Here is a 144,179-nt window from a genome sequence, read left to right on the forward strand (position 1 = left end):
GAATCTTAGATTTAGTTGCTGAATGCGATTGAAAGAAAAAAAAGTTTTCCATTTTAGAAATCTTATAAAACATCAAACTTTTATACTTAGTAAACCCTAGAGATTGTGTCAAAGAGTTTTTTAGCAACATTTTGAGATGAGGATTAGATGGTATTGAATATTAGATTTAGCTGATGAAGGATGGAGATTGAAGAAATAGAAAGTTTATTATTTTAGAAACTTTATAAAACATCAATCTTTTAGACGTGGGAAATCCTCTAGATAGTGTTATTAAGCTTTTTGCCAAGTTTTGATATCCGGACGAGATGGAATTGGTTCTTAGATTTAGTTGATAAAGTAAGAAGATTGAAAAAATAGAAAGTTTCTTATTTTAGAAACTTTTCAAAACATCAATTTTTAGCTATAGGAGACCCTAGAGATGGTGTCAAGGAGCTTTTAGCCATGTTTTGAGGTGAGGATGAGATGATATTGAAACTTAGATTTAGTTGATGAAGGACCACCTTTTATGCTATTGAAACCCTAGAGATGATGCCAACCAAGTTCTAGCCACATTTTTGGTTGAGAATCAGAGGGTATTGAATATGAGATTTAGCCGACAAAGGATTTTTTTTTTTGATTGGTAAGCTGGGGTTAGGCAGACCCCGACCGGATATATTAAGACAAAAATGAGAGAATTACAAAGGGGGCCCAGAAGGGCAACAGAGACAAAGCGCCAAAATAAGAACCAAAGAGATACAACTCCCATGGATGGGGGAACAGAAAGCCCCACCACACCCACTATTCTCCACTACACTGATCACCTCGGTGGGACTGCAGGAAGCAAAGGATGGAGATTGAAAAAATAGAAAGCTTCTTATTTTAGAAACTTTAGAAAACATCCATCTTTTGGACATAAGAAACCCTAGAGATGGTGTGAAGGAGTTTTTTGCCAAGTTTAAAGATTAGGATGAGAGCGTATTGAATCTTAGATTTAGTTGCTGAAGGATAGAGATTGAAGAAATAAAAAGTTTCTTATTTTAGAAACTTTATAAATATCAATCTTTTACTTTTTGTAAACCCTAGATATGGTGTCGAAGTGCTTTTAGCTAAGTTTTGAGATGAGGATTAGATGGTATTGAATCATAGATTTAGTTGATGAAGGATGGAGATTGAAAAATTACAAAGTTTCTTATTTTAGAAACTTTATAAAATATCCATCTTTTAGACATAGAAAACCCTAGATGTGGTGTAAAGAAGCTTTTAGCCAAGTTTGTAGAAGAGGATGAGATGGTATTGAATCTTAGATTTAGGTGATAGAGGATATTCAATTTAAAAATAGAAAGTTTCTTATTTTAGAAACTCTAAAACATCCATCTTTTAGACATAAGAGACCCTAGAGATGGTGTCAAAGAGCTTTTAGCAAAGTTTTGGGATGGTGATGAGATGGTTTTAAATCTTAGATTTAGTTGATGAAAGATGGAGATTGAAAAAGTAGAAAGTTTCTTGTTTTAGAAACTTTATAAAATATCCATCTTTTGGACAAGGAAATCCTAGAGATGGTGTTAAGGAGCTTTCAGTCAAGTTTTGAGATGAGGATGTGATGGTATTGGATCTTGGATTTTGTTGATAAAGGATGGAGATTGAAAAAATAGAAAGTTTATATAACATCCATCGTTTGGACATAGCTGACCCTAGAGATGGTGTCAATGAGCTTTTTGCCAAGTTTTGGATTAATGATGAGATGGAATTGAATCTTAGATTTGGCTGATGAAGGATGGAGATTGAAAAAATAGAAAATTTCTTATTTTAGAAACTTTATAAAACATCTATCTTTGAGACATTGGAAACACGAGAGATGGTGTCAAGGAGCTTTTAGCAAAGTTTTGATATGAGAATGAGAGGGTACTGAATCTTAGATTTAGTTGCTGAATGCGATTGAAAGAAAAAAAAGTTTCCCATTTTAGAAACCTTGTAAAACATCAAACTTTTATACTTAGTAAACCCTAGAGATGGTGTCAAAGAGCTTTTTAGCAACATTTTGAGATGAGGATTAGATGGTATTGAATCTTAGATTTAGTTGATGAAGGTTGGAGATTGAAGAAATAGAAAGTTTATTATTTTAGAAACTTTATAAAACATCAATCTTTTAGACGTAGGAAATCCTCGAGATAGTGTTATTAAGCTTTTTGCCAAGTTTTGATATCAGGACGAGATGGTATTGAATCTTAGATTTAGTTGATAAAGTAAGAAGATTGAAAAAATAGAAAAACATCAAATTTTAGCCATAGGAGACCCTAGAGATGGTGTCAATGAGCTTTTAGCCATGTTTTGAGGTGAGGATGAGATGGTATTGAAACTTAGATTTAGTTGATGAAGGTCCACCTTTTACGCTATTGAAACCCTAGAGATGATGTCAACCAACTTCTAGCCACGTTTTGAGTTGAGAATCAGAGGGTATTGATTCTTAGATTTAGCTGATAAAGGATGGAGATTGAAAAAATAGAAAGCTTCTTATTTTAGAAAATTTAGAAAACATCCATCTTTTGGACATAAGAAACCCTAGAGATGGTGTCAAGGAGTTTTTTGCCAAGTTTTAAGATTAGGATGAGAGGGTATTGAATCTTAGATTTTAGTTGTTGAAGGATGGAGATTGAAAAATTACAAAGTTTCTTATTTTAGAAACTTTATAAAACATCCATGTTTTAGACATAGAACACCCTAGATTTTTTTTTTTTTTGATGGTTAAGCTGGGGTTGGGCAAGACCCCCACCAGATATATTGAACCAAAAAGAAAATTACATGAAAGGAGGAGAAGTTGTCAAAGGACAACTAACTCAATGGCTCGGGCTCCATGAGCCAAACAAGAGCGTGAGCTCAACAATAAGGGAAAGTCAAAAAAACATTACAAACGTAAATACATCTCCCCAGATATATCTCTACTTATGGAATCCCTCAGATAATTCGGAATACATTGAAGAGGAATATTCAGACTCTTACAGGGGTAGTCCCTTTTTGAAAGAAGATCAGCCACAGAATTTGCTTCTCTCCATATATGAGTTATCTTCCAGTCTATAGTGTTCAAAAATTTCCAACACTTACTGATCTCAGAAAGATTCTTCCATGGCGGGTCAGAGAGCTTTGCAAAGGAATTTACGGCGAAATTTGAGTCGGCTTCAATCCACAGATGTGTGATCCCCAGTCTTTTTGCCACTTCCACCCCAATGCAAATAGCCTTAATTTCCAGAGAGAAGATCTCGTCCTTTTGAGTGTTCACAGAGAAACAATGAAGAACCTCTCCATTCGAGTCCCTAAGAGTTCCCCCAAGTCCTCCCCCTTCATCTGATAAGGACGCATCGGTGTTGAGCTTGTATTCCCCTCAAATTGGAGGAATCCATCTGCAGAACTTATTCTGTTTAAGCTTCCGGATGCATTTTAGGCCGAAGTTACTAGCCATCCGGATTTTTCGGTCGTCACTATCATAAAAAACGTTGAGGCTTCGCACTTTCAGCTTGACATCATCTAAAATTTGTTGAAGAACCACACTTTTGTGGTTGAATTTTTTATCAAAAATTCTGCGATTACGCTCTTTCCACAATCTGTAGATAGAAGCAGCAAAGGCAACTCTGATGATTACTGCACTCTGACCCTTGCCTCTCCACTGGGTGCGGATCCACTCTTCCTCTGCCCTGAGAGTTCGTTTCAGTGATCGATGAAACCCACAAAGCCTGAGGATGGATTTCCAAATCCAAGCAGAATAACCACAGCGAAAGAAAAGGTGATCGATGGATTCTTTTTCAGAATGGCAGAGAGGGCATCTTTCATCGATGGACGAGTTTCTGAATATGATGTGATCTCTGGTAAGGAGCTTAAGATGAAGGGCCTTCCAAGCCATTAGAGCATGCCTAGGAACATGACCACTAAACCATAGAGTAGAAGCCCAATTCACACTAGCATGCATCTTTCTGATTTCAGACCAGGCGCTTTTTACCGAAAAATTTCCGTCCACTGAAGGCATCCACACTGCTCTGTTCTTCGGGTCTTCATGAAATAGCGCTTTAATCAAGATTGCTTTTTCCCTGCGAAGTGACACGTTATCTAGTAAGGGGTGCCAGCAGTCCAGGTGATGAATGGCGTCAAGCTTTTTGATGGAGGAGAGAGAGTGATCAACTCTTGATCTCAAGATCAATTTGTCAAGTGACCCAGCCGGGTGCCATGGTTGGTTCCACACATCAATCTCTGATTCATTTCCAACAATATAGCAAATATTTCCTCTGATTATCTCCCTAGCATTTAAAATACTTCTATAAAGCCCACGATGGCTTTGATGGTATCCCAACAGTCCATATGTTCTTGTTTTTCAGATACTTTGCTTTGATCCAAGAGGCCCATAATGAATTATTATCCTGGAGAAGCCCCCACAAGAGCTTGCATTGGAGCGCAGTGTTAATATCCCTAGATGTGGTGTAAAGAAGTTTCTAGCCAAGTTTGTAGAAGAGGATGAGATGGTATTGAATCTTAGATTTAGTTGATAGAGGATATTGAATTAAAAAATAGAAAGTTTCTTATTTTAGAAACTCTAAAACATCGATCTTTTAGACATAAGAGACCCTGGAGATGGTGTCCAAGAGCTTTTAGCCAAGTTTTGGGATGATGATGAGATGGTTTTAAATCTTAGATTTAGTTGATGGAAGATGGAGATTAAAAAAGTAGAGAGTTTCTTGTTTTAGAAACTTTATAAAGGAAATCCTAGAGATGGTGTTAAGGAGCTTTCAGTTAAGTTTTGAGATGAGGATGTAATGGTATTGGATCTTGGATTTTTTTTATAAAGGATGGACATTGAAAAAATAAAAAGTTTATATAACATGCAGCGTTTAGACATAGCTGACCCTAGAGATGGTGTCAATGAGCTTTTAACCAAGTTTATGATTGATGATGAGATGGTATTGAATCTTAGATTTAGCTGATGAAGGATGGAGATTGAAAAAACAGAAAGCTTCTTATTTTAGAAACTTTATAAAACATCCATCTTTTGGACATAAGAAACTCTAGAGATAGTGTCAAGGAGTTTTTTGCCAAGTTTTCAGATTAGGATGAGAGGGTATTGAATCTTAGATTTAGTTGCTGAATGATAGAGATTGAAGAAATAAAAAGTTTCTTATTTTTGAAACTTTATAAATATCAATCTTTTGCATTTTTGTAAACCCTAGATAAGGCGTCGAAGTGCTTTTAGCTAAGTTTTGAGATGAGGATTAGATGGTATTGAATCATAGATTTAGTTGATGAAGGATGGAGATTGAAAAATTACAAAGTTTCTTATTTTAGAAAGTTTATAAAACATCCAACTTTTAAACATAGAAAATCTTAGATGTGGTGTAAAGAAGCTTTTAGCCAAGTTTGTAGAAGAGGATGAGATGGTATTGAATCTTAGATTTAGTTGATAGAGGATATTGAATTAAAAAATAGAAAGTTTCTTATTTTAGAAACTCTAAAACATCCATCTTTTAGACATAAGAGACCCTGGAGATGGTGTCAAAGAGCTTTTAGCCAAGTTTTGGGATGATGATGAGATGGTTTTAAATCTTAGACTTACTTGATGAAGATGGAGATTGAAAAAGTAGAAGGTTTCTTGTTTTAGAAACTTTATAAAATATCCATCTTTTAGACATAGGAAATCCTAGAGATGGTGTTAAGGAGCTTTCAGTCTAGTTTTGAGATGAGGATGTGATCGTATTGGATCTTGGATTTTGTTGATAAAGGATGGAGATTGAAAAAATAGAAAGTTTATATAACATCCATCGTTTAGACATAGCTGACACTAGAGATGGTGTCAATGAGCTTTTAGCCAAGTTTTGGATTGATGATGAGATGGAATTGAATCTTAGATTTAGGTGATGAATGATGGAGATTGAAAAAATAGAAAGTTTCTTATTTTAGAAACTTTATAAAACATCCATCTTTGAGACATTGGAAACTCGAGAGATGATGTCCAGGAGCTTTTAGCAAAGTTTTGAGATGAGAATGAGAGGGTACTGAATCTTAGATTTAGTTGCTGAATGACGGAGATTGAAAGAAAAAAAAGTTTTCCATTTTAGAAACTTTATAAAACATCAAACTTTTATACTTAGTAAACCCTAGAGATGGTGTCAAAGAGCTTTTTAGCAACATTTGGAGATGAGGATTAGATGGTATTGAATCTTAGATTTAGTTGATTAAGGATGAAGATTGAAGAAATATAAAGTTTATTATTTTAGAAACTTTATAAAACATCCATCTTTTAGACGTGGGAACTCCTCTAGATAGTGTTAATATGCTTTTTGCCAAGGTTTGAGATCAGGACGAGATGGTATTGAATCTTAGATTTAGTTGATAAAGTAAGAAGATTAAAAAAATAGAAAGTTTCTTATTTTAGAAACTTTTCAAAACATCAATTTTTAGCCATAGGAGACCCTAGAGATGGTGTCAAGGAGCTTTTAGCCATGTTTTGAGGTGAGGATGAGATGGTATTGAAACTTAGATTTAGTTGATTAAAGACCACCTTTTATGCTATTGAAACCCTAGAGATGATGCCAACCAACTTCTAGCCACGTTTTGGGTTGAGAATCAGAGGGTATTGAATCTGAGATTTAGCTGATGAAGGATGGAGATTGAAAAAATAGAAAGCTTCTTATTTTAGAAACTTTAGAAAACATCCATCGTTTGGACATAAGAAACCCTAGAGATAGTGTGAAGGAGTTTTTTGCCAAGTTTAAAGATTAGGATGAGAGCGTATTGAATCTTAGATTTAGTTGCTGAAGGATAGAGATTGAAGAAATAAAAAGTTTCTTATTTTAGAAACTTTATAAATATCAATCTTTTACTTTTTGTAAACCCTACATATGGTGTCGAAGTGCTTTTAGCTAAGTTTTAACATGAGGATTAGATGGTATTGAATCATAGATTTAGTTGATGAAGGATGGAGATCGAAAAATTACAAAGTTTCTTATTTTAGAAACTTTATAAAATATCCATCTTTTAGACATATAAAACCCTAGATGTGGTGTAAAGAAGCTTTTAGCCAAGTTTGTAGAAGAGGATGAGATGGTATTGAATCTTAGATTTAGGTGATAGAGGATATTGAATTAAAAAATAGAAAGTTTCTTATTTTAGAAACTCTAAAACATCCATCTTTTAGACATAAGAGACCCTAGAGATGGTGTCAAAGAGCTTTTAGCAAAGTTTTGGGATGATGATGAGATGGTTTTAAATCTTAGATTTAGTTGATGGAAGATGGAGATTGAAAAAGTAGAAAGTTTCTTGTTTTAGAAACTTTATAAAATATTCACCTTTTATACATAGGAAATCCTAGAGATGGTGTTAAGGAGCTTTCAGTTAAGTTTTGAGATGAGGATGTGATGGTATTGGATCTTGGATTTTGTAAATAAAAGATGAAGATTGAAAAAATAGAAAGTTTATATAACATCCATCGTTTAGACATAGCTGACCCTAGAGATGGTGTCAATGAGCTTTTAGCCAAGTTTTGGATTGATGATGAGATGGTATTGAATCTTAGAATTAGCTGATGAAGGATGGAGATTGAAAAAATAGAAAGTTTCATATTTTTGAAACTTTATAAAACATCCATCTTTGAGACATTGGAAACTCGAGAGATGGTATCAAGGAGCTTTTAGCAAAGTTTTGAGATGAGAATGAGAGGGTACTGAATCTTAGATTTAGTTACTGAATGATGGAGATTCAAAGAAAAAAAAGTTTCCTATTTTAGAAACTTTATAAAACATCAAACTTTTATACTTAGTAAACCCTAGAGATGGTATCGAAGATTTTTTTGCAACATTTTGAGATGAGGATTAGATGGTACTGAATCTTTGATTTAGTTGATGAAGGATGGAGATTGAAGAAATAGAAAGTTTATTATTTTAGAAACTTTATAAAACTTCCATCTTTTAGAAGTGGGAAATCCACGAGATTGTGTTAATATGCTTTTTGCCAAGTTTTGAGATCGGGACGAGTTGGTATTGAATCTTAGATTTATCTGATAAAGCAAGAAGATTGAAAATATAGAAAGTTTGTTATTTTAGAAACTTTTCAAAACATCAATTTTTAGCCATAGGAGACCCTAGAGATGGGGTGAAGGAGCTTTTAGCCATGTTTTGAGGTGAGGATGAGATGGTATTGAAACTTTGATTTAGTTGATGAAGGACCACCTTTTATGGTATTGAAACCCTGGAGATGATGTCAACCAACTTCTAGCCACGTTTTAGGTTGAGAATTAGAGGGTATTGAATCTTAGCTTTAGCTGATGAAGGATGTAGATTGAAAAAATGTAAAGCTTCTTATTTTAGAAACTTTATAAAACATCCATCTTTTGGAAATAAGAAACCCTAGAGACGGTGTCAAGGAGTTTTTTGCCAAGTTTTAAGATTAGGAGGAGTGGGTATTGAATCTTAGATTTAGTTGCTGAAGGATAGAGATTGAAGAAATAAAAAGTTTTTGATTTTAGAAACTTTATAAAAATAAATCTTTTATTTTTTGTAAACCCTAGATATGGTGTCGAAGTACTTTTAGCTAAGTTTCGAGATGAGGATTAGGTGGTATTGAATCATAGATTTCGATGAAGGATGGAGATTGAAAAATTACAAAGGATTAGAAACTTTATAAAACAACCATCTTTTAGACATAGAAAACCGTAGATGTGGTGTAAAGAAGCTTTTAGCCAAGTTTGTAGAAGAGGATGAGATGGTATTGAATCTTAGATTTAGTTGATAGAGGATATTGAATTAAAAAATATAAAGTTTCTTATTTTAGAAACTCTAAAACATCCATCTTTTAGACATAAGAGACCCTGGAGATGGTGTCAAAGATCTTTTAGCCAAGTTTTGGGATGATGATGAGATGGTTTTAAATCTTAGATTTAGTTTATGGAAGATGGAGATTGAAAAAGTAGAAAGTTTCATGTCTTAGAAACTTTATAAAATATCCATCTTTTAGACATAGGAAATCCTAGAGATGGTGTTAAGGAGCTTTCAGTCAAGTTTTGAGATGAGGATGTGATGGTATTGGATTATGATTTTGTTGATAGAGGACGGAGATTGAAAAAATAGAAAGTTTATATAACATCCATCGTTTAGACATAGCTGACCCTAGAGATGGTGTCAATGAGTTTTTGCCAAGTTTTGGATTGATGATGACATGGTATTTAATCTTAGATTTAGCTGATGAAGGATGGAGATTGAGAAAACAGAAAGTTTCTTATTTCAGAAACTTTATAAAACATCCATCTTTGAGACATTGGAAACTCGAGAGATGGTGTGAAGGAGCTTTTAGCAAAGTTTTGAGATGAGAATGAGAGGGTACTGAATCTTGGATTTTGTTAATAAAGGATGGAGATTGAAAAAATAGAAAGTTTATATAACATCCATTGTTTAGACATAGCTGACCTTAGAGATGGTGTCAATAAGCTTTTAGCCAAGTTTTAGATTGATGATGAGATGGTATTCAATGTTAGATTTAGCTGATGAAAGGATGGAGATTGAAAAAATAGAAAGTTTCTTATTTTAGAAACTTTATAAAACTTCCATCTTTTAGACATTGGAAACTCGAGAGATGTTGTAAGGAGCTTTTAGCAAAGTTTTGAGATGAGAATGAGAGGGTACTGAATCTTAGATTTAGTTGCTGAATGATGGAGATTGAAAGGAAAAAAAAGTTTTCTATTTTAGAAACTTTATAAAACATCAAACTTTTATACTTAGTAAACCTAAGAGATGGTGTCAAAGAGCTTTTTAGCAACATTTTGAGATAAGGATTAGATGGTATTGAATCTTAGATTTAGTTGATGAAGGATGGAGATTGAAGAAATAGAAAGTTTATTATTTTAGAAACTTTATAAAACATCCATCTTTTAGACATGGGAAATCCTCGAGATAATGTTAATAAGCTTTTTGCCAAGTTTTGAGATAAGGACGAGATGGTATTGAATCTTAAATTTAGTTGATAAAGTAAGAAGATTGAAAAAATAGAAAGTTTCTTATTTTAGAAACTTTTCAAAAGATCAATTTTTAGCGATTGGAGACCCTAGAGATGGGGTCAATGAGCTTTTAGCCATGTTTTGAGGTAAGGATGAGATGATATTAAATCTTAGAATTAGCTGATTAATGATGGACATTGAAAAAATAGAAAGCTTCTTATTTTAGAAACTTTATAAAACATCAATCTTTTGGACATAAGAAACCCTATAGATGGTGTCAATGAGTTTTTTGCCAAGTTTTAAGATTACGATGAGAGGGTATTGAATCTTAGATTTAGTTGCTGAATGATAGAGATTGAAGAATAAAAAAGTTTCTTATTTTAGAAACTTTATAAATATCAATCTTTTACATTTTTGTAAACCCTATATAAGGCGTCGAAGTGCTTTTAACTAAGTTTTGAGATGAGGATTAGATGGTATTGAATAATAGATTAGTTGATGAAGGATGGAGATTGAAAAATTACAAAGTTTCTTATTTTAAAAAGTTTATAAAACATCCATGTTTTAGACATAGAAAACCTTAGATGTGTTGTAAAGAAGCTTTTAGCCAAGTTTGTACAAGAGGATGAGATGGTATTGAATCTTAGATTTAGTTGATAGAGGATATTGAATTAAAAATTAGAAAGTTTCTTATTTTAGAAACTCTAAAACATCCATCTTCTAGACATAAGAGACCCTGGTGATGGTGTCAAAGAGCTTTTAGCCATGTTTTGGGATGATGATGAGATGGTTTTAAATCTTCGATTTAGTTGATGGAAGATGGAGATTGAAAAAGTAGAAAGTTTCTTGTTTTAGAAACTTTATAAAATATCCATCTTTTTTAGACATAGGAAATCCTAGAGATGGTGTTAAGGAGCTTTCAGTCTAGTTTTGAGATGAGGATGTGATCGTATTGGATCTTGGATTTTGTTTATAAAGGATGGAGATTGAAAAAATAGAAAGTTTATATAACATCCATCGTTTAGACATAGCTGACCCTCGAGATGGTGTCAATGAGCTTTTAGCCAAGTTTTGGATTGATAATGAGATGGAATTGAATCTTAGATTTAGCTCATGAAGGATGGAGATTGAAAAAATAGAAAGTTTCTTATTTTAGAAACTTTATAAAACATCCATCTTTGAGACATTGGAAACTCGAGAGATGATGTCAAGGAGCTTTTAGCAAAGTTTTGAGATGAGAATGAGAGGGTACTGAATCTAAGATTTAGTTGCTGAATGACGGAGATTGAAAGAAAAAAAAGTTTTCCATTTTAGAAACTTTATAAAACATCAAACTTTTATACTTAGTAAACCCTAAAGATGGTGTCAAAGAGCTTTTTAGCAACATTTTGAGATGAGGATTAGATGGTATTGAATCTTAGATTTAGTTGATTAAGGATGAAGATTGAAGAAATATATAGTTTATTATTTTAGAAACTTTATAAAACATCCATCTTTTAGACGTGGGAAATCCTCTAGATAGTGTTAATAAGCTTTTTGCCAAGTTTTGAGATCTGGACGAGATGGTATTGAATCTTAGATTTAGTTGATAAAGTAAGAAGATTGAAAAAATAGAATTTTCTTATTTTAGAAACTTTTCAAAACATAAATTTTTAGCCATAGGGGACCCTAGAGATGGGGTCAATGAGCGTTTAGCCAAGTTTTGAGGTGAGGTTGAGATGGTATTGAAACTTAGATTCAGTTGATGAAGGACCACCTTTTACGGTATTGAAACCCTAGAGATGATGTCAACCAACTTCTAGCCACGTTTTGGGTTGAGGATCAGAGGCTATTGAATCTTAGATTTAGCTGATGAGGGATGGAGATTGAAAAAATAGAAAGCTGCTTATTTTAGAAACTTTATAAAACATCCATCTTTTGGACATAAGAAACCCTAGAGACGGTGTCAAGGAGTTTTTTACCAAGTTTTAAGATTAGGATGAGAGGGTATTGAATCTTTGATTTAGTTGCTGAGGGATAGAGATTGAAGAAATAAAAAGTGTCTTATTTTAGAAATTTTATAAATATCAATCTTTTACTTTTTGTAAACGCTAGATATGGTGTCGAAGTACTTTTAGCTAAGTTTCGAGATGAGGATTAGGTGGTATTGAATCATACATTTAGTTGATGAAAGATAGAGATTGAAAAATTACAAAGGATTACAAACTTTATAAAACATCCATCTTTTAGACATAGAAAATCCTAGATGTGGTGTAAAGAAGCTTTTAGCCAAGTTTGTAGGAGAGGATGAGATGGTATTTAATCTTAGATTTTGTTGATAGAGGATATTGAATTAAAAACTATAAAGTTTCTTATTTTAGAAACTCTAAAACATCCATCTTTTAGACATAAGAGACCTTGGAGATGATGTCCAAGAGCTTTTAGCCAAGTTTTGGGATGACGATGAGATGGTTTTAAATCTTAGATTTAGTTGATGGAAGATGGAGATTGAAAAAGTAGAAAGTTTCTTGTTTTAGAAACTTTATAAAATATTCATCTTTTAGACATAGGAAATCCTAGAGATGGTGTTAAGGAGCTTTCAGTTAAGTTTTGAGATGAGGATGTGATGGTATTGGATCTTGGATTTTGTTGATAAAAGATGGAGATTGAAAAAATAGAAAGTTTATATAACATCCATCGTTTAGACATAGCTGACCCTAGAGATGGTGTCAATGAGCTTTTAGCCAAGTTTTGGATTGATGATGAGATGGTATTGAATCTTAGAATTAGCTGATGAAGGATGGAGATTGAAAAAATAGAAAGTTTCTTATTTTTGAAACTTTATAATACATCCATCTTTGAGACATTGGAAACTCGAGAGATGGTGTCAAGGAGCTTTTAGCAAAGTTTTAAGATGAGAATGAGAGGGTACTGAATCTTAGATTTAGTTGCTGAATGATGGCGATTGAAAGAAAAAAAAGTTTCTCATTTTAGAAACTTTCTAAAACATCAAACTTTTATACTTAGTAAACCCTAGAGATTGTGTCAAAGAGCTTTTAGCAACATTTTGAGATGAGGATTAGATGGTATTGAATCTTAGATTTAGTTGATCAGGGATGGAGATTGTAGAAATAGAAAGTTTATTATTTTAGCAACTTTATAAAACATCCATCTTTTAGACGTGAGAAATCCTCGAGATAGTGTTAATAAGCTTTTTGCCAAGTTTTGAGATCAGGACGAGATGGTATTGAATCTTAGAATTAGTTGATAAAGGAAGAAGATTGAAAAAATAGAAAGTTTCTTATTTTTGAAACTTTTCAAAACATCAATTTTTAGCCATAAGAGACCCTAGAGATGGGGTCAAGGAGCTTTTAGCCATGTTTTGAGGTGAGGATGAGATGGTATTGAAACTTTGATTTAGTTGATGAAGGACCACCTTTTATGGTATTGAAACCCTAGAGATGATGTCAACCAACTTCTAGCCACGTTTTGGGTTGAGAATCAGAGGGTATTGAATCTTAGATTTAGCTGATGAAGGGTGGAGATTGAAAAAATAGAAAGCTTCTTATTTTAGAAACTTTATAAAAAACATCCATCTTTTGGACATAAGAAACCCTAGAGACGGTGTCAAGGAGGTTTTTGTCTAGTTTTAAGATTACGATGAGAAGGTATTGAATCTTAGATTTAGTTGCTGAAGGATCGATTGAAGAAATAAAAAGTTTCTTATTTTAGAAACTTTATAAATATCAATCTTTTACTTTTTGTAAACCCTAGGTATGGTGTCGAAGTGCTTTTAGCTAAGTTTTAAAATTAGGATGAGAGGGTATTGAATCATAGATTTAGTTGATGAAGGATCGAGATTGAAAAATTACAAAGTTTCTTATTTTAGAAACTTTATAAAACATCCATCTTTTAGACATAGAAAACCCTAGATGTGGTGTAAAGAACCTTTTAGCCAAGTTTGTAGAAGAGGATGAGATGGTATTGGATCTTAGATTTAGTTGATAGAGGATACTGAATTAAAAAATAGAAAGTTTCTTATTTTAGAAACTCTAAAACATCCATCTTTTAGACATAAGAGACCCAGGAGATGGTGTCGAAGAGCTTTTAGCCAAGTTTTGGAAGATGATGAGATGGTTTTAAATCTTAGATTTAGTTGATGGAAGATGGAGATTGAAAAAGTAGAAAGTTTCTTTTTTTAGAAACTTTATAAAATATCCATCTTTTAGACATAGGAAATCCAAGAGATGGTGTTAAGGAGCTTTCAGTCAAGTGTTGAGAGGAGAATGTGATGGTATTGGATCTTGGATTCTGTTGATAAAGGATGGAGATTGAAAAAATAGAAAGTTTATATAACATCCATCGTTTAGACATAGCTGAACCTAGAGATGGTGTCAATGAGCTTTTAGCAAAGTTTTGGATTGGTGATGAGGTGGTATTGAATCTTAGATTTAGTTGATGAAGGATGGAGATTGAAAAAATAGGAAGTTTCTTATGTTAGAAAGTTTATAAAACATCCATCTTTGAGACATTGGAAACTCGAGAGATGGTGTCCAGGAGCTTTTAGTAAAGTTTTGAGATGAGAGTGAGAGGGTACTGAATCTTAGATTTAGTTGGTGAATGGTGGAGATTGAAAGAAAAAAAAAGTTTCCTATTTTACAAACTTTATGAAACATCAAACTTCTATACTTAGTAAACCCTTGAGATGGTGGCAAAGAGCTCTTAGCAACATTTTGAGATGAAGATTTGATAGGATTAAATCTTTGATTTAGTTGATGAAGGATGGCGATTGAAGAAATAGAAAGTTTGTTATTTTAGAAACTTTATAAAACATCCATCTTTTAGATCTGGGAAATCCTCGAGATAGAGTTAATAAGCTTTTTGCCAAGTTTTGAGATCAGGACAAGATGGTATTGAATCTTAGATGTAGTTGATAAAGTAAGAAGGTTGAAAAAATAGAAAGTTTCTTATTTTAGAAACTTTTCAAAACAACAATTTTTAGCCATAGGAGACCCTAGAGACGGGGTCAAGGAGCTTTTAGCCATGTTTTGAGGTGAGGATGAGATGGTATTGAAACTTAGATTTAGTTGATAAAGAACCACCTTTTATGGTATTTAAACCCTAGAGATGATGTCAACCAACTTCTAACCACGTTTTGGGTTGAGAATCAGAGGGTATTGAATCTTAGATTAAGCTGATGAATGATGGAGATTGAAAAAATAGAAAGCTTCTTATTTTTGAAACTTTATAAAACATCCATCTTTTGGACATAATAAACCCTAGAGATGGTGTCAAGGAGTTTTTTGCCGAGTTTTAAGATTAGGAGGAGAGGGTATTGAATCTTAGATTTAGTTATTGAAGGACAGAGATTGACGAAATAAAAAGTTTCTTATTTTAGAAACTTTATAAATATCAATCTTTTACTTTTTGTAAACCCTAGATATGGTGTCGAAGTGCTTTTAGCTAAGTTTTGAGATGAGGATTAGGTGGTATTGAATCATAGATTTAGTTGATGAATGATCGAGATTGAAAAATTACAAAGTTTCGTATTTTAGAAACTTTATAAAACATCCACCTTTTAAACATAGAAAACCCTAGATGTGGTGTAAAGAAGCTTTTAGCCAAGTGTGTAGAAGAGGATGAGATGGTATTGAATCTTTGATTTTGTTAATATAGGATATTGAATTAAAAAATAGAAAGTTTCTTATTTTAGAAACTCTAAAACATCCATCTTTTAGACATAAGAGACCCTGGAGATGGTGTCCAAGAGCTTTTAACCAAGTTTTGGGATGATGATGTGATGGTTTTAAATCTTAGATTTAGTTGATAGAAAATGGAGATTGAAAAAGTGGAAAGTTTCTTGTTTTAGAAACTTTATAAAATATCCATCTTTTAGACATAGGAAATCCTAGAGATGGTGTTAAGGAGCTTTCAGTCAAGCTTTGAGATGAGGATGTGATGGTATTGGATCTTGGATTTTGTTAATAAAGGATGGAGATTGAAAAAATTGAAAGTTTAACATCCATCGTTTAGACATAGCTGACCCTAGAGATGGTGTCAATAAGCTTTTAGCCAAGTTTTGGATTGATGATGAGATGGTATTGAATCTTAGATTTAGCTGATGAAGGATGGAGATTGAAAAAACAGAAAGTTTCTTATTTTAGAAACTTTATAAAACATCCATCTTTTAGACATTGGAAACTCGAGAGATGCTGTCAAGGAGCTTTTAGCAAAATTTTGAGATGAGAATGAGAGGGTACTGAATCTTAGATTTAGTTGCTGAATGATGGTGATTGAAAGAAAAAAAAGTTTCCTATTTTAGAAACTTTATAAAACATCAAACTTTTATACTTAGTAAACCCTAGAGATTGTGTCAAAGAGCTTTTTAGCAACATTTTGAGATGAGGATTACATGGTATTGAATCTTAGATTTAGTTGATGAAGGATGGAGATTGAAGAAATAGAAAGTTTATTATTTTAGAAACTTTATAAAACATCCATCTTTTAGACGTGGGAAATCCTTGAGATAATGTTAATAAGCTTTTTGCCAAGTTTTGAGATCAGGACGAGATGGTATTGAAACTTAGATTTAGTTGATAAAGTAAGAAGATTGAAAAATAGAAAGTTTCTTATTTTACCAACGTTTCAAAACATCAATTTTTAGCCATAAGAGACCCTAGAGATGGGGTCAAGAAGCTTTTAGCCATGTTTTGAGGTGAGGATGAGATGGTATTTAAGCTTAGATTTAGTTGATGAAGGACCACCTTTTACGGTATTGAAACCCTAGAGATGATGTCAACCAACTTCTAGCCACGTTTTCGGTTGAGAATGAAAGGGTATTGATTATTAGATTTAGCTGATGAAGGATGGAGATTGAAAAAAATAGAAAGCTTCTTATTTTAGAAACTTTATAAAACATCCATCTTTTGGACATAAGAAACCCTAGAGATGGTGTCAAGGAGTTTTTTGCCAAGTTTTAAGATTAGGATGAGAGGGTATTGAATCTTAGATTTAATTGCTGAAGGATAGAGATTGAAGAAATAAAAAGTTTCTTATTTTAGAAACTTTATAAATATCAATCTTTTACTTTTTGTAAACCCTAGATATGAAGTCGAAGTCCTTTCAGCTATGTTTTGAGATTAGGATTAGGTGGTATTGAATCATAGATTTAGTTGTTGAAGGATGGAGATTGAAAAATTACAAAGTTTCTTATTTTAGAAACTTTATAAAACATCAATCTTTTAGACATAGAAAACCCTAGATGTGGTGTAAAGAAGCTTTTAGCCAAGTTTGTCGAAGAGGATGAGATGGTATTGAATCTTAGATTTAGTTGATAGAGGATATTGGATTAAAAAATAGAAAGTTTCTTATTTTAGAAACTCTAAAACATCCATCTTTTAGACATAAGAGACCCTGGAGATGGTGTCAAGGAGCTTTTAGCCAAGTTTTGGGATGATGATGAGATGGTTTTAAATCTTAAATTTAGATGATGGAAGATGGAGATTGAAAAAGAAGAAAGTTTCTTGTTTTAGAAACTTTATAAAATATCCATCTTTTAGATATAGGAAATCCTAGAGATGGTGTTAAGGAGCTTTCAGTCAAGTTTCGAGATGAGGATGTGATGGTATTGGATCTTGAATTTTGTTGATAAATGATGTAGATTGAAAAAATAGAAAGTTTATATAACATCTATCGTTTAGACATAGCTGACCCTAAAGATGGTGTCAATGAGCTTTTAGCTAAGTTTTGGATTGATGATGAGATGGAATTGAATCTTAGATTTAGCTGATGAAGGATGGAGATTGAAAAAATAGAAAGTTTCTTATTTTAGAAACTTTATAAAACATTCATCTTTGAGATATTGGAAACTCGAGAGATGCTGTCAAGGAGCTTTTAGCAAAGTTTTGAGATGAGAATGAGAGGGTACTGAATCTTAGATTTAGTTGCGGAATGATGGAGATTGAAAGAAAAAAAAGTTTCCTATTTTAGAAACTTTATAAAACATCAAACTTTTATACTTAGTAAACACTAGAGATGGTGTCAAAGAGCTTTTTTTGCAACCTTTTGAGATGAGGATTAGATTGTATTGAATCTTAGATTTAGTTGATGAAGGATGGAGATTGAAGAACTAGAAAGTTTATTATTTTATAAACTTTATAAAACATCAATCTTTTTTACGTTGGGAATCCTCGACATAGTGTTAATAAGCTTTTTGCCAAGTTTTGATATCAGGACGAGATGGTATTGACTTAGATAAGTTAATAAAGTAAGAAGATTGAAAAAATAGAAAGTTTCTTATTTTAGAAACTTTTCAAAACATCAATTTTTAGTCATAGGAGACCCTAGAGATGGTGTCAAGGAGCTTTTAGTCATGTTTTGAGGTGAGGATGAGATGGTATTGAAACTTAGATTTAGTTGATGAAGGACCACCTTTTATGGTATTGAAACCCTAGAGATGATGTCAACCAACTTCTAGCCACGTTTTGGGTTGAGAATCAGAGGGTATTGAATCTTAGATTTAGCTGATTAAGGATGGAGATTGAAAAAATAGAAAGCTTCTTATTTTAGAAACTTTAGAAAACATCCATCTTTTGGACATAAGAAACCCTAGAGATGGTGTCAATAAGTTTTTTGCCAAGTTTTAAGAATAGGATGAGAGGGGATTGAATCTTAGATTTGGTTGCCGAAGGATATAGATTGAAGAAATAAAAAGGTTCTTATTTTAGAAACTTTATAAATATCAATCTTTTACTTTTTGTAAACCCTAGATATGGTGTCGAAGTGCTTTTAGCTAAGTTTTGAGATGAGGATTAGATGGTATTGAATCATAGATTTAGTTGATGAAAGATCGAGATTGAAAAATTACAAAGTTTCTTATTTTATAAACTTTATAAAACATCCATCTTTTAGACATAGAAAACCCTAGATGTGGTGTAAAGAAGCTTTTAGCCAAGTTTGTAGAAGAGGATGAGATGATTTTGAATCTTAGATTTAGTTGATAGAGGATATTGGATTAAAAAATAGAAAGTTTCTTATTTTAGAAACTCTAAAACATCCATCTTTTAGACATAAGAGACCCTTGAGGTGGTGTCAAAGAGCTTTTAGCCAAGTTTTGGGATGATGATGAGATGGTTTTAAATCTTAGATTTAGTTGATGGAAGATGGAGATTGAAAAAGTAGAAAGTTTCTTGTTTTAGAAACTTTATAAAATATTCATCTTTTAGACATAGTAAATTCTAGAGATGGTGTTAAGGGGCTTTCAGTCAAGTTTTGAGATGAGGATGTAATGGTATTGGATCTTGGATTTTGTTGATAAACGATGGAGATTGAAAAAATAGAAAGTTTATATAACATACATCGTTTAGACATAGCTGACCCTAGAGATGGTGTCAATGAGCTTTTAGCCAAGTTTTGGATTGATAATGAGATGGAATTGAATCTTAGATTTAGCTGATGAAGGATGGAGATTGAAAAAATAAAAAGTTTCTTATTTTAGAAACTTTATAAAACATCAATCTTTGAGACATTGGAAACTCGAGAGATGGTGTGAAAGAGCTTTTAGCAAAGTTTTGAGATGAGAATGAGAGGGTACTAAATCTTAGATTTAGTTGCTGAATGACAGAGATTGAAAGAAAAAAAAGTTTCCCATTTTAGAAACATTATAAAACATCAAACTTTTATACTTAGTATACCCTAGAGATGGTGTTAAAGAGCTTTTATCAATATTTAGAGATGAGGATTAGATGGTATTGAATCTTAGATTTAGTTGATTAAGGATGGAGATTGAAGAAATAGAAAGTTTATTATTTTAGAAACTTTAGAAAACATCTATCTTTTAGACGTGGGAAATCCTCGAGATAGTGTTAATAAGCTTTTTGCCAAGTTTTGAGATTAGGACGAGGTGGTATTGAATCTTAGATTAAGTTTATAAAGCAAGAAGATTGAAAAAGCAAAAAGTTTCTTATTTTAGAAACTTTTCAAAACATCAATTTTTAGCCATAGGAGACCCTAGAGATGGGGTCAATGAGCTTTTAGCCCTGTTTTGAGGTGAGGATGAGATGGTATTGAAACTTTGATTTAGCTGATAAAGGACCACCTTTTATGGTATTGAAACCCTAGAGATGATGTCAACCAACTTCTAGCCACGTTTTGGGTTGAGAATCAGAGGGTATTGAATCTTAGATTTAGCTGATGAAGGATGGAGATTGAAAAAATAGAAAGCTTCTTATTTTAGAAACTTTATAAAACATCCATCTTTCTGACATAAGAAACCCTAGAGACGGTGTCAAGGAGTTTTTTGCCAAGTTTTAAGATTAGGATGAGAGGGTATTGAATCTTAGATTTAGTTACTGAAGGATAGAGATTGAAGAAATAAAAAGTTTCTTATTTTAGAAACTTTATAAATATCAATCTTTTACTTTTTGTAAACCCTACATATGGTGTCGAAGTATTTTTAGCTAAGTTTTGATATGAGGATTAGGTGGTATTGAATCATAGATTTAGTTGATGAAGGATGGAGATTGAAAAATTACAAAGGATTAGAAACTTTATAAAACATTCATCTTTTAGACATAGAAAACCCTAGATGTGGTGTAAAGAAGATTTTAGCGAAGTTTGTAGAAGAGGATCAGATGGTATTGAATCTTAGATTTAGTTGATAGAGGATATTGAATCAAAAATAGAAAGTTTCTTATTTTAGAAACTCTAAAACATCCATCTTTTAGAAATAAGAGACCCTGGAGATGGTGTCAAAGTGCTTTTAGCCATGTTTTGGGATGATGATGAGATGGTTTTAAATATTAGATTTAGTTGATGGAAGATGGAGAATGAAAAAGTAGAAAGTTTTATGTTTTAGAAACTTTATAAAATATCCATCTTTTAGACATAGGAAATCCTAGAGATGGTGTTAAGGAGATTTCAGTCAAGTTTTGAGATGAGGATGTGATGGTATTGGATCTTGGATTTTGTTGATAAAGGACGGAGATTGAAAAAATAGAAAGTTTATATAACATCCATCGTTTAGACCTAGCTGACCCTACAGATGGTGTCAATGAGCTTTTAGCCAAGTTTTGGATTGATGATGAGACGGTATTGAATCTTAGATTTAGCTGATGAAAGATGGAGATTGAAAAAATAGAAAGCTTCTTCTTTTAGAAACTTTATAAAACATCCATCTTTTGGACATATGAAACCCTAAAAATGATGTGAATGAGTTTTTTGCCAAGTTTTAAGATTAGGATGAGAGGGTATTGAATCTTAGATTTAGTTGCTGAAGGATAGAGATTGAAGAAATAAAAAGTTTCTTATTTTAGAAACTTTATAAATATCAATCTTTTACTTTTTGTAAACCCTAGATATGGTGTCGAAATACTTTTAAGTAACTTTTGAGATGAGGATTAGGTGGTATTGAATCATAGATTTAGTTGATGAAGGATGGAGATTGAAAAATTAGAAAGTTTCTTATTTTAGAAACTTTATAAAACATCTATCTTTTAGACATAGAAAACCCTAGATGTGGTGTAAAGAAGCTTTTAGCCAAGTTTATAGAAGAGGATGAGATGGTATTGGATCTTAGATTTAGTTGATAGAGGATATTGAATTAAAAAATAGAAAGTTTCTTATTTTAGTAACTCTAAAACATCCATCTTTTAGACATAAGAGACCCTGGAGATGGTGTCAAAGAGCTTTTAGCCAAGTTTTGGGATGATGATGAGATGGTTTTAAATCTTAGATTTAGTTGATGGAAGATGGAAATTGAAAAAGTAGAAAATTTTTTATTTTAGAAACTTTATAAAATATCCATCTTTTAGACATAGAAAATCCTAGAGATGGTGTTAAGGAGCTTTCAGTCAAGTTTTGAGATGAGGATGTGATGGTATTGGATCTTGGATTTAGTTGATAAAGGATGGAGATTGAAAAAATAGAAAGTTTATATAACATCCATCGTTTTGACATAGCTGACCCTAGAGATGGTGTCAATGAGCTTTTAACGAAGTTTTGGATTGATGATGAGATGGTATTGAATCTTAGATTTAGCTGATGAAGGATGTAGACTGAAAAAATAGAAAGTTTCTGATTTTAGAAACTTTATAAAACATCCATCTTTGAGACATTGGAAACTCGAGAGATGGTGTCAAGGAGCTTTTAGCAAAGTTTTGAGGATGAGATGTTATTGAAACTTAGATTTAGTTATTGAAGGACCAACTTTTATGGTATTCAAACCCTAGAGATGATGTCAACCAACTTCTAGCCACGTTTTGGGTTGAGAATCAGAGGGTATTGAATCTTAGATTTAGCTGATGGAGGATGCAGATTGAAAAAATAGAAAGCTTCTTAATTTAGAAACTTTATAAAACATCCATCTTTAAGACATAAGAAACCCTAGAGAGGGTGTCAAGGAGTTTTTTGCCAAGTTTTATGATTAGGATGAGAGGGTATTAAATCTTAGATTTAGTTGCCGAAGGATAGATATTGAATAAATAAAAAGTTTCTTATTTAAGAAACTTTATAAATATCAATCTTTTAATTTTTGTAAACCCTGGATATGGTGTCGAAGTACTTTTAACTAAGTTTTGATATGAGAATTAGGTGGTATTGAATCACAGATTTAGTTGATGAAGGATGGAGATTGAAAAATTACAAAGTTTCTAATTTTAGAAACTTTATAAAACATTCATCTTTTAGACATAGAAAACCCTGGATGTGGTGTAAAGAAGCTTTTAGCCAAGTTCGTAGAAGAGGATGAGATGGTATTGAATCTTAGATTTAGTTGATAGAGGATATTGAATTAAAAAATAGAAAGTTTCTTATTTTAGAAACTCTAAAACATCCATCTTTTAGACATAAGAGACCCTTGAGATGGTGTCGAAGAGCTTTTAGCTAAGTTTTGGGATGATGATGAGATGGTTTTAAATCTTAGATTTAGTTGATGGAAGATAGAGATTGAAGAAGTAGAAAGTTTCTTGTTTTAGAAACTTTATAAAATATCCATCTTTTAGACATAGGAAATCCTAGAGATGGTGTTAAGGAGCTTTCAGTCAAGTTTTGAGATGAGGATTTGATGGTATTGGATCTTTGATTTTGTTGATAAAGGATGGAGATTGAAAAAATAGAAAGTTTATATAACATCCATCGTTTAGACATAGCTGACACTAGAGATGGTGTCAATGAGCTTTTAGCTAAGTTTTGGATTGATGATGAGATGGAATTGAATCTTAGATTTAGCTGATGAAGGATGGAGATTGAAAAAATAGAAAGTTTCTTATTTTAGAAACTTTATAAAAGCTCGATCTTTGAGACATTGGAAACTCGAGAGATGGTGTCAAGGAGCTTTTAGCAAAGTTTTGAGATGAGAATGAGAGGGTAGTAAATCTTAGATTTAGTTGCCGAATGACGGAGATTGAAAGAAAAAAAAGTTTTCTATTTTAGAAACTTTATAAAACATCAAACTTTTATACTTAGTAAACCCTAGAGATGGTGTCAACGAGCTTTTAGCAACATTTTGAGAAGAAGATTACATGGTATTGAGTCTTAGATTTAGTTGATGAAGGATGGAGATTGAAGAAATAGAAAGTTTATTATTTTAGAAACTTTATAAAACATCCATCTTTTAGACGTGGGAAATCCTCGAGATTGTGTTAATATGCTTTTTGCCAAGTTTTGTGATCAGGATGAGTTGGTATTGAATATTAGATTTAGTTGATAAAGCAAGAAGATTGAAAAAATTGAAAGTTTCTTATTTTAGAAACTTTTCAAAACATCAATTTTTAGCCATAGGAGACCCTAGAGATGTGGTGAAGGAGCTTTTAGCCATGTTTTGAGGTGAGGATGAGATGGTATTGAAACTTTGATTTAGTTGATGAAGGACCACCTTTTATGGTATTGAAACCCTAGAGATGATGTCAACCAACTTCTAGCCACGTTTTGGGTTGAGAATCAGAGGGTATTGAATCTTAGATTTAGCTGATGAAGGATGGAGATTGAAAAAATAGAAAGCTTCTTATTTTAAAAACTTTATAAAACATCCATCTTTTGGACATAAGAAACCCTAGAGACGGTGTCAAGGAGTTTTTTGCCAAGTTTTAAGATTAGGATGAGAGGGTATTAAATCTTAGATTTAGTTGCTGAAGGACAGAGATTGAAGAAATAAAAAGTTTCTTATTTTAGAAACTTTATAAATATCAATCTTTTACTTTTTCTAAACCCTAGATATGGTGTCGAAGTACTTTTAGCTAAGTTTCGAGATGAGGATTAGGTGGTATTGAATCATAGATTTTGATGAAGGATGGAGATTGAAAAATTACAAAGGATTAGAAACTTTATCAAACATCCATCTTTTAGACATAGAAAATCTAGATGTGGTGTAAAGAAGCTTATAGCCAAGTTTGTAGGAAAGGATGAGATGGTATTGAATCTTAGATTTAGTTGATAGAGAATATTGAATTAAAAAATATAAAGTTTCTTATTTTAAAAACTCTAAAACATCCATCTTTTAGACATAAGAGACCCTTGAGATGGTGTCCAAGAGCTTTTAACCAAGTTTTGGGATGATGATGAGATGGTTTTAAATCTTAGATTTAGTTGATGGAACATGGAGATTGAAAAAGTAGAAAGTTTCTTGATTTAGAAACTTTATAAAATATCCATATTTTAGACATAGGAAACCCTAGAGATGGTGTTAAGGAGCTTTCAGTCAAGTTTTGAGATGAGGATGTGATGGTATTGGATCTTTGATTTTGTTGATAAAGGATGGAGATTGAAAAAATAGAAAGTTTATATAACATCCATCGTTTAGACATAGCTGACCCTAGAGATGGTGTTAATGAGCTTTTAGCGAAGTTTTGGATTGATGATGAGATTGTGTTGAATCTTAGATTTAGCTGATGAAGGATGGAGATTGAAAAAATTGAAAGTTTCTTATTTTAGAAACTTTACAAAACATCCATATTTGAGACATTGGAAATTCGAGAGATGGTGTTAATAAGCTTTTAGCAGAGTTTTGAGATCAGGACGAGATGGTATTGAATCTTAGATTTAGTTGATAAAGTAAGAAGGTTTAAAAGATAGAAAGTTTCTTATATTAGAAACTTTTCAAAACATCAATTTTTAGCCATAGGAGACCCTAGAGATGGGGACAAGGAGCTTTTAGCCATGTTTTGAGGTGAGGATGAGATGGTATTGAAACTTAGATTTAGTTGATGAAGGACCACCTTTTATGGTATTGAAACCCTAGAGATTGATAGATAAATATCAATCTTTTACTTTTTGTAAAACCTTAGATGTGTTGTAAAGAAGCTTTTAGCCAAGTTTGTAGAAGAGGATGAGATGGTATTGAATCTTAGATTTAGTTGATAGAGGATATTGAATTAAAAAATAGAAAGTTTCTTACTTTAGAAACTCTAAGACATCAATCTTCTATACATAAGAGACCCTGGAGATGGTGTCAAAGTGCTTTTAGCCAAGTTTTGGGATGATGATGAGATGGTTTTAAATCTTAGATTTAGTTGATGTAAGATGGAGATTAAAAAAGTAGAAAGTTTCTTCTTTTACAAACTTTCTAAAATATCCATCATTTAGATATAGGAAATCCTAGAGATGGTGTTAAGGAGACTGAAGTTTTGAAATGAGGATGTGATGGTATTGGATCTTGGATTTTGTTGATAAAGTATGGAGATTGAAAAAATAGAAAGTTTATATAACATCCATCGTTTAAACATAGCTGACCCTAGAGATGGTGTCAATGAGCTTTTAGCCAAGTTTTGGATTGATGATGAGATGGTGTTGAATCTTTGATTTAGCTGATGAAGGATGGAGTTTGAAAAAATTGAAAGTTTCTTATTTTAGAAAGTTTACAAAACATCTATCTTTGAGACATTGGAAACTCGAGAGATGGTGTCAAGGAGCTTTTAGCAAAGTTTTGAGATGAGAATGAGAGGGTACTGAATCTTTGATTTAGTTGCTGAATGATGGAGATTGAAGGAAAAAAAAGTTTTTTATTTTAGAAACTTTATAAAACGTCAAACTTTTATACTTGGTAAACCCTAGAGATGGGGTGAAAGAGCTTTTAGCAACATTTTGAGATGAGGATTAGATGGTATTGAATCTTAGATTTAGTTGATGAAGGATGGAGATTGAAGAAATAGAAAGTTTATTATTTTAAAAACTTTATAAAACATCCATCTTTTAGACGTGGGAAATCCTCGAGATAGTGTTAATAAGCTTTTTGCCAAGTTTTGAGATCAGGACGAGATGGTATTGAATCTTAGATTTAGTTGATAAAGTAAGAAGATTGAAAAAATAGAAAGTTTCTTATTTTAGAAACTTTTGAAAACATCAATTTTTAGCCATAGGAGACCCTAGAGATGGGGTCAAGGAGCAAAAATTAGCCTTGTTTTGAGGTGAGGATGAGATGGTATTGAAACTTAGATTTAGTTGATGAAGGACCACCTTTTATGGTATTGAAAGCCTAGAGATGATGTCAACCAACTTCTAACCACGTTTTGGGTTGAGAATCAGAGGGTAATGAATCTTAGATTTAGCTGATTAAGGATGGAGATTGAAAAAATAGAAAGCTTCTTATTTTAGAAACATTATAAAACATCCATCTTTTGGACATAAAAAATCCTAAAAATGATGTCAAGGATTTTTTGCCAAGTTTTAAGATTAGGATGAGCAGGTATTGAATCTTAGATTTAGTTGCTGAAGGATAGAGATTGAAGAAATAAAAAGTTTCTTATTTTAGAAACTATATAAATATCAATCTTTTACATTTTGTAAACCCTAGATATGGTGTCGAAGTGCTTTTAGCTAAGTTTTGAGATGAGGATTAGGTGGTATTGAATCATAGATTTAGTTGATGAAGGATGGAGATTGAAAATTTACAAAGTTTCTTATTTTAGAAACTTTATAAAGCATCCATATTTTAGACATAGAAAACCCTAGATGTGGTGTAAGGAAGCTTTTAGCCAAGTTTGTAGAAGAGGATGAGATGGTATTGAATCTTAGATTTAGTTGATAGAGGATATTGAATTAAAAAATTGAAAGTTACTTATTTTAGAAACTCTAAAACATCCATCTTTTAGACATAAGAGACCCTGGAGATGGTGTCAAAGAGCTTTTAGCCAAGTTTTGGGACGATGATGGGATGGTTTTAAATCTTAGATTTAGTTGATGGAAGATGGAGATTGAAAAAGTAGAAAGTTTCTTGTTTTAGACAAAGGATATCCAGGAGATGGTGTTAAAGAGATGGTGTTAAAGAGCTTTCAGTCAAGTTTTGAGATGAGAATGTGATGGTATTGGATCTCGGATTTTGTTGATAAAGGATGGAGATTGAAAAAATAAAAAGTTTATATAACATCCATCGTTTGGACATAGCTGAACCTAGAGATGGTGTCAATGAGCTTTTAGCCAAGTTTTCGATTGGTGATGAGGTGGTATTGAATCTTAGATTTAGCTGATGAAAGATAGAGATTGAAAAAATAGAAAGTTTCTTATTTTTGAAACTTTATAAAATATCCATCTTTTAGACATAGGAAATCCTAGAGATGTTGTTAAGGAGCTTTAAGTGAAGTTTTGAGATGTGGATGTGATGGTATTGGATCTTGGATTTTGTTGATAAAAGATGGAGATTGAAAAAATAGAAAGTTTATATAACATCCATCGTTTAGACATAGCTGACCCTAGAGATGGTGTCAATGAGCTTTTAGCCATGTTTTGGATGGATGATGAGATGGTATTGAATCTTAGAATTAGCTGATGAAGGATGGAGATTGAAAAAATAGAAAGTTTCTTATTTTAGAAACTTTATAAAACATCAATCTTTGAGACATTGGAAACTATCGAGATGGTGTAAAGGAGCTTTTAGCAAAGTTTTGAGATGAGAATGAGAGGGTACTGAATCTTAGATTTAATTGCTGAATGATGGAGATTGAAAGAAAAAAAAGTTTCCTATTTTAGAAACTTTATAAAACATCAAACTTTTATACTTAGTATACCCTAGAGATGGTGTCAAAGAGCTTTTTGCAACATTTTGAGATGAGGATTAGATGGTATTGAATCTTTGATTTAGTTGATGAAGGATGGAGATTGAAGAAATAGAAAGTTTATTATTTTAAAAACTTTATAAAACATCCATCTTTTAGACGTGGGAAATCTTCGAGATTGTGTTAATATGCTTTTTGCCAAGTTTTGAGATAAGGACGAGTTGGTATTGAATCTTAGATTTAGTTGATAAAGCAAGAAGCTTGAAAAAATAGAAAGGTTCTTATTTTAGAAACTTTTCAAAACATCAATTTTTAGCCATAGGAGAACCTAGAGATGGGGCCAAGGAGCTTTTAGCCATGTTTTGAGGTGAGGATGAGATGGTATTGAAACTTAGACCTCCTTTTACGGTATTGAAACCCTAGAGATGATGTCAACCAACTTCTAGCCACGTTTTCGGTTGAGAATCAGAGGGTATTGTTTCTTAGATTTAGCTGATGAGGGATGGAGAATGAAAAAATAGAAAGCTTCTTATTTTAGAAACTTTATAAAACATCCATCTTTTGGACATAAGAAACCCTAGAGATGGTGTCAAGGAGCTTTTTGCCAGGTTTTAAGATTAGGATGAGAGGGTATTGAATCTTAGATTTAATTGCTGAAGGTTAGAGATTGAAGAAATAAAAAGTTTCTTATTTTAGAAACTTTATAAATATCAATCTTTTACTTTTTTTAAACCCTAGATATGGTGTTGAAGTGCTTTCAGCTATGTTTTGAGATGAGGTTCGGTGGTATTGAATCATAGATTTAGTTGTTAAAGGATGGAGATTGAAAAATTACAAAGTTTCTTATTTTAGAAACTTTATAAAACATCCATCTTTTAGACATAGAAAACCCTAGATGTGGTGTAAAGAAGCTTTTAGCCAAGTTTGACGAAGAGGATGAGATGGTATTGAATCTTAGATTTAGTTGATAGAGGATATTGAATTAAAAAATAGAAAGTTTCTTACTTTGGAAACTCTAAAACATCCATCTTTTAGACATAAGAGACCTTGGAGATGGTGTCCAAGAGCTTTTAGCCAAGTTTTGGGATGACGATGAGATGGTTTTAAATCTTAGATTTAGTTGATTGAAGATGGAGATTGAAAAAGTAGAAAGTTTCTTGTTTTAGAAACTTTATAAAATATCCATCTTTTAGACATAGGAAATCCTAGAGATGTTGTTAAGGAGCTTTAACTGAAGTTTTGAGATGTGGATGTGATGGTATTGGATCTTGGATTTTGTTGATAAAAGATGGAGATTGAAAAAATAGAAAGTTTATATAATATCCATCGTTTACACATAGCTGACCCTAGAGATGGTGTCAATGAGCTTTTAACCAAGTTTTGGATTGATGATGAGATGGTATTGAATCTTAGAATTAGCTGATGAAGGATTGAGATTGAAAAAATAGAAAGTTTCTTATTTTAGAAACTTTATAAAACATCAATCTTTGAGACATTGGAAACTCGAGAGATGGTGTCATGGAGCTTTTAGCAAAGTTTTGAGATGAGAATGAGAGGGTACTGAATCTTAGATTTAGTTGCTGAATGATGGAGATTGAAAGAAAAAAAGTTTCCTATTTTAGAAATTTTATAAAACATCAAACTTTTATACTTAGTATACCCTAGAGATGGTGTCAAAGAGCTTTTTGCAACATTTTGTGATGAGGATTAGATGGTATTGAATCTTTGATTTAGTTGATGAAGGATGGAGATTGAAGAAATAGAAAGTTTTTTATTTTAAAAACTTTATAAAACATCCATCTTTTAGACGTGGGAAATCCTCGAGATTGTGTTAATATGCTTTTTGCCAAGTTTTGAGATAAGGACGAGTTGGTATTGAATCTTAGATTTAGTTGATAAAGCAAGAAGATTGAAAAAATAGAAAGTTTCTTATTTTAGAAACTTTTCAAAACATCAATTTTTAGCCATAGGAGACCATAGAGATGGGGTCAAGGAGCTTTTAGCCATGTTTTGAGGTGAGGATGAGATGGTATTGAAACTTAGACCTCTTTTTACGGTATTGAAACCCTAGAGATGATGTCAACCAACTTCTAGCCACGTTTTCGGTTGAGAATCAGAGGGTATTGATTCTTAGATTTAGTTGATGAGGGATGGAGAATGAAAAAATAGAAAGCTTCTTATTTTAGAAACTTTATAAAACAACCATCTTTTGGACATAAGAAACCCTAGAGATGGTGTCAAGGAGTTTTTTGCCAAGTTTTAAGATTAGGATGAGAGGGTATTGAATCTTAGATTTAATTGCTGAAGGTTAGAGATTGAAGAAATAAAAAGTTTCTTATTTTAGAAACTTTATAAATATCAATCTTTTACTTTTTGTAAACCCTAGATACGGTGTCGAAGTGCTTTTAGCTAAGTTTTGAGATGAGGAATAGGTGGTATTGAATCATAGATTTAGTTGATGAAGGATGGAGATTGAAAAATTACAAAGTTTCTTATTTTAGAAACTTTAAAAAACATCAATCGTTTAGACATAGAAAACCCTAGATGTGGTGTAAAGAAGCTTTTAGCCAAGTTTGTAGAAGAGGATGAGATGGTATTGGATCTTAGATTTAGTTGATAGAGGATATTGAATTAAAAAATAGAAAGTTTCTTATTTTAGAAACTCTAAAATATCCATCGTTTAGACATAAGAGACCCTGGAGATGGTGTCAAAGAGCTTTTAGCCAAGTTTTGGGACGATGATGAGATGGTTTTAAATCTTAGATTTAGTTGATGGAAGATGGAGATTGAAAAAGTAGAAAGTTTCTTGTTTTAGAAACTTTATAAAATATCCATCTTTTAGACATAAGATATCCAAGAGATGGTGTTAAGGAGCTTTCAGTCAAGTTTTGAGATGAGAATGTGATGGTATTGGATCTCGGATTTTGTTGATAAAGGATGGAGATTGAAAAAATAAAAAGTTTATATAACATCCATCGTTTGGACATAGCTGAACCTAGAGATGGTGTCAATGAGCTTTTAGCCAAGTTTTGGATTGGTGATGAGGTGGTATTGAATCTTAGATTTAGCTGATGAAGGATGGAGATTGAAAAAATAGAAAGTTTCTTATTTTAGAAGTTTATAAAACATCCATCTTTGAGACATTGGAAACTCGAGAGATGGTGTCCATGAGCTTTTAACAAAGTTTTGAGTTGAGAATGAGAGGGTACTGAATCTTAGATTTAGTTGGTGAATGGTGGAGATTGAAAGAAAAAAAAGTTTCCTATTTTACAAACTTTATGAAACATCAAACTTTTTATTCTTAGAAAACCCTTGAGATAGTGTCAAAGAGTTTTTAGCAACATTTTGAGATGTGGATTAGTTGGTATTGAATCTTTGATTTAGTTGATAAAGTAAGAAGGTTTAAAAAATAGAAGGTTTAAAAAATAGAAAGTTTCTTATTTTAGAAACATTTCAAAACATCAATTTTTAGCCATATGAGACCCTAGAGATGGGGACAAGGAGCCTTTAGCCATGTTTTGAGGTGAGGATGAGATGGTATTGAAACTTAGATTTAGTTGATGAAGGACCACCTTTTATGTTATTGAAACCCTAGAGATGATGTTAACCAACTTCTAGCCACGTTTTGGGTTGAGAATCAGAGGGTATTGAATCTTAGATTTAGCTGATGAAGGATGGAGATTGAAAAAAATAGAAAGCTTCTTATTTTAGAAACTTTATAAAACAACCATCTTTTGGACATAAGAAACCCTTGAGATGGTGTGAAGGAGTTTTTTGCCGAGTTTTAAGTTTAGGAGGAGAGGGTATTGAATCTTATATTTAGTTATTGAAGGACAGAGATTGAAAAAATAAAAAGTTTCTTATTTTAGAAACTTTATAAATATCAATCTTTTACTTTTTGTAAACCCTAGATATGGTGTCGAAGTGCTTTTAGCTAAGTTTTGAGATGAGGATTAGGTGGTATTGAATCATAGATTTAGTTGATGAAGGATTGAGATTGAAAAATTACAAAGTTTCTTATTTTAGAAACTTTATAAAACATCCATCTTTTAAACATAGAAAACCCTTGTTGTGGTGTAAAGAAGTTTTTAGCCAAGTTTGTAGAAGAGGATGAGATGGTATTGAGACTTTGATTTTATTGATATAGGTTATTGAATTAAAAAATAGAAAGTTTCTTATTTTAGAAACTCTAAAACATCCATCTTTTAGACATATGAGACCCTTGAGATGGTGTCCAAGAGCTTTTAACAAAGTTTTGGGGTGATGATGAGATGGTTTTAAATCTTAGATTTAGTTGATGGAAGATGGAGATTGAAAAAGTAGAAAGTTTCTTGTTTTAGAAACTTTATAAAATATCCATCTTTTAGACATAGGAAATCCTAGAGATGGTGTTAAGGAGCTTTCAGTCAAGTTTTGAGATGAGGATGTGATGGTATTGGATCTTGGATTTTGTTGATAAAGGATGGAGATTGAAAAAAATAGAAAGTTTATATAACATCCATCGTTTAGACATAGCTGACCCTAGAGATGGAGTCAATAAGCTTTTAGCCAAGTTTTGGATTGATGATGAGATGGTATTGAATTTTAGATTTAGCTGATGAAGGATGGAGATTGAAAAAACAGAAAGTTTCTTATTTTAGAAACTTTATAAAACATCCATCTTTTAGACATTGGAAACTCGAGAGATGCTGTCAAAGAGCTTTTAGCAAAGTTTTAAGATGAGAATGAGAGGGTAACGAATCTTAGATTTAGTTGCTGAATGATGGAGATTGAAAGAAAAAAAGTTTCCTATTTTAAAAATCTTTATAAAACATCAAACTTTTATACTTAGTAAACAATAGAGATGGTGTCAAAGAGCTTTTAAGCAACATTTTGAGATGAGGATTATATGGTATTGAATCTTTGATTTAGTTGAGGAAGGATGGAGATTGAAGAAATAGAAAGTTTATTATTTTAGAAACTTTATAAAACATCCATCTTTTAGACGTGGGAAATCGTCGAGATAATGTTAATAAGCTTTTTCCCAAGTTTTGAGATAAGGACGAGATGGTATTGAATCTTAGATTTAGTTGATAAAGTAAGAAGATTGAAAAAATAGAAAGTTTCTTATTTTAGAAACGTTTCAAAACATCAATCTTTGAGACATTGGAAACTCGAGAGATGGTGTCAAGGAGGTTTTAGCAAAGTTTTGAGATGAGAATGAGAGGGTACTGAATCTTAGATTTAGTTGCTGAATGATGGAGATTGAAAGAAAAAAAAGTTTCCTATTTTAGAAACTTTATAAAACATCAAACTTTTATACTTAGTATACCCTAGAGATGGTGTCAAAGAGCTTTTTGCAACATTTTGAGATGAGGATTAGATGGTATTGAATCTTTGATTTAGTTGATGAAGGATGGAGATTGAAGAAATAGAAAGTTTATTATTTTAAAAACTTTATAAAACATCCATCTTTTAGACGTGGGAAATCCTCGAGATTGTGTTAATATGCTTTTTGCCAAGTTTTGAGATAAGGACGAGTTGGTATTGAATCTTAGATTTAGTTGATAAAGCAAGAAGATTGAAAAAATAGAAAGTTTCTTATTTTAGAAACTTTTCAAAACATCAATTTTTAGCCATAAGAGACCCTAGAGATGGGGTCATGGAGCTTTTAGCCATGTTTTGAGGTGAGGATGAGATGGTATTGAAAGTTAGACCTCCTTTTACGGTATTGAAACCCTAGAGATGATGTCAACCAACTTCTAGCCACGTTTTCGGTTGAGAATCAGAGGGTATTGATTCTTAGATTTAGCTGATGAGGGATGGAGAATGAAAAAATAGAAAGCTTCTTATTTTAGAAACTTTATAAAACATCCATCTTTTGGACATAAGAAACCCTAGAGATGGTGTCAAGGAGTTTTTTGCCAAGTTTTAAGATTAGGATGAGTGGGTATTGAATCTTAGATTTAATTGCTGAAGGTTAGAGATTGAATAAATAAAAAGTTTCTTATTTTAGAAACTTTATAAATATCAATCATTTACTTTTTGTAAACCCTAGATATGGTGTTGAAGTGCTTTCAGCTATGTTTTGAGATGAGGATTAGGTGGTATTGAATCATAGATTTAGTTGTTAAAGGATGGAGATTGAAAAATTACAAAGTTTCTTATTTTAGAAACTTTATAAAACATCCATCTTTTAGACATAGAAAACCCTAGATGTGGTGTAAAGAAGCTTTTAGCCAAGTTTGACGAAGAGGATGAGATGGTATTGAATCTTAGATTTAGTTGATAGAGGATATTGAATTAAAAAATAGAAAGTTTCTTACTTTGGAAACTCTAAAACATCCATCTTTTAGACATAAGAGACCTTGGAGATGGTGTCCAAGAGCTTTTAGCCAAGTTTTGGGATGAGGATGAGATGGTTTTAAGTCTTAGATTTAGTTGATGGAAGATTGAGATTGAAAAAGTAGAAAGTTTCTTGTTTTAGAAACTTTATAAAATATCCATCTTTTAGACATAGGAAATCCTAGAGATGTAGTTAAGGAGCTTTAAGTGAAGTTTTGAGATGTGGATGTGATGGTATTGGATCTTGGATTTTGTTGATAAAAGATGGAGATTGAAAAAATAGAAAGTTTATATAAAATCCATCGTTTACACATAGCTGACCCTAGAGATGGTGTCAATGAGCTTTTAACCAAGTAATGAATTGATGATGAGATGGTATTGAATCTTAGAATTAGCTGATGAAGGATTGAGATTGAAAAAATAGAAAGTTTCTTATTTTAGAAACTTTATAAAACATCAATCTTTGAGAGATTGGAAACTCGAGAGATGGTGTCAAGGAGCTTTTAGCAAAGTTTTGAGATGAGAATGAGAGGGTACTGAATCTTAGATTTAGTTGCTGAATGATGGAGATTGAAAGAAAAAAAGTTTCCTATTTTAGAAATTTTATAAAATATCAAACTTTTATACTTAGTATACCCTAGAGATGGTGTCAAAGAGCTTTTTGCAACATTTTGAGATGAGGATTAGGTGGTATTGAATCTTTGATTTAGTTGATGAAGGATGGAGATTGAAGAAATAGAAAGTTTATTATTTTAAAAACTTTATAAAACATCCATCTTTTAGACGTGGGAAATCCTCGAGATTGTGTTAATATGCTTTTTGCCAAGTTTTGAGATAAGGACGAGTTGGTATTGAATCTTAGATTTAGTTGATAAAGCAAGAAGATTGAAAAAATAGAAAGTTTCTTATTTTAGAAACTTTTCAAAACATCAATTTTTAGCCATAGCAGACCCTAGAGATGGGGTCAAGGAGCTTTTAGCCATGTTTTGAGGTGAGGATGAGATGGTATTGAAACTTAGACCTCCTTTTACGGTATTGAAACCCTAGAGATGATGTCAACCAACTTCTAGCCACGTTTTCGGTTGAGAATCAGAGGGTATTGATTCTTCGATTTAGCTGATGAGGGATGGAGAATGAAAAAATAGAAAGCTTCTTATTTTAGAAACTATATAAAACATCCATCTTTTGGACATAAGAAACCCTAGAGATGGTGTCAAGGAGTTTTTTGCCAAGTTTTAAGATTAGGATGAGAGGGTATTGAATCTTAGATTTAATTGCTGAAGGTTAGAGATTGAAGAAATAAAAAGTTTCTTATTTTAGAAACTTTATAAATATCAATCTTTTACTTTTTGTAAACCCTAGATATGGTGTTGAAGTGCTTTCAGCTATGTTTTGAGATGAGGATTAGGTGGTATTGAATCATAGATTTAGTTGTTAAAGGATGGAGATTGAAAAATTACAAAGTTTCTTATTTTAGAAACTTTATAAAACATCCATCTTTTAGACATAGAAAACCCTAGATGTGGTGTAAAGAAGCTTTTAGCCAAGTTTGACGAAGAGGATGAGATGGTATTGAATCTTAGATTTAGTTGATAGAGGATATTGAATTAAAAAATAGAAAGTTTCTTACTTTGGAAACTCTAAAACATCCATCTTTTAGACATAAGAGACCTTGGAGATGGTATCCAAGAGCTTTTAGCCAAGTTTTGGGATGAGGATGAGATGGTTTTAAGTCTTAGATTTACGTTATGGAAGATGGAGATTGAAAAAGTAGAAAGTTTCTTGTTTTAGAAACTTTATAAAATATCCATCTTTTAGACATAGGAAATCCTAGAGATGTTGTTAAGGAGCTTTAAGTGAAGTTTTGAGATGTGGATGTGATGGTATTGGATCTTGGATTTTGTTGATAAAAGATGGAGATTGAAAAAATAGAAAGTTTATATAACATCCAGCGTTTACACATAGCTGACCCTAGAGATGGTGTCAATGAGCTTTTAACCAAGTTTTGAATTGATGATGAGATGGTATTGAATCTTAGAATTAGCTGATGAAGGATTGAGATTGAAAAAATAGAAAGTTTCTTATTTTAGAAACTTTATAAAACATCAATCTTTGAGACATTGGAAACTCGAGAGATGGTGTTAAGGAGCTTTTAGCAAAGTTTTGAGATGAGAATGAGAGGGTACTGAATCTTAGATTTAGTTGCTGAATGATGGAGATTGAAAGAAAAAAAGTTTCCTATTTTAGAAATTTTATAAAATATCAAACTTTTATACTTAGTATACCCTAGAGATGGTGTCAAAGAGCTTTTTGCAACATTTTGAGATGAGGATTAGGTGGTATTGAATCTTTGATTTAGTTGATGAAGGATGGAGATTGAAGAAATAGAAAGTTTATTATTTTAAAAACTTTATAAAACATCCATCTTTTAGACGTGGGAAATCCTCGAGATTGTGTTAATATGCTTTTTGCCAAGTTTTGAGATAAGGACGAGTTGGTATTGAATCTTAGATTTAGTTGATAAAGCAAGAAGATTGAAAAAATAGAAAGTTTCTTATTTTAGAAACTTTTCAAAACATCAATTTTTAGCCATAGGAGACCCTAGAAATGGGGTCAAGGAGCTTTTAGCCATGTTTTGAGGTGAGGATGAGATGGTATTGAAACTTAGACCTCCTTTTACGGTATTGAAACCCTAGAGATGATGTCAACCAACTTCTAGCCACGTTTTCGGTTGAGAATCAGAGGGTATTGATTCTTCGATTTAGCTGATGAGGGATGGAGAATGAAAAAATAGAAAGCTTCTTATTTTAGAAACTATATAAAACATCCATCTTTTGGACATAAGAAACCCTAGAGATGGTGTCAAGGAGTTTTTTGCCAAGTTTTAAGATTAGGATGAGAGGGTATTGAATCTTAGATTTAATTGCTGAAGGTTAGAGATTGAAGAAATAAAAAGTTTCTTATTTTAGAAACTATATAAATATCAATCTTTTACTTTTTGTAAACCCTAGATATGGTGTTGAAGTGCTTTCAGCTATGTTTTGAGATGAGGATTAGGTGGTATTGAATCATAGATTTAGTTGTTAAAGGATGGAGATTGAAAAATTACAAAGTTTCTTATTTTAGAAACTTTATAAAACATCCATCTTTTAGACATAGAAAACCCTAGATGTGGTGTAAAGAATCTTTTAGCCAAGTTTGACGAAGAGGATGAGATGGTATTGAATCTTAGATTTAGTTGATAGAGGATATTGAATTAAAAAATAGAAAGTTTCTTACTTTGGAAACTCTAAAACATCCATCTTTTAGACATAAGAGACCTTGGAGATGGTATCCAAGAGCTTTTAGCCAAGTTTTGGGATGAGGATGAGATGGTTTTAAGTCTTAGATTTACGTTATGGAAGATGGAGATTGAAAAAGTAGAAAGTTTCTTGTTTTAGAAACTTTATAAAATATCCATCTTTTAGACATAGGAAATCCTAGAGATGTTGTTAAGGAGCTTTAAGTGAAGTTTTGAGATGTGGATGTGATGGTATTGGATCTTGGATTTTGTTGATAAAAGATGGAGATTGAAAAAATAGAAAGTTTATATAACATCCATCGTTTACACATAGCTGACCCTAGAGATGGTGTCAATGAGCTTTTAACCAAGTTTTGAATTGATGATGAGATGGTATTGAATCTTAGAATTAGCTGATGAAGGATTGAGATTGAAAAAATAGAAAGTTTCTTATTTTAGAAACTTTATAAAACATCAATCTTTGAGACATTGGAAACTCGAGAGATGGTGTCAAGGAGCTTTTAGCAAAGTTTTGAGATGAGAATGAGAGGGTACTGAATCTTAGATTTAGTTGCTGAATGATGGAGATTGAAAGAAAAAAAGTTTCCTATTTTAGAAATTTTATAAAATATCAAACTTTTATTCTTAGTATACCCTAGAGATGGTGTCAAAGAGCTTTTTGCAACATTTTGAGATGAGGATTAGGTGGTATTGAATCTTTGATTTAGTTGATGAAGGATGGAGATTGAAGAAATAGAAAGTTTATTATTTTAAAAACTTTATAAAACATCCATCTTTTAGACGTGGGAAATCCTCGAGATTGTGTTAATATGCTTTTTGCCAAGTTTTGAGATAAGGACGAGTTGGTATTGAATCTTAGATTTAGTTGATAAAGCAAGAAGATTGAAAAAATAGAAAGTTTCTTATTTTAGAAACTTTTCAAAACATCAATTTTTAGCCATAGAAGACCCTAGAGATGGGGTCAAGGAGCTTTTAGCCATGTTTTGAGGTGAGGATGAGATGGTATTGAAACTTAGACCTCCTTTTACGGTATTGAAACCCTAGAGATGATGTCAACCAACTTCTAGCCACGTTTTCGGTTGAGAATCAGAGGGTATTGATTCTTCGATTTAGCTGATGAGGGATGGAGAATGAAAAAATAGAAAGCTTCTTATTTTAGAAACTATATAAAACATCCATCTTTTGGACATAAGAAACCCTAGAGATGGTGTCAAGGAGTTTTTTGCCAAGTTTTAAGATTAGGATGAGAGGGTATTGAATCTTAGATTTAATTGCTGAAGGTTAGAGATTGAAGAAATAAAAAGTTTCTTATTTTAGAAACTTTATAAATATCAATCTTTTACTTTTTGTAAACCCTAGATATGGTGTTGAAGTGCTTTCAGCTATGTTTTGAGATGAGGATTAGGTGGTATTGAATCATAGATTTAGTTGTTAAAGGATGGAGATTGAAAAATTACAAAGTTTCTTATTTTAGAAACTTTATAAAACATCCATCTTTTAGACATAAAAAACCCTATATGTGGTGTAAAGGAGCTTTTAGCCAAGTTTGACGAAGAGGATGAGATGGTATTGAATCTTAGATTTAGTTGATAGAGGATATTGAATTAAAAAATAGAAAGTTTCTTACTTTGGAAACTCTAAAACATCCATCTTTTAGACATAAGAGACCTTGGAGATGGTATCCAAGAGCTTTTAGCCAAGTTTTGGGATGAGGATGAGATGGTTTTAAGTCTTAGATTTACGTTATGGAAGATGGAGATTGAAAAAGTAGAAAGTTTCTTGTTTTAGAAACTTTATAAAATATCCATCTTTTAGACATAGGAAATCCTAGAGATGTTGTTTAGGAGCTTTAAGTGAAGTTTTGAGATGTGGATGTGATGGTATTTGATCTTGGATTTTGTTGATAAAAGATGGAGATTGAAAAAATAGAAAGTTTATATAACATCCATCGTTTACACATAGCTGACCCTAGAGATGGTGTCAATGAGCTTTTAACCAAGTTTTGAATTGATGATGAGATGGTATTGAATCTTAGAATTAGCTGATGAAGGATTGAGATTGAAAAAATAGAAAGTTTCTTATTTTAGAAACTTTATAAAACATCCATCTTTCAGACGTGGGAAATCCTCGAGATAGTGTTAATAAGCTTTTTGCCAAGTTTTGAGATGAGAATGAGAGGGTACTGAATCTTAGATTTAGTTGCTGAATGATGGAGATTAAAAGAAAAAAAGTTTCCTATTTTAGAAATTTTATAAAATATCAAACTTTTATACTTAGTATACCCTAGAGATGGTGTCAAAGAGCTTTTTGCAACATTTTGAGATGAGGATTAGGTGGTATTGAATCTTTGATTTAGTTGATGAAGGATGGAGATTGAAGAAATAGAAAGTTTATTATTTTAAAAACTTTATAAAACATCCATCTTTTAGACGTGGGAAATCCTCGAGATTGTGTTAATATGCTTTTTGCCAAGTTTTGAGATAAGGACGAGTTGGTATTGAATCTTAGATTTAGTTGATAAAGCAAGAAGATTGAAAAAATAGAAAGTTTCTTATTTTATAAACTTTTCAAAACATCAATTTTTAGCCATAGGAGACCCTAGAGATTGGGTCAAGGAGCTTTTAGCCATGTTTTGAGGTGAGGATGAGATGGTATTGAAACTTAGACCTCCTTTTACGGTATTGAAACCCTAGAGATGATGTCAACCAACTTCTAGCCACGTTTTCGGTTGAGAATCAGAGGGTATTGATTCTTCGATTTAGCTGATGAGGGATGTAGAATGAAAAAATAGAAAGCTTTTCTTATTTTAGAAACTATATAAAACATCCATCTTTTGGACATAAGAGGGTATTGAATCTTAGATTTAATTGCTGAAGGTTAGAGATTGAAGAAATAAAAAGTTTCTTATTTTAGAAACTTTATAAATATTAATCTTTTACTTTTTGTAAACCCTAGATATGGTGTTGAAGTGCTTTCAGCTATGTTTTGAGATGAGGATTAGGTGGTATTGAATCATAGATTTAGTTGTTAAAGGATGGAGATTGAAAAATTACAAAGTTTCTTATTTTAGAAACTTTATAAAACATCCATCTTTTAGACATAGAAAACCCTAGATGTGGTGTAAAGAAGCTTTTAGCCAAGTTTGACGAAGAGGATGAGATGGTATTGAATCTTAGATTTAGTTGATAGAGGATATTGAATTAAAAAATAGAAAGTTTCTTACTTTGGAAACTCTAAAACATCCATCTTTTAGACATAAGAGACCTTGGAGATGGTGTCCAAGAGCTTTTAGCCAAGTTTTGGGATGACGATGAGATGGTTTTAAATCTTAGATTTAGTTGATTGAAGATGGAGATTGAAAAAGTAGAAAGTTTTTTGTTTTAGAAACTTTATAAAATATCCATCTTTTAGACATAGGAAATCCTAGAGATGTTGTTAAGGAGCTTTAAGTGAAGTTTTGAGAAATGGATGTGATGGTATTGGATCTTGGATTTTGTTGATAAATGATGGAGATTGAAAAAATAGAAAGTTTATATAACATCCATCGTTTACACATAGCTGACCCTAGAGATGGTGTCAATGAGCTTTTAACCAAGTTTTGGATTGATGATGAGATGGTATTGAATCTTAGAATTAGCTGATGAAGGATGGAGATTGAAAAAATAGAAAGTTTCTTATTTTAGAAACTTTATAAAACATCAATCTTTGAGACATTGGAAACTCGAGAGATGGTGCCAAGGAGCTTTTAGCAAAGTTTTGAGATGAGAATGAGATAGTACTAAGACTTAGATTTAGTTGATGAAGGACCACCTTTTATGGTATTGAAACCCTAGAGATGATGTCAACCAACTTCTAGCCACATTTTGGGTTGAGAATCAGAGGGTATTGAATCTTAGATTTAGCTGATGAAGGATGGAGATTGAAAAAATAGAAAGCTTCTTATTTTAGAAACATTATAAAACATCCATCTTTTGGACATAAGAAACCCTAAAAATGATGTGAAGGAGTTTTTTGCCAAGTTTTAAGATTAGGATGAGAGGGTATTGAATCTTAGATTTAGTTGCTGAATGATAGAGATTGAAGAAATAAAAAGTTTCTTATTTTAGAAACTTTATAAATATCAATCTTTTGCTTTTTGTAAACCCTAGATATGGTGTCGAAGTGCTTTTAGCTAAGTTTTGAGATGAGGAATAGGTGGTATTGAATCATAGATTTAGTTGATGAAGGATGGAGATTGAAAAATTACAAAGTTTCTTATTTTAGAAACTTTATAAAACATCCATCTTTTAGACATAGAAAACCCTAGATGTGGTGTAAAGAAGCTTTTAGCCAAGTTTGTAGAAGAGGATTAGATGGTATTGAATCTTAGATTTAGTTGATAGGGGATATTGAATTAAAAAATAGACAGTTTCTTTTTTTAGAAACTCTAAAACATCCATCTTTTAGACATAAGAGACCCTGGAGATGGTGTCAAAGAGCTTTTAGCCAAGTTTTGGGATGATGATGAGATGGTTTTAAATCTTAGATTTAGTTGATGGAAGATGGAGATTGAAAAAGTAGAAAGTTTCTTGTTTTAGAAACTTTATAAAATATCCATCTTTTAGACATAGGATATCCAAGAGATGGTGTTAAGGAGCTTTCAGTCAAGTTTTGAGATGAGAATGTGATGGTATTGGATCTCGGATTTTGTTGATAAAAGGATGGAGATTGAAAAAATAAAAAGTTTATATAACATCCATCGTTTGGACATAACTGAACCTAGAGATGGTGTCAATGAGCTTTTAGCCAAGTTTTGGATTGGTGATGAGGTGGTATTGAATCTTAGATTTAGCTGATGAAGGATGGAGATTGAAAAAATAGAAAGTTTCTTATTTTAGAAAGTTTATAAAACATCCATCTTTGAGACATTGGAAACTCGAGAGATGGTGTCCAGGAGCTTTTAACAAAGTTTTGAGATGAGAATGAGAGGGTACTGAATCTTAGATTTAGTTGGTGAATGGTGGAGATTGAAAGAAAAAAAAGTTTCCTATTTTACAAACTTTATGAAACATCAAACTTTTTATTCTTAGTAAACCCTTGAGATAGTGTCAAAGAGCTTTTAGCAACATTTTTAGATGACGATTAGTTGGTATTGAATCTTTGATTTAGTTAATGAAGGATGGCGATTGAAGAAATAGAAAGTTTATTATTTTAGAAACTTTATAAAACATCCATCTTTTAGATGTTGGAAATCCTCGAGATAGTGTTAATAAGCTTTTTGCCAAGTTTTGGGATCAGGAACATTTCAAAACATCAATTTTTAGCCATATGAGATCCTAGAGATGGGGACAAGGAGCTTTTAGCCATGTTTTGAGGTGAGGATGAGATGGTATTGAAACTTAGATTTAGTTGATGAAGGACCACCTTTTATGGTATTGGAACCCTAGAGATGATGTTAACCAACTTCTAGCCACGTTTTTGGTTGAGAATCAGAGGGTATTGAATCTTAGATTTAGCTGATGAAGGATGGAGATTGAAAAAATAGAAAGCTTCTTATTTTAGAAACTTTATAAAACAACCATCTTTTGGACATAAGAAACCCTTGATATGGTGTCAAGGAGTCTTTTGCCGAGTTTTAAGTGTAGGAGGAGAGGGTATTGAATCTTATATTTAGTTATTGAATGACAGATATTGAAAAAATAAAAAGTTTCTTATTTTAGAAACTTTATAAATATCAATCTTTTACTTTTTGTAAACCCTAGATATGGTGTCGAAGTGCTTTTAGCTAAGTTTTGAGATGAGGATTAGGTGGTATTGAATCTTAGATTTAGTTGATGAAGGATGGAGATTGAAGAAATAGAAAGTTTATTATTTTAGAAACTTTATAAAACATTCATCTTTTAGACGTGGGAAATCGTCGAGATAATGTTAATAAGCTTTTTTCCAAGTTTTGAGATAAGGACGAGATGGTATTGAATCTTAGATTTAGTTGATAAAGTAAGAAGATTGAAAAAATAGAAAGTTTCTTATTTTTGAAACGTTTCAAAACATCAATCTTTGAGACATTGGAAACTCGAGAGATGGTGTCAAGGAGGTTTTAGCAAAGTTTTGAGATAATAATGAGAGGGTACTGAATCTTAGATTTAGTTGCTGAATGATTGAGATTGAAAGAAAAAAAAGTTTCCTATTTTAGAAACTTTATAAAACATCAAACTTTTATACTTAGTATACCCTAGAGATGGTGTCAAAGAGCTTTTTGCAACATTTTGAGATGAGGATTAGATGGTATTGAATCTTTGATTTAGTTGATGAAGGATGGAGATTGAAGAAATAGAAAGTTTATTATTTTAAAAACTTTATAAAACATCCATCTTTTAGACGTGGGAAATCCTCGAGATTGTGTTAATATGCTTTTTGCCAAGTTTTGAGATAAGGACGAGTTGGTATTGAATCTTAGATTTAGTTGATAAAGCAAGAAGATTGAAAAAATAGAAAGTTTCTTATTGTAGAAACTTTTTAAAACATCAATTTTTAGCCATAAGAGACCCTAGAGATGGGGTCAAGGAGCTTTTAGCCATGTTTTGAGGTGAGGATGAGATGGTATTGAAACTTAGACCTCCTTTTACGGTATTGAAACCCTAGAGATGATGTCAACCAACTTCTAGCCACGTTTTCGGTTGAGAATCAGAGGGTATTGTTTCTTAGATTTAGCTGATGAGGGATGGAGAATGAAAAAATAGAAAGCTTCTTATTTTAGAAACTTTATAAAACATCCATCTTTTGGACATAAGAAACCCTAGAGATGGTGTCAAGGAGCTTTTTGCCAGGTTTTAAGATTAGGATGAGAGGGTATTGAATCTTAGATTTAATTGCTGAAGGTTAGAGATTGAAGAAATAAAAAGATTCTTATTTTAGAAACTTTATAAATATCAATCTTTTACTTTTTGTAAACCCTAGATATGGTGTTGAAGTGCTTTCAGCTATGTTTTGAGATGAGGTTAGGTGGTATTGAATCATAGATTTAGTTGTTAAAGGATGGAGATTGAAAAATTACAAAGTTTCTTATTTTAGAAACTTTATAAAACATCCATCTTTTAGACATAGAAAACCCTAGATGTGGTGTAAAGAAGCTTTTAGCCAAGTTTGACGAAGAGGATGAGATGGTATTGAATCTTAGATTTAGTTGATAGAGGATATTGAATTAAAAAATAGAAAGTTTCTTACTTTGGAAACTCTAAAACATCCATCTTTTAGACATAAGAGACCTTGGAGATGGTGTCCAAGAGCTTTTAGCCAAGTTTTGGGATGAGGATGAGATGGTTTTAAATCTTAGATTTAGTTGATGGAAGATGGAGATTGAAAAAGTAGAAAGTTTCTTGTTTTAGAAACTTTATAAAATATCCATCTTTTAGACATAGGAAATCCTAGAGATGTTGTTAAGGAGCTTTAAGTGAAGTTTTGAGATGTGGATGTGATGGTATTGGATCTTGGATTTTGTTGATAAAAGATGGAGATTGAAAAAATAGAAAGTTTATATAACATCCATCGTTTACACATAGCTGACCCTAGAGATGGTGTCAATGAGCTTTTAACCAAGTTTTGGATTGATGATGAGATGGTATTGAATCTTAGAATTAGCTGATGAAGGATGGAGATTGAAAAAATAGAAAGTTTCTTATTTTAGAAACTTTATAAAACATCAATCTTTGAGACATTGGAAACTCGAGAGATGGTGTCAAGGAGCTTTTAGCAAAGTTTTGAGATGAGAATGAGAGGGTACTGAATCTTAGATTTAGTTGCTGAATGATGGAGATTGAAAGAAAAAAAAGTTTCCTATTTTAGAAACTTTATAAAACATCAAACTTTTATACTTAGTATACCCTAGAGATGGTGTCAAAGAGCTTTTTGCAACATTTTGAGATGAGGATTAGATGGTATTGAATCTTTGATTTAGTTGATGAAGGATGGAGATTGAAGAAATAGAAAGTTTATTATTTTAAAAACTTTATAAAACATCCATCTTTTAGACGTGGGAAATCCTCGAGATTTTGTTAATATGCTTTTTGCCAAGTTTTGAGATAAGGACGAGTTGGTATTGAATCTTAGATTTAGTTGATAAAGCAAGAAGATTGAAAAAAATAGAAAGTTTCTTATTTTAGAAACTTTTCAAAACATCAATTTTTAGCCATAGGAGACCCTAGAGATGGGGTCAATGAGCTTTTAGCCATGTTTTGAGGTGAGGATGAGATGGTATTGAGACTTAGATTTAGTTGAAGAAGGACCACCTTTTATGGTATTTAAACCCTAGAGATGATGTCAACCAACTTCTAGCCACATTTTGGGTTGAGAATCAGAGGGTATTGAATCTTAGATTTAGCTGATGAAGGATGGAGATTGAAAAAATAGAAAGCTTCTTATTTTAGAAACATTATAAAACATCCATCTTTTGGACATAAGAAACCCTAAAAATGATGTGAAGGAGTTTTTTGCCAAGTTTTAAGATTAGGATGAGAGGGTATTGAATCTTAGATTTAGTTGCTGAATGATAGAGATTGAAGAAATAAAAAGTTTCTTATTTTAGAAACTTTATAAATATCAATCTTTTACTTTTTGTAAACCCTAGATAGGGTGTCGAAGTGCTTTTAGCTAAGTTTTGAGATGAGGAATAGGTGGTATTGAATCATAGATTTAGTTGATGAAGGATGGAGATTGAAAAATTACAAAGTTTCTTATTTTAGAAACTTTATAAAACATCCATCTTTTAGACATAGAAAACCCTAGATGTGGTGTAAAGAAGCTTTTAGCCAAGTTTGTAGAAGAGGATTAGATGGTATTGAATCTTAGATTTAGTTGATAGGGGATATTGAATTAAAAAATAGACAGTTTCTTTTTTTAGAAACTCTAAAACATCCATCTTTTAGACATAAGAGACCCTGGAGATGGTGTCAAAGAGCTTTTAGCCAAGTTTTGGGATGATGATGAGATGGTTTTAAATCTTAGATTTAGTTGATGGAAGATGGAGATTGAAAAAGTAGAAAGTTTCTTGTTTTAGAAACTTTATAAAATATCCATCTTTTAGACATAGGATATCCAAGAGATGGTGTTAAGGAGCTTTCAGTCAAGTTTTGAGATGAGAATGTGATGGTATTGGATCTCGGATTTTGTTGATAAAGGATGGAGATTGAAAAAATAAAAAGTTTATATAACATCCATCGTTTGGACATAGCTGAACCTAGAGATGGTGTCAATGAGCTTTTAGCCAAGTTTTGGATTGGTGATGTGGTGGTATTGAATCTTAGATTTAGCTGATGAAGGATGGAGATTGAAAAAATAGAAAGTTTCTTATTTTAGAAAGTTTATAAAACATCTATCTTTGAGACATTGGAAACTCGAGAGATGGTGTCCAGGAGCTTTTAACAAAGTTTTGAGATGAGAATGAGAGGGTACTGAATCTTAGATTTAGTTGGTGAATGGTGGAGATTGAAAGAAAAAAAAGTTTCCTATTTTACAAACTTTATGAAATATCAAACTTTTTATTCTTAGTAAACCCTTGAGATAGTGTCAAAGAGCTTTTAGCAACATTTTTAGATGACGATTAGTTGGTATTGAATCTTTGATTTAGTTGATGAAGGATGGCGATTGAAGAAATAGAAAGTTTATTATTTTAGAAACTTTATAAAACATCCATCTTTTAGATGTGGGAAATCCTCGAGATAGTGTTAATAAGCTTTTTGCCAAGTTTTGGGATCAGGAACATTTCAAAACATCAATTTTTAGCCATATGAGACCCTAGAGATGGGGACAAGGAGCTTTTAGCCATGTTTTGAGGTGAGGATGAGATGGTATTGAAACTTAGATTTAGTTGATGAAGGACCACCTTTTAAGGTATTGAAACCCTAGAGATGATGTTAACCAACTTCTAGCCACGATTTTGGTTGAGAATCAGAGGGTATTGAATCTTAGATTTAGCTGATGAAGGATGGAGATTGAAAAAATAGAAAGCTTCTTATTTTAGAAACTTTATAAAACAACCATCTTTTGGACATAAGAAACCCTTGAGATGGTGTCAAGGAGTCTTTTGCCGAGTTTTAAGTGTAGGTGGAGAGGGTATTGAATCTTATATTTAGTTATTGAAGGACAGATATTGAAAAAATAAAAAGTTTCTTATTTTAGAAACTTTATAAATATCAATCTTTTACTTTTTGTAAACCCTAGATATGGTGTCGAAGTGCTTTTAGCTAAGTTTTGAGATGAGGATTAGGTGGTATTGAATCATAGATTTAGTTGATGAAGGATTGAGATTGAAAAATTACAAAGTTTCTTATTTTAGAAACTTTATAAAACATCCATCTTTTAAACATAGAAAACCCTTGTTGTGGTGTAAAGAAGTTTTTAGCCAAGTTTGTAGAAGAGGATGAGATGGTATTGAGACTTTGATTTTATTGATATAGGATATTGAATTAAAAAATAGAAAGTTTCTTATTTTAGAAACTCTAAAACATCCATCTTTTAGACATAAGAGACCCTTGAGATGGTGTCCAAGAGCTTTTAACCAAGTTTTGGGGTGATGATGAGATGGTTTTAAATCTTAGATTTAGTTGATGGAAGATGGAGATTGAAAAAGTAGAAAGTTTCTTGTTTTAGAAACTTTATAAAATATCCATCTTTTAGACATAGGAAATCCTAGAGATGGTGTTAAGGAGCTTTCAGTCAAGTTTTGAGATGAGGATGTGATGGTATTGGATCTTGGATTTTGTTGATAAAGGATGGAGATTGAAAAAAATAGAAAGTTTATATAACATCCATCGTTTAGACATAGCTGACCCTAGAGATGGAGTCAATAAGCTTTTAGCCAAGTTTTGGATTGATTATGAGATGGTATTGAATTTTAGATTTAGCTGATGAAGGATGGAGATTGAAAAAACAGAAAGTTTCTTATTTTAGAAACTTTATAAAACATCCATCTTTTAGACATTGGAAACTCGAGAGATGCTGTCAAAGAGCTTTTAGCAAAGTTTTGAGATGAGAATGAGAGGGTACTGAATCTTAGATTTAGTTGCTGAATGATGGAGATTGAAAGAAAAAAAGTTTCCTATTTTAAAAATCTTTATAAAACATCAAACTTTTATACTTAGTAAACAATAGAGATGGTGTCAAAGAGCTTTTAAGCAACATTTTGAGATGAGGATTAGATGGTATTGAATCTTAGATTTAGTTGATGAAGGATGGAGATTGAAGAATAGAAAGTTTATTATTTTAAAAACTTTATAAAACATCCATCTTTTAGACGTGGGAAATCGTCGAGATAATGTTAATAAGCTTTTTCCCAAGTTTTGAGATAAGGACGAGATGGTATTGAATCTTAGATTTAGTTGATAAAGTAAGAAGATTGAAAAAATAGAAAGTTTCTTATTTTAGAAACGTTTCAAAACATCAATCTTTGAGACATTGGAAACTCGAGAGATGGTGTCAAGGAGGTTTTAGCAAAGTTTTGAGATGAGAATGAGAGGGTACTGAATCTTAGATTTAGTTGCTGAATGATGGAGATTGAAAGAAAAAAAAGTTTCCTATTTTAGAAACTTTATAAAACATCAAACTTTTATACTTAGTATAACCTAGAGATGGTGTCAAAGAGCTTTTTGCAACATTTTGAGATGAGGATTAGATGGTATTGAATCTTTGATTTAGTTGATGAAGGATGGAGATTGAAGAAATAGAAAGTTTATTATTTTAAAAACTTTATAAAACATCCATCTTTTAGAAGTGGGAAATCCTCGAGATTGTGTTAATATGCTTTTTGCCAAGTTTTGAGATAAGGACGAGTTGGTATTGAATCTTAGATTTAGTTGATAAAGCAAGAAGATTGAAAAAATAGAAAGTTTCTTATTTTAGAAACTTTTCAAAACATCAATTTTTAGCCATAGGAGACCCTAGAGATGGGGTCAAGGAGCTTTTAGCCATGTTTTGAGGTGAGGATGAGATGGTGTTGAAACTTAGACCTCCTTTTACGGTATTGAAACCCTAGAGATGATGTCAACCAACTTCTAGCCACGTTTTCGGTTGAGAATCAGAGGGTATTGATTCTTAGATTTAGCTGATGAGGGATGGAGAATGAAAAAATAGAAAGCTTCTTATTTTAGAAACTTTATAAAACATCCATCTTTTGGACATAAGAAACCCTAGAGATGGTGTCAAGGAGTTTTTTGCCAAGTTTTAAGATTAGGATGAGAGGGTATTGAATCTCAGATTTAATTGCTGAAGGTTAGAGATTGAAGAAATTAAAAGTTTCTTATTTTAGAAACTTTATAAATATCAATCTTTTACTTTTTGTAAACCCTAGATATGGTGTTGAAGTGCTTTCAGCTATGTTTTGAGATGAGGTTAGGTGGTATTGAATCATAGATTTAGTTGTTAAAGGATGGAGATTGAAAAATTACAAAGTTTCTTATTTTAGAAACTTTATAAAACATCCATCTTTTAGACATAGAAAACCCTAGATGTGGTGTAAAGAAGCTTTTAGCCAAGTTTGACGAAGAGGATGAGATGGTATTCAATCTTAGATTTAGTTGATAGAGGATATTGAATTAAAAAATAGAAAGTTTCTTACTTTGGAAACTCTAAAACATCCATCTTTTAGACATAAGAGACCTTGGAGATGGTGTCCAAGAGCTTTTAGCCAAGTTTTGGGATGAGGATGAGATGGTTTTAAGTCTTAGATTTAGTTGATGGAAGATTGAGATTGAAAAAGTAGAAAGTTTCTTGTTTTAGAAACTTTATAAAATATCCATCTTTTAGACATAGGAAATCCTAGAGATGTTGTTAAGGAGCTTTAAGTGATGTTTTGAGATGTGGATGTGATGGTATTGGATCTTGGATTTTGTTGATAAAAGATGAAGATTGAAAAAATAGAAAGTTTATATAACATCCATCGTTTACACATAGCTGACCCTAGAGATGGTGTCAATGAGCTTTTAACCAAGTTTTGGATTGATGATGAGATGGTATTGAATCTTAGAATTAGCTGATGAAGGATTGAGATTGAAAAAATAGAAAGTTTCTTATTTTAGAAACTTTATAAAACATCAATCTTTGAGACATTGGAAACTCGAGAGATGGTGTCAAGGAGCTTTTAGCAAAGTTTTGAGATGAGAATGAGAGGGTACTGAATCTTAGATTTAGTTGCTGAATGATGGAGATTGTAAGAAAAAAAGTTTTCTATTTTAGAAATTTTATAAAACATCAAACTTTTATACTTAGTATACCCTAGAGATGGTGTCAAAGAGCTTTTTGCAACATTTTGAGATGAGGATTAGATGGTATTGAATCTTTGATTTAGTTGATGAAGGATGGAGATTGAAGAAATAGAAAGTTTATTATTTTAAAAACTTTATAAAACATCCATCTTTTAGACGTGGGAAATCCTCGAGATTGTGTTAATATGCTTTTTGCCAAGTTTTGAGATAAGGACGAGTTGGTATTGAATCTTAGATTTAGTTGATAAAGCAAGAAGATTGAAAAAATAGAAAGTTTCTTATTTTAGAAACTTTTCAAAACATCAATTTTTAGCCATAGGAGACCCTAGAGATGGGGTCAAGGAGCTTTTAGCCATGTTTTGAGGTGAGGATGAGATGGTATTGAAACTTAGACCTCCTTTTACGGTATTGAAACCCTAGAGATGATGTCAACCAACTTCTAGCCACGTTTTCGGTTGAGAATCAGAGGGTATTGATTCTTAGATTTAGCTGATGAGGGATGGAGAATGAAAAAATAGAAAGCTTCTTATTTTAGAAACTATATAAAACATCCATCTTTTGGACATAAGAAACCCTAGAGATGGTGTCAAGGAGTTTTTTGCCAAGTTTTAAGATTAGGATGAGAGGGTATTGAATCTTAGATTTAATTGCTGAAGGTTAGAGATTGAAGAAATAAAAAGTTTCTTATTTTAGAAACTTTATAAATATCAATCTTTTACTTTTTGTAAACCCTAGATATGGTGTTGAAGTGCTTTCAGCTATGTTTTGAGATGAGGATTAGGTGGTACTGAATCATAGATTTAGTTGTTAAAGGATGGAGATTGAAAAATTACAAAGTTTCTTATTTTAGAAACTTTATAAAACATCCATCTTTTAGACATAGAAAACTCTAGATGTGGTGTAAAGAAGCTTTTAGCCAAGTTTGACGAAGAGGATGAGATGGTATTGAATCTTAGATTTAGTTGATAGAGGATATTGAATTAAAAAATAGAAAGTTTCTTACTTTGGAAACTCTGAAACATCCATCTTTTAGACATAAGAGACCTTGGAGATGGTGTCCAAGAGCTTTTAGCCAAGTTTTGGGATGACGATGAGATGGTTTTAAATCTTAGATTTAGTTGATTGAAGATGGAGATTGAAAAAGTAGAAAGTTTCTTGTTTTAGAAACTTTATAAAATATCCATCTTTTAGACATAGGAAATCCTAGAGATGTTGTTAAGGAGCTTTAAGTGTAGTTTTGAGATGTGGATGTGATGGTATTGGATCTTGGATTTTGTTGATAAAAGATGGAGATTGAAAAAATAGAAAGTTTATATAACATCCATCGTTTACACATAGCTGACCCTAGAGATGGTGTCAATGAGCTTTTAACCAAGTTTTGGATTGATGATGAGATGGTATTGAATCTTAGAATTAGCTGATGAAGGATGGAGATTGAAAAAATAGAAAGTTTCTTATTTTAGAAACTTTATAAAACATCAATCTTTGAGACATTGGAAACTCGAGAGATGGTGTCAAGGAGCTTTTAGCAAAGTTTTGAGATGAGAATGAGAGGGTACTAAGACTTAGATTTAGTTGATGAAGGACCACCTTTTATGGTATTGAAACCCTAGAGATGATGTCAACCAACTTCTAGCCACATTTTGGGTTGAGAATCAGAGGGTATTGAACCTTAGATTTAGCTGATGAAGGATGGAGATTGAAAAAATAGAAAGCTTCTTATTTTAGAAACATTATAAAACATCCATCTTTTTTTGGACATAAGAAACCCTAAAAATGATGTAAAGGAGTTTTTTGCCAAGTTTTAAGATTAGGATGAGAGGGTATTGAATCTTAGATTTAGTTGCTGAAGGATAGAGATTGAAGAAATAAAAAGTTTCTTATTTTAGAAACTTTATAAATATCAATCTTTTACTTTTTGTAAACCCTAGATATGGTGTCGAAGTGCTTTTAGCTAAGTTTTGAGATGAGGAATAGGTGGTATTGAATCATAGATTTAGTTGATGAATGATGGAGATTGAAAAATTATAAAGTTTCTTATTTTAAAAACTTTATAAAACATCCATCTTTTAGACATAGAAAACCCTAGATGTGGTGTAAAGAAGCTTTTAGCCAAGTTTGTAGAAGAGGATTAGATGGTATTGAATCTTAGATTTAGTTGATAGGGGATATTGAATTAAAAAATAGACAGTTTCTTTTTTTAGAAACTCTAAAACATCCATCTTTTAGACATAAGAGACCCTGGAGATGGTGTCAAAGAGCTTTTAGCCAAGTTTTGGGATGATGATGAGATGGTTTTAAATCTTAGATTTAGTTGATGGAAGATGGAGATTGAAAAAGTAGAAAGTTTCTTGTTTTAAAAACTTTATAAAATATCCATCTTTTAGACATAGGATATCCAAGAGATGGTGTTAAGGAGCTTTCAGTCAAGTTTTGAGATGAGAATGTGATGGTATTGGATCTCGGATTTTGTTGATAAAGGATGGAGATTGAAAAAATAAAAAGTTTATATAACATCCATCGTTTGGACATAGCTGAACCTAGAGATGGTGTCAATGAGCTTTTAGCCAAGTTTTGGATTGGTGATGAGGTGGTATTGAATCTTAGATTTAGCTGATGAAGGATGGAGATTGAAAAAATAGAAAGTTTCTTATTTTAGAAAGTTTATAAAACATCCATCTTTGAGACATTGGAAACTCGAGAGATGGTGTCCAGGAGTTTTTAACAAAGTTTTGAGATGAGAATGAGAGGGTACTGAATCTTAGATTTAGTTGGTGAATGGTGGAGATTGAAAGAAAAAAAAGTTTCCTATTTTACAAACTTTATGAAACATCAAACTTTTTATTCTTAGTAAACCCTTGAGATAGTGTCAAAGAGCTTTTAGCAACATTTTTAGATGACGATTAGTTGGTATTGAATCTTTGATTTAGTTGATGAAGGATGGCGATTGAAGAAATAGAAAGTTTATTATTTTAGAAACTTTATAAAACATCCATCTTTTAGATGTGGGAAATCCTCGAGATAGTGTTAATAAGCTTTTTGCCAAGTTTTGGGATCAGGAACATTTCAAAACATCAATTTTTAGCCATATGAGACCCTAGAGATGGGGACAAGGAGCTTTTAGCCATGTTTTGAGGTGAGGATGAGATGGTATTGAAACTTAGATTTAGTTGATGAAGGACCACCTTTTAAGGTATTGAAACCCTAGAGATGATGTTAACCAACTTCTAGCCACGATTTTGGTTGAGAATCAGAGGGTATTGAATCTTAGATTTAGCTGATGAAGGATGGAGATTGAAAAAATAGAAAGCTTCTTATTTTAGAAACTTTATAAAACAATCATCTTTTGGACATAAGAAACCCTTGAGATGGTGTCAAGGAGTCTTTTGCCGAGTTTTAAGTGTAGGAGGAGAGGGTATTGAATCTTATATTTAGTTATTGAATGACAGATATTGAAAAAATAAAAAGTTTCTTATTTTAGAAACTTTATAAATATCAATCTTTTACTTTTTGTAAACCCTAGATATGGTGTCGAAGTGCTTTTAGCTAAGTTTTGAGATGAGGATTAGGTGGTATTGAATCATAGATTTAGTTGATGAAGGATTGAGATTGAAAAATTACAAAGTTTCTTATTTTAGAAACTTTATAAAACATCCATCTTTTAAACATAGAAAACCCTTGTTGTGGTGTAAAGAAGTTTTTAGCCAAGTTTGTAGAAGAGGATGAGATGGTATTGAGACTTTGATTTTATTGATATAGGATATTGAATTAAAAAATAGAAAGTTTCTTATTTTAGAAACTCTAAAACATCCATCTTTTAGACATATGAGACCCTTGAGATGGTGTCCAAGAGCTTTTAACCAAGTTTTGGGGTGATGATGAGATGGTTTTAAATCTTAGATTTAGTTGATGGAAGATGGAGATTGAAAAAGTAGAAAGTTTCTTGTTTTAGAAACTTTATAAAATATCCATCTTTTAGACATAGGAAATCCTAGAGATGGTGTTAAGGAGCTTTCAGTCAAGTTTTGAGATGAGGATGTGATGGTATTGGATCTTGGATTTTGTTGATAAAGGATGGAGATTGAAAAAAATAGAAAGTTTATATAACATCCATCGTTTAGACATAGCTGACCCTAGAGATGGAGTCAATAAGCTTTTAGCCAAGTTTTGGATTGATGATGAGATGGTATTGAATTTTAGATTTAGCTGATGAAGGATGGAGATTGAAAAAACAGAAAGTTTCTTATTTTAGAAACTTTATAAAACATCCATCTTTTAGACATTGGAAACTCGAGAGATGCTGTCAAAGAGCTTTAAGCAAAGTTTTGAGATGAGAATGAGAGGGTACTGAATCTTAGATTTAGTTGTTGAATGATGGAGATTGAAAGAAAAAAAGTTTCCTATTTTAAAAATCTTTATAAAACATCAAACTTTTATACTTAGTAAACAATAGAGATGGTGTGAAAGAGCTTTTAAGCAACATTTTGAGATGAGGATTATATGGTATTGAATCTTAGATTTAGTTGATGAAGGATGGAGATTGAAGAAATAGAAAGTTTATTATTTTAGAAACTTTATAAAACATCCATCTTTTAGACGTGGGAAATCGTCGAGATAATGTTAATAAGCTTTTTCCCAAGTTTTGAGATAAGGACGAGATGGTATTGAATCTTAGATTTAGTTGATAAAGTAAGAAGATTGAAAAAATAGAAAGTTTCTTATTTTTGAAATGTTTCAAAACATCAATCTTTGAGACATTGGAAAGTCGAGAGATGGTGTCAAGGAGGTTTTAGCAAAGTTTTGAGATGAGAATGAGAGGGTACTGAATCTTAGATTTAGTTGCTGAATGATGGAGATTGAAAGAAAAAAAAGTTTCCTATTTTAGAAACTTTATAAAACATCAAACTTTTATACTTAGTATACCCTAGAGATGGTGTCAAAGAGCTTTTTGCAACATTTTGAGATGAGGATTAGATGGTATTGAATCTTTGATTTAGTTGATGAAGGATGGAGATTGAAGAAATAGAAAGTTTATTATTTTAAAAACTTTATAAAACATCCATCTTTTAGACGTGGGAAATCCTCGAGATTGTGTTAATATGCTTTTTGCCAAGTTTTGAGATAAGGACGAGTTGGTATTGAATCTTAGATTTAGTTGATAAAGTAAGAAGATTGAAAAAATAGAAAGTTTCTTATTTTAGAAACGTTTCAAAACATCAATTCTTAGCCATAAGAGACCCTAGAGATGGGGTCACGAAGCTTTTAGCCATGTTTTGAGGTGAGGATGAGATGGTATTGAAACTTAGACCTCCTTTTACGGTATTGAAACCCTAGAGATGATGTCAACCAACTTGTAGCCACGTTTTCGGTTGAGAATCAGAGGGTATTGATTCTTAGATTTAGCTGATGAGGGATGGAGAATGAAAAAATAGAAAGCTTCTTATTTTAGAAACTTTATAAAACATCCATCTTTTGGACATAAGAAACCCTAGAGATGGTGTCAAGGAGTTTTTTGCCAAGTTTTAAGATTAGGATGAGAGGGTATTGAATCTTAGATTTAATTGCTGAAGGTTAGAGATTGAATAAAAAGTTTCTTATTTTAGAAACTTTATAAATATCAATCTTTTACTTTTTGTAAACCCTAGATAAGGTGTTGAAGTGCTTTCAGCTATGTTTTGAGATGAGGTTAGGTGGTATTGAATCATAGATTTAGTTGTTAAAGGATGGAGATTGAAAAATTACAAAGTTTCTTATTTTAGAAACTTTATAAAACATCCATCTTTTAGACATAGAAAACCCTAGATGTGGTGTAAAGAAGCTTTTAGCCAAGTTTGACGAAGAGGATGAGATGGTATTGAATCTTCGATTTAGTTGATAGAGGATATTGAATTAAAAAATAGAAAGTTTCTTACTTTGGAAACTCTAAAACATCCATCTTTTAGACATAAGAGACCTTGGAGATGGTGTCCAAGAGCTTTTAGCCAAGTTTTGGGATGAGGATGAGATGGTTTTAAATCTTAGATTTAGTTGATGGAAGATGGAGATTGAAAAAGTAGAAAGTTTCTTGTTTTAGAAACTTTATAAAATATCCATCTTTTAGACATAGGAAATCCTAGAGATGTTGTTCCGGAGCTTTAAGTGAAGTTTTGAGATGTGGATGTGATGGTATTGGATATTGGATTTTGTTGATAAAAGATGGAGATTGAAAAAATAGAAAGTTTATATAACATCCATCGTTTACACATAGCTGACCCTAGAGATGGTGTCAATGAGCTTTTAACCAAGTTTTGGATTGATGATGAGATGGTATTGAATCTTAGAATTAGCTGATGAAGAATGGAGATTGAAAAAATAGAAAGTTTCTTTTTTTAGAAACTTTATAAAACATCAATCTTTGAGACATTGGAAACTCGAGAGATGGTGTCAAGGAGCTTTTAGCAAAGTTTTGAGATGAGAATGAGAGGGTCCTAAGACTTAGATTTAGTTGATGAAGGACCACCTTTTATGGTATTGAAACCCTAGAGATGATGTCAACCAACTTCTAGCCACATTTTGGGTTGAGAATCAGAGGGTATTGAATCTTAGATTTAGCTAATGAAGGATGGAGATTGAAAAAATAGAAAGCTTCTTATTTTAGAAACATTATAAAACATCCATCTTTTGGACATAAGAAACCCTAAAAATGATGTAAAGGAGTTTTTTGCCAAGTTTTAAGAGTAGGATGAGAGGGTATTGAATCTTAGATTTAGTTGCTGAAGGATAGAGATTGAAGAAATAAAAAGTTTCTTATTTTAGAAACTTTATAAATATCAATCTTTTACTTTTTGTAAACCCTAGATATGGTGTCGAAGTGCTTTTAGCTAAGTTTTGAGATGAGGAATAGGTGGTATTGAATCATAGATTTAGTTGATGAATGATGGAGATTGAAAAATTATAAAGTTTCTTATTTTAGAAACTTTATAAAACATCCATCTTTTAGACATAGAAAACCCTAGATGTGGTGTAAAGAAGCTTTTAGCCAAGTTTGTAGAAGAGGATTAGATGGTATTGAATCTTAGATTTAGTTGATAGGGGATATTGAATTAAAAAATAGACAGTTTCTTTTTTTAGAAACTCTAAAACATCCATCTTTTAGACATAAGAGACCCTGGAGATGGTGTCAAAGAGCTTTTAGCCAAGTTTTGGGATGATGATGAGATGGTTTTAAATCTTAGATTTAGTTGATGGAAGATGGAGATTGAAAAAGTAAAAAGTTTCTTGTTTTAGAAACTTTATAAAATATCCATCTTTTAGACATAGGATATCCAAGAGATGGTGTTAAGGAGCTTTCAGTCAAGTTTTGAGATGAGAATGTGATGGTATTGGATCTCGGATTTTGTTGATAAAGGATGGAGATTGAAAAAATAAAAAGTTTATATAACATCCATCGTTTGGACATAGCTGAACCTAGAGATGGTGTCAATGAGCTTTTAGCCATGTTTTGGATTGGTGATGAGGTGGTATTGAATCTTAGATTTAGCTGATGAAGGATGGAGATTGAAAAAATAGAAAGTTTATTATTTTAAAAACTTTATAAAACATCCATCTTTTAGACGTGGGAAATCCTCGAGATTGTGTTAATATGCTTTTTGCCAAGTTTTGAGATAAGGACGAGTTGGTATTGAATCATAGATTTAGTTGACAAAGCAAGAAGATTGAAAAAAATAGAAAGTTTCTTATTTTAGAAACTTTTCAAAACATCAATTTTTAGCCATAGGAGACCCTAGAGATGGGGTCAATGAGCTTTTAGCCATGTTTTGAGGTGAGGATGAGATGGTATTGAGACTTAGATTTAGTTGATGAAGGACCACCTTTTATGTTATTGAAACCCTAGAGATGATGTCAACCAACTTCTAGCCACATTTTGGGTTGAGAATCAGAGGGTATTGAATCTTAGATTTAGCTGATGAAGGATGGAGATTGAAAAAATAGAAAGCTTCTTATTTTAGAAACATTATAAAACATCCATCTTTTGGACATAAGAAACCCTAAAAATGATGTGAAGGAGTTTTTTGCCAAGTTTTAAGATTAGGATGAGAGGGTATTGAATCTTAGATTTAGTTGCTGAAGGATAGAGATTGAAGAAATAAAAAGTTTCTTATTTTAGAAACTTTATAAATATCAATCTTTTACTTTTTGTAAACCCTAGATATGGTGTCGAAGTGCTTTTAGCTAAGTTTTGAGATGAGGAATAGGTGGTATTGAATCATAGATTTAGTTGATTAAAGGATGGAGATTGAAAAATTACAAAGTTTCTTATTTTAGAAACTTTAAAAAACATCAATCGTTTAGACATAGAAAACCCTAGATGTGGTGTAAAGAAGCTTTTAGCCAAGTTTGTAGAAGATGATGAGATGGTATTGAATCTTAGATTTAGTTGATAGAGGATATTGAATTAAAAAATAGAAAGTTTCTTATTTTAGAAACTCTAAAATATCCATCGTTTAGACATAAAAGACCCTGGAGATGGTGTCAAAGAGCTTTTAGCCAAGTTTTGGGACGATGATGAGATGGTTTTAAATCTTAGATTTAGTTGATGGAAGATGGAGATTGAAAAAGTAGAAAGTTTCTTGTTTTAGAAACTTTATAAAATATCCATCTTTTAGACATAAGATATCCAAGAGATGGTGTTAAGGAGCTTTCAGTCAAGTTTTGAGATGAGAATGTGATGGTATTGGATCTCGGATTTTGTTGATAAAGGATGGAGATTGAAAAAATAAAAAGCTTATATAACATCCATCGTTTGGACATAGCTGAACCTAGAGATGGTGTCAATGAGCTTTTAGCCAAGTTTTGGATTGGTGATGAGGTGGTATTGAATCTTAGATTTAGCTGATGAAGGATGGAGATTGAAAAAATAGAAAGTTTCTTATTTTAGAAGTTTATAAAACATCCATCTTTGAGACATTGGAAACTCGAGAGATGGTGTCCATGAGCTTTTAACAAAGTTTTGAGATGAGAATGAGAGGGTACTGAATCTTAGATTTAGTTGGTGAATGGTGGAGATTGAAAGAAAAAAAAGTTTCCTATTTTACAAACTTTATGAAACATCAAACTTTTTATTCTTAGAAAACCCTTGAGATAGTGTCAAAGAGTTTTTAGCAACATTTTGAGATGTGGATTAGTTGGTATTGAATCTTTGATTTAGTTGATAAAGTAAGAAGGTTTAAAAAATAGAAGGTTTAAAAAATAGAAAGTTTCTTATTTTAGAAACATTTCAAAACATCAATTTTTAGCCATATGAGATCCTAGAGATGGGGACAAGGAGCCTTTAGCCATGTTTTGAGGTGAGGATGAGATGGTATTGAAACTTAGATTTACTTGATGAAGGACCACCTTTTATGTTATTGAAACCCTAGAGATGATGTTAACCAACTTCTAGCCACGTTTTGGGTTGAGAATCAGAGGGTATTGAATCTTAGATTTAGCTGATGAAGGATGGAGATTGAAAAAAATAGAAAGCTTCTTATTTTAGAAACTTTATAAAACAACCATCTTTTGGACATAAGAAACCCTTGAGATGGTGTGAAGGAGTTTTTTGCCGAGTTTTAAGTTTAGGAGGAGAGGGTATTGAATCTTATATTTAGTTATTGAAGGACAGAGATTGAAAAAATAAAAAGTTTCTTATTTTAGAAACTTTATAAATATCAATCTTTTACTTTTTGTAAACCCTAGATATGGTGTCGAAGTGCTTTTAGCTAAGTTTTGAGATGAGGATTAGGTGGTATTGAATCTTAGATTTAGTTGATGAAGGATGGAGATTGAAAAATTACAAAGTTTCTTATTTTAGAAACTTTATAAAACATCCATCTTTTAAACATAGAAAACCCTTGTTGTGGTGTAAAGAAGTTTTTAGGCAAGTTTGTGGAAGAGGATGAGATGGTATCGAATCTTAGACATAAGAGACCCTTGAGATGGTGTCCAAGAGCTTTTAACCAAGTTTTGGGGTGATGATGAGATGGTTTTAAATCTTAGATTTAGTTGATGGAAGATGGAGATTGAAAAAGTAGAAAGTTTCTTGTTTTAGAAACTTTATAAAATATCCATCTTTTAGACATAGGAAATCCTAGAGATGGTGTTAAGGAGCTTTCAGTCAAGTTTTGAGATGAGGATGTGATGGTATTGGATCTTGGATTTTGTTGATAAAGGATGGAGATTGAAAAAATAGAAAGTTTATATAACATCCATCGTTTAGACATAGCTGACCCTAGAGATGGAGTCAATAAACTTTTAGCCAAGTTTTGGATTGATGATGAGATGGTATTGAATTTTAGATTTAGCTGATGATGGATGGAGATTGAAAAAACAGAAAGTTTCTTATTTTAGAAACTTTATAAAACATCCATCTTTTAGACATTGGAAACTCGAGAGATAATGTCAAAGAACTTTTAGCAAAGTTTTGAGATGAGAATGAGAGGGTACTGAATCTTAGATTTAGTTGCTGAATGTTGGAGATTGAAAGAAAAAAAGTTTCCTATTTTAAAAATCTTTATAAAACATCAAAATTTTATACTTAGTAAACCATAGAGATGGTGTCAAAGAGCTTTTTAGCAACATTTTGAGATGAGGATTAGATGGTATTGAATCTTAGATTTAGTTGATGAAGGATGGAGATTGAAGAAATAGAAAGTTTATTATTTTAGAAACTTTATAAAACATCCATCTTTTAGACGTGTGAATCGTCGAGGCTTTTTCCCAAGTTTTGAGATAAGGACGAGATGGTATTGAATCTTAGATTTAGTTGATAAAGTAAGAAGATTGAAAAAATAGAAAGTTTCTTATTTTAGAAACGTTTCAAAACATCAATTCTTAGCCATAAGAGACCCTAGAGATGGGGTCACGAAGCTTTTAGCCATGTTTTGAGGTGAGGATGAGATGGTATTGAAACTTAGACCTCCTTTTACGGTATTGAAACCCTAGAGATGATGTCAACCAACTTCTAGCCACGTTTTCGGTTGAGAATCAGAGGGTATTGATTCTTAGATTTAGCTGATGAGGGATGGAGAATGAAAAAATAGAAAGCTTCTTATTTTAGAAACTTTATAAAACATCCATCTTTTGGACATAAGAAACCCTAGAGATGGTGTCAAGGAGTTTTTTGCCAAGTTTTAAGATTAGGATGAGAGGGTATTGAATCTTAGATTTAATTGCTGAAGGTTAGAGATTGAATAAAAAGTTTCTTATTTTAGAAACTTTATAAATATCAATCTTTTACTTTTTGTAAACCCTAGATATGGTGTTGAAGTGCTTTCAGCTATGTTTTGAGATGAGGATTAGGTGGTATTGAATCATAGATTTAGTTGTTGAAGGATGGAGATTGAAAAATTACAAACTTTCTTATTTTAGAAACTTTATAAAACATCCATCTTTTAGACATAGAAAACCCTGGATGTGGTGTAAAGAAGCTTTTAGCTAAGTTTGACGAAGAGGATGAGATGGTATTGAATCTTAGATTTAGTTGATAGATGATATTGAATTAAAAAATAGAAAGTTTCTTACTTTGGAAACTCTAAAACATCCATCTTTTAGACATAAGAGACCTTGGAGATGGTGTCCAAGAGCTTTTAGCCAAGTTTTGGGATGACGATGAGATGGTTTTAAATCTTAGATTTAGTTGATTGAAGATGGAGATTGAAAAAGTAGAAAGTTTCTTGTTTTAGAAACTTTATAAAATATTAATCTTTTAGACATAGGAAATCCTAGAGATGTTGTTAAGGAGCTTTAAGTGAAGTTTTGAGATGTGGATGTGATGGTATTGGATCTTGAATTTTGTTGATAAAAGATGGAGATTGAAAAAATAGAAAGTTTATATAACATCCATCGTTTACACATAGCTGACCCTAGAGATGGTGTCAATGAGCTTTTAACCAAGTTTTGGATTGATGATGAGATGGTATTGAATCTTAGAATTAGCTGATGAAGGATGGAGATTGAAAAAATAGAAAGTTTCTTATTTTAGAAACTTTATAAAACATCAATCTTCGACAGCATCGAGGAGCTTTTAGCAAAGTTTTGAGATGAGAATGAGAGGGTACTGAATCTTAGATTTAGTTGCTGAATGATGGAGATTGAAAGAAAAAAAAGTTTCCTATTTTAGAAACTTTATAAAACATCAAACTTTTATACTTAGTATACCCTAGAGATGGTGTCAAAGAGCTTTTTGCAACATTTTGAGATGAGGATTAGATGGTATTGAATCTTTGATTTAGTTGATGAAGGATGGAGATTGAAGAAATAGAAAGTTTATTATTTTAAAAACTTTATAAAACATCCATCTTTTAGACGTGGGAAATCCTCGAGATTGTGTTAATATGCTTTTTGCCAAGTTTTGAGATAAGGACGAGTTGATATTGAATCTTAGATTTAGTTGATAAAGCAAGAAGATTGAAAAAATAGAAAGTTTCTTATTTTAGAAACTTTTCAAAACATCAATTTTTAGCCATAGGAGACCCTAGAGATGGGGTCAATGAGCTTTTAGCCATGTTTTGAGGTGAGGATGAGATGGTATTGAAACTTAGATTTAGTTGATGAAGGACCACCTTTTATGGTATTGAAACCCTAGAGATGATGTCAACCAACTTCTAGCCACATTTTGGGTTGAGAATCAGAGGGTATTGAATCTTAGATTTAGCTGATGAAGGATGGAGATTGAAAAAATAGAAACTTCTTATTTTAGAAACATTATAAAACATCCATCTTTTGGACATAAGAAACCCTAAAAATGATGTGAAGGAGTTTTTTGCCAAGTTTTAAGATTAGGATGAGAGGGTATTGAATCTTAGATTTAGTTGCTGAAGGATAGATATTGAAGAAATAAAAAGTTTCTTATTTTAGAAACTTTATAAATATCAATCTTTTACTTTTTGTAAACCCTAGATATGGTGTCGAAGTGCTTTTAGCTAAGTTTTGAGATGAGGAATAGGTGGTATTGAATCATAGATTTAGTTGATGAAGGATGGAGATTGAAAAATTACAAAGTTTCTTATTTTAGAAACTTTAAAAAACATCAATCGTTTAGACATAGAAAACCCTAGATGTGGTGTAAAGAAGCTTTTAGCCAAGTTTGTAGAAGAGGATGAGATGGTATTGGATCTTAGATTTAGTTGATAGAGGATATTGAATTAAAAAAATAGAAAGTTTCTTATTTTAGAAACTCTAAAACATCCATCGTTTAGACATAAGAGACCCTGGAGATGGTGTCAAAGAGCTTTTAGCCAAGTTTTGGGATGATGATGAGATAGTTTTAAATCTTAGATTTAATTGATGGAAGATGGAGATTGAAAAAGTAGAAAGTTTCTTTTTTTTAGAAACTTTATAAAATATCCATCTTTTAGACATAGGATATCCAAGAGATGGTGTTAAGGAGCTTTCAGTCAAGTTTTGAGATGAGAATGTGATGGTATTGGATCTCGGATTTTGTTGATAAAGGATGGAGATTGAAAAAATAAAAAGTTTATATAACATCCATCGTTTGGACATAGCTGAACCTAGAGATGGTGTCAATGAGCTTTTAGCCAAGTTTTGGATTGGTGATGAGGTGGTATTGAATCTTAGATTTAGCTGATGAAGGATGGAGATTGAAAAAATAGAAAGTTTCTTATTTTAGAAAGTTTATAAAACATCCATCTTTGAGACATTGGAAACTCTCGAGATGGTGTCCAGGAGCTTTTAACAAAGTTTTGAGATGAGAATGAGAGGGTACTGAATCTTAGATTTAGTTGGTGAATGGTGGAGATTGAAAGAAAAAAAAGTTTCCTATTTTACAAACTTTATGAAACATCAAACTTTTTATTCTTAGTAAACCCTTGAGATAGTGTCAAAGAGTTTTTAGCAACATTTTGAGATGAGGATTAGTTGGTATTCAATCTTTGATTTAGTTGATGAAGGATGGCGATTGAAGAAATAGAAAGTTTATTATTTTAGAAACTTTATAAAACATCCATCTTTTAGATGTGGGAAATCCTCGACATAGTGTTAATAAGCTTTTTGCCAAGTTTTGAGATCAGGACGAGATGGTATTTAATCTTAGATTTAGTTGATAAAGTAAGAAGGTTTAAAAAATAGAAAGTTTCTTATTTTAGAATCATTTCAAAACATCAATTTTTAGCCATATGAGACCCTAGAGATGGGGACAAGGAGCCTTTAGCCATGTTTTGAGGTGAGGATAAGATGGTATTGAAACTTAGATTTAGTTGATGAAGGACCACCTTTTATGTTATTGAAACCCTAGAGATGAAGTTAACCAACTTCTAGCCACGTTTTGGGTTGAGAATCAGAGGGTATTGAATCTTAGATTTAGCTGATGAATGATGGAGATTGAAAAAATAGAAAGCTTCTTATTTTAGAAACTTTATAAAACAACCATCTTTTGGACATAAGAAACCCTTGAGATGGGGTGAAGGAGTTTTTTGCCGAGTTTTAAGTTTAGGAGGAGAGGGTATTGAATCTTATATTTAGTTATTGAAGGACAGAGATTGAAAAAATAAAAAGTTTCTTATTTTAGAAACTTTATAAATATCAATCTTTTACTTTTTGTAAACCCTAGATATGGTGTCGAAGTGCTTTTAGCTAAGTTTGGAGATGAGGATTAGGTGGTATTGAATCATAGATTTAGTTGATGAAGGATGGAGATTGAAAAATTACAAAGTTTCTTATTTTAGAAACTTTATAAAACATCCATCTTTTAAACATAAAAAACCCTTGTTGTAGTCTAAAGAAGTTTTTAGCCAAGTTTGTAGAAGAGGATGAGATGGTATCGAATCTTAGACATAAGAGACCCTTGAGATGGTGTCCAAGAGCTTTTAACCAAGTTTTGGGGTGATGATGAGATGGTTTTAAATCTTAGATTTAGTTGATGGAAGATGGAGATTGAAAAAGTAGAAAGTTTCTTGTTTTAGAAACTTTATAAAATATCCATCTTTTAGACATAGGAAATCCTAGAGATGGTGTTAAGGAGCTTTCAGTCAAGTTTTGAGATGAGGATGTGATGGTATTGGATCTTGGATTTTGTTGATAAAGGATGAAGATTGAAAAAATAGAAAGTTTATATAACATCCATCGTTTAGACATAGCTGACCCTAGAGATGGAGTCAATAAGCTTTTAGCCAAGTTTTGGATTGATCATCGATGGTATTGAATTTTAGATTTAGCTGATGAAGGATGGAGATTGAAAAAACAGAAAGTTTCTTATTTTAGAAACTTTATAAAACATCCATCTTTTAGACATTGGAAACTCGAGAGATGCTGTCAAAGAGCTTTTAGCAAAGTTTTGAGATGAGAATGAGAGGGTACTGAATCTTAGATTTAGTTGCTGAATGTTGGAGATTGAAAGAAAAAAAGTTTCCTATTTTAAAAATCTTTATAAAACATCAAACTTTTATACTTAGTAAACCATAGAGATGGTGTCAAAGAGCTTTTTAGCAACATTTTGAGATGAGGATTAGATGGTATTGAATCTTAGATTTAGTTGATGAAGGATGGAGATTGAAGAAATAGAAAGTTTATAATTTTAGAAACTTTATAAAACATCCATCTTTTAGACGTGTGAATCGTCGAGATAATGTTAATAAGCTTTTTCCCAAGTTTTGAGATAAGGACGAGATGGTATTGAATCTTAGATTTAGTTGATAAAGTAAGAAGATTGAAAAAATTGAAAGTTTCTTATTTTAGAAACTTTTCAAAATATCAATTTTTAGCCATAGGAGACCCTAGAGATGGGGTCAAGAAGCTTTTAGCAATGTTTTGATGTGAGGATGAGATGGTATTGAAACTTTGATTTAGTTGATGAAGGACCACCATTTATGGTATTGAAACCCTATAGATGATGTCAACCAACTTGTAGCCACGTTTTGGGTTGAGAATCAGAGGGTATTGAATCTTAGATTTAGCTGATGAAGGATGGAGATTGAAAAAATAGAAAGCTTCTTATTTTAGAAACTTTATAAAACATCCATCTTTTGGACATAAGAAACCCTAGAGATGGTGTCATGGAGTTTTTTGCCAAGTTTTAAGATTAGGATAAGAGGGTATTGAATCTTAGATTTAGTTGCTGAAGGATAGAGATTGAAGAAATAAAAAGTTTCTTATTTTAGAAACTTTATAAATATCAATATTTTACTTTTTGTAAATCCTAGATATGGTGTCGAAGTGCTTTTAGCTAAGTTTTGAGATGAGGATTAGGTGGTATTGAATTATAGATTTAGTTGATGAATGATGGAGATTGAAAAATTACAAAGTTTCTTATTTTAGAAACTTTATAAAACATCCATCTTTTAGACATAGAAAACCCTAGATGTTGTGTAAAGAAGCTTTTAGTCAAGTTTGTAGAAGAGGATGAGATGGTATTGGATCTTAGATTTAGTTGATAGAGGATATTGAATTAAAAAATAGAAAGTTTCTTATTTTAGAAACTCTAAAACATCCATCTTTTAGACATAAGAGACCTTGGAGATGGTGTCCAAGAGCTTTTAGCCAAGTTTTGGGATGAGGATGAGATGGTTTTAAATCTTAGATTTAGTTGATGGAAGATGGAGATTGAAAAAGTAGAAAGTTTCTTGTTTTAGAAACTTTATAAAATATCCATCTTTTAGACATAGGAAATCCTAGAGATGTTGTTAAGGAGCTTTAAGTGAAGTTTTGAGATGTGGATGTGATGGTATTGGATCTTGGATTTTGTTGATAAAAGATGGAGATTGAAAAAATAGAAAGTTTATATAACATCCATCGTTTACACATAGCTGACCCTAGAGATGGTGTCAATGAGCTTTTAACCAAGTTTTGGATTGATGATGAGATGGTATTGAATCTTAGAATTAGCTGATGAAGGATGGAGATTGAAAAAATAGAAAGTTTCTTATTTTAGAAACTTTATAAAACATCAATCTTTGAGACATTGGAAACTCGAGAGATGGTGTCAAGGAGGTTTTAGCAAAGTTTTGAGAATGAGATGGTATTGAAACTTAGATTTAGTTGATGAAGGACCACCTTTTATGGTATTGAAACCCTAGAGATGATCTCAACCAACTTCTAGCCACGTTTTGGGTTCAGAATCAGAGGGTATTGAATCTTAGTTTTAGCTGATTGACGATGGAGATTGAAAAAATAGAAAGCTTCTTATTTTAGAAACTTTATAAAACATCCATCTTTTGGACATAAGAAACCCTAGAGATGGTGTCAAGGAGTTTTTTGCCAAGTTTTAAGATTAGGATGAGAGGGTATTGAATCTTAGATTTAGTTGCTGAAGGATAGATATTGAAGAAATAAAAAGTTTCTTATTTTAGAAACTTTAAAAATATCAATCTTTTACTTTTTGTAAACCCTAGGTATGGTGTCGAGGTACTTTTAGCTAAGTTTTGAGATGACGATTAGGTGGTATTGAATCACAGATTTAGTTGATGAAGGATGGAGATTGAAAAATTACAAAGTTTCTAATTTTAGAAACTTTATAAAACATTCATCTTTTAGACAAAGAAAACCCTAGATGTGGTGTAAAGAAGCTTTTAGCCAAGTTTGTAGAGGAGGATGAGATGGTATTGAATCTTAGATTTAGTTGATAGTGGATATTGAATTAAAAAATAGAAAGTTTCTTATTTTAGAAACTCTAAAACATCCATCTTTTAGACATAAGAGACCCTGGAGATGGTGTCAAAGAGCTTTTAGCCAACTTTTGGGATGATGATGAGATGGTTTTAAATCTTAGATTTAGTGTATGGAAGATGGAGATTGAAAAAGTAGAAAGTTTCTTGTTTTAGAAACTTTATAAAATATCCATCTTTTAGGCATAGGAAATCCTAGAGATGGTGTTAAGAAGCTTTCAGTCAAGTTTTGAGATTAGGATTTGAGGGTATTGGGTCTTTGATTTTGTTGATAAAGGATGAAGATTGAAAAAATAGAAAGTTTATATAACATCCATCGTTTAGACATAGCTGACCCTAGAGATGGTGTCAATGAGCTTTTAGCCAAGTTTTGGATTAATGACGAGCTGGAATTGAATCTTAGATTTAGCTGATGAAGGATGGAGATTGAAAAAATAGAAAGTTTCTTATTTTAAAAACTTTATAAAACATCAATCTTTGAGACATTGGAAACTCGAGAGATGGTGTCAAGGAGCTTTTAGTAAAGTTTTGAGATGAGAATGAGAGGGTACTTGATCTTAGATTTAGTTGCTGAATGACGGAGATTGAAAGAAATAAAAGTTTCCCATTTTAGAAATTTAATAAAACATCAAACTTTTATACTTAGTAAACCCTAGAGATGGTGTCAAAGAGCTTTTAGCAACATTTTGAGAAGAGTATTAGATGGAATTGAATCTTAGATTTAGTTGATGAAAGATGGAGATTGAAGAAATAGAAAGTTTATTATTTTAGAAACTTTATAAAACATCCATATTTTAGACGTGGGAAATCCTCGAGATAGTATTAATAAGCTTTTTGCCAAGTTTTGAGATCAGGACGAGAAGGTATTGAATCTTAGGTTTAGTTGATAAAGTAAAAAGATTGAAAAAATTGAAAGTTTCTTATTTTAGAAACTTTTCAAAATATCAATTTTTAGCCATAGGAGACCCTAGAGATGGGGTCAAGAAGCTTTTAGCAATGTTTTGATGTGAGGATGAGATGGTATTGAAACTTTGATTTAGTTGATGAAGGACCACCATTTATGGTATTGAAACCCTATAGATGATGTCAACCAACTTGTAGCCACGTTTTGGGTTGAGAATCAGAGGGTATTGAATCTTAGATTTAGCTGATGAAGGATGGAGATTGAAAAAATAGAAAGCTTCTTATTTTAGAAACTTTATAAAACATCCATCTTTTGGACATAAGAAACCCTAGAGATGGTGTCATGGAGTTTTTTGCCAAGTTTTAAGATTAGGATAAGAGGGTATTGAATCTTAGATTTAGTTGCTGAAGGATAGAGATTGAAGAAATAAAAAGTTTCTTATTTTAGAAACTTTATAAATATCAATCTTTTACTTTTTGTAAACCCGAGATATGGTGTGGAAGTGCTTTCAGCTATGTTTTGAGATGAGGTTAGGTGGTATTGAATCATAGATTTAGTTGTTAAAGGATGGAGATTGAAAAATTACAAAGTTTCTTATTTTAGAAACTTTATAAAACATCCATCTTTTAGACATAGAAAACCCTAGATGTGGTGTAAAGAAGCTTTTAGCCAAGTTTGACGAAGAGGATGAGATGGTATTGAATCTTAGATTTAGTTGATAGAGGATATTGAATTAAAAAATAGAAAGTTTCTTACTTTGGAAACTCTAAAACATCCATCTTTTAGACATAAGAGACCTTGGAGATGGTGTCCAAGAGCTTTTAGCCAAGTTTTGGGATGACGATGAGATGGTTTTAAATCTTAGATTTAGTTGATGGAAGATGGAGATTGAAAAAGTAGAAAGTTTCTTGTTTTAGAAACTTTATAAAATATCCATCTTTTAGACATAGGAAATCCTAGAGATGTTGTTAAGGAGCTTTAAGTGAAGTTTTGAGATGTGGATGTGATGGTATTGGATCTTGGATTTTATTGATAAAAGATGGAGATTGAAAAAATAGAAAGTTTATATAACATCCATCGTTTATACATAGCTGACCCTAGAGATGGTGTCAATGAGCTTTTAACCAAGTTTTGGATTGATGATGAGATGGTATTGAATCTTAGAATTAGCTGATGAAGGATGGAGATTGAAAAAATAGAAAGTTTCTTATTTTAGAAACTTTATAAAACATCAATCTTTGAGACATTGGAAACTCGAGAGATGGTGTCAAGGAGCTTTTAGCAAAGTTTTGAGATGAGAATGAGAGGGTACTGAATCTTAGATTTAGTTGCTGAATGATGGAGATTGAAAGAAAAAAAAGTTTCCTATTTTAAAACCTTTATAAAACATCAAACTTTTATACTTAGTATACCCTAGAGATGGTGTCAAAGAGCTTTTTGCAACATTTTGAGATGAGGATTAGATGGTATTGAATCTTTGATTTAGTTGATGAAGGATGGAGATTGAAAAAATAGAAAGTTTATTATTTTAAAAACTTTATAAAACATCCATCTTTTAGACGTGGGAAATCCTCGAGATTGTGTTAATATGCTTTTTGCCAAGTTTTGAGATAAGGACGAGTTGATATTGAATCTTAGATTTAGTTGATAAAGCAAGAAGATTGAAAAAATAGAAAGTTTCTTATTTTAGAAACTTTTCAAAACATCAATTTTTAGCCATAGGAGACCCTAGAGATGGGGTCAATGAGCTTTTAGCCATGTTTTGAGGTGAGGATGAGATGGTATTGAAACTTAGATTTAGTTTATGAAGGACCACCTTTTATGGTATTGAAACCCTAGAGATGATGTCAACCAACTTCTAGCCACATTTTGGGTTGAGAATCAGAGGGTATTGAATCTTAGATTTAGCTGATGAAGGAGGGAGATTGAAAAAATAGAAAGCTTCTTATTTTAGAAACATTATAAAACATCCATCTTTTGGACATAAGAAACCCTAAAAATGATGTAAAGGAGTTTTTTGCCAAGTTTTAAGATTAGGATGAGAGGGTATTGAATCTTAGATTTAGTTGCTGAAGGATAGAGATTGAAGAAATAAAAAGTTTCTTATTTTAGAAACTTTATAAATATCAATCTTTTACTTTTTGTAAACCCTAGATATGGTGTCGAAGTGCTTTTAGCTAAGTTTTGAGATGAGGAATAGGTGGTATTGAATCATAGATTTAGTTGATGAATGATGGAGATTGAAAAATTATAAAGTTTCTTATTTTAGAAACTTTATAAAACATCCATCTTTTAGACATAGAAAACCCTAGATGTGGTGTAAAGAAGCTTTTAGCCAAGTTTGTAGAAGAGGATTAGATGGTATTGAATCTTAGATTTAGTTGATAGGGGATATTGAATTAAAAAATAGACAGTTTCTTTTTTTAGAAACTCTAAAACATCCATCTTTTAGACATAAGAGACCCTGGAGATGGTGTCAAAGAGCTTTTAGCCAAGTTTTGGGATGATGATGAGATGGTTTTAAATCTTAGATTTAGTTGATGGAAGATGGAGATTGAAAAAGTAGAAAGTTTCTTGTTTTAGAAACTTTATAAAATATCCATCTTTTAGACATAGGATATCCAAGAGATGGTGTTAAGGAGCCTTCAGTCAAGTTTTGAGATGAGAATGTGATGGTATTGGATCTCGGATTTTGTTGATAAAGGATGGAGATTGAAAAAATAAAAAGTTTATATAACATCCATCGTTTGGACATAGCTGAACCTAGAGATGGTGTCAATGAGCTTTTCTAGCCAAGTTTTGGATTGGTGATGAGGTGGTATTGAATCTTAGATTTAGCTGATGAAGGATGGAGATTGAAAAAATAGAAAGTTTCTTATTTTAGAAAGTTTATAAAACATCAATCTTTGAGACATTGGAAACTCGAGAGATGGTGTCCAGGAGCTTTAACAAAGTTTTGAGATGAGAATGAGAGGGTACTGAATCTTAGATTTAGTTGGTGAATGGTGGAGATTGAAAGAAAAAAAAGTTTCCTATTTTACAAACTTTATGAAACATCAAACTTTTTATTCTTAGTAAACCCTTGAGATAGTGTCAAAGAGTTTTTAGCAACATTTTGAGATGAGGATTAGTTGGTATTGAATCTTTGATTTAGTTGATGAAGGATGGCGATTGAAGAAATAGAAAGTTTATTATTTTAGAAACTTTATAAAACATCCATCTTTTAGATGTGGGAAATCCTCGAGATAGTGTTAAAAAATTTTTTTGCTAAGTTTTGAGATCAGGACGAGATGGTATTGAATCTTAGATTTAGTTGATAAAGTTAGAAGATTGAAAAAATAGAAAGTTTCTTATTTTAGAAACGTTTCAAAACATCAATTCTTAGCCATAAGAGACCCTAGAGATGGGGTCAAGAAGCTTTTAGCCATGTTTTGAGGTGAGGATGAGATGGTATTGAAACTTAGACCTCCTTTTACGGTATTGAAACCATAGAGATGATGTCAACCAACTTCTAGCCACGTTTTCGGTTGAGAATCAGAGGGTATTGATTCTTAGATTTAGCTGATGAGGGATGGAGAATGAAAAAATAGAAAGCTTCTTATTTTAGAAACTTTATAAAACATCCATCTTTTGGACATAAGAAACCCTAGAGATGGTGTCAAGGAGTTTTTTGCCAAGTTTTAAGATTAGGATGAGAGGGTATTGAATCTTAGATTTAATTGCTGAAGGTTAGAGATTGAAGAAATAAAAAGTTTCTTATTTTAGAAACTTTATAATTATCAATCTTTTACTTTTTGTAAACCCTAGATATGGTGTTGAAGTGCTTTCAGCTATGTTTTCAGATGAGGATTAGGTGGTATTGAATCATAGATTTAGTTGTTGAAGGATGGAGATTGAAAAATTACAAAGTTTCTTATTTTAGAAACTTTATAAAACATCCATCTTTTAGACATAGAAAACCCTAGATGTGGTGTAAAGAAGCTTTTAGCCAAGTTTGACGAAGAGGATGAGATGGTATTGAATCTTAGATTTAGTTGATAGAGGATATTGAATTAAAAAATATAAAGTTTCTTACTTTGGAAACTCTAAAACATCCATCTTTTAGACATAAGAGACCTTGGAGATGGTGTCCAAGAGCTTTTAGCCAAGTTTTGGGATGACGATGAGATTGTTTTAAATCTTAGATTTAGTTGATTGAAGATGGAGATTGAAAAAGTAGAAAGTTTCTTGTTTTAGAAACTTTATAAAATATCCATCTTTTAGACATAGGAAATCCTAGAAATGTTGTTAAGGAGCTTTAAGTGAAGTTTTGAGATGTGGATGTGATGGTTTTGGATCTTGGATTTTGTTGATAAAAGATGGAGATTGAAAAAATAGAAAGTTTATATAACATCCATCGTTTACACATAGCTGACCCTAGAGATGGTGTCAATGAGCTTTTAGCCAAGTTTTGGATTGATGATGAGATGGTATTGAATCTTAGAATTAGCTGATGAAGGATGGAGATTGAAAAAATAGAAAGTTTCTTATTTTAGAAACTTTATAAAACATCAATCTTTGAGACATTGGAAACTCGAGAGATGGTGTCGAGGAGCTTTTAGCAAAGTTTTGAGATGAGAATGAGAGGGTACTGAATCTTAGATTTAGTTGCTGAATGATGGAAATTTAAAGAAAAAAAAGTTTCCTATTTTAGAAACTTTATAAAACTTCAAACTTTTATACTTAGTATACCCTAGAGATGGTGTCAAAGAGCTTTTTGCAACATTTTGAGATGAGGATTAGGTGGTATTGAATCTTTGATTTAGTTGATCAAGGATGGAGATTGAAGAAATAGAAAGTTTATTATTTTAAAAACTTTATAAAACATCCATCTTTTAGACGTGGGAAATCCTCGAGATTGTGTTAATATGCTTTTTGCCAAATTTTGAGATAAGGACGAGTTGGTATTGAATCTTAGATTTAGTTGATAAAGCAAGAAGATCGAAAAAATAGAAAGTTTCTTATTTTAGAAACTTTTCAAAACATCAATTTTTAGCCATAGAAGACCCTAGAGATGGGGTCAAGGAGCTTTTAGCCATGTTATGAGGTGAGGATGAGATGGTATTGAAACTTAGATTTAGTTGATGAAGGACCACCTTTTATGGTAATGAAACCCTAGAGATGATGTCAACCAACTTCTAGCCACATTTTGGGTTGAGAATCAGAGGGTATTGAATCTTAGATTTAGCTGATGAAGGATGGAGATTGAAAAAATAGAAAGCTTCTTATTTTACAAACATTATAAAACATCCATCTTTTGGACATAAGAAACCCTAAAAATGATGTGAAGGAGTTTTTTGCCAAGTTTTAAGATTAGGATGAGAGGGTATTGAATCTTAGATTTAGTTGCTGAAGGATAGAGATTGAAGAAATAAAAAGTTTCTTATTTTAGAAACTTTATAAATATCAATCTTTTACTTTTTGTAAACCCTAGATATGGTGTCGAAGTGCTTTTAGCTAAGTTTTGAGATGAGGATTAGGTGGTATTGAATCATAGATTTAGTTGATGAAGGATGGAGATTGAAAAATTACAAAGTTTCTTATTTTAGAAACTTTATAAAACATCCATCTTTTAGACATAGAAAACCCTAGATGTTGTGTAAAGAAGCTTTTAGCCAAGTTTGTAGAAGAGGATGAGATGGTATTGGATCTTAGATTTAGTTGATAGAGGATATTGAATTAAAAAATAGAAAGTTTCTTATTTTAGAAACTCTAAAACATCCATCTTTTAGACATAAGAGATCCCGGAGATGGTGTCAAAGAGCTTTTAGCCAAGTTTTGGGATGATGATGAGATGGTTTTAAATCTTAGATTTAGTTGATGGAAGATGGAGATTGAAAAAGTAGAAAGTTTCTTGTTTTAGAAACTTTATAAAATATCCATCTTTTAGACAGAGAAAATCTTAGAGATGGTGTTAAGGAGCTTTCAGTCAAGTTTTGAGATGAGGATGTGATGGTATTGGATCTTGGATTTTGTTGATAAAAGATGGAGATTGAAAAATAGAATGTTTATATAGCATCCATCGTTTAGACATAGCTGACCCTAGAGATGGTGTCAATGAGCTTTTAGCCAAGTTTTGGATTGATGATTAGATGGTATTGAATCTTAGATTTAGCTGATGAAGAATGTTGATTGAAAAAATAGAAAGTTTCTGATTTTAGAAACTTTATAAAACATCCATCTTTGAGACATTGGAAACTCGAGAGATGGTGTCAAGGAGGTTTTAGCAAAGTTTTGAGAATGAGATGGTATTGAAACTTAGATTTAGTTGATGAAGGACCACCTTTTATGGTATTGAAACCCTAGAGATGATCTCAACCAACTTCTAGCCACGTTTTGGGTTCAGAATCAGAGGGTATTGAATCTTAGTTTTAGCTGATTGAGGATGGAGATTGAAAAAATAGAAAGCTTCTTATTTTAGAAACTTTATAAAACATCCATCTTTTGGACATAAGAAACCCTAGAGATGGTGTCAAGGAGTTTTTTGCCAAGTTTTAAGATTAGGATGAGAGGGTATTGAATCTTAGATTTAGTTGCTGAAGGATAGATATTGAAGAAATAAAAAGTTTCTTATTTTATAAACTTTAAAAATATCAATCTTTTACTTTTTGTAAACCCTAGGTATGGTGTCGAGGTACTTTTAGCTAAGTTTTGAGATGACGATTAGGTGGTATTGAATCACAGATTTAGTTGATGAAGGATGGAGATTGAAAAATTACAAAGTTTCTAATTTTAGAAACTTTATAAAACATTCATCTTTTAGACATAGAAAACCCTAGATGTGGTGTAAAGAAGCTTTTAGCCAAGTTTGTAGAGGAGGATGAGATGGTATTGAATCTTAGATTTAGTTGATAGTGGATATTTAATTAAAAAATAGAAAGTTTCTTATTTTAGAAACTCTAAAACATCCATCTTTTAGACATAAGAGACCCTGGAGATGGTGTCAAAGAGCTTTTAGCCAAGTTTTGGGATGATGATGAGATGGTTTTAAATCTTAGATTTAGTTTATGGAAGATGGAGATTGAAAAAGTAGAAAGTTTCTTGTTTTAGAAACTTTATAAAATATCCATCTTTTAGACATAGGAAATCCTAGAGATGGTGTTAAGAAGCTTTCAGTCAAGTTTTGAGATTAGGATTTGAGGCTATTGGATCTTTGATTTTGTTGATAAAGGATGAAGATTGAAAAAATAGAAAGTTTTTATAACATCCATCGTTTAGACATAGCTGACCCTAGAGATGGTGTCAATGAGCTTTTAGCCAATTTTTGGATTAATGACGAGCTGGAATTGAATCTTAGATTTAGCTGATGAAGGATGGAGATTGAAAAAATAGAAAGTTTCTTATTTTAAAAACTTTATAAAACATCCATCTTTGAGACATTGGAAACTCGAGAGATGGTGTCAAGGAGCTTTTAGTAAAGTTTTGAGATGAGAATGAGAGTGTACTTGATCTTAGATTTAGTTACTGAATGATGGAGATTGAAAGAAAAAAAAGTTAGCTATTTTAGAAACTTTATAAAACATCAAACGTTTATACTTAGTAAACCCTAGAGATGGTGTCAAAGAGCTTTTAGCAACATTTTGAGAAGAGTATTAGATGGAATTGAATCTTAGATTTAGTTGATGAAGGATGGAGATTGAAGAAATAGAAAGTTTATTATTTTAGAAACTTTATAAAACATCCATATTTTAGACGTGGGAAATCCTCGAGATAGTGTTAATAAGCTTTTTGCCAAGTTTTGAGATCAGGACGAGAAGGTATTGAATCTTAGATTTAGTTGATAAAGTAAGAAGATTGAAAAAATTGAAAGTTTCTTATTTTAGAAACTTTTCAAAATATCAATTTTTAGCCATAGGAGACCCTAGAGATGGGGTCAAGAAGCTTTTAGCAATGTTTTGATGTGAGGATGAGATGGTATTGAAACTTTGATTTAGTTGATGAAGGACCACCATTTATGGTATTGAAACCCTATAGATGATGTCAACCAACTTGTAGCCACGTTTTGGGTTGAGAATCAGAGGGTATTGAATCTTAGATTTAGCTGATGAAGGACGGAGATTGAAAAAATAGAAACTTCTTATTTTAGAAACATTATAAAACATCCATCTTTTGGACATAAGAAACCCTAAAAATGATGTGAAGGAGTTTTTTGCCAAGTTTTAAGATTAGGATAAGAGGGTATTGAATCTTAGATTTAGTTGCTGAAGGATAGAGATTGAAGAAATAAAAAGTTTCTTATTTTAGAAACTTTATAAATATCAATCTTTTACTTCTTGTAAACCCTAGAAATGGTGTCGAAGTACTTTTAGCTAAGTTTCGAGATGAGGATTAGGTGGTATTGAATCATAGATTTAGTTGATGAAGGATGGAGATTGAAAAATTACAAAGGATTAGAAACTTTATGAAACATCCATCTTTTAGACATAGAAAACCCTAGATGTGGTGTAAAGAAGCTTTTAGCCAAGTTTGTAGGAGAGGATGAGATGGTATTGAATCTTAGATTTAGTTGATAGAGGATATTGAATTAAAAAATAGAAAGTTTCTTATTTTAGAAACTCTAAAACATCCAGCTTTTAGACATAAGAGAACGTGGAGATGGTGTCAAAGAGCTTTTAACCAAGTTTTGGGATGACGATGAGATGGTTTTAAATCTTAGATTTAGTTGATGGAAGATAGAGATTGAAAAAGTAGAAAGTTTCTTGTTTTAGAAACTTTATAAAATATCCATCTTTTAGACATAGGAAATCCTAGAGATGGTGTTAAGGAGCTTTCAGTCAAGTTTTAAGATGAGGATGTGATGGTATTAGATCTTGGATTTTGTTGATAAAAGATGGAGATTGAAAAAATAGAAAGTTTATATAACACCCATCGTTTAGACATAGCTGACCCTAGAGATGGTGTCAATGAGCTTTTAGCAAAGTTTTGGATTGATGATGAGATGGTATTGAATCTTAGAATTAGCTGATGAAGGATGGAGATTGAAAAAATAGAAAGTTTCTTATTTTAGAAACTTTATAAAAGCTCGATCTTTGAGACATTGGAAACTCGAGAGATGGTGTCAAGGAGCTTTTAGCAAAGTTTTGAGATGAGAATGAGAGGGTACTGAATCTTAGATTTAGTTGCTGAATGATAGAGATTGAAAGAAAAAAAAGTTTTCTATTTTAGAAACTTTATAAAACATCAAACTTTTTTACTTAGTAAACTCTAGAGATGGTGTCAAAGAGCTTTTCGCAACATTTTGAGATGAGGATTAGATGGTATTCAATCTTTGATTTAGTTGATGAAGGATGGAGATTGAGGAAATAAAAAGTTTATTATTTTAGAAACTTTATAAAACATACATCTTTTTGACGTGGGAAATCCTCGAGATTGTGTTAATATGCTTTTAGCCATGTTTTGAGGTGAGGATGAGATGATATTGAAACTTTGATTTAGTTGATGAAGGACCACCTTTTATGGTATTGAAACCCGAGAGATGATGTCAACCAACTTGTAGCCACGTTTTGGGTTGAGAATCAGAGGGTATTGAATCTTAGAGTTAGCTGATGAAGGATGGAGATTGAAAAAATAGAAAGCATCTTATTTTACAAACTTTATAAAACATCCTACTTTTGGACATAAGAAACCCTAGAGACGGTGTCAAGGAGTTTTTTGCCAAGTTTTAAAATTAGGATGAGAGGGTATTGAGTCTTAGATTTAGTTGCTGAAGGATAGAGATTGAAGAAATAAAAAGTTTCTTATTTTAGAAAGTTTATAAATATTAATCTTTTACTTTTTGTAAACCCTAGATATGGTGTCGAAGTACTTTTAGCTAAGTTTCGAGATGAGGATTAGGTGGTATTGAATCATAGATTTTGATGAAGGATGGAGATTGAAAAATTACAAAGGATTAGACACTTTATAAAACATCCATCTTTTAGACATAGAAAACCCTAGATGTGGTGTAAAGAAGCTTTTAGCCAAGTTTGTAGAAGAGGATGAGATGTTATTGAATCTTAGATTTAGTTGATAGAGGATATTGAATTAAAAAATATAAAGTTTCTTATTTTAGAAACTCTAAAACATCCATCTTTTAGACATAAGAAACCCTGCAGATGGTGTCAAAGAGCTTTTAGCCAAGTTTTGGAATGATGATGAGATGGTTTTAAATCTTAGATTTAGTTGATGGAAGATCGAGATTGAAAAAGTAGAAAGTTTCATGTTTTAGAAACTTTATAAAATATCCATCTTTTAGACATAGGAAATCCTCGAGATGTTGTTAAGGAGCTTTCAGTCAAGTTTTGAGATGAGGATGTGATGGTATTGGATCTTGGATTTTGTTGATAAAGGATGGAGATTGAAAAAATAGAAAGTTTATATAACATCAATCGTTTAGACATAGCTGACCCTAGAGATGGTGTAAATGAGTTTTTGCCAAGTTTTGGATTGATGATGATATGGTATTGAATCTTAGATTTAGCTGATGAAGGATGGAGATGGAAAAAATAGAAAAACTTTATAAAACATCCATCTTTGAGATATTGGAAACTCGAGAGATGGTGTCAAGGAGCTTTTAGCAAAGTTTTGAGATGAGAATGAGAAGGTACTGAATCTTAGATTTAGTTGCTGAATGATGGAGAAAGAAAGAAAAAAAAGTTTCCCATTTTAGAAACTTTCCAAAACATCAACCTTTTATACTTAGTAAACCTTAGAGATGGTGTCAAAGAGCTTTTACCAACATTTTTAGCTGAGGATTAGATGGTATTGAATCTTAGATTTAGTTGATAAAGGATGGAGATTGAAGAAATAGAAAGTTTATTATTTTAGCAACCTTATAAAACATCCATCTTTTAGACGTGGGAAATCCTCGAGATAGTGTTAATAAGATTTTGGCCAAGTTTTGAGATCAGGACGAGATGGTATTGAATCTTAGAATTAGTTGATAAAGGAAGAAGATTGAAAAAATAGAAAGTTTCTTTTTTTTGAAACTTTTCAGAACATCAATTTTTAGCCATAGGAGACCCTAGAGATGGGGTCAAGGAGCTTTTAGCCATATTTTGAGGTGAGGATGAGATGGTATTGAAACTTAGATTTAGTTGATGAAGGACCACCTTTTATGGTATTGAAACCCTAGAGATGATGTCAACAAACTTCTAGCCACATTTTGGGTTGAGAATCAGAGGGTATTGAATCTTAGATTTAGCTGATGAAGGATGGATATTGAAAAAATAGAAAGCTTCTTATTTTAGAAACATTATAAAACATCCATCTTTTGGACATAAAAAACCCTAAAAATGATGTGAAGGAGTTTTTTCCCAAATTTTAAGATTAGGATGAGAGGGTATTGAATCTTAGATTTAGTTGCTGAAGGATAGAGATTGAAGAAATAAAAAGTTTCTTATTTTAGAAACTTTATAAATATCAATCTTTTACTCTTTGTAAACGCTAGATATGGTGTCGAAATGCTTTTAGCTAAGTTTTGAGATGAGGATTAGGTGGTATTGAATCATAGATTTAGTTGATGAAGGATGGAGATTGAAAAATTACAAAGTTTCTTATTTTAGAAACTTTATAAAACATCCATCTTTTAGACATAGAAAACCCTAGATGTAGTGTAAAGAAGCTTTTAGCCAAGTTTGTAGAAGAGGATGAGATGGTATTGGATCTTAGATTTAGTTGATAGAGGATATTGAATTAAAAAATAGAAAGTTTCTTATTTTAGAAACTCTAAAACATCAATTTTTAGACATAAGAGACCATGGAGATGGTGTCAAAGAGCTTTTAGCCAAGTTTTGGGATGATGATGAGATGGTTTTAAATCTTAGATTTAGTTGATAAGATGGAGATTGAAAAAGTAGAAAGTTTCTTGTTTTAGAAACTTTATAAAATATCCATCTTTTACGCATAGAAAATCCTAGAGATGGTGTTAAGGAGCTTTCAGTCAAGTTTTGAGATGAGAATGTGATGGTATTGGATCTTGGATTTTGTTGATAAAGGATGGAGATTGAAAAATAGAAAGTTTATATAACATCAATCGTTTAGACGTAGCTGACCCTAGAGATCGTGTCAATGAGCTTTTAGCCAAGTTTTGGATTGATGATGAGATGGTATTGAATCTTGGATTTGGCTGATGAAGGATATAGATTGAAAAAATAAAAAGTTTCTGAGTTTAGAAACTTTATAAAACATCCATCTTTGAGACATTGGAAACTCGAGGGATGGTGTCAAGGAGCTTTTAGCAAAGTTTTGAGGATGAGATGGTATTGAAACTTAGATTTAGTTGATGAAGGACCACCTTTTATGGTATTGAAACCCTAGAGATGATGTCAACCAACTTCTAGCCACGTTTTGGGTTCAGAATCAGAGGGTATTGAATCTTAATTTTAGCTGATGGAGGATGGAGATTGAAAAAACAAAAAGCTTCTTATTTTAAAAACTTTATAAAACATCCATCTTTTGACATAAGAAACCCTATAGATGGTGTCAAGGAGTTTTTTGCCAAGTTTTAAGATTAGGAGGAGAGGGTAGTGAATCTTAGATTTAGTTGCTGAAGGATAGATATTGAAGAAATAAAAAGTTTCTTATTTTATAAACTTTATAAATATTAATCTTTTACTTTTTGTAAACCCTAGATATGGTGTCGAGGTACTTTTAGCTAAGTTTTGAGATGAGGATTAGGTGGTATTGAGTCACAGATTTAGTTGATGAAGGATGGAGATTGAAAAATTACAAAGTTTCTAATTTTAGAAAGTTTATAAAACATTCATCTTTTAGACATAGAAAACCCTAGATGTGGTGTATAGAAGCTTTTAGCCAAGTTTGTAGAAGAGGATGAGATGGTATTGAATCTTAGATTTAGGTTATGGTGGATATTGAATTAAAAAATAGAAAGTTTCTTATTTTAGAAACTCTAAAACATCCATCTTTTAGACATAAGAGACCCTGGATATTGTGTCAAAGAGCTTTTAGCCAAGTTTTGGGATGATGATGAGATGGTTTTAAATCTTAGATTTAGTTGATGGAAGATGGAGATTGAAAAAGTAGAAAGTTTCTTGTTTTAGAAACTTTATAAAATATCCATCTTTTAGACGTAGGAAATCCTGAAGATGGTGTTTAGGAGCTTTCAGTCAAGTTTTGAGATGAGGATATGAGGGTATTGGATCTTTGATTTAGTTGATGAAGGATGGAGATTGAAGAAATAGAAAGTTTATTATTGTAGCAACCTTATAAAATATCCATCTTTTAGACGTGGGAAATCCTAGAGATAGTGTTAATAAGATTTTTGCCAACTTTTGAGATCAGGACAAGATGGTATTGAATCTTAGAATTAGGTGATATAGGAAGAAGATTGAAAAAATAGAAAGTTTCTTATTTTTGAAACTTTTCAAAACATCAATTTTTAGCCATAGGAGACCCTAGAGATGGGGTCAAAGAGCTTTTAGCCATGTTTTGAGGTGAGGATGAGATGGTATTGAAACTTAGATTTAGTTGATGAAGGACCACCTTTTATGGTATTGAAACCCTAGAGATGATGTCAACCAATTTCTAGCCACGTTTTGGGTTGAGAATCAGAGGGTATTAAATCTTAGATTTAGCTGATGAAGGATGGAGATTGAAAAAATAGAAAGCTTCTTATTTTAGAAACATTATAAAATATCCATCTTTTGGGCATAAGAAACCCTAAAAATGATGTGATGGAGGTTTTTGCCAAGTTTTGAGATTAGGATGAGAGGGTATTGAATCTTAGATTTAGTTGCTGAAGGATAGATATTGAAGAAATAAAAAAATTCTTATTTTGAAACTTCATAAATATCAATCTTTTATTTTTTGTAAACCCTAGATATGGTGTCGAAGTGCTTTTAGCTAAGTTTTGAGATGAGGATTAGGTGGTATTGAATCATAGATTTAGTTGATTAAGGATGGAGATTGAAAAATTACAAAGTTTCTTATTTTAGAAAGTTTATAAAACATCCATCTTTTAGACATAGAAAACCCTAGATGTGGTGTAAAGAAGCTTTTAGCCAAGTTTGTAGAAGAGGATGAGATGGTATTGGATCTAAGATTTAGTTGATAGAGGATATTGAATTAAAAAATAGAAAGTTTCTTATTTTAGAAACACTAAAACATCCATCTTTTAGACATAAGAGACCCTGGAGATGGTGTCAAAGAGCTTTTGGCCAAGTTTTGGGATGATGATGAGATGGTTTTAAATCTTAGATTTAGTTGATGGAAGATGGAGATTGAAAAAGTAGAACGTTTCTTGTTTTAGAAACTTTATAAAATATCCATCTTTTAGACATAGGAAATCCTAGAGATGGTGTTAAGGAGCTTTCAGTCAAGTTTTGAGATGAGAATGTGATGGTATTGGATCTTGGATTTTGTTGATAAAGGATGGAGATTGAAAAAATAGAAAGTTTATATAACATCTATCGTTTAGACATAGCTGAACCTAGAGATAGTGTCAATGAGCTTTTAACCAAGTTTTGGATTGGTGATGAGGTGGTATTGAATCTTAGATTTAGCTGATGAAGGATGGAGATTGAAAAAATAGAAAGTTTCTTATTTTAGAAACTTTATAAAACATCCATCTTTGAGACATTGGAAACTCGAGAGATGGTGTCAAGGAGCTTTTAGCAAAGTTTTGAGGATGAGATGGTATTGAAACTTAGATTTAGTTGATGAAGGACCACCTTTTATGGTATTGAAACCTTAGAGATGATGTCAACCAACTTCTAGCCACGTTTTGGGTTCAGAATTAGAGGGTATTGAATCTTAGTTTTAGCTGATGGAGGATGGAGATTGAAAAAACAGAAAGCTTCTTATTTTAAAAACTTTATAAAACATCCATCTTTTGGACATAAGAAACCCAATAGATGGTGTCAAGGAGTTTTTTGCCAAGTTTTAAGATTAGGATGAGAGGGTAGTGAATCTTAGATTTAGTTGCTGAAGGATAGATATTGAAGAAATAAAAAGTTTCTTATTTTATAAACTTTATAAATATCAATCTTTTACTTTTTGTAAACCCTAGATATGGTGTCGAGGTACTTTTAGCTAAGTTTTGAGATGAGGATTAGGTGGTATTGAATCACAGATTTAGTTGATGAAGGATGGAGATTGAAAAATTACAAAGTTTCTAATTTTGGAAACTTTATAAAACATTCATCTTTTAGACATAGAAAACCCTTGATGTGGTGTAAAGAATCTTTTAGCCAAGTTTGTAGAAGATGATGAGATGGTATTGAATCTTAGATTTAGTTGATTGTGGATATTGAATTAAAAAATAGAAAGTTTCTTATTTTAGAAACTCTAAAACATCTATCTTTTAGACATAAGAGACCCTGGAGATGGTGTCAAAGAGCTTTTAGCCTAGTTTTGGGATGATGATGAGATGGTTTTAAATCTTAGATTTAGTTGATGGAAGATGGAAATTGAAAAAGTAGAAAGTTTCTTGTTTTAGAAACTTTATAAAATATCCATCTTTTAGACATAGGAAATTCTAGAGATGGTGTTTAGGAGCTTTCAGTCAAGTTTTGAGATGAGGATTTGAGGGTATTGGATCTTTGATTTTGTTGATTAAGGATGGAGATTGAAAAATAGAAAGTTTATATAAAATCCATCGTTTAGACATAGCTGACCCTAAAGATGGTGTCAATGAGCTTTTAGCCAAGTTTAGGATTGATGACGAGATGGAATTGAATCTTAGAATTAGCTGATGAAGGATGGAGATTGAAAAAATAGAAAGTTTCTTATTTTAGAAACTTTATAAAACATCCATCTTTGAGACATTGGAAACTCGAGAGATGGTGTCAAGGAGCTTTTAGTAAAGTTTTGAGATGAGAATGAGAGGGTACTTGATCTTAGATTTAGTTGCTGAATGACGGAATTGAAAGAAATAAAAGTTTCCCATTTTAGAAACTTTATAAAACATCAAACTTTTATAGTTAGTAAACCCTAGAGATGGTGTCAAAGAGCTTTTAGCAACATTTTGAGAAGAGTATTAGATGGAATTGAATCTTAGATTTAGTTGATGAAGGATGGAGATTGAAGAAATAGAAAGTTTATTATTGTAGCAACCTTATAAAATATCCATCTTTTAGACGTGGGAAATCCTCGAGATAGTGTTAATAAGATTTTTGCCAAGTTTTGAGATCAGGACAAGATGGTATTGAATCTTAGAATTAGTTGATAAAGGAAGAAGATTGAAAAAATAGAAAGTTTCTTATTTTTGAAACTTTTCAAAACATCAATTTTTAGCCATAGGAGACCCTAGAGATGGGGTCAAGGAGCTTTTAGCCATGTTTTGAGGTGAGGATGAGATGGTATTGAAACTTAGATTTAGTTGATGAAGGACCACCTTTTATGGTATTTAAACCCTAGAGATGATGTCAACCAACTTCTAGCCACGTTTTGGGTTGAGAATCAGAGGGTATTGAATCTTAGATTTAGCTGATGAAGGATGGAGATTGAAAAAATAGAAAGCTTCTTATTTTAAAAACATTATAAAACATCCATCTTTTGGGCATAAGAAACCCTAAAAATGATGTGAAGGAGGTTTTTGCCAAGTTTTGAGATTAGGATGAGAGGGTATTGAATCTTAGATTTAGTTGCTGAAGGGTAGAGATTGAAGAAATAAAAAAAAAATTATTTTGAAACTTTATAAATATCAATCTTTTACTTTTTGTAAACCCTAGATATGGTGTCGAAGTGCTTTTAGCTAAGTTTTGAGATGAGGATTAGGTGGTATTGCATCATAGATTTAGTTGATGAAGGATGGAGATTGAAAAATTACAAAGTTTCTTATTTTAGAAAGTTTATAAAACATCCATCTTTTAGACATAGAAAACCCTAGATGTGGTGTAAAGAAGCTTTTAGCCAAGTTTGTAGAAGAGGATGAGATGGTATTGGATCTAAGATTTAGTTGATAGAGGATATTGAATTAAAAAATAGAAAGTTTCTTATTTTAGAAACACTAAAACATCCATCTTTTAGACATAAGAGACCCTGGAGATGGTGTCAAAGGGCTTTTGGCCATGTTTTGGGATGATGATGAGATGATTTTAAATCTTAGATTTAGTTGATGGAAGATGGAGATTGAAAAAGTAGAAAGTTTCTTGTTTTAGAAACTTTATAAAATATCCATCTTTTAGACATAGGAAATCCTAGAGATGGTGTTAAGGAGCTTTCAGTCAAGTTTTGAGATGAGAATGTGATGGTATTGGATCTTGGATTTTGTTGATAAAGGATAGAGATTGAAAAAATAGAAAGTTTATATAACAACTATCGTTTAGACATAGCTGAACCTAGAGATAGTGTCAATGAGCTTTTAACCAAGTTTTGGATTGGTGATGAGGTGGTATTGAATCTTAGATTTAGCTGATGAAGGATGGAGATTGAAAAAATAGAAAGTTTCTTATTTTAGAAAGTTTATAAAACATCCATCTTTGAGACATTGGAAACTCGAGAGATGGTGTCCAGGTGCTTTTAGGAAAGTTTTGAGATGAGAATGAGAGGGTACTGAATCTTAGATTTAGTTGGTGAATGGTGGAGATTGAAAGAAAAAAAGTTTCCTACTTTACAAATTTTATGAAACATCAAACTTTTATACTTAGTAAACCCTTCAGATGGTGTCAAAGAGCTTTTAGCAACATTTTGAGATGAGGATTAGATTGTATTGAATCTTTGATTTAGTTGATGAAGGATGGCGATTGAAGAAATAGAAAGTTTATTATTTTAGCAACCTTATAAAACATCCATCTTTTAGACGTGGGAAATCCTCGAGATAGTGTTAATAAGATTTTGGCCAAGTTTTGAGATCAGGACGAGACGGTATTGAATCTTAGAATTAGTTGATAATGGAAGAAGATTGAAAAAATAGAAAGTTTCTTATTTTTGAAACTTTTCAGAACATCAATTTTTAGCAATAGGAGACCCTAGAGATGGGGTCAAGGAGCTTTTAGCCATGTTTTGAGGTGAGGATGAGATGGTATTGAAACTTAGATTTAGTTGATGAAGGACAACCTTTTATGGTATTGAAACCCTAGAGATGATGTCAACAAACTTCTAGCCACATTTTGGATTGATTATCAGAGGGTATTGAATCTTAGATTTAGCTGATGAAGGATGGAGATTGAAAAAATAGAAAGCTTCTTATTTTAGAAATATTATAAAACATCCATCTTTTGGACATAAGAAACCCTAAAAATGATGTGAAGGAGTTTTTTCCCAAGTTTTAAGATTAGGATGAGAGGGTATTGAATCTTAGATTTAGTTGCTGAAGGATAGAGATTGAAGAAATAAAAAGTTTCTTATTTTAGAAACTTTATAAATATCAATCTTTTACTTTTTGTAAACGCTAGATATGGTGTCGAAATGCTTTTAGCTAAGTTTTGAGAAGAGGATTAGGTGCTATTGAATCATAGATTTAGTTGATGAAGGATGGAGATTGAAAAATTACAAAGTTTCTTATTTTAGAAACTTTATAAAACATCCATCTCTTAGACATAGAAAACCCTAGATGTAGTGTAAAGAAGCTTTTAGCCAAGTTTGTAGAAGAGGATGAGATGGTATTGGATCTTAGATTTAGTTGATAGAGGATACTGAATTAAAAAATAGAAAGTTTCTTATTTTAGAAACTCTAAAACATCCATCTTTTAGACATAAGAGACCCTGGAGATGGTGTCAAAGAGCTTTTGGTCAAGTTTAGGGATGATGATGAGATGGTTTTAAATCTTAGATTTAGTTGATGGAAGATGGAGATTGAAAAAGTAGAAAGTTTCTTGGTTTAGAAACTTTATAAAATATCCATCTTTTAGACATAGGAAATCCTAGAGATGGTGTTAAGGAGCTTTCAGGCAAGTTTTGAGATGAGGATGTGATGGTATTGGATCTTGGATTTTGCTGATAAAGGATGGAGATTGAAAAAATATAAAGTTTATATAACATCTATCGTTTAGACATAGCTGAACCTAGAGATAGTGTCAATGAGCTTTTAACCAAGTTTTGGATTGGTGATGAGGTGGTATTGTATCTTAGATTTAGCTGATGAAGGATGGAGATTGAAAAAATAGAAAGTTTCTTATTTTAGAAAGTTTATAAATCATCCATCTTTGAGACATTGGAAACTCGAGAGATGGTGTCCAGGTGCTTTTAGCAAAGATTTGAGATGAGAATGAGAGGCTACTGAATCTTAGATTTAGTTGGTGAATGGTGGAGATTGAAAGAAAAAAAGTTTCATATTTTACAAATTTTATGAAACATCAAACTTTTATGCTTAGTAAACCCTTCAGATGGTGTCAAAGAGCTTTTAGCAACATTTTGAGATGAGGATTAGATTGTATTGAATCTTTGATTTAGTTGATGAAGGATGGCGATTGAAGAAATAGAAAGTTTATTATTTTAGAAACTTTATAAAACATCCATCTTTTAGATGTGGGAAATCCTCGAGATAGTATTAATAAGGTTTTTGCCAAGTTTTGAGATGAGGACGAGATGGTATTGAATCTTAGATTTAGTTGATAAAAGGAAGAAGGTTGAAAAAATAGAAAATTTCTTATTTTAGAAACTTTTCAAAACATCAATTTTTAGCCATAGGAGACCCTAGAGATGGGGTCTAGGAGCTTTTCGCCATGTTTTGAGGTGAGGATGAGATGGTATTGAGACTTAGATTTAGTTGATGAAGGACCACCTTTTATGGTATTGAAACCCTAGAGATGATGTCAACCAACTTCTAGCCTCATTTTGGGTTGAGAATCAGAGGGTATTGAATCTTAGATTTAGCTGATGAAGGACGGAGATTGAAAAAATAGAAAGCTTCTTATTTTAGAAACTTTATAAAACATCCATCTTTTGGACATAAGAAACCCTAGAGATGGTGTCAAGGAGTTTTTTGCCGAGTTTTAAGATTAAGAGGAGAGGGTATTGAATCTTAGATTTAGTTATTGAAGGACAGAGATTGAAGAAATAAAAAGTTTCTTATTTTAGAAACTTTATAAATATCAATCTTTTACTTTTTGTAAACCCTAGATATGGTGGCGAAGTGCTTTTACCTAAGTTTTGAGATGAGGATTAGGTGGTATTCAATCATAGATTTAGTTGATGAAGGATGGAGATTGAAAAATTACAAAGTTTCTTATTTTAGAAACTTTATAAAACATCAATCTTCTGAACATAGAAAACCCTTGGTGTAAAGAAGCTTTTAGCCAAGTTTGTAGAAGAGGATGAGATGGTATTGAATCTTTGATTTTGTTGATATAGGATATTGAATTAAAAAATAGAAAGTTTCTTATTTTAAAAACTCTAAAACATCCATCTTTTAGACATAAGAGACCCAGGAGATGGTGTCCAAGAGCTTTTAGCCATGTTTTGGGATGATGATGAGATGGTTTTAAATCTTAGATTTAGTTGATGGAAGATGGAGATTGAAAAAGTAGAAAGTTTCTTGTTTTAGAAACTTTATAAAATATCCATCTTTTAGACATAGGAAATCCTAGAGATGGTGTTAAGGAGCTTTCAGTCAAGTTTTGAGATGAGAATGTGATGGTATTGGATCTTGGATTTTGTTGATAAAGGATAGAGATTGAAAAAATAGAAAGTTTATATAACAACTATCGTTTAGACATAGCTGAACCTAGAGATAGTGTCAATGAGCTTTTAACCAAGTTTTGGATTGGTGATGAGGTGGTATTGAATCTTAGATTTAGCTGATGAAGGATGGAGATTGAAAAAATAGAAAGTTTCTTATTTTAGAAAGTTTATAAAACATCCATCTTTGAGACATTGGAAACTCGAGAGATGGTGTCCAGGTGCTTTCAGGAAAGTTTTGAGATGAGAATGAGAGGGTACTGAATCTTAGATTTAGTTGGTGAATGGTGGAGATTGAAAGAAAAAAAGTTTCCTATTTTACAAATTTTATGAAACATCAAACTTTTATACTTAGTAAACCCTTCAGATGGTGTCAAAGAGCTTTTAGCAACATTTTGAGATGAGGATTAGATTGTATTGAATCTTTGATTTAGTTGATGAAGGATGGCGATTGAAGAAATAGAAAGTTTATTATTTTAGCAACCTTATAAAACATCCATCTTTTAGACGTGGGAAATCCTCGAGATAGTGTTGATAAGCTTTTTGCCTAGTTTTGAGATCAGGACGAGATGGTATTGAATCTTAGATTTAGTTGATAAAGTAAGAAGATCGAAAAAATAGAAAGTTTCTTATATTAGAAACTTTTCAAAACATCAATTTTTAGCCCATAGGAGACCCTAGAGATGGGGGCCAAGGAGCCATGTTTTGAGGTGACGATGAGATTGAATTGAAACTTTGATTTAGTTGATGAAGGACCACCTTTTATGGTATTGAAATCCTAGAGATGATGTCAACCAACTTCTAGCCACGTTTTGGGTTGAGAATCAGAGGGTAATGACTCTTAGATTTATCTGATGAAGGATGGAGATTGAAAAAATAGAAAGCTTCTTATTTTAAAAACTTTATAAAACATCCATCTTTGAGACATTGGAAACTCGAGAGAAGGTGTCAATGAGCTTTTAGCAAATTTTAGTTGCTGAATGATGGAGATTGAAGAAAAAAAAGTTTTCTATTATAGAAACATTATAAAACATCAAACTTTTATACTTAGTAAACCCTAGAGATGCTGTCAAAGGACTTTTAGCAACATTTTGAGATGAGAATTAGATGGTATTGAATCTTAGATTTAGTTGATAAAGGATGGAGATTGAAGAAATAGAAAGTATATTATTTTAGAAACTTTATAAAACATCCATCTTTTAGACATGGAAAATCCTAGAGATAGTGTTAATAAGCTTTTTGCCAAGTTTTGAGATCAGGACGAAATGGTATTGAAACCCTAGATATGATGTGAACCAACTTCTAGCCACGTTTTGGGTTGAAAATCAGAGGGTATTGAATCTTAGATTTAACTGATGAATGATGGAGATTGAAAAAATAGAAAGCTTCTAGAACCTTTATAAAACATCCATCTTTTGGACAGAAGAAACGCTAGAGATGGTGTCAAGGAGTTTTTGACTAAGTTTTAAGATTAGGATGAGAGGGTATTGATTCTTAGATTTAGTTGCTGAAGAATAGAGATTGAAGAAATAAAAAGTTTCTTATTTTAGAAACTTTATAAATTTCCATCTTTTACTTTTTGTAAACCCTAGATATGGTGTCAAAGTGCTTTTAGCTAAGTTTTGAGATGAGGATGAGATGGTATTGAATCATAGATTTAGTTGATTAAGGATGGAGATTGAAAAATTACAAAGTTTCTTATTTTAGAAACTTTATAAAACATCCATCTTTTAGACATTGAAAACCTAGATGTGGTGTTAAGAAGCTTTTAGCCATGTTTGTAGAAGAGGAAGAGATGGTATTGAATCTTAGATTTAGTTGATAGAGGATATTAAATTAAAAAATAGAAAAAACATCCATCTTTTAGACATAAGAGACCCTGGAGAGGGTGTCAAAGTGCTTTTAGCCAAGTTTTGGGATGATCATGAGATGGTTTTCAATCTTAGATTTAGTTGATGGAAGATGAAGATTGAAAAAGTAGAAATTTCTTGTTTTAGAAACTTTATAAAATATCCATCTTTTAGACATAGGAAATCCTAGCGATGGTATTAAGGAGCTTTCAGTCAAGTTTGAGATGAGAATGTGATGGTATTGGATCTTGGATTTTGTTGATAAAGGATGGAGATTGAAAAAATAGAAAGTTTATATAACATCTATCGTTTAGACATAGCTGACCCTAGAGATGGTGTCAATGAGCTTTTAGCCAAGTTTTGGATTTATGATGAGATGGTATTGAATCTTAGATTTAGCTGATGAAGGATGGAGATTGAAAAAATAGAAAGTTTCTTATTTTAGAAACTTTATAAAACATCCATCTTTTAGACATTGGAAACTTGAGAGATGGTGCCAAGGAGCTTTTAGCAAAGTTTTGAGATGAGAATGAGAGGGTACTGAATCTTAGATTTAGTTGCTGAATGATGGAGATTGAAAGAAAAAAAAAGTTTCCTATTTTAGAAACTTTATAAAACATCAAACTTTTATACTTAGTAAACCTTAGAGATGGTGTCAAAGAGCTTTTAGCAACATTTTGAGATGAGGATTAGATGGTATTGAATCTTAGATTTAGTTGATGAAGGATGGAGATTGAAGAAATAAAAGGTTTTTATTTTAGAAACTTTATTAAACATCAATCTTTTAGACGTGGGAAATCCTCGAGATAGTGTTAATAAGCTTTTTGCCAAGTTTTGAGATCAGGACGAAATGGTATTGAATCTTAGATTTTGTTGATAAAATAAGAAAATTGAAAAAATAGAAAGTTTCTTATTTTAGAAACTTTTCAGGTGTCAAGGAGCTTTTAGCCATCTTTTGAGGTGAGGATGAGATGGTATTGAAACTTAGATTTAGTTGATGAAGGACCACCTTTTATGGTATGGAAACCTTAGAGATGATGTCAACCAACTTCTAGCCACGTTTTGGGTTGAGAATCAGAGGGTATTGAATCTTAGATTTAGCTGATGAAGGATGGAGATTGAAAAAATAGAAAGCTTCTGATTTTAGAAACTCTATAAAACATCGATCGTTTGGACATAAGAAACCCTAGAGATGGTGTCAAGGAGTTTTTTGCCAAGTTTTAAGATTATGATGAGAGGGTATTGAATCTTAGATTTAGTTGCTGAAGGATGGAGATTGAAGAAATAAAAAGTTTCTTATTTTAGAAACTTTATAAATATCAATCTTTTACTTTTTGTAAACCCTAGATATGGTGTCGAAGTGCTTTTAGCTAAGTTTTGAGATGATGATTAGGTGTTATTGAATCATAGATTTAGTTGATGAAGGATGGAGATTGAAAAATTATAAAGTTTCTTATTTTAGAAACTTTATAAAACATCCATCTTTTAGACATAGAAAACCCAAGATGTGGTGTAAAGAAGCTTTTAGCCAAGTTTGTAGAAGAGGATGAGATGGTATTGAATCTTAGATTTAGTTGATAGATGATATTGAATTAAAAAATAGAAAGTTTCTTATTTTAGAAACTCTAAAACATCCATCTTTTAGACATAAGAGACCCTGGAGATGGTGTCAAAGAGCTTAGATTTAGTTGATAAAGTAAGAAGATTGAAAAAACAGATAATTTCGTATTTTAGAAACTTTTCAAAACATCAATTTTTAGCCATAGGATACCCTAGAGATGGGGTGAAGGAGCTTTTAGCCATATTTTGAGGTGAGGATGAGATGGTATTGAAACTTAGATTTAGTTGATGAAGGACCACCTTTTATGGTGTTGAAACCCTAGAGATGATGTCAACCAACTTCTAGCCACGTTTTGGGTTGAGAATGAGAGGGTATTGAATCTTAGATTTAGCTGATGAAGGATGGAGATTGAAAAATTAGAAAGCTTCTTATTTTAGAAACTTTATAAAATTTCCATGTTTTGGACATAAGAAACCCTAAAGATGGTGTGAACGTGTTTTTTGCCAAGTTTTAATATTAGGATGAGAGGGTATTGAATCTTACATTTAGTTGCTGAAGGATAGAAATTGAAGAAATAAAAAGTTTCTTATTTTAGAAACTTTATAAATATCAATCTTTTACTTTTTGTAAACCCTAGATATGGTGTCGAAGTGCTTTTAGCTAAGTTTTGAGTTGAGGATTAGGTGGTATTGAATCATAGATTTAGTTGATGAAGGATGGAGATTGAAGAAATAGAAAGTTTATTATTTTAGAGACTTTATAAAACATCCATCTTTTAGACGTGTGTAATCGTCGAGATAGTGTTAATAAGCTTTTTCCCAAGTTATTAGATTAGGACGAAATGGTATTGAATCTTAGATTTAGTTGATAAAGTAAGAAGATTGAAAAAATGGAAAGTTTCTTATTTTAGAAACTTTTCAAAACATCAATTTTTAGCCATCGGAGACCCTAGAGATGGGGTCAATGAGCTTTTAGTCATGTTTTGAGGTGAGGATGAGATGGTATTGAAACTTAGATTTAGTTGGTGAAGGACCACCTTTTATGGTATTGAAACCCTAGAGATGATGTCAACCAACTTCTAGCCACGTTTTGGGTTGAGAATCAGAGGGTATTGAATCTTAGATTTAGCTGATGAAGGATGGAGATTGAAAAAATTGAAAGCTTCTTATTTTAGAAACTTTATAGAACATCCATCTTTTGGATATAAGACACCCTAGAGATGGTGTCAAGGAGTTTTTTGCCAAGTTTTAAGATTAGGATGAGAGTGAATTGAATCTTACATTAAGTTGCTGAAGGATAGAGATTGAAGAAATAAAAAGTTTCTTATTTTAGAAACTTTATAAATATCAATCTTTTACTTTTTGTAAACCTTAGATATGGTGTCGAAGTGCTTTTAGCTAAGTTTTGAGATGAGGATTAGGTGGTATTGAATCATAGACTTAGTTGATGAAGGATGGAGATTAAAAAATTACCAAGTTTCTTATTTTAGAAACTTTATAAAACATCCTTCTTTTAGACGTAGAAAACCCTAGATGTGGTGTAAAGAAGCTTTTAGCCAAGTTTGTAGAAGAGGATGAGATGGTATTGAATCTTAGATTTAGTTGATAGAGGATATTGAATTAAAAAATAGAAAGTTTCTTACTTTACAAACTCTAAAACATCCATCTTCTAGACATAAGAGACCCTGGAGATGGTGTCAAAGACCTTTTAGCCAAGTTTTGGGATGATGATAAGATGGTTTTAAATCTTAGATTTAGTTGATGGAAGATGGAGATTGAAAAAGTAGAAAGTTTCTTGTTTTAGAAACTTTATAAAATATCAATCTTTTAGACATAGGAAATCCTACAGATGGTGTTAAGGAGCTTTCAGTCAAGTTTTGAGATGAGGATGTGATGGTATTGGATCTTGGATTTTGTTGATAAATGATGGAGATTGAAAAAATAGAAAGTTTATATAACATCCATCGTTTAGACATAGCTGACCCTAGAGATGGTGTCAATGAGCTTGTAGCCAAGTTTTGGATTGATGATGAGATAGTATTGAATCTTAGATTTAGCTGATGAAGGATGGAGATTGTAAAAATAGAAAGTTTCTTATTATATAAACTTTATAAAACATCCATCTTTTAGACATTGGAAACTCGAGAGATGGTGTCAAGGAGCTTTTAGCAAAGTTTTGAGATGAGAATGAGAGGGTACTGAATCTTAGATTTAGTTGCTGAATGATGGAGATTGAAAGAAAAAAAAGTTACCTATTTTAGAAACTTTATAAAACATCAAACTTTTATACTTAGTAAACCCTAGAGATGGTGGCAAAGAGCTTTTAGCAACATTTTGAGATGATGATTAGATGGTATTGAATTTTAGATTTAGTTGATGAAGGATGGAGATTGAAGAAATAGAAAGTTTATTATTTTAGAAACTTTATAAAACATCCATCTTTTAGACGTGTGTAACCGTCGAGATAGTGTTAATAAGCTTTTTGCCAAGTTATTAGATCAGGACGAGATGGTATTGAATCTTAGATTTAGTTGATAAAGTAAGAAGATTGAAAAAATAGAAAGTTTCTTATTTTAGAAACTTTTCAAAACATCAATTTTTAGCCATCGGAGACCCTAGAGATAGGGTCAAGGAGCTTTTAGCCATGTTTTGAGGTGAGAATGAGATGGTATTGAAACTTAGATTTAGTTGGTGAAGGACCACCTTTTATGGTATTGAAACCCTAGAGATGATGTCAACGAACTTCTAGCCAAGTTTTGGGTTGAGAATCAGAGGGTATTGAATCTTAGATTTAGCTGATGAAGGATGGAGATTGAAAAAATAGAAAGCTTCTTATTTTAGTAACTTTATAAAACATCCATCTTTGAGACATTGGAAACTCTTAGAGATGGTGTCAAAGAGCTTCTAGCCAAGTTTTGGGATGATGATGAGATGGTTTTAAATCTTAGATTTAGTTGATGGAAGATGGAGATTGAAAAAGTAGAAAGTTTCTTGTTTTAGAAACTTTATAAAATATCCATCTTTTAGACATAGGAAATCTTAGGGATGGTGTTAAGGAGCTTTCAGTCAAGTTTTGACATGAGGATGTGATGGTATTGGATCTTGGATTTTGTTGATAAAGGATGGAGATTGAAAAAATAGAAAGTTTAGATAACATCCATCGTGTAGACATAGCTGACCCTAGAGATGGTGTCAATGAGCTTTTAGCCAAGTTTTGGATTGATGATGAGATCTTATTGAATCTTAGATTTAGCTGATGAAGGATGGAGATTGAAAAAATAGAAAGTTTCTTATTTTAGAAACTTTTCAAAACATCAATTTTTAGCCATCGGAGACCCTAGAGATAGGGTCAAGGAGCTTTTAGCCATGTTTTGAGGTGAGGATGAGCGGGTACTGAAACTTAGATTTAGTTGGTGAAGGACCATCTTTTATGGTATTGAAAACTTAGAGATGATGTCAACGAACTTCTAGCCAAGTTTTGGGTTGAGAATCAGAGGGTATTGAATCTTAGATTTAGCTGATGAAGGATGGAGATTGAAAAAATTGAAAGCTTCTTATTTTAGAAACTTCATAAAACATCCATCTTTTGGATATAAGACACCCTAGAGATGGTGTCAAGGAGTTTTTTGCTAAGTTTTAAGATTAGGATGAAAGGGTATTGAATCTTAGATTTAGTTGCTGAAGGATAGAGATTGAAGAAATAAAAAGTTTCTTATTTTAGAAACTTTATAAATATCAATCTTTTACTTTTTGTAAACCTTAGATATGGTGTCGAAGTGCTTTTAGCTAAGTTTTGAAGTTAGGATTAGGTGGTATTGAATCATAGACTTAGTTGATGAAGGATGGAGATTGAAAAATTACCAAGTTTCTTATTTTAGAAACTTTATAAAACATCCATCTTTTAGACGTAGAAAACCCTAGATGTGGTGTAAAGAAGCTTTTAGCCAAGTTTGTAGAAGAGGATGAGATGGTATTGAATCTTAGATTTAGTTGATAGAGGATATTGAATTAAAAAATAGAAAGTTTCTTACTTTAGAAACTCTAAAACATCCATCTTTTAGACATAAGAGACCCTGGAGATGGTGTCAAAGAGCTTTTAGCCAAGTTTTGGGATGATGATGAGATGGTTTTAAATCTTAGATTTAGTTGATGGAAGATGGAGATTGAAAAAGTAGAAACTTTCTTGTTTTAGAAACTTTATAAAATATCCATCTTTTAGACATAGGAAATCCTAGAGATGGTGTTAAGGAGCTTTCAGTCAAGTTTTGAGATGAGGATGTGATGGTATTGGATCTTTGATTTTGTTGATAAAGGATGGAGATTGAAAAAATAGAGAGTTTATATAACATCCATCGTAAGACATAGCTGACCCTAGAGATGGTGTCAATGAGCTTTTAGTCAAGTTTTGGATTGATGATGAGATGGTATTGAATCTTAGATTTAGCTGATGAAGGATGGAGATTGTAAAAATATAAAGTTTCTTATTTTAGAAACTTTATAAAACATCCATCTTTTAGACATTGGAAACTCGAGAGATGGTGTCAAAGAACTTTTAAAAAAGTTTTGAGATAAGAATGAGAGGGTACTGAATCCTAGATTTAGTTGCTGAATGATGGAGATTGAAAGAAAAAAGTTACCTATTTTAGAAACTTTAAAATCATCAAATTTTGTACTTAGTAAACCCTAGAGATGGTGTCAAAGAGCTTTTAGCAACATTTTGAGATGAGGATTAGATGGTATTGAATCTTAGATTTAGTTCATAAAGTATGAAGATTGAAAAAATAGAAAGATTCTTATATTAGAAACATTTTAAAACATCAATTTTTAGCCATAGGAGACCCTAGAGATGGGGTCAAGGAGCTTTTAGCCATGTTTTGAGGTTAGGATGAGATGGTATTGAAACTTAGATTTAGTTGATGAGGGACCACCTTTTATGGTATTGAAATCCTAGAGATGATGTCAACCAACTTCGAGCCACGTTTTGGGTTAAGAATCAGAGGGTATTGAATCTTAGATTTAGCTGATGTAGGATGGAGATTGAAAAAAATAGAAAGTTTCTTATTTTAAGAATTTTATAAAACATCCATCTTTTGGACATAAGAAACCCTAGAGATGGTGTCAATGAATTTTTTGCCAAGTTTTAAGATTAGGATGAGAGGGTATTGAATCTTAGATTTAGCTGCTGAAGGATAGAGATTGAAGAAATAAAAAGTTTCTTATTTTAGAAACTTTATAAATATCAATCTTTTACTTTTTGTAAACCTTAGATATGGTGTCGAAGTGCTTTTAGCTAAGTTTTGAGGTGAGGATTAGGTGGTATTGAATCATAGAATTAGTTGATGAAGGATGGAGATTGAAAAATTACAAAGTTTCTTATTTTAGAAACTTTATAAAACATCCATCTTTTAGACATAGAAAACCCTAGATGTGGTGTAAAGAAGCCTTTAGCCAAGTTTGTAGAAGAGGATGAGATGGTATTGAATCTTAGATTTAGTTGATAGAGGATATTGAATTAAAAAATAGAAAGTTCCGTACTTTGGAAACTCTAAAACATCCATCTTCTAGACCTAAGAGACCCTGGAGATGGTGTGAAAGTGCTTTTAGCCAAGTTTTGGGATGATGATGAGATGGTTTTAAATCTTAAATTTAGTTGATGGAAGATGGATATTGAAAAAGTAGAAAGTTTCTTGTTTTAGAAACTTTATAAAATATCCATCTTTTAGACATAGGAAATCCTAGAGATAGTGTTAAGGTGCTTTCAGTCAACTTTTGAGATGAGGATGTAATGGTATTGGATCTTGGATTTTGTTGATAAAGGATGGAGATTGAAAAAATAGAAATTTTATATAACATCCATCGTTTAGACATAGCTGACCCTAAAGATGGTGTCAATCAGCTTTTAGCCAAGTTTTAGATTGCTGATGAGATGGTATTGAATCTTAGATTTAGCTGATGAAGGATGGAGATTGAAAAAATAGAAAGTTTCTTATTTTAGAAACTTTATAAAACATCAAACTTTTATGCTTAGTAAACCCTGGTGTCAAAGAGCCTTTAGCAACATTTTGAGATGAGGATTAGATGATATTGAATCTTAGATTTAGTTGAGGAAGGATGGAGAATGAAGAAATATAAAGTTTATTATTTTAGTAACTTTATAAAACATCTATCTTTTAGACGTGGGAAATCCTCGAGATAGTTCTAATAAACTTTTTGCCAAGTTTTGAGATCAGGACGAGATGGTATTGAATCTTAGATTTAGTTGATAAAATAAGAAGATTGAAAAAATAGAAAGTTTCATTTTTTAGAAACTTTTCAAAACATCAATTTTTAGCGATCGGAGACCCTAGAGATGGGGTCAAGGAGCTTTTAGCAATGTTTTGAGGTGAGGATGAGATGGTATTGAAATTTTATATAACATCCATCGTTTAGACATAGCTGACCCTAGAGATGGTGTCAATCAGCTTTTAGCCAAGTTTTAGATTGCTGATGAGATGGTATTGAATCTTAGATTTAGCTGATGAAGGATGGAGATTGAAAAAATAGAAAGTTTCTTATTTTAGAAACTCTAAAACATCCATCTTCTAGACCTAAGAGACCCTGGAGATGGTGTGAAAGTGCTTTTAGCCAAGTTTTGGGATGATGATGAGATGGTTTTAAATCTTAAATTTAGTTGATGGAAGATGGAGATTGAAAAAGTAGAAAGTTTCTTGTTTTAGAAACTTTATAAAATATCCATCTTTTAGACATAGGAAATCCTAGAGATAGTGTTAAGGAGCTTTCAGTCAAGTTTTGAGGTGAGGATGAGATGGTATTGAAACCCTAGAGATGATGTCAACCAACTTCTAGCCATATTTTGGGTTGAGAATCAGAGGGTATTGAATCTTAGATTTAGCTGATGAAGGAAGGAGATTGAAAAAATAGAAAGCTTCTTATTTTAGAAACTTTATAAAACATCCATCTTTTGGACATAAGAAACCCTAGAGATGGTGTCAAGGACTTTTTTGCCAAGTTTTAAGATTAGGATGAGAGGGTATTGAATCTTATATTTAGTTTCTGAAGGATAGAGATTGAAGAAATAAAAAGTTTCTTATTTTAGAAACTTTATAAATATCAATCTTTTACTTTTTGTAAACCCTAAATATGGTGTCGAAGTGCTTTTAGCTTAGTTTTGAGATAAGGATTAGGTGGTATTGAATCATAGATTTAGTTGATGAAGGATGGAGATTGAAAAATTACAAAGTTTCTTATTTTAGAAACTTTATAAAACATCCATCTTTTAGACATAAAAAACCCTAGATGTGGTGTAAAGAAGCTTTTAGCCAAGTTTGTAGAAGAGGATGATATGGTATTGAATCTTAGATTTAGTTGATAGAGGATATTGAATTAAAAAATAGAAAGTTTTACTTTAGAAACTCTAAAACATCCATCTTCTAGACATAAGAGACCCTGGAGATGGTGTCAAAGAGCTTTTAGCCAAGTTTTGGGATGATGATGAGATGGTTTTAAATATTATATTTAGTTGATGGAAGATGGAAGATGGAGATTGAAAAAGTAGAAAGTTTCTTCTTTTACAAACTTTTTAAAATATCCATCTTTTAGACATAGGAACTCCTAGAGATGGTGTTAAGGAGCTTTCAGTCAAGTTTTGAGATGAGGATGTGATGGTATTGAATCTTGGATTTTGTTGGTAAAGGATGGAGATTGAAAATATAGAAAGTTTATATAACATCCATCGTTTGGACATAGCTGACCCTAGAGATGGTGTCAATGAGCTTTTAGCCAAGTTTTGGATTAATGAAGAGATTTTGTTGAATTTAGATTTAGCTGATGAAGGATGGAGATTGAAAAAATTGAAAGTTTCTTATTTTAGAAACTTTACAAAACATCCATCTTTGAGACATAGGAAACTCGAGAGATGTGTCAAAGAGCTTTTAGCAAAGTTTTGAGATGAGAATGAGAGGGTACTGAATCTTTGATTTAGATGCTGAATGATAGAGATTGAAGGAAAAAAAAGTTTCTTATTTTAGAAACTTTATAAAACGTCAAACTTTTATACTTAGTAAACCCTAGAGATTGGGTCAAAGAGCTTTTAGCAACATTTTGAGAAGAGGATTAGATGGTATTGAATCTTAGATTTAGTTGATGAAGGAATAGAAAGTTTATTATTTTAGAAACTCTATAAAACATCCATCTTTTAGACGTGGGAAATCCTCGAGATAGTGTTAATATGCTTTTTGCCAAGTTTTGAGATCATGACGAGATGTAATTTAATCTTAGATTTAGTTGATAAAGTAAGAAGATTGAAAAAATAGAAAATTTCTTATTTTAGAAACTTTTCAAAACATCAATTTTTAGCCATAGGAGAACTTAGAGATGGGGTCAAGGAGCTTTTAGCCATGTTTTGAGGTGAGGACGAGATGGTATTGAATCTAAGATTTAGTTGATGAAGGACCACCTTTTATGGTATTGAAACCCTATAGATGATGTCAACCAACTTCTAGCCACGTTTTGGGTTGAGGATCAGAGGGTATTGAATCTTAGATTTAGCTGATAAAGGATGGAGATTAAAAAAATAGAAAACTTCTTCTTTTAGAAACTTTATAAAACCTCCATCTTTTGGACATAAGAAACCCTAGAGAATGGTGTCAAGGAGTTTTTTGCCAAGTTTTAAGATTAGGAGGACAGGGTATTGAATCTTAGATTTAGTTATTGAAGGACAGAGATTGAAGAAATAAAAAGTTTCTTATTTTAGAAACTTTATAAATATCAATCTTTTACTTTTTGTAAACCCTAGATATTGTGTCGAAGTGCTTTTAGCTAAGTTTTGAGATGACGATTAGGTGTTATTGAATCATAGATTTAGTTGATGAAGGATGGAGATTGAAAAATTATAAAGTTTCTTATTTTAGAAACTTTATAAAACATCCATCTTTTAGACATAGAAAACCCAAGATGTGGTGTAAAGAAGCTTTTAGCCAAGTTTGTAGAAGAGGATGAGATAGTATTGAATCTTAGATTTAGTTGATAGATGATATTGAATTAAAAAATAGAAAGTTTCTTATTTTAGAAACTCTAAAACATCCATCTTTTAGACATAAGAGACCCTGGATATGGTGTCAAAGAGCTTAGATTTAGTTGATAAAGTAAGAAGATTGAAAAAAACAGATAGTTTCGTATTTTAGGAACTTTTCAAAACATCAATTTTTAGCCATAGGATACCCTAGAGATGGGGTGAAGGAGCTTTTAGCCATGTTTTGAGGTGAGGATGAGAAGGTATTGAAACTTAGATTTAGTTGATGAAGGACCACCTTTTATGGTGTTGAAACCCTAGAGATGATGTCAACCAACTTCTAGCCACGTTTTGGATTGAGAATGAGAGGGTATTGAATCTTAGATTTAGCTGATGAAGGATGGAGATTGAAAAAGTAGAAAGCTTCTTATTTTAGAAACTTTATAAAATTTCCATGTTTTGGACATAAGAAACCCTAAAGATGGTGTGAAGGTGTTTTTTGCCAAGTTTTAAGATTAGGATGAGATGGTATTGAATCTTACATTTAGTTGCTGAAGGATAGAAATTGAAGAAATAAAAAGTTTCTTATTTTAGAAACTTTATAAATATCAATATTTTACTTTTTGTAAACCCTAGATATGGTGTCGAAGTGCTTTTAGCTAAGTTTTGAGTTGAGGATTAGGTGGTATTGAATCATAGATTTAGTTGATGAATGATGGAGATTAAAAAATTACCAAGTTTCTTATTTTAGAAACTTTATAAAACATCCATCTTTTAGACGTAGAAAATCCTAGAGATGGTGTTAAGGAGCTTTCAGTCAAGTTTTGAGATGAGGATGTGATGGTATTGGATCTTGGATTTTCTTGGTAAAGGGTGGAGATTGAAAAATAGAAAGTTTATATAACATCCATCGTTTAGACATAGCTGACCCTAGATGGTGTCAATGAGCTTGTAGCCATATTTTGGATTGATGATTTGATAGTATTGAATCTTAGATTTAGCTGATGAAGGATGGAGATTGAAAAAATAGAAAGTTTCTTATTTTAGAAACTTTATAAAACTTCCATCTTTTAGACATTGGAAACTCGAGAGATGGTGTCAGGGAGCTTTTAGCAAAGTTTTGAGATGAGAATGAGAAGGTACTGAATCTTAGATTTAGTTACTGAATGATGGAGATTGAAAGAAAAAAAAGTTAGCTATTTTAGAAACTTTATAAAACATCAAACGTTTATACTTAGTAAACCCTAGAGATGGTGTCAAAGAGCTTTTAGCAACATTTTGAGTTGAGGATTATATGGTATTGAATATCAGATTTAGTTGATGAAGGAAGGAGATTGAAGAAATAGAAAGTTTATTATTTTAGAGACTTTATAAAACATCCATCTTTTAGACGTGTGTAATCGTCGAGATAGTGTTAATAAGCTTTTTGCCAAGTTATTAGATCAGGACGAGATGGTATTGAATCTAAGATTTAGTTGATGAAGGACCACCTTTTATGGTATTGAAACCCTATAGATGATGTCAACCAACTTCTAGCCACGTTTTGGGTTGAGGATCAGAGGGTATTGAATCTTAGATTTAGCTGGTGAAGGATGGAGATTAAAAAAATAGAAAACTTCTTCTTTTAGAAACTTTATAAAACCTCCATCTTTTGGACATAAGAAACCCTAGAGAATGGTGTCAAGGAGTTTTTTGCCAAGTTTTAAGATTAGGAGGACAGGGTATTGAATCTTAGATTTAGTTATTGAAGGACAGAGATTCAAGAAATAAAAAGTTTCTTATTTTAGAAACTTTATAAATATCAATCTTTTACTTTTTGTAAACCCTAGATATTGTGTCGAAGTGCTTTTAGCTAAGTTTTGAGATGAGGATTAGGTGTTATTGAATCATAGATTTAGTTGATGAAGGATGGAGATTGAAAAATTATAAAGTTTCTTATTTTAGAAACTTTATAAAACATCCATCTTTTAGACATAGAAAACCCAAGATGTGGTGTAAAGAAGCTTTTAGCCAAGTTTGTAGAAGAGGATGAGATGGTATTGAATCTTAGATTTAGTTGATAGATGATATTGAATTAAAAAATAGAAAGTTTCTTATTTTAGAAACTCTAAAACATCCATCTTTTAGACATAAGAGACGTTGGATATGGTGTCAAAGAGCTTAGATTTAGTTGATAAAGTAAGAAGATTGAAAAAAACAGATAGTTTCGTATTTTAGGAACTTTTCAAAATATCAATTTTTAGCCATAGGATACCCTAGAGATGGGGTGAAGGAGCTAGCCATGTTTTGAGGTGAGGATGAGAAGGTATTGAAACTTAGATTTAGTTTATGAAGGACCACCTTTTATGGTGTTGAAACCCTAGAGATGATGTCAACCAACTTCTAGCCACGTTTTGGATTGAGAATGAGAGGGTATTGAATCTTAGATTTAGCTGATGAAGGATGGAGATTGAAAAAATAGAAAGCTTCTTATTTTAGAAACTTTATAAAATTTCCATGTTTTGGACATAAGAAACCCTAAAGATGGTGTGAAGGTGTTTTTTGCCAAGTTTTAAGATTATGATGAGATGGTATTGAATCTTACATTTAGTTGCTGAAGGATAGAAATTGAAGAAATAAAAAGTTTCTTATTTTAGAAACTTTATAAATATCAATCTTTTACTTTTTGTAAACCCTAGATATGGTGTCGAAGTGCTTTTAGCTAAGTTTTGAGTTGAGGATTAGGTGGTATTGAATCATAGATTTAGTTGATGAATGATGGAGATTAAAAAATTACCAAGTTTCTTATTTTAGAAACTTTATAAAACATCCATCTTTTAGACGTAGAAAATCCTAGAGATGGTGTTAAGGAGCTTTCAGTCAAGTTTTGAGATGAGGATGTGATGGTATTGGATCTTGGATTTTGTTGGTAAAGGGTGGAGATTGAAAAATAGAAAGTTTATATAACATCCATCGTTTAGACATAGCTGACCCTAGAGATGGTGTCAATGAGCTTGTAGCCATATTTTGGATTGATGATTTGATAGTATTGAATCTTAGATTTAGCTGATGAAGGATGGAGATTGAAAAAATAGAAAGTTTCTTATTTTAGAAACTTTATAAAACTTCCATCTTTTAGACATTGGAAACTCGAGAGATGGTGTCAGGGAGCTTTTAGCAAAGTTTTGAGATGAGAATGAGAAGGTACTGAATCTTAGATTTAGTTACTGAATGATGGAGATTGAAAGAAAAAAAAGTTAGCTATTTTAGAAACTTTATAAAACATCAAACGTTTATACTTAGTAAACCCTAGAGATGGTGTCAAAGAGCTTTTAGCAACATTTTGAGTTGAGGATTATATGGTATTGAATATCAGATTTAGTTGATGAAGGAAGGAGATTGAAGAAATAGAAAGTTTATTATTTTAGAGACTTTATAAAACATCCATCTTTTAGACGTGTGTAATCGTCGAGATAGTGTTAATAAGCTTTTTGCCAAGTTATTAGATCAGGACGAGATGGTATTGAATCTAAGATTTAGTTGATGAAGGACCACCTTTTATGGTATTGAAACCCTATAGATGATGTCAACCAACTTCTAGCCACGTTTTGGGTTGAGGATCAGAGGGTATTGAATCTTAGATTTAGCTGATGAAGGATGGAGATTAAAAAAATAGAAAACTTCTTCTTTTAGAAACTTTATAAAACCTCCATCTTTTGGACATAAGAAACCCTAAAGAATGGTGTCAAGGAGTTTTTTGCCAAGTTTTAAGATTAGGAGGACAGGGTATTGAATCTTAGATTTAGTTATTGAAGGACAGAGATTGAAGAAATAAAAAGTTTCTTAGTTTAGAAACTTTATAAATATCAATCTTTTACTTTTTGTAAACCCTAGATATTGTGTCGAAGTGCTTTTAGCTAAGTTTTGAGATGAGGATTAGGTGTTATTGAATCATAGATTTAGTTGATGAAGGATGGAGATTGAAAAATTATAAAGTTTCTTATTTTAGAAACTTTATAAAACATCCATCTTTTAGACATAGAAAACCCAAGATGTGGTGTAAAGAAGCTTTTAGCCAAGTTTGTAGAAGAGGATGAGATGGTATTGAATCTTAGATTTAGTTGATAGATGATATTGAATTAAAAAATAGAAAGTTTCTTATTTTAGAAACTCTAAAACATCCATCTTTTAGACATAAGAGACCCTGGATATGGTGTCAAAGAGCTTAGATTTAGTTGATAAAGTAAGAAGATTGAAAAAAACAGATAGTTTCGTATTTTAGGAACTTTTCAAAACATCAATTTTTAGCCATAGGATACCCTAGAGATGGGGTGAAGGAGCTTTTAGCCATGTTTTGAGGTGAGGATGAGAAGGTATTGAAACTTAGATTTAGTTGATGAAGGACCACCTTTTATGGTGTTGAAACCCTAGAGATGATGTCAACCAACTTCTAGCCACGTTTTGGATTGAGAATGAGAGGGTATTGAATCTTAGATTTAGCTGATGAATGATGGAGATTGAAAAAATAGAAAGCTTCTTATTTTAGAAACTTTATAAAATTTCCATGTTTTGGACATAAGAAACCCTAAAGATGGTGTGAAGGTGTTTTTTGCCAAGTTTTAAGATTAGGATGAGATGGTATTGAATCTTACATTTAGTTGCTGAAGGATAGAAATTGAAGAAATAAAAAGTTTCTTATTTTAGAAACTTTATAAATATCAATCTTTTACTTTTTGTAAACCCTAGATATGGTGTCGAAGTGCTTTTAGCTAAGTTTTGAGTTGAGGATTAGGTGGTATTGAATCATAGATTTAGTTGATGAATGATGGAGATTAAAAAATTACCAAGTTTCTTATTTTAGAAACTTTATAAAACATCCATCTTTTAGACGTAGAAAATCCTAGAGATGGTGTTAAGGAGCTTTCAGTCAAGTTTTGAGATGAGGATGTGATGGTATTGGATCTTGGATTTTGTTGGTAAAGGGTGGAGATTGAAAAATAGAAAGTTTATATAACATCCATCGTTTAGACATACCTGACCCTAGAGATGGTGTCAATGAGCTTGTAGCCATATTTTGGATTGATGATTTGATAGTATTGAATCTTAGATTTAGCTGATGAAGGATGGAGATTGAAAAAATAGAAAGTTTCTTATTTTAGAAACTTTATAAAACTTCCATCTTTTAGACATTGGAAACTCGAGAGATGGTGTCAGGGAGCTTTTAGCAAAGTTTTGAGATGAGAATGAGAAGGTACTGAATCTTAGATTTAGTTACTGAATGATGGAGATTGAAAGAAAAAAAAGTTAGCTATTTTAGAAACTTTATAAAACATCAAACGTTTATACTTAGTAAACCCTAGAGATGGTGTCAAAGAGCTTTTAGCAACATTTTGAGTTGAGGATTATATGGTATTGAATATCAGATTTAGTTGATGAAGGAAGGAGATTGAAGAAATAGAAAGTTTATTATTTTAGAGACTTTATAAAACATCCATCTTTTAGACGTGTGTAATCGTCGAGATAGTGTTAATAAGCTTTTTGCCAAGTTATTAGATATGAACGAGATGGTATTGAATCTAAGATTTAGTTGATGAAGGACCACCTTTTATGGTATTGAAACCCTATAGATGATGTCAACCAACTTCTAGCCACGTTTTGGGTTGAGGATCAGAGGGTATTGAATCTTAGATTTAGCTGATGAAGGATGGAGATTAAAAAAATAGAAAACTTCTTCTTTTAGAAACTTTATAAAACCTCCATCTTTTGGACATAAGAAACCCTAGAGAATGGTGTCAAGGAGTTTTTTGCCAAGTTTTAAGATTAGGAGGACAGGGTATTGAATCTTAGATTTAGTTATTGAAGGACAGAGATTGAAGAAATAAAAAGTTTCTTATTTTAAAAACTTTATAAATATCAATCTTTTACTTTTTGTAAACCCTAGATATTGTGTCGAAGTGCTTTTAGCTAAGTTTTGAGATGAGGATTAGGTGTTATTGAATCATAGATTTAGTTGATGAAGGATGGAGATTGAAAAATTATAAAGTTTCTAATTTTAGAAACTTTGTAAAACATCCATCTTTTAGACATAGAAAACCCAAGATGTGGTGTAAAGAAGCTTTTAGCCAAGTTTGTAGAAGAGGATGAGATGGTATTGAATCTTAGATTTAGTTGATAGATGATATTGAATTAAAAAATAGAAAGTTTCTTATTTTAGAAACTCTAAAACATCCATCTTTTAGACATAAGAGACCCTGGATATGGTGTCAAAGAGCTTAGATTTAGTTGATAAAGTAAGAAGATTGAAAAAAACAGATAGTTTCGTATTTTAGGAACTTTTCAAAACATCAATTTTTAGCCATAGGATACCCTAGAGATGGGGTGAAGGAGCTTTTAGCCATGTTTTGAGGTGAGGATGAGAAGGTATTGAAACTTAGATTTAGTTGATGAAGGACCACCTTTTATGGTGTTGAAACCCTAGAGATGATGTCAACCAACTTCTAGCCACGTTTTGGATTGAGAATGAGAGGGTATTGAATCTTAGATTTAGCTGATGAAGGATGGAGATTGAAAAAATAGAAAGCTTCTTATTTTAGAAACTTTATAAAATTTCCATGTTTTGGACATAAGAAACCCTAAAGATGGTGTGAAGGTGTTTTTTGCCAAGTTTTAAGATTAGGATGAGATGGTATTGAATCTTACATTTAGTTTCTGAAGGATAGAAATTGAAGAAATAAAAAGTTTCTTATTTTAGAAACTTTATAAATATCAATCTTTTACTTTTTGTAAACCCTAGATATGGTGTCGAAGTGCTTTTAGCTAAGTTTTGAGTTGAGGATTAGGTGGTATTGAATCATAGATTTAGTTGATGAATGATGGAGATTAAAAAATTACTAAGTTTCTTATTTTAGAAACTTTATAAAACATCCATCTTTTAGACGTAGAAAATCCTAGAGATGGTGTTAAGGAGCTTTCAGTCAAGTTTTGAGATGAGGATGTGATGGTATTGGATCTTGGATTTTGTTGGTAAAGGGTGGAGATTGAAAAATAGAAAGTTTATATAACATCTATCGTTTAGACATAGCTGACCCTAGATGGTGTCAATGAGCTTGTAGCCATATTTTGGATTGATGATTTGATAGTATTGAATCTTAGATTTAGCTGATGAAGGATGGAGATTGAAAAAATAGAAAGTTTCTTATTTTAGAAACTTTATAAAACTTCCATCTTTTAGACATTGGAAACTCGAGAGATGGTGTCAGGGAGCTTTTAGCAAAGTTTTGAGATGAGAATGAGAAGGTACTGAATCTTAGATTTAGTTACTGAATGATGGAGATTGAAAGAAAAAAAAGTTACCTATTTTAGAAACTTTATAAAACATCAAACGTTTATACTTAGTAAACCCTAGAGATGGTGTCAAAGAGCTTTTAGCAACATTTTGAGTTGAGGATTATATGGTATTGAATATCAGATTTAGTTGATGAAGGAAGGATATTGAAGAAATAGAAAGTTTATTATTTTAGAGACTTTATAAAACATCCATCTTTTAGACGTGTGTAATCGTCGAGATAGTGTTAATAAGCTTTTTGCCAAGTTATTAGATCAGGACGAGATGGTATTGAATCTAAGATTTAGTTGATGAAGGACCACCTTTTATGGTATTGAAACCCTATAGATGATGTCAACCAACTTCTAGCCACGTTTTGGGTTGAGGATCAGAGGGTATTGAATCTTAGATTTAGCTGATGAAGGATGGAGATTAAAAAAATAGAAAACTTCTTCTTTTAGAAACTTTATAAAACCTCCATCTTTTGGACATAAGAAACCCTAGAGAATGGTGTCAAGGAGTTTTTTGCCAAGTTTTAAGATTAGGAGGACAGGGTATTGAATCTTAGATTTAGTTATTGAAGGACAGAGATTGAAGAAATAAAAAGTTTCTTAGTTTAGAAACTTTATAAATATCAATCTTTTACTTTTTGTAAACCCTAGATATTATGTCGAAGTGCTTTTAGCTAAGTTTTGAGATGAGGATTAGGTGTTATTGAATCATAGATTTAGTTGATGAAGGATGGAGATTGAAAAATTATAAAGTTTCTTATTTTAGAAACTTTATAAAACATCCATCTTTTAGACATAGAAAACCCAAGATGTGGTGTAAAGAAGCTTTTAGCCAAGTTTGTAGAAGAGGATGAGATGGTATTGAATCTTAGATTTAGTTGATAGATGATATTGAATTAAAAAATAGAAAGTTTCTTATTTTAGAAACTCTAAAACATCCATCTTTTAGACATAAGAGACCCTGGATATGGTGTCAAAGAGCTTAGATTTAGTTGATAAAGTAAGAAGATTGAAAAAAACAGATAGTTTCGTATTTTAGGAACTTTTCAAAACATCAATTTTTAGCCATAGGATACCCTAGAGATGGGGTGAAGGAGCTTTTAGCCATGTTTTGAGGTGAGGATGAGAAGGTATTGAAACTTAGATTTAGTTGATGAAGGACCACCTTTTATGGTGTTGAAACCCTAGAGATGATGTCAACCAACTTCTAGCCACGTTTTGGATTGAGAATGAGAGGGTATTGAATCTTAGATTTAGCTGATGAAGGATGGAGATTGAAAAAATAGAAAGCTTCTTATTTTAGAAACTTTATAAAATTTCCATGTTTTGGACATAAGAAACCCTAAAGATGGTGTGAAGGTGTTTTTTGCCAAGTTTTAAGATTAGGATGAGATGGTATTGAATCTTACATTTAGTTGCTGAAGGATAGAAATTGAAGAAATAAAAAGTTTCTTATTTTAGAAACTTTATAAATATCAATCTTTTACTTTTTGTAAACCCTAGATATGGTGTCGAAGTGCTTTTAGCTAAGTTTTGAGTTGAGGATTAGGTGGTATTGAATCATAGATTTAGTTGATGAATGATGGAGATTAAAAAATTACCAAGTTTCTTATTTTAGAAACTTTATAAAACATCCATCTTTGAGAAGTAGAAAATCCTAGAGATGGTGTTAAGGAGCTTTCAGTCAAGTTTTGAGATGAGGATGTGATGGTATTGGATCTTGGATTTTGTTGGTAAAGGGTGGAGATTGAAAAATAGAAAGTTTATATAACATCCATCGTTTAGACATAGCTGACCCTAGAGATGGTGTCAATGAGCTTGTAGCCATATTTTGGATTGATGATTTGATAGTATTGAATCTTAGATTTAGCTGATGAAGGATGGAGATTGAAAAAATAGAAAGTTTCTTATTTTAGAAACTTTATAAAACTTCCATCTTTTAGACATTGGAAACTCGAGAGATGGTGTCAGGGAGCTTTTAGCAAAGTTTTGAGATGAGAATGAGAAGGTACTGAATCTTAGATTTAGTTACTGAATGATGGAGATTGAAAGAAAAAAAAGTTAGCTATTTTAGAAACTTTATAAAACATCAAACGTTTATACTTAGTAAACCCTAGAGATGGTGTCAAAGAGCTTTTAGCAACATTTTGAGTTGAGGATTATATGGTATTGAATATCAGATTTAGTTGATGAAGGAAGGAGATTGAAGAAATAGAAAGTTTATTATTTTAGAGACTTTATAAAACATCCATCTTTTAGACGTGTGTAATCGTCGAGATAGTGTTAATAAGCTTTTTGCCAAGTTATTAGATATGAACGAGATGGTATTGAATCTAAGATTTAGTTGATGAAGGACCACCTTTTATGGTATTGAAACCCTATAGATGATGTCAACCAACTTCTAGCCACGTTTTGGGTTGAGGATCAGAGGGTATTGAATCTTAGATTTAGCTGATGAAGGATGGAGATTAAAAAAATAGAAAACTTCTTCTTTTAGAAACTTTATAAAACCTCCATCTTTTGGACATAAGAAACCCTAGAGAATGGTGTCAAGGAGTTTTTTGCCAAGTTTTAAGACTAGGAGGACAGGGTATTGAATCTTAGATTTAGTTATTGAAGGACAGAGATTGAAGAAATAAAAAGTTTCTTAGTTTAGAAACTTTATAAATATCAATCTTTTACTTTTTGTAAACCCTAGATATTGTGTCGAAGTGCTTTTAGCTAAGTTTTGAGATGAGGATTAGGTGTTATTGAATCATAGATTTAGTTGATGAAGGATGGAGATTGAAAAATTATAAAGTTTCTTATTTTAGAAACTTTGTAAAACATCCATCTTTTAGACATAGAAAACCCAAGATGTGGTGTAAAGAAGCTTTTAGCCAAGTTTGTAGAAGAGGATGAGATGGTATTGAATCTTAGATTTAGTTGATAGATGATATTGAATTAAAAAATAGAAAGTTTCTTATTTTAGAAACTCTAAAACATCCATCTTTTAGACATAAGAGACCCTGGATATGGTGTCAAAGAGCTTAGATTTAGTTGATAAAGTAAGAAGATTGAAAAAAAACAGATAGTTTCGTATTTTAGGAACTTTTCAAAACATCAATTTTTAGCCATAGGATACCCTAGAGATGGGGTGAAGGAGCTTTTAGCCATGTTTTGAGGTGAGGATGAGAAGGTATTGAAACTTAGATTTAGTTGATGAAGGACCACCTTTTATGGTGTTGAAACCCTAGAGATGATGTCAACCAACTTCTAGCCACGTTTTGGATTGAGAATGAGAGGGTATTGAATCTTAGATTTAGCTGATGAAGGATGGAGATTGAAAAAATAGAAAGCTTCTTATTTTAGAAACTTTATAAAATTTCCATGTTTTGGACATAAGAAACCCTAAAGATGGTGTGAAGGTGTTTTTTTGCCAAGTTTTAAGATTAGGATGAGATGGTATTGAATCTTACATTTAGTTGCTGAAGGATAGAAATTGAAGAAATAAAAAGTTTCTTATTTTAGAAACTTTATAAATATCAATCTTTTACTTTTTGTAAACCCTAGATATGGTGTCGAAGTGCTTTTAGCTAAGTTTTGAGTTGAGGATTAGGTGGTATTGAATCATAGATTTAGTTGATGAATGATGGAGATTAAAAAATTACCAAGTTTCTTATTTTAGAAACTTTATAAAACATCCATCTTTTAGACGTAGAAAATCCTAGAGATGGTGTTAAGGAGCTTTCAGTCAAGTTTTGAGATGAGGATGTGATGGTATTGGATCTTGGATTTTGTTGGTAAAGGGTGGAGATTGAAAAATAGAAAGTTTATATAACATCCATCGTTTAGACATAGCTGACCCTAGGGATGGTGTCAATGAGCTTGTAGCCATATTTTGGATTGATGATTTGATAGTATTGAATCTTAGATTTAGCTGATGAAGGATGGAGATTGAAAAAATAGAAAGTTTCTTATTTTAGAAACTTTATAAAACTTCCATCTTTTAGACATTGGAAACTCGAGAGATGGTGTCAGGGAGCTTTTAGCAAAGTTTTGAGATGAGAATGAGAAGGTACTGAATCTTAGATTTAGTTACTGAATGATGGAGATTGAAAGAAAAAAAAGTTAGCTATTTTAGAAACTTTATAAAACATCAAACGTTTATACTTAGTAAACCCTAGAGATGGTGTCAAAGAGCTTATAGCAACATTTTGAGTTGAGGATTATATGGTATTGAATATCAGATTTAGTTGATGAAGGAAGGAGATTGAAGAAATAGAAAGTTTATTATTTTAGAGACTTTATAAAACATCCATCTTTTAGACGTGTGTAATCGTCGAGATAGTGTTAATAAGCTTTTTGCCAAGTTATTAGATATGAACGAGATGGTATTGAATCTAAGATTTAGTTGATGAAGGACCACCTTTTATGGTATTGAAACCCTATAGATGATGTCAACCAACTTCTAGCCACGTTTTGGGTTGAGGATCAGAGGGTATTGAATCTTAGATTTAGCTGATGAAGGATGGAGATTAAAAAAATAGAAAACTTCTTCTTTTAGAAACTTTATAAAACCTCCATCTTTTGGACATAAGAAACCCTAGAGAATGGTGTCAAGGAGTTTTTTGCCAAGTTTTAAGATTAGGAGGACAGGGTATTGAATCTTAGATTTAGTTATTGAAGGACAGAGATTGAAGAAATAAAAAGTTTCTTATTTTAGAAACTTTATAAATATCAATCTTTTACTTTTTGTAAACCCTAGATATTGTGTCGAAGTGCTTTTAGCTAAGTTTTGAGTTGAGGATTAGGTGGTATTGAATCATAGATTTAGTTGATGAATGATGGAGATTAAAAAATTACCAAGTTTCTTATTTTAGAAACTTTATAAAACATCCATCTTTTAGACGTAGAAAATCCTAGAGATGGTGTTAAGGAGCTTTCAGTCAAGTTTTGAGATGAGGATGTGATGGTATTGGATCTTGGATTTTGTTGGTAAAGGGTGGAGATTGAAAAATAGAAAGTTTATATAACATCCATCGTTTAGACATAGCTGACCCTAGATGGTGTCAATGAGCTTGTAGCCATATTTTGGATTGATGATTTGATAGTATTGAATCTTAGATTTAGCTGATGAAGGATGGAGATTGAAAAAATAGAAAGTTTCTTATTTTAGAAACTTTATAAAACTTCCATCTTTTAGACATTGGAAACTTGAGAGATGGTGTCAGGGAGCTTTTAGCAAAGTTTTGAGATGAGAATGAGAAGGTACTGAATCTTAGATTTAGTTACTGAATGATGGAGATTGAAAGAAAAAAAAGTTAGCTATTTTAGAAACTTTATAAAACATCAAACGTTTATACTTAGTAAACCCTAGAGATGGTGTCAAAGAGCTTTTAGCAACATTTTGAGTTGAGGATTATATGGTATTGAATATCAGATTTAGTTGATGAAGGAAGGAGATTGAAGAAATAGAAAGTTTATTATTTTAGAGACTTTATAAAACATCCATCTTTTAGACGTGTGTAATCGTCGAGATAGTGTTAATAAGCTTTTTGCCAAGTTATTAGATATGAACGAGATGGTATTGAATCTAAGATTTAGTTGATGAAGGACCACCTTTTATGGTATTGAAACCCTATAGATGATGTCAACCAACTTCTAGCCACGTTTTGGGTTGAGGATCAGAGGGTATTGAATCTTAGATTTAGCTGATGAAGGATGGAGATTAAAAAAATAGAAAACTTCTTCTTTTAGAAACTTTATAAAACCTCCATCTTTTGGACATAAGAAACCCTAGGGAATGGTGTCAAGGAGTTTTTTGCCAAGTTTTAAGATTAGGAGGACAGGGTATTGAATCTTAGATTTAGTTATTGAAGGACAGAGATTGAAGAAATAAAAAGTTTCTTAGTTTAGAAACTTTATAAATATCAATCTTTTACTTTTTGTAAACCCTAGATATTGTGTCGAAGTGCTTTTAGCTAAGTTTTGAGATGAGGATTAGGTGTTATTGAATCATAGATTTAGTTGATGAAGGATGGAGATTGAAAAATTATAAAGTTTCTTATTTTAGAAACTTTGTAAAACATCCATCTTTTAGACATAGAAAACCCAAGATGTGGTGTAAAGAAGCTTTTAGCCAAGTTTGTAGAAGAGGATGAGATGGTATTGAATCTTAGATTTAGTTGATAGATGATATTGAATTAAAAAATAGAAAGTTTCTTATTTTAAAAACTCTAAAACATCCATCTTTTAGACATAAGAGACCCTGGATATGGTGTCAAAGAGCTTAGATTTAGTTGATAAAGTAAGAAGATTGAAAAAAAACAGATAGTTTCGTATTTTAGGAACTTTTCAAAACATCAATTTTTAGCCATAGGATACCCTAGAGATGGGGTGAAGGAGCTTTTAGCCATGTTTTGAGGTGAGGATGAGAAGGTATTGAAACTTAGATTTAGTTGATGAAGGACCACCTTTTATGGTGTTGAAACCCTAGAGATGATGTCAACCAACTTCTAGCCACGTTTTGGATTGAGAATGAGAGGGTATTGAATCTTAGATTTAGCTGATGAAGGATGGAGATTGAAAAAATAGAAAGCTTCTTATTTTAGAAACTTTATAAAATTTCCATGTTTTGGACATAAGAAACCCTAAAGATGGTGTGAAGGTGTTTTTTTGCCAAGTTTTAAGATTAGGATGAGATGGTATTGAATCTTACATTTAGTTGCTGAAGGATAGAAATTGAAGAAATAAAAAGTTTCTTATTTTAGAAACTTTATAAATATCAATCTTTTACTTTTTGTAAACCCTAGATATGGTGTCGAAGTGCTTTTAGCTAAGTTTTGAGTTGAGGATTAGGTGGTATTGAATCATAGATTTAGTTGATGAATGATGGAGATTAAAAAATTACCAAGTTTCTTATTTTAGAAACTTTATAAAACATCCATCTTTTAGACGTAGAAAATCCTAGAGATGGTGTTAAGGAGCTTTCAGTCAAGTTTTGAGATGAGGATGTGATGGTATTGGATCTTGGATTTTGTTGGTAAAGGGTGGAGATTGAAAAATAGAAAGTTTATATAACATCCATCGTTTAGACATAGCTGACCCTAGGGATGGTGTCAATGAGCTTGTAGCCATATTTTGGATTGATGATTTGATAGTATTGAATCTTAGATTTAGCTGATGAAGGATGGAGATTGAAAAAATAGAAAGTTTCTTATTTTAGAAACTTTATAAAACTTCCATCTTTTAGACATTGGAAACTCGAGAGATGGTGTCAGGGAGCTTTTAGCAAAGTTTTGAGATGAGAATGAGAAGGTACTGAATCTTAGATTTAGTTACTGAATGATGGAGATTGAAAGAAAAAAAAGTTAGCTATTTTAGAAACTTTATAAAACATCAAACGTTTATACTTAGTAAACCCTAGAGATGGTGTCAAAGAGCTTTTAGCAACATTTTGAGTTGAGGATTATATGGTATTGAATATCAGATTTAGTTGATGAAGGAAGGAGATTGAAGAAATAGAAAGTTTATTATTTTAGAGACTTTATAAAACATCCATCTTTTAGACGTGTGTAATCGTCGAGATAGTGTTAATAAGCTTTTTGCCAAGTTATTAGATATGAACGAGATGATATTGAATCTAAGATTTAGTTGATGAAGGACCACCTTTTATGGTATTGAAACCCTATAGATGATGTCAACCAACTTCTAGCCACGTTTTGGGTTGAGGATCAGAGGGTATTGAATCTTAGATTTAGCTGATGAAGGATGGAGATTAAAAAAATAGAAAACTTCTTCTTTTAGAAACTTTATAAAACCTCCATCTTTTGGACATAAGAAACCCTAGAGAATGGTGTCAAGGAGTTTTTTGCCAAGTTTTAAGATTAGGAGGACAGGGTATTGAATCTTAGATTTAGTTATTGAAGGACAGAGATTGAAGAAATAAAAAGTTTCTTATTTTAGAAACTTTATAAATATCAATCTTTTACTTTTTGTAAACCCTAGATATTGTGTCGAAGTGCTTTTAGCTAAGTTTTGAGTTGAGGATTAGGTGGTATTGAATCATAGATTTAGTTGATGAATGATGGAGATTAAAAAATTACCAAGTTTCTTATTTTAGAAACTTTATAAAACATCCATCTTTTAGACGTAGAAAATCCTAGAGATGGTGTTAAGGAGCTTTCAGTCAAGTTTTGAGATGAGGATGTGATGGTATTGGATCTTGGATTTTGTTGGTAAAGGGTGGAGATTGAAAAATAGAAAGTTTATATAACATCCATCGTTTAGACATAGCTGACCCTAGATGGTGTCAATGAGCTTGTAGCCATATTTTGGATTGATGATTTGATAGTATTGAATCTTAGATTTAGCTGATGAAGGATGGAGATTGAAAAAATAGAAAGTTTCTTATTTTAGAAACTTTATAAAACTTCCATCTTTTAGACATTGGAAACTTGAGAGATGGTGTCAGGGAGCTTTTAGCAAAGTTTTGAGATGAGAATGAGAAGGTACTGAATCTTAGATTTACTTACTGAATGATGGAGATTGAAAGAAAAAAAAGTTAGCTATTTTAGAAACTTTATAAAACATCAAACGTTTATACTTAGTAAACCCTAGAGATGGTGTCAAAGAGCTTTTAGCAACATTTTGAGTTGAGGATTATATGGTATTGAATATCAGATTTAGTTGATGAAGGAAGGAGATTGAAGAAATAGAAAGTTTATTATTTTAGAGACTTTATAAAACATCCATCTTTTAGACGTGTGTAATCGTCGAGATAGTGTTAATAAGCTTTTTGCCAAGTTATTAGATATGAACGAGATGGTATTGAATCTAAGATTTAGTTGATGAAGGACCACCTTTTATGGTATTGAAACCCTATAGATGATGTCAACCAACTTCTAGCCACGTTTTGGGTTGAGGATCAGAGGGTATTGAATCTTAGATTTAGCTGATGAAGGATGGAGATTAAAAAAATAGAAAACTTCTTCTTTTAGAAACTTTATAAAACCTCCATCTTTTGGACATAAGAAACCCTAGGGAATGGTGTCAAGGAGTTTTTTGCCAAGTTTTAAGATTAGGAGGACAGGGTATTGAATCTTAGATTTAGTTATTGAAGGACAGAGATTGAAGAAATAAAAAGTTTCTTAGTTTAGAAACTTTATAAATATCAATATTTTACTTTTTGTAAACCCTAGATATTGTGTCGAAGTGCTTTTAGCTAAGTTTTGAGATGAGGATTAGGTGTTATTGAATCATAGATTTAGTTGATGAAGGATGGAGATTGAAAAATTATAAAGTTTCTTATTTTAGAAACTTTGTAAAACATCCATCTTTTAGACATAGAAAACCCAAGATGTGGTGTAAAGAAGCTTTTAGCCAAGTTTGTAGAAGAGGATGAGATGGTATTGAATCTTAGATTTAGTTGATAGATGATATTGAATTAAAAAATAGAAAGTTTCTTATTTTAGAAACTCTAAAACATCCATCTTTTAGACATAAGAGACCCTGGATATGGTGTCAAAGAGCTTAGATTTAGTTGATAAAGTAAGAAGATTGAAAAAAAACAGATAGTTTCGTATTTTAGGAACTTTTCAAAACATCAATTTTTAGCCATAGGATACCCTAGAGATGGGGTGAAGGAGCTTTTAGCCATGTTTTGAGGTGAGGATGAGAAGGTATTGAAACTTAGATTTAGTTGATGAAGGACCACCTTTTATGGTGTTGAAACCCTAGAGATGATGTCAACCAACTTCTAGCCACGTTTTGGATTGAGAATGAGAGGGTATTGAATCTTAGATTTAGCTGATGAAGGATGGAGATTGAAAAAATAGAAAGCTTCTTATTTTAGAAACTTTATAAAATTTCCATGTTTTGGACATAAGAAACCCTAAAGATGGTGTGAAGGTGTTTTTTTGCCAAGTTTTAAGATTAGGATGAGATGGTATTGAATCTTACATTTAGTTGCTGAAGGATAGAAATTGAAGAAATAAAAAGTTTCTTATTTTAGAAACTTTATAAATATCAATCTTTTACTTTTTGTAAACCCTAGATATGGTGTCGAAGTGCTTTTAGCTAAGTTTTGAGTTGAGGATTAGGTGGTATTGAATCATAGATTTAGTTGATGAATGATGGAGATTAAAAAATTACCAAGTTTCTTATTTTAGAAACTTTATAAAACATCCATCTTTTAGACGTAGAAAATCCTAGAGATGGTGTTAAGGAGCTTTCAGTCAAGTTTTGAGATGAGGATGTGATGGTATTGGATCTTGGATTTTGTTGGTAAAGGGTGGAGATTGAAAAATAGAAAGTTTATATAACATCCATCGTTTAGACATAGCTGACCCTAGAGATGGTGTCAATGAGCTTGTAGCCATATTTTGGATTGATGATTTGATAGTATTGAATATTAGATTTAGCTGATGAAGGATGGAGATTGAAAAAATAGAAAGTTTCTTATTTTAGAAACTTTATAAAACTTCCATCTTTTAGACATTGGAAACTCGAGAGATGGTGTCAGGGAGCTTTTAGCAAAGTTTTGAGATGAGAATGAGAAGGTACTGAATCTTAGATTTAGTTACTGAATGATGGAGATTGAAAGAAAAAAAAGTTAGCTATTTTAGAAACTTTATAAAACATCAAACGTTTATACTTAGTAAACCCTAGAGATGGTGTCAAAGAGCTTTTAGCAACATTTTGAGTTGAGGATTATATGGTATTGAATATCAGATTTAGTTGATGAAGGAAGGAGATTGAAGAAATAGAAAGTTTATTATTTTAGAGACTTTATAAAACATCCATCTTTTAGACGTGTGTAATCGTCGAGATAGTGTTAATAAGCTTTTTGCCAAGTTATTAGATATGAACGAGATGGTATTGAATCTAAGATTTAGTTGATGAAGGACCACCTTTTATGGTATTGAAACCCTATAGATGATGTCAACCAACTTCTAGCCACGTTTTGGGTTGAGGATCAGAGGGTATTGAATCTTAGATTTAGCTGATGAAGGATGGAGATTAAAAAAATAGAAAACTTCTTCTTTTAGAAACTTTATAAAACCTCCATCTTTTGGACATAAGAAACCCTAGAGAATGGTGTCAAGGAGTTTTTTGCCAAGTTTTAAGATTAGGAGGACAGGGTATTGAATCTTAGATTTAGTTATTGAAGGACAGAGATTGAAGAAATAAAAAGTTTCTTATTTTAGAAACTTTATAAATATCAATCTTTTACTTTTTGTAAACCCTAGATATTGTGTCGAAGTGCTTTTAGCTAAGTTTTGAGTTGAGGATTAGGTGGTATTGAATCATAGATTTAGTTGATGAATGATGGAGATTAAAAAATTACCAAGTTTCTTATTTTAGAAACTTTATAAAACATCCATCTTTTAGACGTAGAAAATCCTAGAGATGGTGTTAAGGAGCTTTCAGTCAAGTTTTGAGATGAGGATGTGATGGTATTGGATCTTGGATTTTGTTGGTAAAGGGTGGAGATTGAAAAATAGAAAGTTTATATAACATCCATCGTTTAGACATAGCTGACCCTAGATGGTGTCAATGAGCTTGTAGCCATATTTTGGATTGATGATTTGATAGTATTGAATCTTAGATTTAGCTGATGAAGGATGGAGATTGAAAAAATAGAAAGTTTCTTATTTTAGAAACTTTATAAAACTTCCATCTTTTAGACATTGGAAACTCGAGAGATGGTGTCAGGGAGCTTTTAGCAAAGTTTTGAGATGAGAATGAGAAGGTACTGAATCTTAGATTTAGTTACTGAATGATGGAGATTGAAAGAAAAAAAAGTTAGCTATTTTAGAAACTTTATAAAACATCAAACGTTTATACTTAGTAAACCCTAGAGATGGTGTCAAAGAGCTTTTAGCAACATTTTGAGTTGAGGATTATATGGTATTGAATATCAGATTTAGTTGATGAAGGAAGGAGATTGAAGAAATAGAAAGTTTATTATTTTAGAGACTTTATAAAACATCCATCTTTTAGACGTGTGTAATCGCCGAGATAGTGTTAATAAGCTTTTTGCCAAGTTATTAGATCAGGACGAGATGGTATTGAATCTAAGATTTAGTTGATGAAGGACCACCTTTTATGGTATTGAAACCCTATAGATGATGTCAACCAATTTCTAGCCACGTTTTGGGTTGAGGATCAGAGGGTATTGAATCTTAGATTTAGCTGATGAAGGATGGAGATTAAAAAAATAGAAAACTTCTTCTTTTAGAAACTTTATAAAACCTCCATCTTTTGGACATAAGAAACCCTAGAGAATGGTGTCAAGGAGTTTTTTGCCAAGTTTTAAGATTAGGAGGACAGGGTATTGAATCTTAGATTTAGTTATTGAAGGACAGAGATTGAAGAAATAAAAAGTTTCTTAGTTTAGAAACTTTATAAATATCAATCTTTTACTTTTTGTAAACCCTAGATATTATGTCGAAGTGCTTTTAGCTAAGTTTTGAGATGAGGATTAGGTGTTATTGAATCATTGATTTAGTTGATGAAGGATGGAGATTGAAAAATTATAAAGTTTCTTATTTTAGAAACTTTATAAAACATCCATCTTTTAGACATAGAAAACCCAAGATGTGGTGTAAAGAAGCTTTTAGCCAAGTTTGTAGAAGAGGATGAGATGGTATTGAATCTTAGATTTAGTTGATAGATGATATTGAATTAAAAAATAGAAAGTTTCTTATTTTAGAAACTCTAAAACATCCATCTTTTAGACATAAGAGACCCTGGATATGGTGTCAAAGAGCTTAGATTTAGTTGATAAAGTAAGAAGATTGAAAAAAACAGATAGTTTCGTATTTTAGGAACTTTTCAAAACATCAATTTTTAGCCATAGGATACCCTAGAGATGGGGTGAAGGAGCTTTTAGCCATGTTTTGAGGTGAGGATGAGAAGGTATTGAAACTTAGATTTAGTTGATGAAGGACCACCTTTTATGGTGTTGAAACCCTAGAGATGATGTCAACCAACTTCTAGCCACGTTTTGGATTGAGAATGAGAGGGTATTGAATCTTAGATTTAGCTGATGAAGGATGGAGATTGAAAAAATAGAAAGCTTCTTATTTTAGAAACTTTATAAAATTTCCATGTTTTGGACATAAGAAACCCTAAAGATGGTGTGAAGGTGTTTTTTGCCAAGTTTTAAGATTAGGATGAGATGGTATTGAATCTTACATTTAGTTGCTGAAGGATAGAAATTGAAGAAATAAAAAGTTTCTTATTTTAGAAACTTTATAAATATCAATCTTTTACTTTTTGTAAACCCTAGATATGGTGTCGAAGTGCTTTTAGCTAAGTTTTGAGTTGAGGATTAGGTGGTATTGAATCATAGATTTAGTTGATGAATGATGGAGATTAAAAAATTACCAAGTTTCTTATTTTAGAAACTTTATAAAACATCCATCTTTTAGACGTAGAAAATCCTAGAGATGGTGTTAAGGAGCTTTCAGTCAAGTTTTGAGATGAGGATGTGATGGTATTGGATCTTGGATTTTGTTGGTAAAGGGTGGAGATTGAAAAATAGAAAGTTTATATAACATCCATCGTTTAGACATAGCTGACCCTAGATGGTGTCAATGAGCTTGTAGCCATATTTTGGATTGATGATTTGATAGTATTGAATCTTAGATTTAGCTGATGAAGGATGGAGATTGAAAAAATAGAAAGTTTCTTATTTTAGAAACTTTATAAAACTTCCATCTTTTAGACATTGGAAACTCGAGAGATGGTGTCAGGGAGCTTTTAGCAAAGTTTTGAGATGAGAATGAGAAGGTACTGAATCTTAGATTTAGTTACTGAATGATGGAGATTGAAAGAAAAAAAAGTTACCTATTTTAGAAACTTTATAAAACATCAAACGTTTATACTTAGTAAACCCTAGAGATGGTGTCAAAGAGCTTTTAGCAACATTTTGAGTTGAGGATTATATGGTATTGAATATATGATTTAGTTGATGAAGGAAGGAGATTGAAGAAATAGAAAGTTTATTATTTTAGAGACTTTATAAAACATCCATCTTTTAGACGTGTGTAATCGCCGAGATAGTGTTAATAAGCTTTTTGCCAAGTTATTAGATCAGGACGAGATGGTATTGAATCTAAGATTTAGTTGATGAAGGACCACCTTTTATGGTATTGAAACCCTATAGATGATGTCAACCAACTTCTAGCCACGTTTTGGGTTGAGGATCAGAGGGTATTGAATCTTAGATTTAGCTGATGAAGGATGGAGATTAAAAAAATAGAAAACTTCTTCTTTTAGAAACTTTATAAAACCTCCATCTTTTGGACATAAGAAACCCTAGAGAATGGTGTCAAGGAGTTTTTTGCCAAGTTTTAAGATTAGGAGGACAGGGTATTGAATCTTAGATTTAGTTATTGAAGGACAGAGATTGAAGAAATAAAAAGTTTCTTAGTTTAGAAACTTTATAAATATCAATCTTTTACTTTTTGTAAACCCTAGATATTGTGTCGAAGTGCTTTTAGCTAAGTTTTGAGATGAGGATTAGGTGTTATTGAATCATAGATTTAGTTGATGAAGGATGGAGATTGAAAAATTATAAAGTTTCTTATTTTAGAAACTTTGTAAAACATCCATCTTTTAGACATAGAAAACCCAAGATGTGGTGTAAAGAAGCTTTTAGCCAAGTTTGTAGAAGAGGATGAGATGGTATTGAATCTTAGATTTAGTTGATAGATGATATTGAATTAAAAAATAGAAAGTTTCTTATTTTAGAAACTCTAAAACATCCATCTTTTAGACATAAGAGACCCTGGATATGGTGTCAAAGAGCTTAGATTTAGTTGATAAAGTAAGAAGATTGAAAAAAACAGATAGTTTCGTATTTTAGGAACTTTTCAAAACATCAATTTTTAGCCATAGGATACCCTAGAGATGGGGTGAAGGAGCTTTTAGCCATGTTTTGAGGTGAGGATGAGAAGGTATTGAAACTTAGATTTAGTTGATGAAGGACCACCTTTTATGGTGTTGAAACCCTAGAGATGATGTCAACCAACTTCTAGCCACGTTTTGGATTGAGAATGAGAGGGTATTGAATCTTAGATTTAGCTGATGAAGGATGGAGATTGAAAAAATAGAAAGCTTCTTATTTTAGAAACTTTATAAAATTTCCATGTTTTGGACATAAGAAACCCTAAAGATGGTGTGAAGGTGTTTTTTGCCAAGTTTTAAGATTAGGATGAGATGGTATTGAATCTTACATTTAGTTGCTGAAGGATAGAAATTGAAGAAATAAAAAGTTTCTTATTTTAGAAACTTTATAAATATCAATCTTTTACTTTTTGTAAACCCTAGATATGGTGTCGAAGTGCTTTTAGCTAAGTTTTGAGTTGAGGATTAGGTGGTATTGAATCATAGATTTAGTTGATGAATGATGGAGATTAAAAAATTACCAAGTTTCTTATTTTAGAAACTTTATAAAACATCCATCTTTTAGACGTAGAAAATCCTAGAGATGGTGTTAAGGAGCTTTCAGTCAAGTTTTGAGATGAGGATGTGATGGTATTGGATCTTGGATTTTGTTGGTAAAGGGTGGAGATTGAAAAATAGAAAGTTTATATAACATCCATCGTTTAGACATAGCTGACCCTAGAGATGGTGTCAATGAGCTTGTAGCCATATTTTGGATTGATGATTTGATAGTATTGAATCTTAGATTTAGCTGATGAAGGATGGAGATTGAAAAAATAGAAAGTTTCTTATTTTAGAAACTTTATAAAACTTCCATCTTTTAGACATTGGAAACTCGAGAGATGGTGTCAGGGAGCTTTTAGCAAAGTTTTGAGATGAGAATGAGAAGGTACTGAATCTTAGATTTAGTTACTGAATGATGGAGATTGAAAGAAAAAAAAGTTAGCTATTTTAGAAACTTTATAAAACATCAAACGTTTATACTTAGTAAACCCTAGAGATGGTGTCAAAGAGCTTTTAGCAACATTTTGAGTTGAGGATTATATGGTATTGAATATCAGATTTAGTTGATGAAGGAAGGAGATTGAAGAAATAGAAAGTTTATTATTTTAGAGACTTTATAAAACATCCATCTTTTAGACGTGTGTAATCGTCGAGATAGTGTTAATAAGCTTTTTGCCAAGTTATTAGATATGAACGAGATGGTATTGAATCTAAGATTTAGTTGATGAAGGACCACCTTTTATGGTATTGAAACCCTATAGATGATGTCAACCAACTTCTAGCCACGTTTTGGGTTGAGGATCAGAGGGTATTGAATCTTAGATTTAGCTGATGAAGGATGGAGATTAAAAAAATAGAAAACTTCTTCTTTTAGAAACTTTATAAAACCTCCATCTTTTGGACATAAGAAACCCCTAGAGAATGGTGTCAAGGAGTTTTTTGCCAAGTTTTAAGATTAGGAGGACAGGGTATTGAATCTTAGATTTAGTTATTGAAGGACAGAGATTGAAGAAATAAAAAGTTTCTTAGTTTAGAAACTTTATAAATATCAATCTTTTACTTTTTGTAAACCCTAGATATTGTGTCGAAGTGCTTTTAGCTAAGTTTTGAGATGAGGATTAGGTGTTATTGAATCATAGATTTAGTTGATGAAGGATGGAGATTGAAAAATTATAAAGTTTCTTATTTTAGAAACTTTGTAAAACATCCATCTTTTAGACATAGAAAACCCAAGATGTGGTGTAAAGAAGCTTTTAGCCAAGTTTGTAGAAGAGGATGAGATGGTATTGAATCTTAGATTTAGTTGATAGATGATATTGAATTAAAAAATAGAAAGTTTCTTATTTTAGAAACTCTAAAACATCCATCTTTTAGACATAAGAGACCCTGGATATGGTGTCAAAGAGCTTAGATTTAGTTGATAAAGTAAGAAGATTGAAAAAAAACAGATAGTTTCGTATTTTAGGAACTTTTCAAAACATCAATTTTTAGCCATAGGATACCCTAGAGATGGGGTGAAGGAGCTTTTAGCCATGTTTTGAGGTGAGGATGAGAAGGTATTGAAACTTAGATTTAGTTGATGAAGGACCACCTTTTATGGTGTTGAAACCCTAGAGATGATGTCAACCAACTTCTAGCCACGTTTTGGATTGAGAATGAGAGGGTATTGAATCTTAGATTTAGCTGATGAAGGATGGAGATTGAAAAAATAGAAAGCTTCTTATTTTAGAAACTTTATAAAATTTCCATGTTTTGGACATAAGAAACCCTAAAGATGGTGTGAAGGTGTTTTTTGCCAAGTTTTAAGATTAGGATGAGATGGTATTGAATCTTACATTTAGTTGCTGAAGGATAGAAATTGAAGAAATAAAAAGTTTCTTATTTTAGAAACTTTATAAATATCAATCTTTTACTTTTTGTAAACCCTAGATATGGTGTCGAAGTGCTTTTAGCTAAGTTTTGAGTTGAGGATTAGGTGGTATTGAATCATAGATTTAGTTGATGAATGATGGAGATTAAAAAATTACCAAGTTTCTTATTTTAGAAACTTTATAAAACATCCATCTTTTAGACGTAGAAAATCCTAGAGATGGTGTTAAGGAGCTTTCAGTCAAGTTTTGAGATGAGGATGTGATGGTATTGGATCTTGGATTTTGTTGGTAAAGGGTGGAGATTGAAAAATAGAAAGTTTATATAACATCCATCGTTTAGACATAGCTGACCCTAGAGATGGTGTCAATGAGCTTGTAGCCATATTTTGGATTGATGATTTGATAGTATTGAATCTTAGATTTAGCTGATGAAGGATGGAGATTGAAAAAATAGAAAGTTTCTTATTTTAGAAACTTTATAAAACTTCCATCTTTTAGACATTGGAAACTCGAGAGATGGTGTCAGGGAGCTTTTAGCAAAGTTTTGAGATGAGAATGAGAAGGTACTGAATCTTAGATTTAGTTACTGAATGATGGAGATTGAAAGAAAAAAAAGTTAGCTATTTTAGAAACTTTATAAAACATCAAACGTTTATACTTAGTAAACCCTAGAGATGGTGTCAAAGAGCTTTTAGCAACATTTTGAGTTGAGGATTATATGGTATTGAATATCAGATTTAGTTGATGAAGGAAGGAGATTGAAGAAATAGAAAGTTTATTATTTTAGAGACTTTATAAAACATCCATCTTTTAGACGTGTGTAATCGTCGAGATAGTGTTAATAAGCTTTTTGCCAAGTTATTAGATATGAACGAGATGGTATTGAATCTAAGATTTAGTTGATGAAGGACCACCTTTTATGGTATTGAAACCCTATAGATGATGTCAACCAACTTCTAGCCACGTTTTGGGTTGAGGATCAGAGGGTATTGAATCTTAGATTTAGCTGATGAAGGATGGAGATTAAAAAAATAGAAAACTTCTTCTTTTAGAAACTTTATAAAACCTCCATCTTTTGGACATAAGAAACCCCTAGAGAATGGTGTCAAGGAGTTTTTTGCCAAGTTTTAAGATTAGGAGGACAGGGTATTGAATCTTAGATTTAGTTATTGAAGGACAGAGATTGAAGAAATAAAAAGTTTCTTAGTTTAGAAACTTTATAAATATCAATCTTTTACTTTTTGTAAACCCTAGATATTGTGTCGAAGTGCTTTTAGCTAAGTTTTGAGATGAGGATTAGGTGTTATTGAATCATAGATTTAGTTGATGAAGGATGGAGATTGAAAAATTATAAAGTTTCTTATTTTAGAAACTTTGTAAAACATCCATCTTTTAGACATAGAAAACCCAAGATGTGGTGTAAAGAAGCTTTTAGCCAAGTTTGTAGAAGAGGATGAGATGGTATTGAATCTTAGATTTAGTTGATAGATGATATTGAATTAAAAAATAGAAAGTTTCTTATTTTAGAAACTCTAAAACATCCATCTTTTAGACATAAGAGACCCTGGATATGGTGTCAAAGAGCTTAGATTTAGTTGATAAAGTAAGAAGATTGAAAAAAAACAGATAGTTTCGTATTTTAGGAACTTTTCAAAACATCAATTTTTAGCCATAGGATACCCTAGAGATGGGGTGAAGGAGCTTTTAGCCATGTTTTGAGGTGAGGATGAGAAGGTATTGAAACTTAGATTTAGTTGATGAAGGACCACCTTTTATGGTGTTGAAACCCTAGAGATGATGTCAACCAACTTCTAGCCACGTTTTGGATTGAGAATGAGAGGGTATTGAATCTTAGATTTAGCTGATGAAGGATGGAGATTGAAAAAATAGAAAGCTTCTTATTTTAGAAACTTTATAAAATTTCCATGTTTTGGACATAAGAAACCCTAAAGATGGTGTGAAGGTGTTTTTTGCCAAGTTTTAAGATTAGGATGAGATGGTATTGAATCTTACATTTAGTTGCTGAAGGATAGAAATTGAAGAAATAAAAAGTTTCTTATTTTAGAAACTTTATAAATATCAATCTTTTACTTTTTGTAAACCCTAGATATGGTGTCGAAGTGCTTTTAGCTAAGTTTTGAGTTGAGGATTAGGTGGTATTGAATCATAGATTTAGTTGATGAATGATGGAGATTAAAAAATTACCAAGTTTCTTATTTTAGAAACTTTATAAAACATCCATCTTTTAGACGTAGAAAATCCTAGAGATGGTGTTAAGGAGCTTTCAGTCAAGTTTTGAGATGAGGATGTGATGGTATTGGATCTTGGATTTTGTTGGTAAAGGGTGGAGATTGAAAAATAGAAAGTTTATATAACATCCATCGTTTAGACATAGCTGACCCTAGAGATGGTGTCAATGAGCTTGTAGCCATATTTTGGATTGATGATTTGATAGTATTGAATCTTAGATTTAGCTGATGAAGGATGGAGATTGAAAAAATAGAAAGTTTCTTATTTTAGAAACTTTATAAAACTTCCATCTTTTAGACATTGGAAACTCGAGAGATGGTGTCAGGGAGCTTTTAGCAAAGTTTTGAGATGAGAATGAGAAGGTACTGAATCTTAGATTTAGTTACTGAATGATGGAGATTGAAAGAAAAAAAAGTTAGCTATTTTAGAAACTTTATAAAACATCAAACGTTTATACTTAGTAAACCCTAGAGATGGTGTCAAAGAGCTTTTAGCAACATTTTGAGTTGAGGATTATATGGTATTGAATATCAGATTTAGTTGATGAAGGAAGGAGATTGAAGAAATAGAAAGTTTATTATTTTAGAGACTTTATAAAACATCCATCTTTTAGACGTGTGTAATCGTCGAGATAGTGTTAATAAGCTTTTTGCCAAGTTATTAGATATGAACGAGATGGTATTGAATCTAAGATTTAGTTGATGAAGGACCACCTTTTATGGTATTGAAACCCTATAGATGATGTCAACCAACTTCTAGCCACGTTTTGGGTTGAGGATCAGAGGGTATTGAATCTTAGATTTAGCTGATGAAGGATGGAGATTAAAAAAATAGAAAACTTCTTCTTTTAGAAACTTTATAAAACCTCCATCTTTTGGACATAAGAAACCCCTAGAGAATGGTGTCAAGGAGTTTTTTGCCAAGTTTTAAGATTAGGAGGACAGGGTATTGAATCTTAGATTTAGTTATTGAAGGACAGAGATTGAAGAAATAAAAAGTTTCTTAGTTTAGAAACTTTATAAATATCAATCTTTTACTTTTTGTAAACCCTAGATATTGTGTCGAAGTGCTTTTAGCTAAGTTTTGAGATGAGGATTAGGTGTTATTGAATCATAGATTTAGTTGATGAAGGATGGAGATTGAAAAATTATAAAGTTTCTTATTTTAGAAACTTTGTAAAACATCCATCTTTTAGACATAGAAAACCCAAGATGTGGTGTAAAGAAGCTTTTAGCCAAGTTTGTAGAAGAGGATGAGATGGTATTGAATCTTAGATTTAGTTGATAGATGATATTGAATTAAAAAATAGAAAGTTTCTTATTTTAGAAACTCTAAAACATCCATCTTTTAGACATAAGAGACCCTGGATATGGTGTCAAAGAGCTTAGATTTAGTTGATAAAGTAAGAAGATTGAAAAAAAACAGATAGTTTCGTATTTTAGGAACTTTTCAAAACATCAATTTTTAGCCATAGGATACCCTAGAGATGGGGTGAAGGAGCTTTTAGCCATGTTTTGAGGTGAGGATGAGAAGGTATTGAAACTTAGATTTAGTTGATGAAGGACCACCTTTTATGGTGTTGAAACCCTAGAGATGATGTCAACCAACTTCTAGCCACGTTTTGGATTGAGAATGAGAGGGTATTGAATCTTAGATTTAGCTGATGAAGGATGGAGATTGAAAAAATAGAAAGCTTCTTATTTTAGAAACTTTATAAAATTTCCATGTTTTGGACATAAGAAACCCTAAAGATGGTGTGAAGGTGTTTTTTGCCAAGTTTTAAGATTAGGATGAGATGGTATTGAATCTTACATTTAGTTGCTGAAGGATAGAAATTGAAGAAATAAAAAGTTTCTTATTTTAGAAACTTTATAAATATCAATCTTTTACTTTTTGTAAACCCTAGATATGGTGTCGAAGTGCTTTTAGCTAAGTTTTGAGTTGAGGATTAGGTGGTATTGAATCATAGATTTAGTTGATGAATGATGGAGATTAAAAAATTACCAAGTTTCTTATTTTAGAAACTTTATAAAACATCCATCTTTTAGACGTAGAAAATCCTAGAGATGGTGTTAAGGAGCTTTCAGTCAAGTTTTGAGATGAGGATGTGATGGTATTGGATCTTGGATTTTGTTGGTAAAGGGTGGAGATTGAAAAATAGAAAGTTTATATAACATCCATCGTTTAGACATAGCTGACCCTAGAGATGGTGTCAATGAGCTTGTAGCCATATTTTGGATTGATGATTTGATAGTATTGAATCTTAGATTTAGCTGATGAAGGATGGAGATTGAAAAAATAGAAAGTTTCTTATTTTAGAAACTTTATAAAACTTCCATCTTTTAGACATTGGAAACTCGAGAGATGGTGTCAGGGAGCTTTTAGCAAAGTTTTGAGATGAGAATGAGAAGGTACTGAATCTTAGATTTAGTTACTGAATGATGGAGATTGAAAGAAAAAAAAGTTAGCTATTTTAGAAACTTTATAAAACATCAAACGTTTATACTTAGTAAACCCTAGAGATGGTGTCAAAGAGCTTTTAGCAACATTTTGAGTTGAGGATTATATGGTATTGAATATCAGATTTAGTTGATGAAGGAAGGAGATTGAAGAAATAGAAAGTTTATTATTTTAGAGACTTTATACAACATCCATCTTTTAGACGTGTGTAATCGTCGAGATAGTGTTAATAAGCTTTTTGCCAAGTTATTAGATATGAACGAGATGGTATTGAATCTAAGATTTAGTTGATGAAGGACCACCTTTTATGGTATTGAAACCCTATAGATGATGTCAACCAACTTCTAGCCACGTTTTGGGTTGAGGATCAGAGGGTATTGAATCTTAGATTTAGCTGATGAAGGATGGAGATTAAAAAAATAGAAAACTTCTTCTTTTAGAAACTTTATAAAACCTCCATCTTTTGGACATAAGAAACCCTAGAGAATGGTGTCAAGGAGTTTTTTGCCAAGTTTTAAGATTAGGAGGACAGGGTATTGAATCTTAGATTTAGTTATTGAAGGACAGAGATTGAAGAAATAAAAAGTTTCTTAGTTTAGAAACTTTATAAATATCAATCTTTTACTTTTTGTAAACCCTAGATATTGTGTCGAAGTGCTTTTAGCTAAGTTTTGAGATGAGGATTAGGTGTTATTGAATCATAGATTTAGTTGATGAAGGATGGAGATTGAAAAATTATAAAGTTTCTTATTTTAGAAACTTTGTAAAACATCCATCTTTTAGACATAGAAAACCCAAGATGTGGTGTAAAGAAGCTTTTAGCCAAGTTTGTAGAAGAGGATGAGATGGTATTGAATCTTAGATTTAGTTGATAGATGATATTGAATTAAAAAATAGAAAGTTTCTTATTTTAGAAACTCTAAAACATCCATCTTTTAGACATAAGAGACCCTGGATATGGTGTCAAAGAGCTTAGATTTAGTTGATAAAGTAAGAAGATTGAAAAAAAACAGATAGTTTCGTATTTTAGGAACTTTTCAAAACATCAATTTTTAGCCATAGGATACCCTAGAGATGGGGTGAAGGAGCTTTTAGCCATGTTTTGAGGTGAGGATGAGAAGGTATTGAAACTTAGATTTAGTTGATGAAGGACCACCTTTTATGGTGTTGAAACCTTAGAGATGATGTCAACCAACTTCTAGCCACGTTTTGGATTGAGAATGAGAGGGTATTGAATCTTAGATTTAGCTGATGAAGGATGGAGATTGAAAAAATAGAAAGCTTCTTATTTTAGAAACTTTATAAAATTTCCATGTTTTGGACATAAGAAACCCTAACGATGGTGTGAAGGTGTTTTTTGCCAAGTTTTAAGATTAGGATGAGATGGTATTGAATCTTACATTTAGTTGCTGAAGGATAGAAATTGAAGAAATAAAAAGTTTCTTATTTTAGAAACTTTATAAATATCAATCTTTTACTTTTTGTAAACCCTAGATATGGTGTCGAAGTGCTTTTAGCTAAGTTTTGAGTTGAGGATTAGGTGGTATTGAATCATAGATTTAGTTGATGAATGATGGAGATTAAAAAATTACCAAGTTTCTTATTTTATAAACTTTATAAAACATCCATCTTTTAGACGTAGAAAATCCTAGAGATGGTGTTAAGGAGCTTTCAGTCAAGTTTTGAGATGAGGATGTGATGGTATTGGATCTTGGATTTTGTTGGTAAAGGGTGGAGATTGAAAAATAGAAAGTTTATATAACATCCATCGTTTAGACATAGCTGACCCTAGAGATGGTGTCAATGAGCTTGTAGCCATATTTTGGATTGATGATTTGATAGTATTGAATCCTAGATTTAGCTGATGAAGGATGGAGATTGAAAAAATAGAAAGTTTCTTATTTTAGAAACTTTATAAAACTTCCATCTTTTAGACATTGGAAACTCGAGAGATGGTGTCAGGGAGCTTTTAGCAAAGTTTTGAGATGAGAATGAGAAGGTACTGAATCTTAGATTTAGTTACTGAATGATGGAGATTGAAAGAAAAAAAAGTTAGCTATTTTAGAAACTTTATAAAACATCAAACGTTTATACTTAGTAAACCCTAGAGATGGTGTCAAAGAGCTTTTAGCAACATTTTGAGTTGAGGATTATATGGTATTGAATATCAGATTTAGTTGATGAAGGAAGGAGATTGAAGAAATAGAAAGTTTATTATTTTAGAGACTTTATAAAACATCCATCTTTTAGACGTGTGTAATCGTCGAGATAGTGTTAATAAGCTTTTTGCCAAGTTATTAGATATGAACGAGATGGTATTGAATCTAAGATTTAGTTGATGAAGGACCACCTTTTATGGTATTGAAACCCTATAGATGATGTCAACCAACTTCTAGCCACGTTTTGGGTTGAGGATCAGAGGGTATTGAATCTTAGATTTAGCTGATGAAGGATGGAGATTAAAAAAATAGAAAACTTCTTCTTTTAGAAACTTTATAAAACCTCCATCTTTTGGACATAAGAAACCCTAGAGAATGGTGTCAAGGAGTTTTTTGCCAAGTTTTAAGATTAGGAGGACAGGGTATTGAATCTTAGATTTAGTTATTGAAGGACAGAGATTGAAGAAATAAAAAGTTTCTTAGTTTAGAAACTTTATAAATATCAATCTTTTACTTTTTGTAAACCCTAGATATTGTGTCGAAGTGCTTTTAGCTAAGTTTTGAGATGAGGATTAGGTGTTATTGAATCATAGATTTAGTTGATGAAGGATGGAGATTGAAAAATTATAAAGTTTCTTATTTTAGAAACTTTATAAAACATCCATCTTTTAGACATAGAAAACCCAAGATGTGGTGTAAAGAAGCTTTTAGCCAAGTTTGTAGAAGAGGATGAGATGGTATTGAATCTTAGATTTAGTTGATAGATGATATTGAATTAAAAAATAGAAAGTTTCTTATTTTAGAAACTCTAAAACATCCATCTTTTAGACATAAGAGACCCTGGATATGGTGTCAAAGAGCTTAGATTTAGTTGATAAAGTAAGAAGATTGAAAAAAACAGATAGTTTCGTATTTTAGGAACTTTTCAAAACATCAATTTTTAGCCTTAGGATACCCTAGAGATGGGGTGAAGGAGCTTTTAGCCATGTTTTGAGGTGAGGATGAGAAGGTATTGAAACTTAGATTTAGTTGATGAAGGACCACCTTTTATGGTGTTGAAACCCTAGAGATGATGTCAACCAACTTCTAGCCACGTTTTGGATTGAGAATGAGAGGGTATTGAATCTTAGATTTAGCTGATGAAGGATGGAGATTGAAAAAATAGAAAGCTTCTTATTTTAGAAACTTTATAAAATTTCCATGTTTTGGACATAAGAAACCCTAAAGATGGTGTGAAGGTGTTTTTTGCCAAGTTTTAAGATTAGGATGAGATGGTATTGAATCTTACATTTAGTTGCTGAATGATAGAAATTGAAGAAATAAAAAGTTTCTTATTTTAGAAACTTTATAAATATCAATCTTTTACTTTTTGTAAACCCTAGATATGGTGTCGAAGTGCTTTTAGCTAAGTTTTGAGTTGAGGATTAGGTGGTATTGAATCATAGATTTAGTTGATGAATGATGGAGATTAAAAAATTACCAAGTTTCTTATTTTAGAAACTTTATAAAACATCCATCTTTTAGACGTAGAAAATCCTAGAGATGGTGTTAAGGAGCTTTCAGTCAAGTTTTGAGATGAGGATGTGATGGTATTGGATCTTGGATTTTGTTGGTAAAAGGGTGGAGATTGAAAAATAGAAAGTTTATATAACATCCATCGTTTAGACATAGCTGACCCTAGAGATGGTGTCAATGAGCTTGTAGCCATATTTTGGATTGATGATTTGATAGTATTGAATCTTAGATTTAGCTGATGAAGGATGGAGATTGAAAAAATAGAAAGTTTCTTATTTTAGAAACTTTATAAAACTTCCATCTTTTAGACATTGGAAACTCGAGAGATGGTGTCAGGGAGCTTTTAGCAAAGTTTTGAGATGAGAATGAGAAGGTACTGAATCTTAGATTTAGTTACTGAATGATGGAGATTGAAAGAAAAAAAAGTTAGCTATTTTAGAAACTTTATAAAACATCAAACGTTTATACTTAGTAAACCCTAGAGATGGTGTCAAAGAGCTTTTAGCAACATTTTGAGTTGAGGATTATATGGTATTGAATATCAGATTTAGTTGATGAAGGAAGGAGATTGAAGAAATAGAAAGTTTATTATTTTAGAGACTTTATAAAACATCCATCTTTTTTACGTGTGTAATCGTCGAGATAGTGTTAATAAGCTTTTTGCCAAGTTATTAGATATGAACGAGATGGTATTGAATCTAAGATTTAGTTGATGAAGGACCACCTTTTATGGTATTGAAACCCTATAGATGATGTCAACCAACTTCTAGCCACGTTTTGGGTTAAGGATCAGAGGGTATTGAATCTTAGATTTAGCTGATGAAGGATGGAGATTAAAAAAATAGAAAACTTCTTCTTTTAGAAACTTTATAAAACCTCCATCTTTTGGACATAAGAAACCCTAGAGAATGGTGTCAAGGAGTTTTTTGCCAAGTTTTAAGATTAGGAGGACAGGGTATTGAATCTTAGATTTAGTTATTGAAGGACAGAGATTGAAGAAATAAAAAGTTTCTTAGTTTAGAAACTTTATAAATATCAATCTTTTACTTTTTGTAAACCCTAGATATTGTGTCGAAGTGCTTTTAGCTAAGTTTTGAGATGAGGATTAGGTGTTATTGAATCATAGATTTAGTTGATGAAGGATGGAGATTGAAAAATTATAAAGTTTCTTATTTTAGAAACTTTGTAAAACATCCATCTTTTAGACATAGAAAACCCAAGATGTGGTGTAAAGAAGCTTTTAGCCAAGTTTGTAGAAGAGGATGAGATGGTATTGAATCTTAGATTTAGTTGATAGATGATATTGAATTAAAAAATAGAAAGTTTCTTATTTTAGAAACTCTAAAACATCCATCTTTTAGACATAAGAGACCCTGGATATGGTGTCAAAGAGCTTAGATTTAGTTGATAAAGTAAGAAGATTGAAAAAAAACAGATAGTTTCGTATTTTAGGAACTTTTCAAAACATCAATTTTTAGCCATAGGATACCCTAGAGATGGGGTGAAGGAGCTTTTAGCCATGTTTTGAGGTGAGGATGAGAAGGTATTGAAACTTAGATTTAGTTGATGAAGGACCACCTTTTATGGTGTTGAAACCCTAGAGATGATGTCAACCAACTTCTAGCCACGTTTTGGATTGAGAATGAGAGGGTATTGAATCTTAGATTTAGCTGATGAAGGATGGAGATTGAAAAAATAGAAAGCTTCTTATTTTAGAAACTTTATAAAATTTCCATGTTTTGGACATAAGAAACCCTAAAGATGGTGTGAAGGTGTTTTTTGCCAAGTTTTAAGATTAGGATGAGATGGTATTGAATCTTACATTTAGTTGCTGAAGGATAGAAATTGAAGAAATAAAAAGTTTCTTATTTTAGAAACTTTATAAATATCAATCTTTTACTTTTTGTAAACCCTAGATATGGTGTCGAAGTGCTTTTAGCTAAGTTTTGAGTTGAGGATTAGGTGGTATTGAATCATAGATTTAGTTGATGAATGATGGAGATTAAAAAATTACCAAGTTTCTTATTTTAGAAACTTTATAAAACATCCATCTTTTAGACGTAGAAAATCCTAGAGATGGTGTTAAGGAGCTTTCAGTCAAGTTTTGAGATGAGGATGTGATGGTATTGGATCTTGGATTTTGTTGGTAAAGGGTGGAGATTGAAAAATAGAAAGTTTATATAACATCCATCGTTTAGACATAGCTGACCCTAGAGATGGTGTCAATGAGCTTGTAGCCATATTTTGGATTGATGATTTGATAGTATTGAATCTTAGATTTAGCTGATGAAGGATGGAGATTGAAAAAATAGAAAGTTTCTTATTTTAGAAACTTTATAAAACTTCCATCTTTTAGACATTGGAAACTCGAGAGATGGTGTCAGGGAGCTTTTAGCAAAGTTTTGAGATGAGAATGAGAAGGTACTGAATCTTAGATTTAGTTACTGAATGATGGAGATTGAAAGAAAAAAAAGTTACCTATTTTAGAAACTTTATAAAACATCAAACGTTTATACTTAGTAAACCCTAGAGATGGTGTCAAAGAGCTTTTAGCAACATTTTGAGTTGAGGATTATATGGTATTGAATATCAGATTTAGTTGATGAAGGAAGGAGATTGAAGAAATAGAAAGTTTATTATTTTAGAGACTTTATAAAACATCCGTCTTTTAGACGTGTGTAATCGTCGAGATAGTGTTAATAAGCTTTTTGCCAAGTTATTAGATATGAACGAGATGGTATTGAATCTAAGATTTAGTTGATGAAGGACCACCTTTTATGGTATTGAAACCCTATAGATGATGTCAACCAACTTCTAGCCACGTTTTGGGTTGAGGATCAGAGGGTATTGAATCTTAGATTTAGCTGATGAAGGATGGAGATTAAAAAAATAGAAAACTTCTTCTTTTAGAAACTTTATAAAACCTCCATCTTTTGGACATAAGAAACCCTAGAGAATGGTGTCAAGGAGTTTTTTGCCAAGTTTTAAGATTAGGAGGACAGGGTATTGAATCTTAGATTTAGTTATTGAAGGACAGAGATTGAAGAAATAAAAAGTTTCTTAGTTTAGAAACTTTATAAATATCAATCTTTTACTTTTTGTAAACCCTAGATATTGTGTCGAAGTGCTTTTAGCTAAGTTTTGAGATGAGGATTAGGTGTTATTGAATCATAGATTTAGTTGATGAAGGATGGAGATTGAAAAATTATAAAGTTTCTTATTTTAGAAACTTTATAAAACATCCATCTTTTAGACATAGAAAACCCAAGATGTGGTGTAAAGAAGCTTTTAGCCAAGTTTGTAGAAGAGGATGAGATGGTATTGAATCTTAGATTTAGTTGATAGATGATATTGAATTAAAAAATAGAAAGTTTCTTATTTTAGAAACTCTAAAACATCCATCTTTTAGACATAAGAGACCCTGGATATGGTGTCAAAGAGCTTAGATTTAGTTGATAAAGTAAGAAGATTGAAAAAAACAGATAGTTTCGTATTTTAGGAACTTTTCAAAACATCAATTTTTAGCCTTAGGATACCCTAGAGATGGGGTGAAGGAGCTTTTAGCCATGTTTTGAGGTGAGGATGAGAAGGTATTGAAACTTAGATTTAGTTGATGAAGGACCACCTTTTATGGTGTTGAAACCCTAGAGATGATGTCAACCAACTTCTAGCCACGTTTTGGATTGAGAATGAGAGGGTATTGAATCTTAGATTTAGCTGATGAAGGATGGAGATTGAAAAAATAGAAAGCTTCTTATTTTAGAAACTTTATAAAATTTCCATGTTTTGGACATAAGAAACCCTAAAGATGGTGTGAAGGTGTTTTTTGCCAAGTTTTAAGATTAGGATGAGATGGTATTGAATCTTACATTTAGTTGCTGAAGGATAGAAATTGAAGAAATAAAAAGTTTCTTATTTTAGAAACTTTATAAATATCAATCTTTTACTTTTTGTAAACCCTAGATATGGTGTCGAAGTGCTTTTAGCTAAGTTTTGAGTTGAGGATTAGGTGGTATTGAATCATAGATTTAGTTGATGAATGATGGAGATTAAAAAATTACCAAGTTTCTTATTTTAGAAACTTTATAAAACATCCATCTTTTAGACGTAGAAAATCCTAGAGATGGTGTTAAGGAGCTTTCAGTCAAGTTTTGAGATGAGGATGTGATGGTATTGGATCTTGGATTTTGTTGGTAAAAGGGTGGAGATTGAAAAATAGAAAGTTTATATAACATCCATCATTTAGACATAGCTGACCCTAGAGATGGTGTCAATGAGCTTGTAGCCATATTTTGGATTGATGATTTGATAGTATTGAATCTTAGATTTAGCTGATGAAGGATGGAGATTGAAAAAATAGAAAGTTTCTTATTTTAGAAACTTTATAAAACTTCCATCTTTTAGACATTGGAAACTCGAGAGATGGTGTCAGGGAGCTTTTAGCAAAGTTTTGAGATGAGAATGAGAAGGTACTGAATCTTAGATTTAGTTACTGAATGATGGAGATTGAAAGAAAAAAAAGTTAGCTATTTTAGAAACTTTATAAAACATCAAACGTTTATACTTAGTAATCCCTAGAGATGGTGTCAAAGAGCTTTTAGCAACATTTTGAGTTGAGGATTATATGGTATTGAATATCAGATTTAGTTGATGAAGGAAGGAGATTGAAGAAATAGAAAGTTTATTATTTTAGAGACTTTATAAAACATCCGTCTTTTAGACGTGTTTAATCGTCGAGATAGTGTTAATAAGCTTTTTGCCAAGTTATTAGATATGAACGAGATGGTATTGAATCTAAGATTTAGTTGATGAAGGACCACCTTTTATGGTATTGAAACCCTATAGATGATGTCAACCAACTTCTAGCCACGTTTTGGGTTGAGGATCAGAGGGTATTGAATCTTAGATTTAGCTGATGAAGGATGGAGATTAAAAAAATAGAAAACTTCTTCTTTTAGAAACTTTATAAAACCTCCATCTTTTGGACATAAGAAACCCTAGAGAATGGTGTCAAGGAGTTTTTTGCCAAGTTTTAAGATTAGGAGGACAGGGTATTGAATCTTAGATTTAGTTATTGAAGGACAGAGATTGAAGAAATAAAAAGTTTCTTAGTTTAGAAACTTTATAAATATCAATCTTTTACTTTTTGTAAACCCTAGATATTGTGTCGAAGTGCTTTTAGCTAAGTTTTGAGATGAGGATTAGGTGTTATTGAATCATAGATTTAGTTGATGAAGGATGGAGATTGAAAAATTATAAAGTTTCTTATTTTAGAAACTTTATAAAACATCCATCTTTTAGACATAGAAAACCCAAGATGTGGTGTAAAGAAGCTTTTAGCCAAGTTTGTAGAAGAGGATGAGATGGTATTGAATCTTAGATTTAGTTGATAGATGATATTGAATTAAAAAATAGAAAGTTTCTTATTTTAGAAACTCTAAAACATCCATCTTTTAGACATAAGAGACCCTGGATATGGTGTCAAAGAGCTTAGATTTAGTTGATAAAGTAAGAAGATTGAAAAAAACAGATAGTTTCGTATTTTAGGAACTTTTCAAAACATCAATTTTTAGCCTTAGGATACCCTAGAGATGGGGTGAAGGAGCTTTTAGCCATATTTTGAGGTGAGGATGAGAAGGTATTGAAACTTAGATTTAGTTGATGAAGGACCACCTTTTATGGTGTTGAAACCCTAGAGATGATGTCAACCAACTTCTAGCCACGTTTTGGATTGAGAATGAGAGGGTATTGAATCTTAGATTTAGCTGATGAATGATGGAGATTGAAAAAATAGAAAGCTTCTTATTTTAGAAACTTTATAAAATTTCCATGTTTTGGACATAAGAAACCCTAAAGATGGTGTGAAGGTGTTTTTTGCCAAGTTTTAAGATTAGGATGAGATGGTATTGAATCTTACATTTAGTTGCTGAAGGATAGAAATTGAAGAAATAAAAAGTTTCTTATTTTAGAAACTTTATAAATATCAATCTTTTACTTTTTGTAAACCCTAAATATGGTGTCGAAGTGCTTTTAGCTAAGTTTTGAGTTGAGGATTAGGTGGTATTGAATCATAGATTTAGTTGATGAATGATGGAGATTAAAAAATTACCAAGTTTCTTATTTTAGAAACTTTATAAAACATCCATCTTTTAGACGTAGAAAATCCTAGAGATGGTGTTAAGGAGCTTTCAGTCAAGTTTTGAGATGAGGATGTGATGGTATTGGATCTTGGATTTTGTTGGTAAAAGGGTGGAGATTGAAAAATAGAAAGTTTATATAACATCCATCGTTTAGACATAGCTGACCCTAGAGATGGTGTCAATGAGCTTGTAGCCATATTTTGGATTGATGATTTGATAGTATTGAATCTTAGATTTAGCTGATGAAGGATAGAGATTGAAAAAATAGAAAGTTTCTTATTTTAGAAACTTTATAAAACTTCCATCTTTTAGACATTGGAAACTCGAGAGATGGTGTCAGGGAGCTTTTAGCAAAGTTTTGAGATGAGAATGAGAAGGTACTGAATCTTAGATTTAGTTACTGAATGATGGAGATTGAAAGAAAAAAAAGTTAGCTATTTTAGAAACTTTATAAAACATCAAACGTTTATATTTAGTAAACCCTAGAGATGGTGTCAAAGAGCTTTTAGCAACATTTTGAGTTGAGGATTATATGGTATTGAATATCAGATTTAGTTGATGAAGGAAGGAGATTGAAGAAATAGAAAGTTTACTATTTTAGAGACTTTATAAAACATCCATCTTTTAGACGTGTGTAATCGTCGAGATAGTGTTAATAAGCTTTTTGCCAAGTTATTAGATATGAACGAGATGGTATTGAATCTAAGATTTAGTTGATGAAGGACCACCTTTTATGGTATTGAAACACTATAGATGATGTCAACCAACTTCTAGCCACGTTTTGGGTTGAGGATCAGAGGGTATTGAATCTTAGATTTAGCTGATGAAGGATGGAGATTAAAAAAATAGAAAACTTCTTCTTTTAGAAACTTTATAAAACCTCCATCTTTTGGACATAAGAAACCCTAGAGAATGGTGTCAAGGAGTTTTTTGCCAAGTTTTAAGATTAGGAGGACAGGGTATTGAATCTTAGATTTAGTTATTGAAGGACAGAGATTGAAGAAATAAAAAGTTTCTTAGTTTAGAAACTTTATAAATATCAATCTTTTACTTTTTGTAAACCCTAGATATTGTGTCGAAGTGCTTTTAGCTAAGTTTTGAGATGAGGATTAGGTGTTATTGAATCATAGATTTAGTTGATGAAGGATGGAGATTGAAAAATTATAAAGTTTCTTATTTTAGAAACTTTATAAAACATCCATCTTTTAGACATAGAAAACCCAAGATGTGGTGTAAAGAAGCTTTTAGCCAAGTTTGTAGAAGAGGATGAGATGGTATTGAATCTTAGATTTAGTTGATAGATGATATTGAATTAAAAAATAGAAAGTTTCTTATTTTAGAAACTCTAAAACATCCATCTTTTAGACATAAGAGACCCTGGATATGGTGTCAAAGAGCTTAGATTTAGTTGATAAAGTAAGAAGATTGAAAAAAACAGATAGTTTCGTATTTTAGGAACTTTTCAAAACATCAATTTTTAGCCTTAGGATACCCTAGAGATGGGGTGAAGGAGCTTTTAGCCATGTTTTGAGGTGAGGATGAGAAGGTATTGAAACTTAGATTTAGTTGATGAAGGACCACCTTTTATGGTGTTGAAACCCTAGAGATGATGTCAACCAACTTCTAGCCACGTTTTGGATTGAGAATGAGAGGGTATTGAATCTTAGATTTAGCTGATGAAGGATGGAGATTGAAAAAATAGAAAGCTTCTTATTTTAGAAACTTTATAAAATTTCCATGTTTTGGACATAAGAAACCCTAAAGATGGTGTGAAGGTGTTTTTTTGCCAAGTTTTAAGATTAGGATGAGATGGTATTGAATCTTACATTTAGTTGCTGAAGGATAGAAATTGAAGAAATAAAAAGTTTCTTATTTTAGAAACTTTATAAATATCAATCTTTTACTTTTTGTAAACCCTAGATATGGTGTCGAAGTGCTTTTAGCTAAGTTTTGAGTTGAGGATTAGGTGGTATTGAATCATAGATTTAGTTGATGAATGATGGAGATTAAAAAATTACCAAGTTTCTTATTTTAGAAACTTTATAAAACATCCATCTTTTAGACGTAGAAAATCCTAGAGATGGTGTTAAGGAGCTTTCAGTCAAGTTTTGAGATGAGGATGTGATGGTATTGGATCTTGGATTTTGTTGGTAAAAGGGTGGAGATTGAAAAATAGAAAGTTTATATAACATCCATCGTTTAGACATAGCTGACCCTAGAGATGGTGTCAATGAGCTTGTAGCCATATTTTGGATTGATGATTTGATAGTATTGAATCTTAGATTTAGCTGATGAAGGATGGAGATTGAAAAAATAGAAAGTTTCTTATTTTAGAAACTTTATAAAACTTCCATCTTTTAGACATTGGAAACTCGAGAGATGGTGTCAGGGAGCTTTTAGCAAAGTTTTGAGATGAGAATGAGAAGGTACTGAATCTTAGATTTAGTTACTGAATGATGGAGATTGAAAGAAAAAAAAGTTAGCTATTTTAGAAACTTTATAAAACATCAAACGTTTATACTTTGTAAACCCTAGAGATGGTGTCAAAGAGCTTTTAGCAACATTTTGAGTTGAGGATTATATGGTATTGAATATCAGATTTAGTTGATGAAGGAAGGAGATTGAAGAAATAGAAAGTTTATTATTTTAGAGACTTTATAAAACATCCATCTTTTAGACGTGTGTAATCGTCGAGATAGTGTTAATAAGCTTTTTGC

The 144,179-nt window shown here is 31.7% G+C and overlaps 1 protein-coding gene across 1 annotated transcript; it reads right to left on the reverse strand.

The window, feature by feature from the left end:
- Positions 1-2,881: 2,881 nt before the first annotated feature.
- LOC143861420 (uncharacterized) lies at positions 2,882-3,937 on the reverse strand. Its single transcript, XM_077372346.1, has 2 exons — positions 3,427-3,937; positions 2,882-3,354 (listed from the first exon to the last, which is right to left on the reverse strand). Exons 1-2 carry the CDS (start codon positions 3,935-3,937, stop codon positions 2,882-2,884), a joined length of 984 nt encoding a protein of 327 aa, XP_077228461.1.
- Positions 3,938-144,179: the final 140,242 nt, after the last annotated feature.

Source organism: Tasmannia lanceolata, unplaced genomic scaffold (assembly GCF_043159265.1).
Source record: "Tasmannia lanceolata isolate RefF3 unplaced genomic scaffold, GAP_Taslan_0.1 ptg000037l, whole genome shotgun sequence".
NCBI lineage: Eukaryota > Viridiplantae > Streptophyta > Magnoliopsida > Canellales > Winteraceae > Tasmannia > Tasmannia lanceolata.

Coding starts and splice junctions, on each gene's coding strand:
- LOC143861420 (XM_077372346.1), bottom strand. CDS start 3,937: ATGCATGCTAGTGTGAATTGGGCTTCTACTCTATGGTTTAGTGGTCAT. Junction 3,355..3,426: donor CCGAAAAATCCGGATGGCTA/GTAACTTCGGCC, acceptor CTCCAATTTGAG/GGGAATACAAGCTCAACACC.